This window comes from Physella acuta, unplaced genomic scaffold (assembly GCF_028476545.2).
Source record: "Physella acuta isolate Inbredline_101_S28 unplaced genomic scaffold, ASM2847654v3 ptg000119l, whole genome shotgun sequence".
Lineage (NCBI taxonomy): Eukaryota > Metazoa > Mollusca > Gastropoda > Physidae > Physella > Physella acuta.
In genome coordinates, this window is record NW_026731639.1 from 508,967 (window position 1) to 653,145 (window position 144,179).

Consider the following 144,179-nt stretch of genomic DNA (forward strand, 5'->3'; position numbering starts at 1 on the left):
ATAGCATTATTGAGTGGTGATCATTTACATGTAACACATCTCAAAAACACAATAAATTATTACCAGTTAATTGTATTGTGTATAAAATTAATGCTTTCAACTTTAGTTACACATAGGCTGGTTTGTTATCGAAGCGGTATGTTAGAGTTATTTGATTTGAAAGACAAGAATAAAATAGAGCTACTTTCACTTTGCGAGACAAACAAAATTGGGTCAAATGCACACCAGACAATTCTTAAATAACAGACTTGAATAAAAACGGAAAGTTCAGATTTCTAAAATTGACGATGGCTTCATAATCATGTGAAAGCAAAACTGGTCACCATTATAGTAATGTGCTTCTACTTCTAGCGCATGGGCTGTAAGATGGCTTCAAAACAAAGAAACACTGAGGCTGTGAATTGAACGGCCTACCTAATGAGAATAATTTATTTTATAGGCTAAATAAATATTTAAAAGGTTATTTTAGAATCCACTCAAACCCCCACACACAATCAGAAAACTAAGGTCAGGTGTTATTGTTTTTCTCTTTAAAAATAAACACATTCAAATGAATTTATTCAACAAATAAAAATAGCTGGTTTTTACTTACCAACAATAATTTTTTGGCTTGTGTTATAGTTATAATAGTGTTATAATCTGTTGATATTGTTATGCCTATGCTGTTTCTGCTTTTAGTTGTAATAGGAATTTCTTGAAATTGGAATTAAAAGTTGAGCTAGGGTGCTAGTAGGGTAATCTATCGTTTTGGGTACGTAAAATCGCCCGCGATTTGTAATGTGAAAAACAGGTGACTCCTTAAATTTTAATAATTATTTCACATTTTGAGGAGGATTTATGTATTAAAAAATTCAAAAATGTTTCCTTGATTCATTTATGTACCTGTTTTTAAACAATTGAATAAAAACTTTTCCGTAATAAATGAAGACTAGCGATGTTTCCAACAGATGCAGCCATGCTCATTTACTATGGCAGCCATCTTGTCTAAGTTTTATTTTTATAAGCTTTTAGCGCCAGATTCAGGGGGAAGCCACTCTATTTTACAAATGGCTGCTGTTTATATAGCAAATCTTGCTCTCAGACACTGCTGTTTAAAGTTAATTTCTGGCCTATATCGATATATTTAGCCATTGATTTAGGTTTATTATTCATTTATCTATAATATTTGACACAAAAGTATGACAATATACTTCTATTAAAGCCTTGACAATGAGGTAACGTGTTCGTACATAAATAGCCGCGGGCGATTTTACGTACCCAAAACGATAGATTACAGCTAGTAGAGTCTGCTAGACTTAGCAGTGACATGTGATTGGGATGAAATTCAAGAAATTCTGAACTTGAGTCAGTCTTGACTGTTTTGCTTTTCGTGTTAAGTCGTTAAGTGTGCACTGGTCACTTTTAGTTTAAAATATCTACTTGAATCTAGAAATCTAGAGTGAGTAAGTAATCTAGACAAAGACTAGTGACTAGATTAAGTATTTTATTATGTAGGGCCTAAGTACTAAAATTGGAATGATTCTGAAATGATTTTTAGAAAAATATATCTCTTGTCTAATACTAGACCATAGCTAGCAGAAAGTAGAGTCTAGATAGATGATTTGAATCAAGATTCTACTATCGTTTCTATTTTTTGCCTCTAATGGAAAAACCAAATCTCTTCCGCAAGTAAACAATATCACGTGACTTCCGTATTACATTTTTATTTTAAATCATACAAGAGCTATAAAAAAAACTATTTTTACATTTTTTAAATTCCCAAACTTTCATCAAATATTTGAATCAATATCTAGATATCCTCTTAGTTCCTGAAGAAATTCCCACATTTGAACGTTTGTTAGATCTACTTACGTTTACTTTAGCGGCTTTTCATTATTGACCTCAACCTTTTTTGGACGACATATAACATCGTCAACACGTCGTTACTAATAAACTATAAAGACTGCCTCTCCCCAACAAAAATGACATCAGATCAAAGTATGTAAAAAGACGACATTGAATGGAGGGCATTAAAGAATGGACTGGACCGAGCGCAGCAGAAGACCGGGGAAGATGGAAAAAAAAATATGAGAAAATCAAATGTGGTACGCCAACGACAGTAGAGTTTAAGGCCGGGGTTCCCAACCTTTTTTTAAAATCTAGAGCACATTCTAAAATATAAAATATCGGTAGGGTGGCGGGCACCACCTATTTTAAATCGACAAACTCCTTCCAGAGGCGTAACGACCCTTCCCTTCACCCGGGACAAAACTTTCGATTTGCACCCCCCCCTCAAACTTTCGATTTGCACCCCCCTCAAACTTTCGATTTGCACCCCCCCCCCTCAAACTTTCGATTTCCATCCCCTTCAACCTTTCAATAATGTTTATGAAAAAAATTCTGTCTCTGTCGAATAGTGAGAGGCGGGCACATACGACACCATTAGGTGCCGCACCGGGTGACACCCGACCTCGCTAGCCACTGGGATGTAGGGACTACTTCATTTATAGACAGCCCGACCCGTATCTTATTTTAACTTGGAAAGTATCTTCGGGTGAGAATAACATGGCTAGTTTCTTCATATTCTTGATTTTCCTCAAGTAAAATTAAGTCTTCAACATGTTATGTGACAAGCGTACGCATTCCTTTGACCAATACAGAACAAACTACTTACAAGTCAGCTGTTGTTTGATTTGTCGGTTTAGCAACCATGAGCTTTACCAATCAGATCATTAGCTAAAATATTTCATCTTGAAAAAAATCTTACTAATCCGTAGCAGTGGCGTAGCGAGGTCGGGTGTCACCCGGTGCGGCACTTAATGGTGTCACCCCCCCAGAGGCGTAGCGACCCTTCCCGGGGACAAACTTTCAAGTTTTCGATTTGCACCCCCCCCATCAAACTTTCGATTTGCACCCCCCCTCAAGTTTTTCTCTATATATTTTGCTATTTTTTGCCTTGGTGTCACCCCCCCCTAAATGGTGTCACCCGGTGCGGTCCGCCCCCCCGCCCCCTTTCGCTACGCCCCTGATCCGTCGTTCCAAGCACATAGCCCCCCCACCCCCCCCACCCCACACACACAAACACATATTTGAAAACAAAAGGCGGGATAGTTTATAAAGGTCTAGTTTTATTATCTGATTGAAACAAAGGAAAGATTTCATAATAAACAGATTCGTTTTAGATTTTACTTTCTCTTGATCAGTTTTAAACTTCAAATTTGTTACACTTTTCTTGGAATATCTGTTTAGAAAAAAAGAATATAAATAATATAAATACACAAATAACAATAAATACAGTATATTACGGTTAAGTAAGTAAATGAACGAACAAACAAACACACAGAGACACTCACACGCCCTCTCTATCTGTGTCTATCTCACATGTGTGTCAATTGTGTGTCTCAGCATGTGTGTGTCTCACTGTGTGTGTCTCACTGTGTGTGTCTCACTGTGTGTGTCTTGCTGTGTGCGTCTTGCTGTGTGTGTCTTGCTGTGTGTGTCTTGCTGTGTGTGTCTCACTGTGTGTGTCTTGCTGTGTGTGTCTCAGTGTGTCTGTCTCAGTGTGTGTGTGTCTCAACGTGTGTGTCTCACTGTGTGTGTGTCAGCATGTGTATCTTGCAGTGTGTGCCTGAGTGTGTGTCTCAGTGCATGTGTCTCAACGTGTGTGTCTCACTCTGCGTGTGTCTCATTGCGTGTGTCTCATTGTGTCTCACAGTGTGTGTCTCAGTGTGTGTGTGTCATGCCGTGTGTGTCCTAGTGTGTCTCCACATACCTCACATAACCTCACGCCTCTTCAGGCGCCATCTTGAGATCTTCCTTCTTCTGCCACCCACCCCCACTAGCCCGCCCGTAGCTTTCAGCCAGCGCCTCAGTCACGTGACTCCCGATATTCTCCTGGGCCAGAAGCAGCAGGAGCGTGGCGTCGGCCCGAAGGTTGACGCCCCCCGTCAGGCGACGTCTGCAGGAGGGCAGGCAGACCTGGAGCAGACATTTGAGCAGACTGAGGACATTGACGACAGACAGAGCGACCAGGACTAGCAGAACGATGAGGGTGAGAGACTTGTAAACGCTGACCACGGTGGCGCTAGTGTCGTCATCGCCGGAACCAGCTCCACTGAACTGGCATTGGATGGTGAAGCTCTGAACTGAGTTCATCATCCGGAAATCAAACGTACAAAGCAGAGGTCCATTGCTGCGGCTATTCGTGGATCCCATCACGTGACTGTCTAGTGTCACGTGATATTTCAAAAACAAAACTTCACCAATGGTGATCGCGCAGAGTAAAATCTTGTAGAGGAAAAACCCGAAAACTGTGAAACATGACGGTGTGTTGAATGTTAGAACGCTGTCTATCAAATGACGTTTTTTCTCTACAGTCAATAGGTGAAAGTCTTTAAAAGCTTCGAGAGTTTTCTGTAGGTTGATTCCACAGCTGGCGGTGTACATTGACCATAATATCTGCGGAACTCGCAACAAGATAGCGAATACGATCATCAAAATTGGGATGTGAAAATAGAAATAATCAATGTCATGGTTGGCTTTCAACTTCAGCTCCGAAGAGGGGTTGAATTTTTTCAGATTTTTGTCTGCGTCGTTTAAATTCAAACCAATCTCGTAAAGCGAAGCACTGAGTGCTGTTTCGTTGTCCGCTTGACGGCTAGGTAGATAAGCTTTCCTGTAAGCTTCCAAGCAAACGGCGTGCGCGTATGCTGCTTGTGGGGCGCCAAATTCAGCCGGGGTCAGGCAGTGAGCTGACGTCTGCGAGCTTGACGTCATGGTTGTCTGCTGGTGCAGGGAGAAGTACAGGGTCAAAGTCCACATGACCAGCGCCATGGCCAGGAACAACACAAACGTCCAAAGGTGAAGGCCGTCGTCGAGTGTCCGTCTGCTGGTTCTCAGGTTAAGTAGCACTGAAGAGATGGACAGTGAGAGAGATAAGGGACATGGTTAAACGTGTGGCTTGTTATCTGAGTATGTACATACACGTGTATTTCTCTCTTGATACAGGCCGGTGTATGCAATAGTTTGTCTAAATCTGAACATCTAAATTATCCCTTAATCCTTGTTAGGGCCGTTGGTGTACCCGAGATTTGTGTGATGTGTCTAGGGCTAAGTGTCGCATGGTAGCCCTGACCCCTCTCCATGCCTGACCACAGCCAGATGCCTCCATCTAGAAGTTGAAGTTCATCTAGGAACTCATGCGCCCTGGCCGGTGACCTTTACCCGAAAGGCCATACGCTCAGTGATGCCGTGTTAGCTTCAGTTGTTTGATTGTTGGAGTTTTCTCTCCTAGATGGGTTGCGTTGTTCAGCTATCGAACCTCATCTGCCCGGCGGTTCGAACTCGAGACTTTTTAGCAACCATTAGCTAAGGAATAGTCAGTAGCCTGGTGCAATGTCCCAAACGGGAGGTAAGGAGAAGGGTCAAAAACTTTATTCTTATTTAAATGTATTGATGCAGTCGGTAATTACACTGAACATTTTGTAAATAAAGGTCTAGAGAAGCAGACGCTCTACGTAATAATACATTGAACAAATGTATGTATGTATACATTTTATATGTTTTTCGTGTCAGTATATCTTTTGTAAACTCGAAGATTTATTTTTTTACTTTCAATGGTATCTATGAAATAATCAATTTTTATCAATATTTTACTTTAGAAGTTTTGAACATGATACAACATAACTACAACATAAACAAACATGTTTGTTAAGTTATTGTTACAAATTTAATATGTCACGGCTCATAAAGTTTCACAACTGTTAGCTGAGATAAGTATAAACAACCTACTTTTGATGTCGTCGATTTGTCCCCTAGGAAGAAGCGAAGTGTTCACGCAGGTGCTAGTGTTTCTGCCACACGGCTAGCCTCGATGTCTTTATATACATCAGGTCCCGGAACTTGAAGACACGACATGCACACAAGAGTGGCAGCTACAGGATGTGAGCGCGAGAGTCTAAGGTGAACACTGGAACAGTGCAGCCACTTACACAATGCACGGGGACACGTGCAGCTTTGTGAGCAACAGTAGCCCAGTGATGACGTCACATGGGTTTCAAAACCAGGGGGTGAGTAAACTGTTTACTTGACACGAATTATGGCTGTGGGTCAAAAGGTTAAACAAATTTTTTGGGGGCTTATTGTTTTGTTTACGTTTTGGTCACGTGTGTGTCCAGCCTCACGACAGCCAACCCGCTGAGGGGAACACAAGAAGTGACTCCCACTTCCGGTAGGGTCACCCCATCAACAGGTCATTACGAAAGTGTAACATAGCTCCGGTATGTAACATAAACAAATTCTTATCCGGGTTCATTCTAATGTGAATGTACTCCGTCACTTTTCAGGTGCGTTATTTATTTATTTGAGATGTTTCTTTTGTTGTGGGCATTAGTCATTGTGTTTTACATAGAAGAAAAAGCTTTTTATGTAAGCTATATCATCTTGCGCATTTTCGTTTGGGTTATGGTTTATGCACATATTGGACTTGACACAAAAACAAACACATGTTTATTCAGGGAATTCTTTTTCGGAAGGCAATGCATGTACTACAGGGGGGATGTCCACTGACAAACAAGAGATGACCACTGGTAAACAGCAGTAGATGGCCACTTCTAAACAGAAGGAGATGACCACTGGTAAACAACAGAAGATGACCACTGGTAAACAACAGAAGATGGCCACTGGTAAACAACAGAAGATGACCACTGGTAAACAGCAGGAGATGACCACAAGTAAACAACAGGAGATGAACACTTCTATACAACAAGAGATGACCACAGGTAAACAACAGGAGATGACCACAGGTAAACAGCAGGAGATGACCACTAGTAAACAACAGGTGATGACCACAGGTTAACAACAGGAGATGACCACAGGTAAACAGGAGATGACCACAGGTAAACAGGAGATGACCACAGGTAAACAACAGGAGATGACCACAGGTAAACAGGAGATGACCACAGGTAAACAGGAGATGACCACAGGTAAACAACAGGAGATGACCACCGGTAAACAACAGGAGATGACCACATGTAAACAACAGGAGATGACCACCGGTAAACAACAGGAGATGACCACATGTAAACAACAGGAGATGACCACAGGTAAACAGGAGATGACCACAGGTAAACAACAGGAGATTAACACAGGTAAACAACAGGAGATGACCACCGGTAAACAACAGGAGATGACCACATGTAAACAACAGGAGATGACCACTGGTAAACAGCAGGAGATGAACACTAGTGTCAGTGAAGAAGTAGTGTAGTGTGTTTTCATATTTCTGTTTATGGTGGTTTCAGTGCACTCGTTAAGACCAGCATTTAACATATTTAAAAAAAATAGATTAAAAAAATTAGATTTAAAAAATAAATTAGATTAAAAAATAAATTAGATTTTAAAAATAAATTAGATTAAAAAAATAAATTAGATTTATTTAGGGTTGTCGGTATCGGCCGAGATCGCGGTAAAAACATGACCCGAAATCTCCCATTACTTTCTGATACCGGGCGCACAAGCTTTGGTTTTGCATACTAATAAGTTTTTAATTTATGGTAATTAATTAAGTTTAAAAGGTCATTTCCTAATGTTAAATGAAAAGTAAAATGGTTTTCCCATTGTTTTGATAGCTTAGCCATCTGATTGCACGCTGTCTCTGCTTTGGTCTTCCCCCTGTATGAAGGCTAGTTTCAAATACGTTGGAATCACGATTTTTTAAAAGGTTATTCTAGATGAGTGAAGATTACCGAGCAGACATATCTATATATATGTGGAAATGATATTTGTTTTTGGATATTTTGACTCTGACATTAGATATACTCGTTTATAGGTAGTCACTGTATGTAGGTCGCGTTGCCACCATTGTTATATTTTTTCATCCCGATCTTCCGGCCTTTAAGTTTGATCAATTAACAACAGCATTCTTATGGAATGTGCAAACAAATCTCCTAATTTTTGTTTTCAAAATATATTTACATACCCATCTTTCATTTTTTCAGCTCTAGTTCTAGTTTTGCAGAATGTTTTTCCTAAAATCCAATTTTGTCAGACTAGACTGACAAGAGTCAGACCTAGGTTACCTGTCTGTTGCTATACACTTAAATACACTAGCATTGTGCTAATTGTAATTTTAAGTATTCTAGTTCTACTTACCCTTAGACATAGTTATATGCTGAAAATCAGAATCCATACACAATTCACACATAAAAACATTGGTCTGATAACTTCATTTCACTTATTACAAAATGGCTTATATGGACTCTACTTCACCTGCCCAAAATAACAAGGCAGTTATATACACATTACAGTGTTCAAGCCATTTACTTTAGATTTCTGACTATGTAGTTCTTTCATTCACTGTATTTATATAAAATATTGCTTTAGAAACATTTTCATATTTGCGCAGCAGTTTTATAACAAAATGGCTTAAAGATGGACTCTACTTCACCTGCCCAAAATAATGAGGCAATTATATGCACATGACAGTGTTCAAGTCATTTACTTTAGATTTCTAACTTTGTAGTTCTTTCATTTGCTGTATTTATATAAAATTTGGCTTTAGAAACATTTTCATATTTGCGCAGCACACAGTTTTTTGGGGTTATGGGAGGAAGCCAACACAAAAATATAACTTCTGTATTATTTTTATTCATTTCAATAGCATTTACAAGTTCTATATACCATTCTAGCTAAACTATGCAAATATGAACAAAATACAACTGCAAGTAAAATAACTATGCTCAATTTATTCAGGTATACCATGACTTGTCACAATTGGCCAATGCAAAGACAAGGGGATTCCACCCCTCACAAAAAAATTCGCTAAAAAAAACTATTTGAGCTAGACAGAAAATCTTTTTTGTTTTGTTTTCATTTTGTTGAGCTCTACAAGAATATGTAATTTTTATTTTTATATGATGATTAGTGCTTTTTTACTAAAATCCTTAGATTTAAAAAATAAATTAGATTTAAAAAATAAATTAGATTTAAAAAATAAATTAGATTTAAAAAATAAATTAGATTTAAAAAATAAATTAGATTTGAAAAATTAATTAGATTTAACAAATAAATTAGATTTAAAAATTAAATTAGATAGGTAACTTGATTAATGAGAGAACCAGTAAAACATTTAAATGATCTTCACAATAATAACTTAGAGAAAACATACAGCTTCTTAACAAGAGAATTATAATGATATCTGAAGGTGGGGAAGTAGGCTAAATTTTTCTGGGAATCTAAAAGTTAATACTGGAGAAATAGAACCATCCCCTTCCAACAAATAAACAAATAAACACTAGCCAACTTCGTTGATATATTTAGCAGTCAAAAATTTTGGACTGTTTGGTCTAATGTTAGCTTCCACTCATATAATATCCTGGCCCCCACTCCCTTAAAATTTTATGTCCCTGTACTATCACGTGTCATGGCGCTCATAGTTACCAGGATTTTGAAAGGTTTTCTTTCGTCTAGATTTGAGTCTTTCCAAGAGTAACTGTTTACCATTTTACTAAGTTTTGCTAGACATTTAAAGAGTCGCATTCATCAGTTCAAATTGCGTCCGTTATCTGTTTTAAAAATAAATCTCTGTTATCTATTCAATAACGAAACAAAATTGTTTTGTTTGATTCAGGGCCCAAACAAATTAAAAATAGATCCATTTTACTGTGACACAGTTTGTTTTGATTGCGTTAATATAATTCTTTTATTCTCAGAAAAAAGTCTGTATTACTTTTTGTCATAGGAAATATCTTTTTTAAAATATTGCTTTCAAGTCGGCAATATTTTAACTGCAGATAAAATTTTCTGGTGAAAGCGAAGTAACTCATTAAAAAATAGTTTTAAAAAGTAAACCTGATTACCTACCCTGGATCGTTAGATTAAACTAAACTATCAGCTACTGCTAGTCACTTGTATTTTGGAATAGGGGAAGTAATTCAAGTAATTAAAACAATCGAGAGTAAAAATATAAATAATTAACACTGTTGATTATATTTTTGAAAAAAAAAAATAATAAAAAACAAAAACCCCACCAAGAATTAGATCTATCTTGAAATTCCTAATATCTTTTATTTAACTCTTTAATTTGACAGAATTAAAGCAGATAAAATATCATAAAACGCTTTAGCCAACCGATGAACGAAAAGGTTGATATTTGTATGAAACACCGTTACATCATTGTAAAACTCTTCTGTTGATGTGTTAATTAAAGAAGTTAACCGGCTGTGATACTGAGATTATAATAGTAGACTTGGTTTCTTACCAGTGGCGTAATGAGGTCGGGTGTCACCCAGTGCGGCACTTAATGGTGTCACCCTCCCAGAGGCGCAGCGACCCTTCCCGGGGACAAACTTTCAAATTTTCGATTTGCACCCCCCCCCCCCTCAAAATTTCGATTTTCACCCCCATTCTCAAACTTTCGATTTGCTCCCCCCCCCCATCGAACTTTTGATTTGCACCCCCCCTCCAAGTTTTTCTCTATATATTTTGCTATTTTTTGCCTTGGTGTCACTCCCCTAAATGGTGTCACCCGGTGCGGTCCGCACCCCCCCCCCCCTCGCTACGCCTCTGTTTTTTTACTAATAATTTTTGTGAAAGATTATACAGCTTGTTATCATGATGCGAATGTTAAATACAGTTGTGATATTTAATTATGTCCATAATATTTAGCTCATCAGTTTAACTCAAACTTGGTTTAAAACTTGTTTCGCTTGTTCAACGGTGGTATTTTTTATGTGAACAATGAAGAGGTTAGTGTGACGTCTTGAGTTACCGGACCTGACGCGCGGAGTGAACCGGATATCTGCAGTACTGTAGTGAAAAAAGGGAGAGTCCAAAACGAGGGGTGTTCACATCGTCCTGTGTTACTAGACTACTAGCAGTAGTTGTAACCTACTGCACGAATTCTATGGTATTTGTCCCAATGGCGACACTAGGTCGAGTCTCACCCTGTGTGGGTAACTGCTGGGGTCACCCCCCCCCCCCCCCCCCCACCCAACTACTTCATTCAATAACTGAATTTTCTGTTTCGTCACAACTGGATAAAACATTGTTTTAACGGTATATATTTCGATTTTTTTCGATGTGATGTCACCCCCTAATTGGTGTCACCCCCTAATTGGTGTCACCCCCTAATTGGTGTCACCCCCTAATTGGTGTCACCCGGTGCAGACTACACCCAACGCCCCCGCCATTAGACACTACTGGTTTTTCCTACATCGTTTTTGGCAGTTGTCCTACCTGAGTCCTGCTAATTTTGTCCTACCTGGGTCCTAATTTTGTCCTACCTGGGTCCTAATTTTGTCCTACCCACCTGGGTCCTAATTTTGTCCTACCTGGGTCCTAATTTTATCCTACCTACCTGGGTCCTAATTTTGTCCTACCACGGTCCTAATTTTGTCCTACCAGGGTCCTAATTTTGTCCTACCTCGGTCCTAATTTTGTCCTACCCACCTGGGTCCTAATTTTGTCCTACCTGGGTCCTAATTTTGTCCTACCTGGGTCATAATTTTGTCCTTTCTACTTGGGTTCTAATTTTGTCCTAATTTTGTCCTACCCGAGTCCTAATTTTGTCCTACCTGCCTAATTTTATCCTACCTGAGTCCTAATTTTATCCTACCCGAGTCCTAATTTTGTCCTACCTGGGTCCTAATTTTGTCCTGCCTGGGTCCTAATTTTGTCCTTTCTACCTGGGTCCTAATTTTGTCCTAATTTTGTCCTACCCGAGTGCTAATTTTGTCCTAACTGCCTAATTTTGTCCTACCTGAGTCCTAATTTTATCCTACCTGAGTCCTAATTTTATCATACCTGGGTCCTAATTTTGTCCTACCTGAGTCCTAATTTTGTCCTACCCGAGTCCTAATTTTGTCCTACCTGAGTCCTAATTTTATCCTACCTGAGTCCTAATTTTATCCTACCCGAGTCCTAATTTTATCCTACCTGGGTCCTAATTTTGTCCTACCTGAGTCCTAATTTTGTCCTACCCGAGTCCTAATTTTGTCCTACCTGAGTCCTAATTTTATCCTACCCGAGTCCTAATTTTATCCTACCTGGGTCCTAATTTTGTCCTACCTGAGTCCTAATTTTGTCCTACCTGAGTCCTAATTTTGTCCTACCTGAGTCCTAATTTTAACATTGTTATAATTTTTGCTGGTCCTACATAATGTTTGCCAAGTGGCGTTTACCCAATGGTGGCTAATGCTACGACAATCAATTTTGTACTCATTAATGTCCTGCCCTTGTAACACACCAGGGGCACTCCGAGACAACGTTATCCAGGCCAAGTTTCATAATGGGACAATATTACCCAGATCAACGCTAATAATGGGATAACATTATCTAGATCAACGCTTACAATTGGATATTATTCAGATCAACTCTCATAATGGGACAATATTGTTAAAATCCCTTCGACAATGCAAGACTTCTAAAGTATCAATTGTTTTTCGTAAACATTGAAAACAATTTGTTTATTGTTATGAACAAAATGTTTCAAACAAAAATTGTTTACAGAAGGGGACGTTATTGTTTACCGAAATTGATATTTACAGGTCCAAATTTGATCTTACAACGCACCTGATAAATCTAAACTGATCCTAAGTTGACAAACATGTCTAAACTAAACTCAGTTTTACAGACACGTTTAGACTAAGCCTAAATGTACAAACAAGTCTCAAGGAATCTTTACCTAACATAGAAGATTTAATTTCTCCTCACCTGGTATTAACTTTACACTTAACTTCAATTGCCCTATACTTAATTACTTAATACAATCAAAAAAAAAAAAAAAAAAGGAAAAAAAAATGATCTCAATCAACAGTCTAAAATATACTTTCCCTGATCTATCAGCTATGACCTAGCCTCGACTGACCTACAAGACCTGACATGCATTGACCTCACCATCATGATGACAGAGCGGGGTGACTCACAACTGTCTTTTTGTTCAAACTCAATCAATAAAAATACCTGCAGATATCACCATGACAACGGGAGATGCCGTGAATGGTCGTGGTTAACTTGAAGCTAAGTTTTAGTTTAAGCAAGAGACTTAGTTCAAGACATTTTTAACAATGTAAAATGTAAATTTATTTACCAGATTAGTTAATCAAGTGAACGATTTGGTGAAACATGTAGGTCAGACATATGTTGGTCAGACAGACGTGTTGGCCGGATATATTAGTCAGATAGACATGTTGGTCAGATGTATTTGTCAGATAGACATGTTGGTCAGACATGTTGGTCAGATAGACATGTTGGTCAGACATGTTGGTCAGATAGACATGTTGGTCAGACATGTTGGTCAGACAGACGTGTTGGCCGGATATATTAGTCAGATAGACATGTTGGTCAGACATGTTGGTCAGACATGTTGGTCAGATAGACATGTTGGTCAGATATATTGGTCAGATAGACATGTTGGTCAGATAGATATGTTGGTCAGATATATTGGTCAGATAGACATGTTGGTCAGATGTATTTGTCAGATAGACATGTTGGTCAGATATATTGGTCAGATAGACATGTTGGTCAGACATGTTGGTCAGATGTATTTGTCAGATAGACATGTTGGTCAGATATATTGGTCAGACAGACATGTTGGTCAGATGTATTTGTCAGATAGACATGTTGGTCAGATATATTGGTCAGATAGACATGTTGGTCAGATGTATTTGTCAGATAGACATGTTGGTCAGATATATTGGTCAGATAGACATGTTGGTCAGATGTATTTGTCAGATAGACATGTTGGTCAGATATATTGGTCAGACAGACATGTTGGTCAGATGTATTTGTCAGATAGACATGTTGGTCAGATATATTGGTCAGACAGACATGTTGGTCAGATGTATTTGTCAGATAGACATGTTGGTCAGACATGTTGGTCAGATAGACATGTTGGTCAGACATGTTGGTCAGATAGACATGTTGGTCAGACATGTTGGTCAGACAGACGTGTTGGTCAGATGTATTTGTCAGATAGACATGTTGGTCAGACATGTTGGTCAGATAGACATGTTGGTCAGACATGTTGGTCAGACATGTTGGTCAGATAGACATGTTGGTCAGATATATTGGTCAGACAGACATGTTGGTCAGATGTATTTGTCAGATAGACATGTTGGTCAGACATGTTGGTCAGATAGACATGTTGGTCAGACATGTTGGTCAGATAGACATGTTGGTCAGACATGTTGGTCAGACAGACGTGTTGGCCGGATATATTAGTCAGATAGACATGTTGGTCAGACATGTTGGTCAGACATGTTGGTCAGATAGACATGTTGGTCAGATATATTGGTCAGATAGACATGTTGGTCAGATAGACATGTTGGTCAGATATATTGGTCAGATAGACATGTTGGTCAGATGTATTTGTCAGATAGACATGTTGGTCAGATATATTGGTCAGATAGACATGTTGGTCAGATGTATTTGTCAGATAGACATGTTGGTCAGATATATTGGTCAGATAGACATGTTGGTCAGATGTATTTGTCAGATAGACATGTTGGTCAGATATATTGGTCAGATAGACATGTTGGTCAGATAGACATGTTGGTCAGATATATTGGTCAGATAGACATGTTGGTCAGATATATTGGTCAGATAGACATGTTGGTCAGATGTATTTGTCAGATAGACATGTTGGTCAGATATATTGGTCAGATAGACATGTTGGTCAGATGTATTTGTCAGATAGACATGTTGGTCAGACATGTTGGTCAGATAGACATGTTGGTCAGATATATTGGTCAGATAGACATGTTGGTCAGATGTATTTGTCAGATAGACATGTTGGTCAGACATGTTGGTCAGATAGACATGTTGGTCAGATATATTGGTCAGATAGACATGTTGGTCAGATATATTTTTCAGATAGACATGTTGGTCAGACATGTTGGTCAGATAGACATGTTGGTCAGATGTATTTGTCAGATAGACATGTTGGTCAGATATATTGGTCAGACAGACATGTTGGTCAGATGTATTTGTCAGATAGACATGTTGGTCAGATGTATTTGTCAGATAGACATGTTGGTCAGATATATTGGTCAGATAGACATGTTGGTCAGATGTATTTGTCAGATAGACATGTTGGTCAGATATATTGGTCAGATAGACATGTTGGTCAGATGTATTTGTCAGATAGACATGTTGGTCAGATATATTGGTCAGACAGACATGTTGGTCAGATGTATTTGTCAGATAGACGTGTTGGTCAGATGTATTTGTCAGATAGACATGTTGGTCAGATATATTGGTCAGATAGACATGTTGGTCAGATAGACATGTTGGTCAGATAGACATGTTGGTCAGATATATTGGTCAGATAGACATGTTGGTCAGATATATTGGTCAGACAGACATGTTGGTCAGATGTATTTGTCAGATAGACATGTTGGTCAGATATATTGGTCAGATAGACATGTTGGTCAGATGTATTTGTCAGATAAACATGTTGGTCAGATGTATTTGTCAGATAGACATGTTGGTCAGATGTATTTGTCAGATAGACATGTTGGTCAGATATATTGGTCAGATAGACATGTTGGTCAGATATGTTGGTCAGACAGACATGCTGGACAGACATGCTGGCCAGACAGACATGCTGGTCAGACATACTGGCCAGCCGCTTTTATGTTGGTCATACATTCTTGCTTACTTCTATTCTCCACACACTGACCAGGCCCGTTTGGTACTTGACTGAAGTTGCGATAAGTAGGTCAGAAAAACACAAGCACCCCCTCCCCCCCCCCCCCTTCCGAAGATTGAATGTCAGCATTGCCAGTGAGTCATGAATGATGGACAGGGTATGAGGCGGGTGTCGCCAGTCCATTGCTTTTTTGGGGAGGAGAGGTGGGGACAGAGAGGAGGGGACTAAAAAGCCTGACAGTCGGAACTAACTAAAAGCAACCAACCCCATATGAAACTCAATTTTGTAGTTGAAAACTAACTAGCCTCTTATGTTCCTAGTCTATTTTATGTATGCGCATGCGTGTCAAGTTATGTCTTGTTAAGTGTTACTCATCCTTTTCTACTGTTTTTAATTCTCCGCTAAAGGGATGTAAGTATATGGGACTGGGTTAAAGGTTAGTGCAAGGGTTAGGCTAAAACCGAATACTTGGGTTTGCCAAAAGTGCTGGGGTTAAGCTAAAGTTAAAAGCTAGTTTTAGACTAAATGTTACTGCTTACATTAGGTTAAAAGTTAGTACCAGGGTTATACTAAAATTCTGTGCAAAGGTTAGGCTAAACGTTAATACTGGTGTTAGGTTAAAAGTTAGTGCTAGGGTTATACTAAAATTTTGTGCAAAGGTTAGGCTAAACGTTAATACTGGCGTTAGGTTAAAAGTTATTGGTAGGGTATGGTGAGGTTAGTGCCAGATTTTGGTAAAATTTACTGTTAGGGTTAAGCAAATAAAAAAATTAGTACTGATAACAAGCATTATAACATTCAAGCTAACCCGATTTTGAGACTGTCCCTATAACATCAAACTAAAAAGACCCCCTAATTGTTGTGGTTAGGTCTATAGGCATCACACAATACAGCTGAAAACCATTAACTTTAGCCCTAGTTCTCTCCCCTCGCCACACTTTCTACGCAGTAACATCTCAACGAGAGGACATTTTTTTTTATAAAACATGGCCAAACGTTGTGCCATAGAAACACCGTACACGCCGTGTCTGTCCCACACACAACATACGCACGGCCACCGGCGCTAGTACGGATCTCAGTACTTGGTCTCTCAATCTCAGGCCTGATTAAAAACTTGAGACTTATCCTGGATTATGTTGCTGGTTAATCCGTTTGTCTGAGAACTAATTGCATGTAAGTAGGCCTAAACGATCCATTTTTTAAAAAGATAATATGCTTTCTTTTTTAAAAAAATAGTATACATTTAAACTAATGACCTCTTGTGACCTTATCAACTTGCCCCCCCCCCTCCCTTCAAATAGAAATGTAGATACTCTGTCTCCTGTCGCATTTCTTTACACCTGTAAGTCAACTGTGACGTAGCCCATGCGCTGAATAGGTGGGCGTATGGCCTAGTTTTTAACTACATGTGTCTCATCGGAATATCAGGCAGGTCTATAAAACTATGGGCCACATGCTTCCACTATAAGTGGCCACGATATTAGGTGGCCATTTGTTATACAGACCACATGCTTCCACTATAGGTGGCCACAATATTGGATGGCCATTTGTTATACAGGCCACATGCTTCCACCATTGGTGGCCACAATATTCGATGGCCATTTGTTCAGCAGGCCACATGCTTCCACCATTGGTGGCCACAATATTGGATGGCCATTTGTTCAGCAGGCCACATCCTTCAATGATTCGTAAACTTGGCCAATTTAATCAATATTAAGAAGCCACACGTTTCAATCGTTGATATAATTGGCCATTGGCCACAATAATGGGAAGGCCACCTTGTTTATATGGGCCACATGTTTTAATTAATAATGTAATTGGCAAGTGGCCACAATAATGGGAAGGCCACCTTGTTTATATGGGCCACATGTTTTAATTAATAATGTAATTGGCAAGTGGCCGTAATATTAGGAAGGCCATTTGTTCTATGGGCCACATGTTTCAATATTGGTAAAAGTGGCCAGTGGCCACACTATTAGAAAGACCATCTGGTTTATGGGCCACTTGTTTAAATTATTAAAGTATCAGGCCAGTGGTCATAATATTAGGATGACCATTTGTTTTATTGGCCAAATGGTTCAATAACAATTGTAATGGACCAGTAGCCACACCATTAGAAAGATCCTCTGTTAATTGGCTCACACGTTTCAATCTCTTGTATAAGTGGCCAGAATATTGTAATGGCCATCGATTCTCCGGGCCACTCGTGTGCTCTGGATACAACCTGACCGAATTTCTATTCAAACAATTAGAGCTACAACTCTAGGGACAGGTGCGATCTACGTTACCGGGATCTTACTGTGTTTCATTCTTTTAAAAAATGTTAATTAATTGTGTAGCTGTGACAGCTGGTTAATGTTGGTACACGGTGCTCAAGGCGTGTGACAACCACCTACACACACCAACCAGCTACACACACCAACCAGCTACATACAGCAACCAAGCTACACACCAACCAGCTACACACACCAACCAGCTACACACAGCAACCAAGCTACACACAGCGACCAGCTACACACGAAAACCAGCTACACACACCAACCAGCTACACACACCATCCAGCTACACACACCAACAAGCTACACACGACAACCAGCTACACACACCAACAAGCTACACACGACAACCAGCTACACACACCAACAAGCTACACACGACAACCAGCTACACACACCAACCAGCTACACACAGCAACCAGCTACACACAGCTACCAGCTACACACAGCTACCAGCTACACACACCAACCAGCTACACACACCAACCAGCTACACACAGCAACCAAGCTACACACAGCGACCAGCTACACACGAAAACCAGCTACACACACCAACCAGCTACACACACCATCCAGCTACACACACCAACAAGCTACACACGACAACCAGCTACACACACCAACAAGCTACACACGACAACCAGCTACACACACCAACCAGCTACACACAGCTACCAGCTACACACACCAACCAGCTACACACAGCTACCAGCTACACACACCAACCAGCTACAAACACCAACCAGCTAAACACACCAACCACCTACACACACCAACCAGCTACACACACCAACCACCTATACACACCAACCAGCTACACACACCAACCACCTACACACACCAACCAGCTACACACACCACCCACCTACACACACCAACCAGCTACACACCAACCAGCTACACACACCAACCAGCTACACACACCAACCACCTACACACCAACCAACTACACACACCAACCAGCTACACACACGAACCACTTACACACACCAACCAGCTACACACACCAACCAGCTACACACACCAACCAGCTACACACCAACCACCTACACACCAACCAGCTACACATTAACCTCCTACACACACCAACCAGCTACACACCAACCAGCTACACACACCAACCAGTTACACACACCAACCAGCTACACACACCAACCAGCTACACACACCAACCAGCTACACACACCAACCAGCTACACACACCAACCAGCTACACACTAACCAGCTAAACACACCAACCAGCTACACACACCAACCAGCTACACACACCAACCACCTACACACAGCAACCAGCTACACACACCAACCAGCTACACACATCAACCAGATACACACACCAACCAGCTACACACACCAACCAGCTACACACACCAACCAGCTACACACACCAACCAGCTACACACTAACCAGCTAAACACACCAACCAGCTACACACACCAACCAGCTACACACACCAACCAGCTACACACACCAACCAGCTACACACACCAACCACCTACACACTAACCACCTACACACCAACCAACTAAACACGTCAACCAGCTACACACACCAACCAGCTACACACACCAACCAGCTACACACTAACCAGCTACACACTAACCAGCTACACACCAACCACCTACACACCAACCAGCTACACACCAACCACCTACACACACCAACCAGCTACACACACCAACCAGCTACACACTAACCATTTACACACACCAACCAGCTACACACACCAACCAGCTACACACACCAGCCAGCTACACACACCAACCAGCTACACACACCAACCAGCTACACACTAACCAGCTAAACACACCAACCAGCTACACACACCAACCAGCTACACACACCAACCAGCTACACACACCAACCAGCTACACACACCAACCACCTACACACAGCAACCAGCTACACACAGCAACCAGCTACACACACCAACCAGCTACACACGTCAACCAGCTACACACCAACCACCTCCCACATATTTGACATTTCTCTACCCCCCACCATCAAGCTAAAGACAACACACCGTCAACTCACAATTAGCTCACCGTCCAACCACTTACAACCCCTTGTGTCAACCTTGAGATGAAAACTAAAATACTTGCTGTCATCTAACACTATACTCAGTCTCTCAAACAACCCACTGACAACCATTTGACAACCAACCCACCATTAATTTCCGAATACCACCCAACTATGGCATTCATTTATAACATTTGTTCTAGCGAGCTTTAGAAATTTCGCAACCTTCTATTTTCTCCTTTGATTTACACAGTACAGCGTCAGTGAAGTAGATGTGTCCTTTACAACTTAACTGGGTGCTAAAGGATACAGTTTAGATTAATGAAGGGATTGTTGTGTGGTCTGCATTTTATTTTCCCCACCGTGAGTTAGGTACCCATCAGAGCTGGGTGGACTCAGGGACTATATACAAACCTGAACCAATTAGATTAATGTTAGGGTAAGGTTTATTTTTAGGATTAGGGGACTAGGGTATGGTTAATGTTATATTTTATATAATCTTGTTAGGGTCGATCTAATGTTAGAGTTAAGATTATTGTTAAGATAATTATTACGGTTAGGGAATTCTATTGTTAGGGTCATTGTATATTTATGAAGGTTTGGGTTGCCTCGCAGAAATTATGCGCGAGTCAACTGAATCGTAAGCTGAGAAACTGTGTTGCCATCAGTTTCTATGTATGCTTATGTTGTGGCTGGTTCAGGGGGGTTGTAACTGTTTCATATAATTTGTAACCGTAAACACTATCGCCCAAGCTGTAAGAATATTACTACTTCATCGTGATAACGTTGTTGACCTTGTCAAAATTTCCCCACCGCTACGCAGTTTGCCCATAAGTAAATTTAAATAGAGGTGCCACATCAGTTATATTTGTGTCTGTATTGTAATTTCAAAAAATAAATTACACGTTTCAAACTGTATATATAAGTAATTATGTGTGAAGTTTTATGTATAACATTTTCTAATTCAATTATTCGTAAGCAAATACATTATACAATTGCCTTAAACTTAACGTCCCTCTTGCCAAGTGGTACTACCCGTAGAGGTTTTTTAAAATTGCAATGCGTCGTAATGGTTATTTTAAGAATGACAAACTGATGCAGCTGTTAATACGTGTTGTAAACGTAGACACTACTAGACCAGGGGTCGGCAACCTGCGGCTCGCGAGCCGCATGCGGCTCTTTTGATATCAAGATGCGGCTCTCCAGCTCCTTGCACAAATACTAATAATCTTAATAAAAAAATAAAATATTTGAAATAAAAAAATGTTAGTGGCTCTTTAAAACCAGGGAAATTTTGAAAATTGTAACTTTTGGCTCTTCCGCTTCAAAAGGTTGCCAACCCCTGTACTAGACTAGTGCAATAATACTTAATTGCTGCATGAAAAGAAATCTTGTGATTTACATAGATGTGCCGACCAAAAATATTTTTTAACAAATATTGTTTAAAACTTTGAGTTTAAAAAGTTTCCAAAAAGGCGCCACTTTGCTGAAAATGGCCAGAGGGGGAGCGGCTGCTCCCCCTGCTCCCCCCCCCCCTGCGTACGCTACAGCTACTACCCCCCCCCCCCCCCACTTTCAAAATTGCTGTTCAATTTATTTTTTCTTAAAACAACGATATTTTTCCAAAATCTTGTTTGAACTACCAACAATGAGTATTTTAACCAATTTCTATCACAATTTATTAAAAAAAAATTTCTAGAACGCGAAAGAACGGCTATAATACGTTTACTAACATTGTTTTTTTATAATGCAAAAATGTGACGTCACGCCACCTGACCCCCCTCCCTCTCCCCCCAGTGGCGTAGCTAGGATTTTCGGGCCCCTATGCAAAAATTATCAATTGGCCCCTTCGTAACCCGTTAGGCCACAACTGAGTCAAACATGGGCAGCGGAGAAATGGATTGCTACCAGTGTTTCTTCCAGACTTTTTTCTCTTTTTTTCTCTAAAATTTCCGGTGGAACGAGACACTATTAACAGTATATACTTTCTATATCAACTCCATTTTTTTCGGGGGGTAGGGGGTAGACTCTCTTCGGGAGAGGGGGGGGGGTGGGGTTCTACCCACCGAAAATGCAAAATTGCTGGGGGGAGGAGGAGGTGGGGGGGGGGAGTTACACCTTCAGTAAAAGCTCAGGGGGACAGCCTACCTTGTGATCACTAACCAAGCACAATTTTTAAAAATTGTATCATAATTTATTTAGATTTGATTTCTTTTTCATGCTTTTAAGTTTGCAAAATTTTTAATGAGCTTCTTGAGATCTATTTTAGCTGGCCAAGTTACTGACCCAAAAAAGCATATTTACTATTTGTTTCATAACATCATCATAATATGCAAATAATCAGATTTAAAAATCTCATCATAGACATCAAACTCTCAATTATCACCATCGAATGTTAAAGAAGTTTTATACGGAACTGGCGTACCCGTCCGCATTTATGCGACCTAGTCGTACATATAAGGGAGACAGAAGGAGGTTGCAGGTCTCTGGGTGGTGGTGGTGGTGGTGGGGGGGGGGGGGGTTGGGAGTTTCCCTCTCAGTTGAGGTTTTTAGCGATACGTGAAAATGTACGGGTGCCGGATGTCGTATCTCACATTCAAATTTTATAGGCTGATTCCCTGAATTGCTTACCAAAACTGCGGCAGTGCTTGTGGTCTTATTATTACGGGGTGGTTCCTTATCGACGCCACCCCCCCCCACACACACATTCAGCGCCTGTGGCGTTACTATTACGAGTGGCCCTGTAAGCCTGTGGTGTTGTTAAAACGGGGTGGGCCCTTTTCGACGCCACTCCTCCCCCACATTCAGCGCCTGTGGTGTTATCAATACGGGTGGGCCCTGTTCGACGCCACCACACCCACCACACACACACACTGAATGCCACTGCCTGTACACTATGAAAGGACTTTTTGAAATTTTGAATAATTTCTACAGTAAAAAATAAGCAACTTGATTTCCATTTTCTTTTTGAAATTATTTATATAAAATAAATATGAAAATTTATTAAATTTTTTTAAAGAAGGAAAATGGCCTTGGGCCCCTATGCCTTGCTTACTCTAGCTTTACGGTAGCTACGCCACTGCCTCCCCCTCGTCACACACCGTCACAAAATTATGGACTCCCCTTCCCCTTCGAGTGTGACGTCATTTATGGACGACCCCTCATGCGTGGGGTGGGCACTCCCATTAGGCGCGGACGGCCGGGAACGCATATCGTACATCATGCATAAGAAGGTTGACGGTCTATATTTGGGCGCGAACGCCCGGGGAGACATGTTGCTCGATGGCGGTTTAAATTACGGGGAGGGGAAGAAGGGAAATTTGGGCCGTTGCGCCAAATTTTTTGTACCGTAAGGAAGCATTGGTAACAGCAGCATAGCTGCCGTAAAACTAGTGTAAGCAATGCACGGGGCCCATTGAGCCTAGGGGCACCTATCCCTCTTGAAAAAGTTAAAGATCCCCCCCCCTCCCTTCACACATGTGAACGTCATAAGTGGATGACCGTACACCAGCGCTTGTTACATGGCCGTTACCTGGTAGGGTCATAAGCGGTCATAGTGTTGGCATCTTTCAGCACGACCTAGTCGAAATTTCTCTCGGTAGTCTCGATCGGTGACGAAGTAAGCACGAAAAACAAGACAGAATAAGCAAGTTAAATAAAAGCTTGTATTAAAAGAAGTTTAAAAGGAGAAGGTAAAGAGGTGTAACACGGAGAGAACTTATGATGTCTGTGTATTATTACAAAACTTCTTAAGCGGGCAGTATCACCCAGACAATTAAAAATTGACGAAAAATGTGCCAAAAATAAAAAACCTATTATACATACACACATACATTTTTTTACCATAATAGTAATTATCAAGGAGCTATAAAACAGCACACAAAAGAAAGTTAACGTATGATGCAAATTTTTTTTATAAATAATTTTACCAAAAAATGTTTACTAAGTAGTTTTTGGCTGCGGTTTTCCAACATTTAGACCCTTCCTGCTGAAAATACTCTAGGTCAGGGGTCGGCAACCTGCGGCTCGAGAGCCGCATGCGGCTCTTTTGATATCAAGATGCGGCTCTGCAGCTCTTTGAACAAATACTAATAATCTTAATTAAAAAATAAAATATTTAAAATAAAAAAAAATGTTAGTGGCTCTTTAAAACCAGTGAAATTTTGAAAATTGTAACTTTTGGCTCTTCCGCTTCAAAGGGTTGCCGACCCCTGCTCTAGGTGATGCTTTACAGGGTAGCCGATCGATGGAACTAGAAGATATCAATTGTAACACATTTTGAATTTTTTAGAAATTTTCAAAGTCAGACGAAAAAATTTGAAATTTTCTAAAATAGTATCCCGCATTAGAATGCTACAACTTTAGTCAAACGCATGGAAACTTTATACCTAATGTTAAGTACTTTATTTATGGTTTTGGAACATTGTTTACAAAAAAATTCAAAATGTAATAAAATCTTAACAAAAATAATTTTTTGAAAATTTGTTGCTATACATATACCCTACAATTTATATACTGTATTATAGCAGACAAAAAGGTACTACTGCTGTAAAAATTTGACATGTGTATGTCGAATAGTTTTTTTTGTGTGAATATTTTTGTTTCTCTCCCTTAGTCTGGGTGATACTGCCCCCTTAAAGTAAGTTGTTTCTTTTACGCCCGCGTGACGGTGACGTATATCGCTCAATCTGGGTTTTCGTCAGCCGAACCTGGGGTCTACAACTAGGTGTACGGTGATCTGGCCGTGGGCACACGCTCACACGAATGCCATTGTCACGGAGCAAGTAGACTACAAAAAAAATGCTACTGATCCGTGTAGAAGAAGTAGCTTATCCTTCTACACGGTTCAGTAGCAGTTTTTTGTATTGATCTCGCGAAGTAGCAATTTTTATTCGTGTGAGCGTGTGGTCAACTCACAGGCTGGCGCAGAAAACTTAGTTGACCGCTTCGGGCCATCCTAACGACTCAGCGCCTTGGCGTGGTGGGATGGCTTGTGTGCCCCAATGACCCGCATTTCTATGCCGGTGGGAGCCTAGTGCTCCTGGCAGGTTTAACCTTTGCCGGACAGATCTTCGTGGATAGGGGCCAGACTAAATGCTGAGCCCTGCCTCCAAAATTTAAAGGAGCAGGATGTGGTCATTTTGTCCAACTGTGAACCGTATCGGTCAAGTAGAAGTGTCCGAATTTTCACTCCGGCGTTTCGATCTAGACCAGGGGTCTCCAAACTTTTCAGTCCAAGGGCCGCATTAACTATCAAATTTCAGTTCGGGGGCCTTGGGTGAGCTACCATCTCCTACCGAGCGCGTCCCCAGGTGGCGGATAGGGGAGAGGCCCTTAGATATGAGGGTTAGCTGTGAATACCAAATAAACAGCCGTGGACCAACTGGTTTGTGGTCATGGAGGATGAGGTGGGATATCCATTGGTTAGGATATCTAATAAAAAACATCTCATAAATCCAAGGAAATGACTTCAACGGCGAGCATGGGGCGCTATAACTCCAAACCCGGGCAGATGGGGCTCGTTAGCTGGGGACAGCAACCCATCTAGGAGAGACAACTCCAAAATCAAACAGCTACTGCCTTGTAGTTTGTTCTTGGGTGATCAAAGGCTATGGAAGCAAATCCAGAAAGAAAAGCAGGCTGAAGTCGGAGTCAACGGGCCATCTAGTATGGCGCATAACATGCTGGCACGCACTGCTTAATTTTATGATGGAGGAAAGAAATAGGACTAACAGAAGTGGCTCCTGCCTGTGGAATCCCGCCGCGCAGGTAGGGGGCCGGGCTCTCCGCCTCGAAGGAGCCCACAAAAGCGAGCTGGTGGTTCCTCTATTCTTGGTTCCTCTCAGCATCTGAGATAATGGGCACCAAACTCATACTCACAGAAGGTAACCTAAATATCTTCAATTGCTACTGTCCTCCTGATAAGGACTTGGAACTGGACCGCATCTCCCTGCCAAACAGCGAAGAGTGCCTGGTTGTGGGAGACATGAACAGCCACTCCCAGAGCTGGGGTTTCCCTGACCTCAATGTTAAAGGAGAGGAAATTGAAGAATGGCAAGTAGAAAACAGGCTCATCCTTCTAAATAAACCTGATGACAAACCAACTTTTTACTCAAGGTCTTGGTTAACCTCGTCTACCCCTGTCCTAGCTTTTGCTACTAATGGCATATCCAAAAAATGCAGATCAACTAGCCACTAGCGACCACCCACCAATCCTGATCCAGATAGAAACATCAAACAGGCCAATTGAAGCCTACCCCCGCCCCAGATGGAACTACAAAAAAGCTAATTGGGAGCTCTTCTCTTCCCTCACAGACTCCTACACAAGACCAATCAACTGCAAAACAAAACAGGTGAACAAGTCATACACAGCCTTCTCAAAAGCAGTTCTGTTAGCAGCCAAAAAATCTATTCCAAGGGGAGCAAGGAAAAATTATATCCCAAACTGGACTCCAGACCTCCAGATACTCCATGACGAGACAATTGATGCTAGAAACACTGTTGAAGAAAATCCCACTGTAGAAAATAACAAAATTAAAATCAGCAAACGCAGTTTTTAGAAAAAGTATCTAACTGCATTGAGGAAAAGCTGGCAAGAAAAAACAGAACACCTCAATGTAGATAGAGATGGTCACAAACTATGGAGTATTGCAAAAAGGCTAAACCAAGAAGAAAACAGAGCTACTCCCATAGTCATCAACATTGAAAACACGATCAAAACAGAAAAAGATGCAGCAAAAGAATTTATAACCCACTTCAGCAAAGTGGGACAAATAAATATCAGCCACCAAAGAGTAGAAGAGGTTAAAAATCAAACTGAAGTTAAAGAAAAACTACAGAAAGTCTCTCCCCCTCCGCCACTGGAATGGTAGCTCAAATTAACAAGAAGGAGCTCGGAGAAGCAATGAAGCTCCTCAAACTTAAGCAAGCTCCAGGCCCTGACAAAATCTCAAATGATATGCTCATGCACCTGGGCCCCATTGCTAAGAAAAAACTGCTCCAAATATTTAATGCAAGCTGGAAATCTGGGCAAATCCCAAATATTTGGAAAAAAGCAATCATGATACCTGTTCTAAAAATAGGAAAACCCAGGAACAAAGTCGATAGTTATCGCCCAATAAGTTTAACAAGCTGCGTTTGTAAACTGATGGAAAGAGTAGTAAACAACAGGCTGACCTGGTTTCTAGAATCGAACAATCTACTAGCAGACGAACAGGCAGGCTTCAGAAAGTGCAGATCTACTGAAGACCAAATCACCTTCATTTCTCAGGAAATAGAAGATGGCTTTCAAGAAAAAAAACCAACCTCAATAGTGTGGGTCGACTTTGAAAAAGCCTTTGACAAGGTCTGGGAGCAAGGCTTAATTCTAAAGCTAATAAACCATGAAGTATCTCATAACATGCTAAACTGGATCAAAGGTTACCTAAACAACCGAAAAGCATCAGTCTCCATGCAAGGAAAAATAAGTCACACTGTAACTATAAAAAATGGAGTCCCTCAAGGAAGAGTCTTGTCTCCTACTCTCTTTCTCATTTATATAAATGACTTAAATGAAAACATCCCAAGGAGAGTAAAAAGAAGCATGTTTGCAGACGACCTTTCACTAATCAGCACAGAGGAATATATTGGTACCTCAAAATTTCGTCTTCAAGAAAAAGCTCGGCAAATGGACCAAAAACTGGGGCTTATCCATCAATACCAAGAAAACAACTTATTCAATCTTCACCTTATCAACAAAACATCAAAAAATGAAACTAACCCTAGAAAACCAAGAGCTAGAAAAAAATGACCACCCCAAATACCTAGGAGTCACTTTTGACACTCGACTTACCTGGAGAAAACAAATAGAAAACACACAAAGTAATGGGATCAAAAGACTTAATCTAATGAGGAAACTGGCAGGAACAGACTGGGGAGCAAATCACCACATCCTGAAAAAAACCTACACCAGCTATGTGAGACCTACGTTAGAATATGGTGCTTCGGCTTGGGGCTCAGCAGCAAAAACAAATATTAGCAAAATTGACAAAGTTCAGAACATTGGTTTGAGAATAATGACAGGAGCCATGAAAAACAACACCCATAAAAGCTATGGAGGAAATAGCCGCTCTTAGCTCAATAGAAGAAAGAAGAGAATAAAAAATCCTCACTCAATACACAAAGCTAGAGGCACTGGAAAACCATAACCTAAAACAAAAACTCCAGAAATCCAGTCCATCAACCAGACTACAAAGAACAAGTTTCATCAAAGAAGCAAAGAATCTGAAAAAGAAATATGAAATCGAAAATATCATTCCTGAAGCAATAAAAACTCAAAACCTCTCCCCGCCTTAACCATTATTGACTCAATATACACCATAGGAAACAAGTTAATTAAAAAGTCTAGTGACAATTTTAGCGCAATTTCCTTATGTTATCTAAAAATAGCTCTGTCGTAGCGTAAATCAAGAGCAGGGTTAGTAAAACCATTGGTTAGTTATTAAAACGTTTTTTTCCCAGTATTTTACATGTTTTATTTACAATAGAGTTACATGACTAAAAACCATTGCGCGCCTACTGAACGTGATGGCGCAGCCATGGAACGCGATGGCGCAGCTATTGAACGTGATGACGCGTGTGGTGTGGTTGGAAAAAATGCCTACTAATTCGGTCCAAATTTTAATTAATTCAAATTTTTTTTTGTGACTGAACGAAAGGATATTTTTGAAAACTTTCTTCGGCAATATTGTTCTAAATTATGGCAGGAATCGATTGGTACATGTTTCAAGTCGCTAAGTGGTCTGGTTGCCGATATATGGGCCAAAAACTGCTTTTTTTCGAGGTTTTTTGGCTTTTCCGGGAAATCCATGAAAGAAACCCGGAATTTTTATGGCCTATGTTCATCCTCGTAACTTGCTTAACATAATTGCTTTTGGAACTAGTCATCGATATTGCTTCGTTGAGGAGGAGATACGACTTAAAGCTGCGGACACACATCCATCCATTCATTCATACATTCATACATCCGGAAATGACGGGTTAATAAACGCAATTCTCCAGAATGGAAATTGCGCTAAAAAATCTGACTATGATCTAGAAGAACTTAAGAAAATAACAAATAAACACATTAAGGATCAGTACCCCAGCAATACCTGGATTAGAGTTTTCACAGATGGCTCAGCTGAAGATGCCACAAAAAATGGCGGGGCTGGCGTCCTTATTGAATGGCCAAGCGGAGAAAGCCTGGAAAAGGCAATAGCCACAGGCAGCCTATCCGACAATTTTAGGGCAGAAAAAGAAGCTATAGAACATGCAGCAAACCTCCTGACAGAACACCCTGAATCACCGAATAGTCAGATTGTATTTCTTACAGATGCCAAATCAGTCCTGCAATCCCTAAAAAATCCAGAGTCCTATATTCAAACACTTATGACAGCACTAGAGAGGCTAAAAAATACCTGCAGCAGAATTGTACTGCAGTGGATCCCGGGCCACTGCCAGATCCAGGGTAACGAGATCGCAGACCAGCTAGCAAAAATTGGGGGAAAGAAACCACAACCGGAAATTTCGCTACACCCAAAAGAAATAAAAAGAATAATAAAAAACAAACAAACGCAAATGTGGTCTGTCACACACCCTCACTACAATAAAGACGACGGCTATTATAATTTAACACGAAAACAACAATACATAATCTTTCGACTCAGAACAGGCCGCAACAGACTAAATCAACACATTCACAGAAAACTGCAGGTTGGGTGTAGCGAAATGTGCCCTTGTGGCAAGGCCCCGGAAAACTCGGAGCACGTACTCCAGGAATGTACTTTGTATAGCCAGGCACGAGTCAGACACTGGCCCCAGCCCACCCCACTCAGGGAAAAATTATATGGGGCACCTACCAAACTGGAGACCACAGTCCGGTTTGTCCACGAAGTTGGACTTGTTGTCTGAATCCTCCACCATATTCACAATTAAGAACGAAGAAGAAGTTCGGGGGCCAGTTTCTTCCAGGCATGTCTTTGATTTTTCTGCGCAAAGTTCCTCATCATCACCAACAAACGATTTTTCCTTGGACAAAAACATCTCCACGGGCCGGATGAGAGGACTTCGCGGGCCGCAACTGGCCCGTGGGCCGTAGTTTGGAGACCCCTGATCTAGACAGACAGACTGACGACTGACGAGGAAGTGAGTTAAATAAAAGGTTGTAAAAAAAATTCATAAAAAACGTTTTAATAACAAGCTTGTATGTAATAATGCACTAAAAAGTAGAAAATAAATTATAGACTACTATTTTAATAACTATAAAGAAAAGCGTGGGTTACTTTAGTATCTACTAGACTACCCGTCATCCGTTGGATAACTGTGGGTTTTGGGGGTCATCCATCAAAAAACATCACGTCTGTCACTCAGAGGCATAGCGACCCTTCCCGGCGCCCGGGGACAAACTTTTCGATTTGAACCCCCCCCCCCCCCGCAAGATTTCGATTTGCAACCCCCCCCCCTCAAACTTTTGATGTGCACCCCCCACTCAAACTTTCGATTTGCACCCCCCTCAACCTTTCAATTTATTTTTCCAAACCATTTTGGCGCCCCAACATATGTCCCCCCCGCCCCCCTTCCCCCCTCCACCTCCCCCCGCCTCCCCTCCCCCTCCCGCCCCCTCCTCGCTACGCTACTGCAGTGTCACTTATCGTCACAAAAAACAGACCCCACATTTAAAAAAATGTTTTTTATCTTTTAAAAACACCGAAAACACCGTTTTCGGACTATCCCTTCATATACTGACGTCAAAGGTGACCTACACAACTCTACTTCACCTGCCCAGTGTCACGCCAAGTCTCAGACGACATGTTTTTATCGTTTAAAAAACGATTCCAGCCGCGCATGTCTCTGACCACACTATCCTTTCATATGCTTAGGACAAAGAAACAGATGAACTCTACTTCACCTGCCCTGTATCCTGCCAAGTTCAGATAGGCAACTTTATCATTCACATCTAAAAAAAAAATTGAAAAAAAAATCATTAACACATTTTGGTCTAGAACCTATACCACCAGCATGAGAGCCGGCTACGCTACCAACTTAGCTATTTACTCGTGACGTCAAGCGTGAATTTTTATACTATACTATGAGTCTCCTTATGCAACATGATTTACGCGCATAGATCTAGATCTAAGTCTAGTAGTAGTAGTAGTAACTTTCAAATTAAATTTTATCTTAAATTAGCCAAACAAAGATTTATATAAAATAAAGAAGTTCTGAAATTAGCTAGATCTAGATAGAATTATCTAGATCTAGATTCTACGACTCGCTTGTTTAAGTCTTAAGTTTAGTTTTTCTTGCTAGATCTAGATCTAGATCTAATCATTAGCTACGCTGATAGGCCCGGAGCGAGCATTTCAAAATTACCATATTCCAAACAAAGATTTATAGAAAATAATAAAGGTCTAAAATAGTTTAGTATATAGAAAATCACTATTATCTAAATCTAGATAGAATTATCTATATTTTAGATCTACGACTGAGCTATATTTAGAATTTACGTTTATAATTTAGCAAAATTACCGGTATAGAAGCAGCGTATGAATCTTAAGCTACGCAAATAGATCTACGCCCTGGAGCCAGCACTTCAAAATTTGCATAGTCGAAACAAAGATTTATACAAAATAATAAAGGTCTAAAATATTTTAGTATATAGAAACTCATTATTATCTAAATCTAGATAGAATTATCTATATTCTAGATCTACGACTGGTTTGCTTAAGTCTCGTTTCATTTTTGGTTTGTATTTAGATCTAGATCTATAACTAATAAATTTTTGATTTGACCTAGATTTAGATTCTAGATTCTAGGTCTATAAATAACTTTCTTGGACAAATTGTAGATCTAGAGAAATTTATCGTAAAACTAAATGAAAAAGACAGTTGAAAATTGATATAAGTGTTGGAACGTAATAAATACAGCAAACGGACGTCTTGTTAAAGTTATGACCGACAGAAAATTAGATTTAGAACGCGTTAAACTTTTGAATGGGAACACAATTTTCTTCGATAGACGCCGCCATTTTATTGTACTAAAGAGTAAACAAAAACCTGTGACGTCACTATTCCCACAAAGTTTAGTCAATGTTTTAACATTTAAAAAAAAATGGGTTACTCTACGTATGAATAAATCAATAAATTAATTAACGTCTTTAAATAAATTTGTGATTAACAGTCTGTCTGCATTAAAAAATTATTCCTCTACCTACATACTATTTTACAGCTCTCCAGATAGAGTCGAACATATCACAATACTCGATCGGACAAACAAACAAATAAATATTCAAACATGTAAACAAACTTGACTTTTAGTAGTATATAGATAGATAGATTGGATATCTTTACTAATGTTAAGGAAGACCCCCACGCAGTGGCGGAACTAGAAAAAAAAGGGTCCCCCGCAAATTTTTTTTGGGCCCCCCGTATATGTAAGTATATATATATATATATATATATATATATATATATATATATATATATATATATATATATATATATATATATATATATATATATATATATATATATATATATATATATAATTTTTAAATAGTCTATTACCTGCGTATTTTAATCTATTTTATTGCAATTTATAACCACTCTGAGATAACGAACCAGACAAAAATAAGTCTGATCTCATTTCGGGCCCGCAATAATCGTGTTTTATAAATGTTTGTATTACATTTTCAGGTAATCTATCGCTTAGGTACTTAAAATCGTCCGCGGTCAGTAATGTACGAAAAAGTTACCTCATTGTCAATGCTTTAATAGAAGTATAATGTACTATATTTGTGTCATATGATATAGATAAATGAATAATAAACCTAAATCAATGGCTAAATATATCAATATAGGCAAGAAATTAACTTTAAACAGCAGTGTTTGCGATCAAGATTTGCTATATAAAAAGCGGCCATCTGTAAGTTAGAGTGGCTTCCCCTGAATCTTGCGCTATAAGTTTACAAATAAAAACAAAATAAACAAGATGGCTGCTATAGTAAATGAGCATGGTTGCATCTGTTGGAAACATCGCTAGTCTTCATTTATTACTGAAAAGTTTTAATTCAATTGTTTCAAAACAGGTGTATAAATGAAACAAGGAAACATTTTTGTATTTTTCAAAACATAAATCCTCCTCAAAATGTGAAATAATTATTAAAATTTAAGGAGTCACCTGTTTTTCACATTACTAGTCGCTAGCGATTTTACTTTCCTAAAACGATAGACTACCCATTTTCATGTTTACTGAAAATTGTGTCAAAACAAGGAAAAAAAGCTGGTCAAAATTATATAAACACGTAAGCTTGATCGATGTGTGCAATGGTTTCTCGCGTTATGTTTATTTTTATGATTTTTTGTATTTATATTATTAGTTTTGAATGCATTCATTTTTATAGCTATAGGATTCTTTAGTATGCCTTATTTAGATAATAATTAAGAGAATAAATTTCTTTTTAATTTACATAGTACAAAACTAACTAAATGAGCTTTATGGGCACACGTGTTTTAATGAAGAGCAGTAAGTCATGGAAGTAGTCTGAACGTTTGCCTATCTTTCAAACTACAGCACTTGTAGATTTTATATTTTTCTACGCAACAGTGTGTGTTAGTTACTGTAAAACATACACTGCTATAGTAGAACTGTTTGTTTTTTACAAAACCACTATCAAGGTGCACGAAAAACATTATTTATGAAAAGAAAATTCATTGTTTTTTTTTGGTCGGAATTGGGCCCCTAAAAGGCGTGCCCCCCCCCCCCCCCCGCATTGCGGGGTCTGGCGGCACTGTAGTTCCGCCCCTGCCCCACGCTTTTCTTTATAGTTATTTAAAGTCTATAATTAATTTTCTACTTTTTAGTGCATTATTACATAAAAGCTTGTTATTAAAACGTTTTTTTATGAATTTTTTTTCAGTACTTTACATGTTTTATTTACAATAGAGTTACATGACTAAAAACCATTGCGCGCCCACTGAACGTGATGGCGCAGCCATTGAACGTGATGGCGCAGCTATTGAACGTGATGACGCGTGTGGTGTGGTTGGATAAACATGCTACTAATTCGGTCCAAATTTTAATTAATTCATAAAAAATTAATTAGGCATCCATTTAAGTCAAATTTAATTTCAGATTGCATTGTCTTCATGTCTTGACCCACGTGTCAAATGTGAATCGTATTGGTCAAGTAGAAGTGACCGAATTTTCACTCCTGCGTTTCGATCTAGACTGACGACAGACTGACGACTGACGAGGAAGTGAGTTAAATAAAAGCTTGTAAAAAAAAATGTACTTTGTGTGGGTGACAAGAACCCAGCAAAGTTTTGAGTGGATGACAGAGATCATCAGACAAGTTGAGGCTGCAGACACTCAAGGATTTGTTGATGTCCAGATTTGTATCACACAGCTCAAGGAAAAGTTTGACCTCAGGACCACTATGTTGGTGGGTTGACTTTTATGTTCATAGAGAAGCCTCCCATCTTTATTCCTAACAATTCTTTCAGTCAACAGAGTATAAAAAATGCTAATAGGCTCAAACACATAAAATCTAGCTCTTCATAAAGAAATAAATTTGCAAATGAAAATAAATAGTTATTTGATTAATTAATTTTAACATACCTATATTTTTATGTTACACTCATGATATATAATTTATATTACATGTGTCTATGTTAATTATTGATAACTAGCCATTATCCGTTAATTAAAACCTAATTATATACATTATTAGTCAACAGAACACCAAATTAAATGCACACACATAATTTATATAGAAAATATATACTTTTCACATTGTCCGCCCCCCCCCAAAGAAAGTCCACCGCCCCTCCCCCCCCCCCCCGAAAATTTCAAGTGCCCCCCCCCCGGAGAGAAAAGTCTGGAAGAAACACTGGCTGGTTCTAGCTACTATGTAGTGTAGTACACAATGTAGCGTTTGAGAGTTTTTAAAAGCTCTCTTTATTGTTTTTTTTAATTTGTGTTTATATATTGTATAATACATGTTAATATTTTTTTTCGCCAATAAACCTTAAAAAAGTATACATATACAGGGACTATCATAAATTTATTTATATTTATTAGGGTTACTCACAAGATCTGTCCCACCCATACCCCTCGCCCCAATGCTCGAACTTTGGTAGTCTGCGAGTACCAAGGTATCTCTGGCCCCGCTGTATAATGTTACATGTACTGGTTAATGTCAAAGAACGCGGGCCGTATTAAGTACTTTTAACCCCGTGGTGCCTGCTCTATGGGGGGGGGGGGGGGGTGGGTGGGTTGGGAGAGGGGGAGGGGTGGTGGTGAGAGGGGGTCGGGCTCTGCCAGACGTTTAGGTCACCTTTACCGGAACCTAGTTGTTTACGGAATGCTGGGATTTATTTTCACTCGGCGAGAACTGGGGCGAGTTTGTACTTACGTGTGTTTGTATGTGATGTGTGTTTGTATGTGATGTCACAGTGATGTGTGTTTGAATGTGATGTGGGTTTGTATGTGCTGTTTGTTTGTATGGGCTGTTTGTTTGTATGTGATGTGTGTTTGTATGTGCTGTTTGTTTGTATGTGATGTGTGTTTGTATGGGATGTGTGTTTGTTTGCGATGTGTGATTGTCTGTGATGCGTGTTTGTATGTGATGTGTGTTTGTATGGGATGTGTGTTTGTATGCGATGTGTGTTTGTATGTGATGTGTGTTTGTATGTGATGCGTGTTTGTATGTAATATGTGTTTGTATGTGTATTTGATTGATATGTGCTTGTTTATGATGTGTGTATGTGATGTGTGTTTCTATGTCATGTGTGCTTGTATGTGATGTGTATTTGATGCCTTGTGTTTGCGATGAAAGTTTGGATGTGATATTTGCCTGTATGTTTGTATGGCTATAATGTATGTTTTTATGTAAAATATTTTAAAATGATGTGTGTTTGTAATATATCTATATATTTATCTGTGCAGAATACCTATTCACATTAATGTCACCAAAGCAATTAAATTAATGTTACCAATTCTGTCAAATGAATGTCACCTATTCAAAATGTGTGCCGTAAACGTATTTTCACCAGTTTAGTATATTAGGCTCACCACTATTAAATATATCACCAAACCAAATGTCCCACCGACTTCACTTCTCTGTCTCACCATAACCTGTCACATGTCTCACCACATAAAATTTTGTCTCACCACATAAACTTTTGTCTCACCATAACCTGTCACTTGTCTCACCACATAAACTTTTGTCTCACCACGTAAACTTTTGTCTCACCATAAACTGTCACTTGTCTCACCACATAAACTTTTGTCTCACCACATAAACTTTTGTCTCACCATAACCTGTCACTTGTCTCACCACATAAACTTTTGTCTCACCACGTAAACTTTTGTCTCACCATAAACTGTCACTTGTCTCACCACATAAACTTTGTCTCACCACATAAACTTTTGTCTCACCATAACCTGTCACGTTTCTCACCCTAGAGCCGTCCATTAACGAGAAAATGGTGAGCAAATGGTGAGCAGTCTACCCCTAAATGCCTGAAATTACCAGTGCATGTGTGTGCATTTCCATCTCATTAGTTGTAGCTTATGAATAATTCCTAATTAAATATATTAATTAAGCCGTCTCGCCCACCACCTTGCACCCTTCATGCCTGGAATCTAAATTAGCATTTCAAATAGTTAATTTTTTGTTTTTACTTTCTCGTATATACGAAGTATAGAGAAAGTATTGTAATCGTGCACAAAAATCACTTGAAATTTTAACTATTTTCACCGTATTACACCTCAGTCCTTCATCACATCCGAAGTATAGAGGACTTATTTTAATCGGGCAAAAATTATCAATCCAGATTTATCAAAATTAAAAGGTTTTATGCGTATTCCAGTCTGAAAAACTGGGCTTTGCAATTCTGTCCGTATGTCTGTGTGTCTGTGTGTGTGTGTGTCCGTGTGTAAACACGATAACTTGAGTACCGTTACAGCTAGGTTGATGAAATTTCATATATAAGTATTTTATCAAAATCGTAGATCCGTATCAACTTTTGAGCGATTTCGGATAACCGGAAGTGGTACTTTTTCTACTTTGAATTTTTCAAAAGCCTATAACTTGAGTACTATTTCAGATAGATAAATGAAATTTGATATGTAAGTAAAAGACCTAATTTTCTACCTTCTGTCAAATTTTGAGAATTTTTCGTTGACCGGAAGTACTTATTTACGCTACTTCCGATTTCTCAAAAAACTAATGTAAATTTTAAAAGTACTAATAATATTGCGCACTATTATGCGCTTTTTTATTCGCGTTCACTTGGTGTGCAATTAATTTGTCTACGAGATTTTATTCTATTTTTAAAACTTTAAGTATTTAAAATGGATTAAAAATCATGTCTATAGCCCGAGTTCCCATCCCCTGTTATTTTATATAAGAATATTCGAGAAAGTTTAGGGGAGATCACTCCCGGTTTATTTCCCCCCATCATTCTGACGGAATCATTGTTTTAACTTACTTTATAGGGGAATTTATAATCCCATCTTATTTCCCTTTATAAACGTATTTTCTGGAACACCCACATGCCCCCCCCCCCCCCCCCACTTCCATCAGCTTTGACCTTATTTTTAAGACAAGTAAATTATCCATCTCCCCCTCCCACCCCCATTCCCCGTTTCTCCCTCCATCCAGTTGGAAGTTTTCCCGTTTACTAACTGCACACCATTGTATGGACAAACTGTGAGTTATGGGAAACCATGTTGTCTAAAAAAAGTTTTTCATTTGAAGTTTGGTCAATGTGAGTGGAGAAGGACACTTACGTATATATATATATATATATATATATATATATATATATATATATATATATATATATATATATATATATATATATATATATATATATATATATATATATATATATATACATATATATATATATATATATATATATATATATATATATATATATATATATATATACACACACACACAGTGGCGTAGCGAGGTCGGGTGTCACCCGGTGCGGCACATAATGGTTTCACCCCCCCCCCCCAGAGGCGTAGCGACCCTTCCCGGGGACAAACTTTCAAATTTTCGATTTGCACCCCCTCAAGTTTTCGATTTGCATTCCCCCTCAAACTTTCGATTTGCACCCCCCACAAGTTTTCGATTTGCACCCCCCCTCAAACTTTTGATTTGCACCCCCCTCAAGTTTTTCTCTATATATTTTGCTATTTTTTGCCTTGGTGTCACCCCCCTAAATGGTGTCACCCGGTGCGGTCCGCACCCTCCGCCCCCCCCCCCCCCCCTCGCTACGCCTCTGACGTCAGCTAACATTTTTGTTTACGTGTATCAGCAACACAGACGGCTACAACTCCACTGATAAGTGGCTACACAGCCTTGAATTTCTAAGGTACATGACCCCCCCCCCCCAGCCCCCACCCCACCCACGCCACAAGTCACCTGCAGAACCAGAGAGCGACAGACAATATTAACAGCTGGTGATTGGTTACGGAGATAAATCAATACGCTATCGATCGATCTCTGTTGATTGACCTGCAATTCGTTGATTTGATGTGTCTTAAGTGAACAATTGAAACCATTTATAAAACTTTAGCTTTATCGAATTCCAATACATTGATAAAACTTAGCGGATTTATTATCTTTCTATGTATACTTTTTATACAAGAAACTTTCTGCAAAAGAGACTAAAACATTATTTATTATACTATTTATACTTAAAACATGGTTAAATATACTATTTATAATGCAATATCTATTATGAAATCACTGAGCCTAAGTGTAGCCTAAGTAAATGTTTACTATAACGTATCCCCCTTTCCCCTTCCCCCCCCCCCTCCATTTTCCAATCCTGTCCGTCCTATTTAAGGCGACCGACCAGCAGCCAAACTTTGGTATTTGTTTATCCAATCAGAAACTAGAGATGTAGGTCAGCGCTTGACGAAGGTCAGCCATTGTAGGCATGAAATATTTTACTCACCACCAGATGTTAGTCTAGATCAATCTCGTCTGCTGTGGTGTCGATAGGGTGATGGGGGAGGGGGTTGGTGGGGTGAGCGGAATAAAGTCAGACAGAAAAATAAAGTCATGGGAATAAAGTTACGGGAAAAATATCACGGAAATATTCACAGGTTTTGCCAGGAAGAAAGAAGTCGCAGAAAAAAGTTTCACAAAAGAATAACAAACCATTCTGGAAAAACGTCACAGAAATAAAGTCACAAAAATGTGCATAGCAATTCTTGGCAAGTTTGTTAGATAGGCATACTTCGTGTCAGTAAATGTATTTTTAAAAGAATGTAATATGTTTTTAAACTTCAAAGCATTATGCTTTACTGTAATAATCTGCCTTCGACATTCCCAAACAAGTAAAAATACCAAACAATATTTTACGTGGTAACCTTCGTTAATTATGCATAAATTATGCGTAAGGAGTTTTGAGAAAAGGCAGTAAACTGTTGTTATGAAAGGTATATTATCCGGACACATTGTAGGAAATCGACTACACGTAACATAAAAAAGTTATTTATAGATGAGACGTTATCAGGGACGTTTCTGATCATCTATGACGTCAATTGCGGATTTATTGATATTGACTCCCCCCTCCCCCTTCATCCGATAACACGTGCCCTCGTTTACTACGTTCCCGTTAAGTCCAACAATTTGACCTAAATTTAGCCTTATTCTCTACATCTTGTCATCGGTTCTTTGAGTACATACATCAAACCACGTGATTAAAAAACCACGTGATTAAATTTCTAGCGTGTATCTATGCTGCGCATGTCTAGTTATCAATGACGTAGATGCGGTCAAAGGCCTTTCATGTAGTAAAACCACCAGGAACCAGGTGGGGTGATTTATAGTTTGTGTAGCAGACGATAACTCTGGCAGGAGATTAGAGGAATCTGCCGGAAGGGATCTTCTAACAGGTGCATCAGCACTGATGTATGCTGGATGTTGGGTGATGTTGGGTCCATCGGCACTGATTTATGCTAGATGTTGGGTGATGTTAGGTCCATCTGTACTGATGTATGCTAGATGTTAGGTCCATCTGTACTGATGTATGCTAGATGTTGGGTGATGTTAGGTCCATCTGTACTGATGTATGCTAGATGTTAGGTCCATCTGTACTGATGTATGCTAGATGTTGGGTGATGTTAGGTCCATCTGTACTGATGTATGCTAGATGTTGGGTGATGTTAGGTCCATCTGTACTGATGTATGCTAGATGTTGGGTGATGTTAGGTCCATCTGTACTGATGTATGCTAGATGTTGGGTGATGTTAGGTCCATCTGTACTGATGTATGCTAGATGTTGGGTGATAGGTCCATCAGCAATTATGTATGCTAGATGTTAGGTCCATCTGTATTGATGTATGCTAAATGTTAGGTCCATCTGTATTGATGTATGCTAAATGTTGGGTAGCAAGGTGTACAGGTGAGTAGCAAGGTGTACAGGTGGGTAGCAAGGTGTACAGGTGGGTAGCAAGGTGTACAGGTGGGTAGCAAAATGTACAGGTGGCTACCGGGAGGTTTGATCAGGTGATTTAAACATGAAAGTAGGCTACTCACTGTTATGTGCTTCTGACGCTGTGGTAGGATATAGGGCAAGTGCTGTGTTGGTGGAATGTGAAAAGTGATGATCAGCTACCTAATCTGTTCAATATAAACAATGCGTCATTGTTTTAAATTTGTTTTGTGTCCTGTGCCACTTCCTGCCCAGACCTATGACAGTGTGACCATTGTGTCATTGTTGTGAGCCAGATGCAAAGTAGCAGGGTTTTCCTGAGTGTGTGAGTGAAAGTGAAAGTGCCAATCCTAGTTTTTATTTAACTCGTTGTCTAAATCAGACTCGGCTGAAATCGGTATCTCTCTGTCTTACACTCATACATACTCACATGTACACACACACGCACACATACACACAAACATACACACTATACACAGAGACCGTCATATTTATGGCTATATAAGTTACCCAAGAATAAAGAGGTAAATTCTCTGATACCGTGATGAAAGCAATGAAAAAAAAAATCTTCACTATGGAATCTGTTACTAGCACAGTCAAGAACAACCAACCATTGACTGTTGTCATGTAGATGATTGTAGCAAGACAAGCCAATGATTAATATCTCAATACTTAACTTTCGATGACAATAAAATAATTAAAATTTCGAACAACTAATCACAAAAAAAAAAAAACAACCCAATATTTTCCCAAGAAAACAGTATTTTGACACCTGTTTAAAGCATCAGATTTACTTCATCTTGCAGAGGCTACAAGTAAAGTCTGGCTTGTCCTTTGTATTAGAATCTATAAACAAATCATGTCGTCGCCCAATTCAATGATATCAATTTCCCATTTACAATACGCAAGCAAGGCAAAAGATTTCGAGTGATCTCCCCTAGTTACCATCCTCTATCACCATGGGAGACAATTGTTATAGTTCTCTGATTCACTAAACAGGTATTCCGTTTCAGATTAAATTACTTTGGCACATTCCAAAGTTTAGTTTAATGGGACAGACATGCCTGAGGTTTTGTTATGTTGAGCTGGGAGAGGAAACGGTGCTTTAGTGCGTGTTGTTGGCTGGAGACAGTACCCTATTATATGTTGGAATTCTGTTGGTGTCACCACTTCAGCAATAGCTATGTTGTGTTGGTTGGCTGTACATCAACAACTGAATGCTATGTATTCTGTTGGTGTCACCACTTCAGCAATAGCTATGTTATGTTGGTTGTACATCAACAACTGAATGCTATGTATTCTGTTGGTGTCACCACTTCAGCAATAGCTATGTTATGTTGTGTTGGCTGTACATCAAAAACTGAATGCTATGTATGCTGTTGGTGTCACCACTTCAGCAATAGTTCTGTTGTGTTGGCTGTACATCAACAACTGAATGCTATGTATGCTATTGGTGTCACCACTTCAGCAATAGCTCTGTTGTGTTGGCTGTACATCAACAACTGAATGCTATGTATGCTGTTGGTGTCACCACTTCGGCAATAGCTATGTTGTGTTGGTTGGCTGTACATCAACAACTGAATGCTATGTATGCTGTTGGTGTCACCACTTCAGCAATAGCTATGTTGTGTTGGTGGGCTGTACATCAACAACTGAATGCTATGTATGCTGTTGGTGTCACCACTTTAAAAAACATACTGTTGTTTTGATTTTTGTCACTAGTACTTGTGTGCGTCAGCTTGGGACTATATTATCTACACCAGGGGTTCCCAACCTTTTTCTACTCTAGAGCACATTCTAAAATATCGGTAGGGTGGCGGGCACCACCTATTTTAAATCGACTCCTTCCATAACTTGTCATTTAACATTTTCCCATAATTTATTTTCTTATTTTCTTATTATATTATTATATTATAGTCATAATGTATTAATAAATAATAAACAAAATTGTTTCAAAATAATAAAATAATTTGGCATTTTTTTCAAATTGCATACACACAGAGAAATGTATTTACAAAACGTAAATAGTGCAGTCTGGCTCGCCGCTAGACAAGTTAGGACAAGTATCGAACATATTTAATAAAACCTAGGCAGTCAAAATAAAAAAAATTAAAACTGTAACAAATGAATAAAAATAAATCATATTTTAAAATAATGTTATGAAAAAAATTCTGTCTCTGTCGAATAGTGAGAGGCGGGCACATACGAATCGTTCAGCGGGCGCCATGGCGCCCGCGGGCACAGGGATGGGAACCCCTGATCTACACCATTCGACCTGAGTTGAGAAATTTAAGTAAAACATGTGTTTTCTTTAAATCACGACAGAGCTGAGTTTAATCATATTTAATGTCTATTGTAGGTCATGTTACAGAGGCGTAGCGACCCTTCCCGGCGCCCGTGGACAAACTTTCGATTTGCACCCCCCCTTCGAACTTTTCATTTGCACCCCCCCTCAAACTTTCAATTTGGCACCCCCCCCCCCCCCTAAGGTCGGCTTTAAAATGATTATAACTTCTGTTTACTGTTATGCAATAATGTATTGATTATTTTTTATTTTACGCACTCCAGGCTGGACTGTTTACTGGTGGGTTGTCGTCAGGTTGTCAAAATGTGACCGTGTGACGTCACAAGCAGGACACTTTCATGGCGTCATGGATATAAAATGGATTCTGATATCATCCATGATTTATTTGGCATCACAAGGTAAATGTCTGGGGAAAAAATGTGCAGTCTGCTATGAGCCTCTTTAGAACCATCAGCAACAAACAGTAAACAATTAACCAAGAGTTTTGTTGGTAATTATCCAGGAATATCACTAGAATAATTAACCATTAGTAGTGTTTGGTTGGGACGGAGTGGTCTAGCGGTAGAGAGCTGGACTGATAACCAGTAAGTCTCGAGTTCAAGTTAATACACCGTCCCTGAGTCCACCCAACTCTGATGGGTACCTGACTCACGTTAGGGAAAGTAAAGGCGGCTGGGCCTCATATGCCGAGGTCACAGAAACAAGTGAACTCTACAATGTCATCACTTGCCCGTCAGATTTGAAAAGGGAACTTTACTTACTTTTACTTTTAGTAGTCTTTGTAATTAGCCAAAAACTAGAAAAAAATAGCTATTACTATAGTTTATTATTTGCCACGAATATCACTAGCTAGGATATCTAACGGCAATCAAAATGACATTGACAATTTTCGAATTTGTCACAACAGTGATAATTGCTGTTGACATCTCACATTGTCAGTTGATGAGGTGTCATTAGTCGACTGTGTCATTTGACATGGCATTGCGATCATAAAGCCCCAAACTTAAACTATCACATATTGTTTTTAATCTCCCCGCGTGACAATAATCCACCGCGTTAATCTGTGCACCAGAAGTAACACCTTGTCTAGACACCTTTCTGGTGTATAAAGCGAGAGCTCAGATATAATTAATTAAAATATCTGCCGCATGTCCGCCATTATGTGTGTAAAAAATCAACTTCCTGTAGAGGTGGATACTGCCGGATGTTGCGGTGTCAAAAAGGGAAGATAACTCCTGATAACCGAGTCAGCTCCCTTTAGTGAGTTAAAAAAAATAAAGTTTAAAATAGATGAAAAACGAAGCAAGCTGTGATTTGATACAGATCTAGTGATATATAAAAAAAATGTAAGTTAGTTTTGCTTGGAAAAGATTAGGTTAACGTATAAAATGCTACCTATTGCATTTTATTTTAATTAAGATAGTTATTTCACGTAAGTGAATAAAAAAAGAAAAAAAATGTTTAAAATTAGATCAGAGTTGAGCTTATGGCTGTGTAAACGAGACAATAATTGCTTGCTGTATGGTTTTATTATAGTATAGAAACGTCTTGGTTGAATTAAAACATAATTAAGAAAATAATTATGGCGGATCTTGGTCGACTGCGGTTGTCATGGTGATTTACAAATTTATACTTGAGGTTACTGCATACATTTATAGTTGTATTAATTACTGCTTACATTTGTAGTTGTCTTAATTACTGCTTCCATTTATATTTGTCTTAATTAAAGCTTAACGTTGCAAGTACCCGATTCGGTGAAAGCCATAACAAAAGTTAAATAAATAATACTAGCCCCCCCCCCCCCCCCCCCCCCCCACGTGAAAGCAGCCTCCTATTAGTTACCTCCTCTAAGTTTAAAATCGTTTCAAACTAAATTATCTGCCCCTAATAGCCGTCACCAAACCCGTCTCTGTGATTGTAAAATGTAAACAGAGTGAACACCGCTCACCAGATCATATGGGGGGGGGGGGGGGGTGGGGTGGGGGTGGTAGTGATAGAGAGGAAGAGAGGGGACTGCAAAGGCGCGCTTGCAGCTTGTTTTCTAACTGATCCCAGAAGAGAATTATATATATATAGATATGTTCTATTTTCAAAGTTGATTTCTTTAGGCTCCGTGTGTAGTTTACGATGAACATGACGTTTGGCCAACGTACTCTGTAGATTCACATTTTCTTCACACCCTGATATGTCACTCCAACATCTCCCATCTCACTTTTGACAGATTTCTTCAATGGCATTCTTGGTTCTCTTTGGTTCCCTTCACTTGCGTTGGTTAGCCGCAACAGAAAATAATTCGCTTTAACTGTAGGCAATAATGGCACCGACCGTAACCACCTACGACACTACCAAAATAACAACCAACATATAGCACTAACACTACAGCAACTACCATACAACACGTACACAACAGCAACAGGCATACGATGCTAACACAACAGCAACCAACATATAGCACTAACACTACAGCAACTACCATACAACACGTACACAACACCAACAGGCATACGATGCTAACACAACAGCAACCAACATATAGCACTAACACTACAGCAACTACCATACAATACGTACACAACAGCAACAGGCATACGATGCTAACACAACAGCAACCAACATATAGCACTAACACTACAGCAACTACCATACAACACGTACACAACATCAACTTTCAATAACACTATCACACCAGCAACTACCATACACAACTAACACAATAGCAACTACCACATAACACTACCATAACAACAACCAACATCCAACACGTACACAACACCAACACACATAAAACACTACCATATCAGCAGCGAACCATACTTCACTAAACTCCTATCCGCTAACGGAGCCGATGATTACACTATCGCAAATGTTCATTAATTATTGTTCACGCTGGACTGGTTTGGTGTTCATTATGTAGCTTGTCACGTGGTTTGTTGGGTATCGCTTGAGGTACATACCATTGTCATTAATAACTGGAGTGGGGTCGGGGTGGGAGGTCGATGTATTGCTGGTTGTATTATAGTCTGTGTGTATGCTTGCATGCATGCTTTTAGTGTGTATGATGTTTGAATGTGTTTTTATGTATGTCTGTGTTATTTTAAGTATGTGTTTCATTTGTTTGCATATTGTCCTTGTGTATGTCTGTATGTCTGTTTATATGTATGTATGTATCAGTAGACTAATCTGTTTTCTTTTGAGTGTTGTATATATGTATCTAATTATGAGTATTTCGTTTTTTTTGTTATTGTACATTATTATTCATTATTAAAAGGTAGTTTAGAGTGTCACAACAGGTAAAGTTTCACTATAACCACGCTACTTTATAGAGGGGAAGTTTATAACCAGTTTCTTTCACACATTTTTCTCGTGGTGAGGGGAGGGGGGGGGAGGAGGGGCGAACTAAATTTTCAGGACACTGGGGGGGGGGGGGGGGAGTAGACGTGCTTCCGAGAGGCCCGATTAAGAAAATTGTGTTTATAACGATAACCAAGCTACTTTATAGAGGGAAAGCAGCTCTGTGACAAGTTATTTTTTGAAGGCAAAGCTACACTATAAAAACCAACCCAATATAAAGAAGGCGAAACTGAATACCATTACCAAGCGGAAGAAAAAAGAATACCCACTTGTGAGGGTGGGGGTTTTAAGAAGGCGGTAACGAATGAATCCAACAACACGCAGTTCAAGTTCAACTATAATTGTTCTTTATTAAAATGATATATATGTTCAAGTTTCTACCTAACTGATCTACACTGTACTATTTACTTCTACTACTGACTGTTCACTATACTACTAACTCCCACGACCAATCCTAACACTATCTACATTCTACAACCTAACACCTTCTCTACTCTTCGCTATCTAATCATGATCTCCTAACTATCTACATTCTCGGCCGTCTCTGACCGCTACCTATCACCGTCCTCGCCTATCGCTCTACTGCCCCACGCCTCAGTGGTCAGCTGACCGTCCCACGTGACCGGTCAGCCCTGTGCGCCCATTGGCCTCTCTACCCAACCAACTAGGCCTATCGTCTGTTTCTGCTAACCTATATCTGCTAAACATGTCTGACGTAATCTTGCGTCATCACATATCTCCCTCCCTTTCTGTAGCTGACAAATTATATTTTTCAGCGTCTGCTACTAATCTAATACATCAACAACTATCTATCTTACTACTCTATTCTATCCCTAACATCAATCATATAAATCAAATACAAAATGGGACAGCACAGTTTACAAAACATAAATTCTTGTGTCTGTGTTCCTGAATAAAAAAATGTCATTGTTCTAGTTCTCGTGCAAGTATCCTGACGTCTGTGGTGTCTCTGCTTGATAATGTATGTCTATGTTTCATGGTATGTGTGAATCCAATCATGTGCAACTCAGTTCTGGCTAGGTTGTCGTGTACTGGCCTTGAGTGAATGTAGTGGAAATGTGTAACTGGTTGAACGGGCTCTGCGAGCAGTGTAAGTGTGTGTGTGTGTAAGTGTTATGTAATTATTGGCGTTCATCTGTGGTGGGTGGGTTGTGGCGTTGGTCTACGTAAGTTCCCGTGAGGCGGGTGTAGGCGTAACTTTCGTTGGTCAATGTGATGACGCAACAAACTCAACGCTGGTTGAGACGTCCACGTAGAGTGGTTATGCGATGAACTGGAGCTGTCTGATGCGGTGGCGAACAACGACGTAACGTTCCGACGCTGGGAACTTGGACGATGGGTCGTCTACCCTTTGTATGTGCCGACGTAGGTGTACGTAGCTGGCGGTCTTGTTATTCAACTCCAGTGCGGGGGCGAAGCGGTGGCGATGTGTCCGCTATCTTGACCAGGGCAATTCGCTGTTCGGCAGGGCTGTTCGCTGTCCAGGTAACTCAACGTAATCAGGGCTTCAGGTGGCGGCATTCTTTGAAGTGTCTGCTTCATCTCGTCTCATTCTGAATAAGCGTAGTGGGTCTGAAATTGTATTACGAGACCATGAGCAATGGTTTTACGTGGACTTTTTATTGCCCGCGCAGACAAGTATTCAGACAGAGGTACCTTCCATTAAAAAAAACTCAATCCCAAATTTATACGTGCTGAACATTTGTCTGGCGGCATAAAACCCATAAAAAAAATAACATTACAACATATAACCAAATAAAAAAAATCAGTACACTCTAATCTAACAACAATCTGTAAAGCCTAATAAACTCAATAGACGTAAACACTACTAGAGCTTAGAAATAGCTTCACAAAAAGAATAGACATGTGAGTGTATATAATAATCGTGCCGTTTCAAATAACATTTGAACACGTAATCATATAGTGGAGCAGCTCTCACTATCTGACTTCTGACAAAAACTGGCTGGCTTGACTTAATGACTGACTTCACTTTTGACTTCAGTAACTTGACTTATTTCACTTTAACTGACTTCAGTAACTTCACTGACTTCAATTTACGACTTATTTCCCATTCACGATTAACTTTACTTCGACGATTTCAACTACTTCCATTTGCCGACTAACTTGACCTAGACGACAGATTTCACTGACTGACTTCAATTCAACTTAAAAGACTTCACTGACTGACTTAAACTTCGACGACTTAAACGTCTTCACTGTGACTTCAATGACTTTTCCTTGACTGCAACATGACTTCAACAACGTCACTATGACCTCAACGACTTTAACAACATTGACTGACTTGACTGACTTCAAATAACTTCTTTGACTTCAGTTCTGACTTATACTTCACGCCGATTTCTCGGCGACTTAATTCCTAACATTCTTGATGACCAGAGTTGTATGACCTATGTTCTAGTTGCGTGACAGCGTGTCGGCCAACACGTTTTGTGTGCCGGGGACAGGAACAATGTCAAATTGATAATCTTGTAAGCTCAGTGCCCAGCGTACCAGTCTTGCGTTTGACAGCTTCTTTGTTTTTAGTGCTTGTAGGGGCGCGTGGTCGGTCTGTAAAGTGAAGTGTGCACCGGCCAGGTATCTGGCAAACTTGTTTATGGCCCAGACTATAGCCAGACATTCTTTCTCAATGACTGCGTAATTTTTCTCAGCTGACGACAATTTTCGGCTAATGTATTGAACTGGGTGGAGTTCATTGTTAAATTCTTGTAACAGACATGCACCTATACCGACCGAAGAGGCATCCGTGCAGAGGATAAAGGGTTGATCTGTATTTGGTAATCTGAGAATAGGTTCCGATGCGAATGCTTGTTTTACCCTGTTTAGTGCTGTTTCACATTTTTCTGTCCACAGTAGTTTCTTATTCTTTTTGTCCGTTTTTGTTAAATTCGTTAGTGGCTCTATGATGGTGGCGAAATTGGGTATAAACTTCCTATAGTAGTTACACAGACCGATCAAGCTACGGACCTCTTTAATTGATGTCGGCACGTTTATGTTCAGTATTTTATTCACTGTAGGTTGGAGTGGCTTTTGTTGACCTTGTGAAATGGAGTGACCTAAAAATTCTATCTCTTCCATTCCTATTTCTATTTTGCTAGGTTTAGCAGTTAGTCCATGCTGCTTTAATATTTCCAGCAGCGTTTCCAGTCCTCTCACATGCTCTTGCCAGGTGTTGTGGAACAGACATATGTCATCTAAGTAGGATATGACGTCGTCTCGACCCTGTAGTATTTTTCGCATGAGTCTGTTGAAGGTAGCCGGTGCGTTCATTAGCCCGAAACTCATGTACTTCCACTGGAACAAGCCAAATGGTGTTATAAAGGCTGTTAGGTGTCTCACATCTTCTTTTATTGGTATCTGCCAATAACCCCTGGATAAGTCAAGCTTTGTAAAGTATTTAGCCTGTTTAAGTTTAGCAAATAAGTCTTCTGGATTTGGCATTGGTTCTGCGTCTGGTATTGTAATGCTGTTCAGTTGTCTGTAATCAATACACAGTCTAAGGTCGTGGGATTTTTTCTTTACTAATACAATAGGAGCAGCATATGAAGAGTCGGAATGTTCTATTATTCCAGCTTGTAATAATTCTTGGATTTGGTTTTGTACGTTTTCTCTGTGATGTATGGGAATGTTGTATGCGGGCATTTTGGTTGCTCTAAGTGAAGTCAACTTAATATCATGGACGATTGTATCTGTTTTACCAGGTTGTGGGGATAGCACCTCTTTAAATTTTTCTAATATTTCCTTGATTTCTTTTTCGATTTCTGGCGGCATTCTGCCGATTTTGATATCTTGCCATGTTTCCTTGCTAGTAGGTAATGTGTATATTTTGCCGATCGAGTCTGTGTCATCTTCGTGTAACTCTGCGCAGTTTATTGTTGCCGTTTGTTTAATTTCAAGCTCTTCTGGTCTTAAGGTGTAAGGGCTCAATATATTTGTGTGAAACGTTTTTTTCTTCCCTTTTATTTCGACTTGGTAATCTACATTTGAAATTTTGGCTGTGATTGTGAATGGACCCTGCCATGCAAGCTGTAATTTGTTGTGCTTAGAAGGTAACAGTATTCTGACCTGTTCCCCTACTGTGAACTGGCGTAGCTTTCTATTCCTGTTCACCCTGTGTCTTGCTATTTCTCCCTTTTCTTGTAGCGCGAGCTTTGCTTCCTGGCATGCATTGATTATATTTTCTCTAAGATTGACAATGGCTTCATATGTTGTTCTGGTTTCTTGTTCTATGTTCTGTTTGTAGAGAAGTGTCCTAAGTATATCCATGGGGCCTTTGGGGTTGGCGCCGTAGACGAGTTCGAATGGAGAGAATCCAGTAGAAGAATGAGGTATTTCTCGGTAGGCGAATAGGATACATGGTAGCATGGTATCCCAGTTTTCTGGGTTGTCTTTAGAGACTTTGTCTAATAACGATTTAATGGTGCCGTTTAGTCGTTCACACACGCCATTGCTTTGAGGGTGATAGGGCGTCGTGAATGCTTGCTTAATCCCCAGCACACTCGTGAGTTGTCTTGTTAAGTCGGAGGTAAATTGTGTGCCCCGATCTGACAGTATGGTGTCCGGGAACCCGGTTCTTGAGAAGAACGTGAGTAGAGCGCCTGCTATATCCTCAGATGTTATCGTCTTTAGTGGGAAGGCTTCTGGCCAACGTGTTGCAAAGTCGACTATTGTGAGGATGTATCGGTGACCACGTTTTGATGGGGTAGGCAGTGGTCCTATGATATCTATCGCTATTTTTTCGAATGGTCTGTTAGCTAAATCGGTGGTTTGTAATGGGGCTTGGGGTGGTCTAGTGGTATCTCTATTCCTGCATGTCTGACATGACTTCACGTACTGTGAGATGTCTTTGTCCATGCCCGGCCAGTAGAAGGTAGTTTCAATTCTTTGTTTTGTTTTCTTTCTTCCCATGTGTCCTGCAAGTGTAAGGTCGTGTGCATGGTGTAGAATTTGTGCTCTGTATTTCTGTGGGATTACTAATTGGTTTATTTCTTGTCCTTTGCTTTTATATTTTCTTTGAAGCGTGTTATTCTTAATAAAGAAAGAGTGTTCTGATGACCTCGATGTAGTAATTGAGTGTTTACGGGCGAGTCTAAATATCTTTTCTAGTGACGGGTCTTCTTGTTGTGCTAGCTTAAAATTTTCTTGTTCCCAAATGTTTTTGGTCTCAGTATTATCCATGGCATTGTTCTGTTGGCCTTCTGCTTGATGACTACTTAGGTCGACGGGTGGTTCATGACTTTTGTTGCTTTCTCTTGCTTTTCTTGCTTGTTCTCTTGTTTCGACCATCTGAATTATTTCCCTTTGTACCCAATCGTCGATTTCCACTCGGGAAATAGTTTCGTTGTTCACTATGTTTCCGATGATCAGATCATATGATCCATTGTCAGTGACCACAGCAATTACACGACCAGTTAGATATGGGGTTTGAATATTGATCAATGCCGTTTTGTATTCTGCGATTATACCGCCAAATAATTCCACATTTACATATCGGCCTGTATATTGGCATGTTTTAACGAATTTGGCTTTTACTGCCATTGTCGAACAACCAGTGTCTCGAATTGCGTTTACTATCTGTCCGTTTACTTTAGACTTAAATGTTGGTAACGAGCTTGATGTGTTTAGTAGGTGGATTCTTTCAACTGGTTGGTTATGGTTTTGTGAAGGGTTGTTTCTCTGTGGTCTCTGGTAAGGTTCGTTCCTTGAAGATGAGCGTTGTTGGCTTAGTTGTTCTAAGTAGTTCACTCGAGTTTCAACTCTAAATTGTTTCACACCTCTAATATTTCCTAATATCACATCGTATGGCCCGTTTTTAAAAACAGCTGCTTCAACTGTTTTACACGCTGAGGGTGTGGCTATGGTGACTATAGCTGTTGGCCAAACATATGTGCTGCCTCTTGAGCTGTGAACACGTTGTGTTCTGCCTGTGTATTGGTGGTGTTGTACGAATGTGTTACGTACTGCCACTGTTGAGCAGTGTGTGTCCCTAATTGCTGTGGCGTATCTGCTATTAATTTTTGACGTAAATGTGTCTGTTCTTTTACTGGCTTCTGTAAACGATGATATGAATGCCATTCTATTAATCTGTCTATATTTTGGTCTGTTGCGTTGTGCATCTTGTTGGCGTATATCATAATATCGTATTCTGCAATTTATTTGTTTGTGGCCTGTTCTATTACAATAGTAGCATCTGACTCTGTAATTGTGTTTTTGTTGACTGTAGTTAATCTGAATGTTGTGATTTGCGCTATTATGTTTTTGGAGTGTATGTGGTGTTTCACTTTTTGTAGTAGGTATTTCGCTTGCTTCACTGAACGTGTCATCTGAATCTGAATCGTAGGAATAGTAAAATGTTGTTTCAGCTGTCTGGTTGTTATTATTAGTATCTAAACTTTGCACCGTTTCTTGTTTGGCTTGGCAAAGTTCTCTCAATTTTTCTCTTTCTTTACGAATTCTTTCTGTTTCTTCTTTAAGTCCGGCAATATATGTTTCTGCTTCTCTTTGTTTCTCTGCTAACTCGGCATCTATCTTTGCATCATATTCTTCTTCAGTCAACAAGGAATCTGGATCTCCGAATACCTTGTAATCTACAATTCTATTGATCAAATCTTCCATAGCATCTGGATCATCTAGAGTTTTTACGTCAAATTCTTTAACAGTTAATAACCAGTCTCGATTTTCTGTTGTCGTGTATTGTCCAAGCCTAATAATCAATTCATCCAGAATATCTGGATCCTCAATAGTTCTTGAATTGCTTTTCACTTTGACTGTATTCTGAACATTTATATCTAGTAACGAGTTATTAATTCTACCTGACTCTTCTAGGCCTGACTTAAGCTCAGTTTTAGTGCCCACTTCGTACAATGGAGGCATTTTTAAGGGTAGTGTGGTTGAAGAAACAGATAAGAAAGAGGCAGAAAAACCGCTGGCACCAAATATCCAGCACAAGTCTAAACCCAAACGTTTAAAAAATTTTTGGAAGGTACTTATCTTTTTGGACATGTTGACTGTTCCCTTGTGTTGGTAATCCAAACTCGTTCCGGTTGAAGAAACCCTCTGTTGTGTTGAGTTAAGAAAGCTGTACACCAGTACACTCCGTCATGAGTAACCAATATACTGTCTTTCCTGTCCTCGACCCGCGCTCCACCAGATGTGAGGGTGGGGGTTTTAAGAAGGCGGTAACGAATGAATCCAACAACACGCAGTTCAAGTTCAACTATAATTGTTCTTTATTAAAATGATATATATGTTCAAGTTTCTACCTAACTGATCTACACTGTACTATTTACTTCTACTACTGACTGTTCACTATACTACTAACTCCCACGACCAATCCTAACACTATCTACATTCTACAACCTAACACCTTCTCTACTCTTCGCTATCTAATCATGATCTCCTAACTATCTACATTCTCGGCCGTCTCTGACCGCTACCTATCACCGTCCTCGCCTATCGCTCTACTGCCCCACGCCTCAGTGGTCAGCTGACCGTCCCACGTGACCGGTCAGCCCTGTGCGCCCATTGGCCTCTCTACCCAACCAACTAGGCCTATCGTCTGTTTCTGCTAACCTATATCTGCTAAACATGTCTGACGTAATCTTGCGTCATCACACCACTCATACAAACTAAACTAGATGTGCATACAATAATATAAACACAGGATAAACCAACAGGTTCTGAACTCACTTGAACTCAAGCAGACGGGGGGGGGGGGGGGGGGGGGGGGGGGGAAACGACGACGACGAGCAATTCTAGTCTCGGTCACGTGGTCCTGGCTCGACGAATGATAAGCGAGGTCAAGCAGCCGCTGATAACTTGATATCAACGCGACCGGCCCGTGGGCGAGGGCAGCCAATGGAATCGTTCGTTACATCTTATCTTTTTTATTGTGTTTACCTTGCGCAAACTAGGCCGCCATTTCTGTGTCCAATTAATCTTCTGCCGTCGTGTGTACAACCTGTTCATTAAACACCGCAGTTGTAAATTAAAAAAAAAAATTGGTTAAAAAAAATGCTGGAGTTGATGTGTTACGTAACACTTTTTTTTTGTAAGATAAACTAAAAATAGAAACCCAAATACACCCGATAGACTTGCGATGGAAGTTGTAGACTGATACCCAATGCTGACGTTTTTATTACCCTAGTCCGCACACTAATCGTAACCAGAGTTTCTTTCAAGTATCTTTTCGGGGGGGGGGGAGTACCTCGCCCAGAGTTTCTTCCAGGCATCTCTTATAGTTTACCGCCCCCCCCCCCCAAACGAAATGAAATTTAAATAGAAAATATATACTTTTAACATTGTCCGCCCCCGAAGAAAGTCTACCCTCCCCCGAAATTTTCAAGTGTCGTCCCCCCCACCCCCTCCCCCCCCCCCCCGGAGAAAAAAGTCTGGAAGAAACACTGACCCCGCCTCGGATGAAAATGAAAAACAAAAATCTATAATTTACATTGAAAATATATATTCCGCCCCACCCCCGGAAGTTTCATGTCGTTTCTCCCCCGGCAAAGTTTCTTTCAGGCCCCCAAAGAACGTCTACCCACCCCCCACCCCCCCCCCCCCCCCCGCCCGAACATAAACATAAACCAAATTATCGTTTGTCTTACAGCTTTTACCAGCAACTTCCATTCTAACAGCCCTGTCTATTTCAGACCCTGCTAGACCAGCATGCACTCGTCAGACATGCGCATCACCTCTTCTCGTCTGCAACGATTCTCTGATTTTCATCGATGACGTCACGGACAATCGAGAGCGACGCACGCCGGAGTACGTCAAACGTCAGTGTATGGGACGACCGACGTGTGATGTGACGAGTCACTGCGGTTATGACAGATCGCTGGAGTTCTCTTACCACTGTTACAATGGTAGGTTGGTGTCACGTGATTGGTCACTCATGTTACAATGGTAGGTTGGTGTCATGTGACTGGTCACTGTGGCTATCACGATGTCTCGCTATCACGATGTCACACTATCACGGTGTCACGGTATCCCGGTATCACACTGTCACGGTATCACACTGTCACGGTGTCACACTATCACGGTGTCACGCTATCACGGTATCACACTGTCATGGTGTCACGCTATCACGGTATCACGGTGTCACACTATCACGGTGTCACGGTATCACGGTGTCACACTATCACGGTGTCAAAGTATCACGGTGTCACACTATCACGGTGTCACACTATCATGGTGTAACACTATCACGGTGTCACACTATCACACTATCAAGGTGTCACACTATCACACTATCACGGTGTCACACTATCACACTATCAAGGTGTCACACTATCACACTATCACGGTGTCACACTATCACACTATCAAACTATCACACTATCACGGTGTCACACTATCACACTATCAAACTATCACACAATCACGGTGTCACACTATCACACTATCACACTATCAAACTATCACACTATCACGGTGTCACATTATCACACTATCACACTATCACACTATCACACTATCACGCTATCAAACTATCACACTATCACGCTATCACACTATCACACTATCAAACTATCACGGTGTCACACTATCACACTATCACACTATCAAACTATCACACTATCACGGTGTCACATTATCACACTATCACACTATCACACTATCACGCTATCAAACTATCACACTATCACGCTATCAAACTATCACACTATCACGCTATCAAACTATCACACTATCACGCTATCACACTATCACACTATCACGCTATCACACTATCACACTATCACATTATCACACTATCACATTATCACACTATCACGCTATCAAACTATCACACTATCAAACTATCAAACTATCACACTATCAAACTATCACACTATCACACTATCACACTATCACACTATCACACTATCACACTATCACACTATCACACTATCAAACTATCACACTATCAAACTATCACACTATCACACTATCACACTATCACACTATCATGCTATCACACTGTCACGGTGTCACACTATCACACTATCACACTATCACATTATCACACTATCACGCTATCAAACTATCACACTATCACGCTATCACACTATCACACTATCACACTATCACACTATCACACTATCACGGTTTCACACTATCACACTATCACGCTATCACACTATCACGCTATCTCACTATCACACTATCACACTATCACACTATCACACTATCACACTATCACGGTTTCACACTATCACACTATCACACTATCACGCTATCACGGTATCACACTATCACACTATCACACTATCACGCTATCACACTATCACACTATCACGGTGTCACACTATCACACTATCACGGTGTCACACTATCACATTATCACACTATCACACTATCACACTATCACACTATCACACTATCACACTATCACGCTATCACACTATCACGGTGTCACACTATCACACTATCACACTATCACACTATCACACTATCACACTATCACATTATCACACTATCACGGTGTCACAGTATCACACTATCACACTATCACATTATCACACTATCACACTATCACACTATCACGCTATCACACTATCACACTATCACGGTATCACACTATCACATTATCACACTATCACGCTATCACACTATCACACTATCACACTATCACGCTATCACACTATCACACTATCACGCTATCACACTATCACACTATCACGCTATCACACTATCACACTATCACACTATCACACTATCACTATCACACTATCACACTATCACACTATCACGGTTTCACACTATCACACTATCACACTATCACACTATCACACTATCACACTATCACATTATCACACTATCACATTATCACACTATCACATTATCACACTATCACGCTATCACGCTATCACACTATCACACTATCACACTATCACACTATCACACTATCACACTATCACATTATCACACTATCACACTATCACGCTATCAAACTATCACACTATCACACTATCACACTATCACACTATCACACTATCACGGTATCACACTATCACACTATCACGCTATCACACTATCACACTATCACACTATCACTATCACACTATCACACTATCACACTATCACACTATCACACTATCACTATCACACTATCACACTATCACACTATCACGGTTTCACACTATCACACTATCACACTATCACACTATCACACTATCACACTATCACATTATCACACTATCACATTATCACACTATCACATTATCACACTATCACGCTATCACGCTATCACACTATCACACTATCACACTATCACACTATCACACTATCACACTATCACATTATCACACTATCACACTATCACGCTATCAAACTATCACACTATCACACTATCACACTATCACACTATCACACTATCACACTATCACGGTATCACGGTATCACACTATCACACTATCACGCTATCACACTATCACACTATCACACTATCACTATCACACTATCACACTATCACACTATCACGCTATCACACTATCACGCTATCACACTATCAAACTATCACACTATCACACTATCACACTATCACACTATCACACTATCACATTATCACACTATCACACTATCACGGTATCACGCTATCAAACTATCACACTATCACGCTATCAAACTATCACACTATCACACTATCACGGTATCACGCTATCAAACTATCACACTATCACGCTATCACACTATCACGCTATCACGGTTTCACCACATACTTCTGACCACACAACCCCTGGTCCCAGGTATAACACCTGATTACTATAAAGTCTAGCATCAAATTACCATGTCTTGTTTTCTACACTTCATATATCCACGAGTTTGACATATTATTATGATATCCAATAGTTTGACATAAAACAGCATCACATGACCATGCCTTGTTTTCTAACCCTACAGTTAGTTCCATCCACCCGACCTCTAGACGGTGTGGCGTCACCTGGATAGACACCGAATGGATCTATGGATACCTACAGAATCCACATTATCCAGCCCCCACAGCGTTGAATAGCTCCTGTCGATGGAGGTTCAAACCCAGGCCAGACACTGGCGTCATCCTTACCAAACACGAGATGGCAGCTAGGTGGGTGGCTAGTTGTTAACGGTGTATCCCTACTTTGTTAACATAGTTTTTTTACATCACACAATTTTTGTGAACATGGTATTTTGTCATCATTCTTTAACTGTTTTTTTTGTTAACATTGCATTGTTCAGTGTCATCATCTTTTATCTTAACATTATTTCTTCAACATCATGCCGGCATGTTAACAAAGTAGTTTATCAATAATTATTCCCTTTGTTAACTTCGTACTTTGTTGTCATCATTTGTCTTTATCAAAGATCGATATTTTTGTCTTTTCAAATTGTTACTTTGTTAACACTGTGCAATCTTTGATAACTTTCCGTTCTTTACATCTTTCACTTTTACACCAGGTTTTCAGTTAACTTCAAACTTTACTCACACCTTATTATATCTGTTACAGTCATATGCTATTTTTTAATATCATATTTTATATATTTGTTTCTATTAGTAAATACGGCAATGTATTCGTTAACACCAAGTTGACTTTCATCACAACCCGAATCGCTAATTACTTTTTAGCGCAATTTCCATACTGGACAATTGCGATTATTAACTCGTCATTTCTGGTGATGGATGGATGTGTGTCCGCAGCTTTAAGTCGCATCTCTTCATCAACGAAGCAATATCGAGGACTAGTTCCAAAAGCAAATATGTTAAGCAAGTTCCGAGGATGATTGTGGGCCAAAACAATTCCCGGAATTCCTTCCTGGATTTCCCGGAAAAGCCAAAAAAACTCGAAAAAGGCAGTTTTTGGCCCATATCTCGGCAACCAGACACTTAGCGACTTGAAACATTTACCAATCGATTCCTGTCATAATTTAGAACAATATTGCCGAATAAAGTTTTCAAAAATATCCTTTCGTTCGGTCACAAAAAATTAATTAAGGACTATCCACCCCAAACATCACCTGACCGCTAAACTTTCCTCCCCAAACATCACATGACCTATCACCTTTCCTCCCAAACATCACAGTGCCATCAACTTTCCTCCCCAAACATCACCTGACCATCACCTTTCCTCCCCAAACATCACGTGACCATCACCTTTCCTCCCCAAACATCACGTGACCATCATCTTTCCACCCCAAACATCACAGTACCATCACCTTTCCTCCCCAAACATCACGTGACCATCAACTTTCCTCCCAAACATCACCTGACCATCACATTTCCTCCCAAACATCACAGTACCATCAACTTTCTTCCTCAAACATCACCTGACCTATCACCTTTACTCCCAAACATCACAGTACCATCATCTTTCCACCCCAAACATCACGTGACCACCAACTTTCCTCCCAAACATCACCTGACCTATCACCTTTCCTCCCCAAACATCACCTGACCATCACCTTTCCTCCCCAAACATCACCTGACCATCACCTTTCCTCCCCAAACATCACCTGACCATGACCTTTCCTCCCCAAACATCACCTGACCATCACCTTTCCTCCCCAAACATCACCTGACCATGACCTTTCCTCCCCAAACATCACCTGACCATCACCTTTCCTCCCCAAACATCACCTGACCATGACCTTTCCTCCCCAAACATCACCTGACCATCACCTTTCCTCCCCAAACATCACCCGACCATCACCTTTCCTCCCCAAACATCACCTGACCATCACCTTTCCTCCCCAAACATCACCTGACCATGACCTTTCCTCCCCAAACATCACCTGACCATCACCTTTCCTCCCCAAACATCACATGACCTATCACCTTTCCTCTCCCCCGGTCCAGTGATGCGATAGAGGGGTGCGGCGCTGGCCTGATGGTCTCAGGGACAGACTGCAGCACCGGACAGCGGACTATGGACAAGTTGTGTGTGGGGGACGCCAACGTCACCAGCCTGACCGTGTGCGGGGCGGTGGACATCGTGTACTTCCCCCACCAGGCCAGGCACAGGGCAAGGTTTTTCTTGGCCTTCCATGGTGAGTTCTCTTTTTAATTTGATTAGATTTTTCTTGGCCTTCCATGGTGAGTTCTCTTTTTAATTTGATTAGATTTTTCTTGGCCTTCCATGGTGAGTTCTCTTTTTAATTTGATTAGATTCTTCCAAGGTGAGTTCTCTTTTTAATTTGATTAGATTTTTCTTGGCCTTCCATGGTGAGTTCTCTTTTTAATTTGATTAGATTCTTCCAAGGTGAGTTCTCTTTTTAATTTGATTAGATTCTTCCAAGGTGAGTTCTCTTTTTAATTTGATTAGATTTTTCTTGGCCTTCCATGGTGAGTTCTCTTTTTAATTTGATTAGATTCTTCCAAGGTGAGTTCTCTTTTTAATTTGATTAGATTTTTCTTGGCCTTCCATGGTGAGTTCTCTTTTTAATTTGATTAGATTCTTCCATGGTGAGTTCTCTTTTTAATTTGATTAGATTTTTCTTGGCCTTCCATGGTGAGTTCTCTTTTTAATTTGATTAGATTCTTCCAAGGTGAGTTCTCTTTTTAATTTGATTAGATTTTTCTTGGCCTTCCATGGTGAGTTCTCTTTTTAATTTGATTAGATTCTTCCATGGTGAGTTCTCTTTTTAATTTGATTAGATTCTTCCAAGGTGAGTTCTCTTTTTAATTTGATTAGATTCTTCCAAGGTGAGTTCTCTTTTTAATTTGATTAGGTTTTTCTTGGCCTTCCATGGTGAGTTCTCTTTTTAACTTAATTTTTAGAATTATCTTTTTTAATTTATTCCCCAATATGACGTAGTTTAATGTGGTAAGTGGTGAGATAATGGTGTTGGGCGACAAAATACGACAGGCTACATATGGTGGTACAAATGGTGTTGAGGTTCAAAATTCAGTGCCCATCTGTGATATTATAAAGAAATGGGTTTCATCTAATTCTAAAGGAAGAGTTATTTCCCTTTAATGAATTTATAGATCTACAAAGGCTTCAAAGTGGAGACTAAAACGCAAAATGTAAACTTACACAATCATGAAGAAATATATGCAGATGAAATCAATAAATATGAAATAAATGGCATTTTCTTTCTATAAAGGGCAAATAAAATTAAGCCTTAAAACTCAGCATAATGTTTATCGAACTTTAGCTGTGAAAGGTTATTTGTAAAATTATAAAATCATATGATCAAGACAACAATTTAAGTAAATATACTTAACAATGTAAACTTGCAGTGTTGTAAGAAATTATGATTTCTCAAAAACAAAACTTTTTAAAAACAAATTATTCTATAAGTTTTTTTTTATCAAAGTTGTGGTTAACGTTAATTTTTACTATGACAAATAATGGATTGTCTAAACGAGAGAGAGCCAGACAGAAACATTTTTTCTGATTATATGTTAATTCATTTAACACAAATAGCAAACACAAATTCAACTACATAGGTTAGATTTTTTTAAGTGTACCGTCGCCTATCCTGAAAATTTGTTTTATTTTAGAATTGTAGAGGCTAGAATACGAACTTAAACTTTTCAAGTCTACATTTAAATACATTGTGAGTCAAATCTTATAGGAAGGAAACGCACAAGTATTTGTACTTGAATTTTCGACTTGATAGAAATATAATTGACCCGGTTCATGCTGAAAGATGAATCTATGGAGAGACTTAATTGTAGTGTAGGTCAACTCTACCGTCTACAACTTTAGTTACTGTGCTAGGGGGGGGGGGGGTAAGGGCGGGAGAGACTGTGGAGTAGGGTCTTGGGTAGGTTGTGGGGTAGGGTGGGGTGGGATAGAGTGTGGGGTTTGATGTGGGTATTGTGTCTAGGATACTTTAATAAATACACTATGAAATTTCTACAAGAAATTTGAAGTAATTATCGATGACCGGATTATTTGATATTTACTTTTTGTTAACTAAAAACCAGTAAATCGAGTGTTAAGCTTTATTCCACTTAGAAGACAATCCAAGTAACGACAACCCAACCGTCTCCTCCCCTTGAATTCCAATATCTCAGTCACTTCCCTTGTCGAGACAGCAATCAACTGACGTATCGCTTCACTCCATGCCGCACTTGGTGACTGGGGAGTACCAGCGATCACGTGACAATCTAACAATTACAACATGGCCGCCATTGTTAGTTCTCAAGTGACCGCTTCCTGGGGGATGGGGCGCCCCTTCTTGCATGACTGCGATAGGTGCTCCGACAAAACGCAGTATGTTGTGTTGATACGGCAGACAATTAAGCTTAATTAGTGCTCTCGTGTGTACGAGATAGAACAGCGAATGGATGTGTGAGTCTATTTATAGCTACAATGAAATGGTGTAGATGTTAAAACGACATCATTCTGTAGTATTGATTCATAGCGTGTATGTGACGAGTCCTTGTGGTAGATAAAAAAAGGGAGGGGTGGGAAGAGGATGATTCATCATTACCAACAAAACCATAGTGAATTAATCTCCAATGTACAAATAAATTATCTATGTATGGCCCATGCCTGGCTATGAAATATCCAATACAACTTTAATTTCATACTTTGCTAATGTTTGTGAAATGGTGATAGAGCGGTATAATAATAAAATGTTTAGGAAGAAGTGAGAAATACAAAATCTTCTTTTGTCTATCGTTCTTAATTATGTTTATGTCGGAGTAGTCGGACAACAAGCCCAACATCGTGGATGAACTGGACTGTGGTCTCCAGATCTGCGGGAAACCCCTACAGTTTTTCTTTGAGTGGGGTGTATAGGGGTGTATGGGGGTGTATAGGGGTGTATAGGGGTGTATAGGGGCCAGAGTTTAGACCGCGCCTGATAGTACGTGCATCAGTCCTGTAGCATTCTTCGAGGCCATGCCACAAGGGCGAGTTTCACTAGACACAAGATTTAGGTGTTTTTGTATACATAGCTGTTTCAACCAGTTGTGGCCTGTTCTAAGTCTGAAGATAATGTGTTGTTCTCTGCGTGATAATGTGTAATAGGCGGCCGTCTTCTGTGTAGTATGTGTGCGTGTCAGATCACAGTTGAAATTGTTTGCTTTTTTATCAATCTTTGAATTTCTTTGGTTGTAGAGACATTTCTGGTTTTTTTTTTTTCTTACCCCCAATTTTTTGCCAGCTGGTCTGCGATCTTTTCCTTGAATCTTCCACTAAACACTATAATGCTATAGATATTGTACAGCTGCCATGAGTGATTGAGTATAGGGCTCTGGATTTTTTAGAGACTGCAGGACAGGTCTGGAATCTGTGAGAAATAGTTTTTTTTGGGGGGGGGGGGGGCAAGTACAAAATAAACCATATACAGTAATTGTTAAATGTTTTAAACAACCTATTTTTTAAAAAAAGAGAAAAAATGTGAATTTGTACCCTAAACGTAACCATAACCACAAGATAATTCCAGGATTTAGGGTAAGACTGTGATTACTATGAGGGAAAGATTGCCGTGTCCCCTATTTGGCTATCTATAGAAAGCCTAGGTCAGTGGTTCTCTGGCTTAGGTAAAGTACCAAACGATCTATTTTGTACTTTTTCTGCCGATTTCAGGAATTCTATAGAATAACGGAATAGTAATCAAAAGCTTCCCTTCTTACTTCAGCAATGGATCAGATGACAACTCGCTAACTTTTTTTTGTGTGGGAAATTGACCTTAAACTATACTTTCAAAATGTACAGTTAAGAATATCTATAAATATAGACTTCAATTTTAATGAAAATTCACCCCAAAATATAAATTTAGAGGGATTTAATATATCATTTTATTTCAAAATGAAGTGTCACAGAAGTTTTAATATTTAAAGTAAACTTCAGCATTTTAGAAGGCCTATAACTTTAGGCTTTCTAAATATAGACACCTCAAAATACAAAATAAAACTTAGGTATTTGACAAAATTATTGATCAGCAAACAATTCCTACATCTCCAAAGTTAGAGGTTAGCAGAATCAAAACCATACATACTCCCTCTTCAGTCCCCTCCCCAGCTTCTCCCCCTCCCCCAACCCCTCCCATAAAGCGAGTAGTGGGTGGCACCTCTTACAGCCTTAGTCACGGCCTTGTGAGCCCGTACTTACCAACACACAAGTGCTCAACTCCTTGCCAGCCGTTACCGGGTTTTTCCGTTGGACGCGACAACGGCTTGAATTGTTTCTAAAAATAGCCACAATGAGCACTCTGACCCGAACGACACATGGCCAGCCCAGCGGTGAAGTACTCACTCAGACCGAGGTAGGAAACCAGCGAGACTCACATCTTCGGTTTTATCCTGTGATTTCTGCCGCGGTCGGCGCTTGTGTTGTGAGCCCATACCCCAGCACGTCGCTTGTGTTGTGAGCCCATACCCCAGTACACCACACACGTAAACAAACCCAACCAGGCACGGGATGAGGCGGTTATTCTACTGGTGCCTGGTCATTTCTGGGAAAGAGATTTTCTTCTAGGTAAATATGTGGCCGTTAAACCTCCGTAATAGATAATAAGTAATTATTAAGTCTTAAGGAATTTTTATTGCATCACTTAAGTGTTTAATTAATGCATCTTTAAAAAAATAAAAGATAAAAGTTTGATATGTATGTATAAATATAAAAGCAAACTTTATTTTAGCAACTTACTCAGTGTATATTTTAAAAAAATAACCTTGGATCGTTTTCACGTTATAGAAAAGTTAGCGTCGACCCTCTACTACCCGATAAAATTTAACGTTTGCATTGATCATTACCTATCATATTACATAGGGTTCCCGCCCTCTTCATACATAAACGGACACAATTTCCTATTGCAAATGCTGATATTTCTTAAAATAAGTTATTGATCTAAACTATTTTAGTAAAAAAAAACTAATTCTGACGTTACCACCTCCATCAGAGACAAGAGCGTATGTTTTTATTTAGGTTTTATTGTGTGGGTTTAAAGACAAACGTAAGCCAGTGACGTCAACGTATTCATCAAACCTTTCTCTGTAGAATAAATTTGGCTATGGTAAGAAACAAAGATACAAATATAGATATTGCTCTTTCACGCTCGTACTCTAGTTGTCTCAATATATCAACATAATAAACCACTCGTATCTCAATCGAGTTATAAAATAAGATGACGACCCTTAAGAAATGGGAGTGTTCAACTTTGGTATACTGTGTAGGTCTTTGTCTAACTACTGCTACATCGACATCTTTGACGTCATATATTATTATGACATAATTATATGTGACTTCTACACAACACGGTCAAGATGCAGTAGCGTCAATAGTCGTTTTATCATTTATCGTTACGTCATCATTTACTTCCTATAAAGTGACGTCACTCTCTGTCTCATCCCTCGCTGTTACGTCACACGCCTCTCGCTGTTGTCCTGCAGCTGTGGCAACCATTTCCTGAAGCAGACGACAAATCTAAAACTACTTGACACGCATGCGCTGTGTCCTGTTAGATAGAGCTCCCTGTGTCTCGTGCTACGCCCACTGACCGTGATTAAACATGGTTCGGTCAAGTTGTTCATTACTCCACGCCACGCATCGCATCAACATTTTTAAACACCGTGATTAAACAAGGTCCAATTATGGTCCGGTCAAGTTGTTCATTACTCCACGCCACGCATCAACATTTTTAAACACCGTGATTAAACAAGGTCCGGTCAAGTTGTTCATTACTCCAGACCACGCATCAACATTTTTAAACACCGTGATTAAACAAGGTCCGGTCAAGTTGTTCATTACTCCAGACCACGCATCAACATTTTTAAACACCGTGATTAAACATGGTCCGGTCAAGTTGTTCATTACTTCACGCTACGCATCAACATTTTTAATTAAACACCGTAATTAAACAAGGTCCGGTCAAGTTGTTCATTACTTCACGCTACGCATCAACATTTTTAATTAAACACCGTGAGTAACATGGTCTGGTCAAGTTGTTCATTACTCCACGCCACGTCACGTCACCCATCAACATTTTTAAACACCGTGATTAAACAAGGTCCGGTCAAGTTGTTCATTACTCCACGCCACACGTCGCATCAACATTTTTAAACACCGTGATTAAACAAGGTCCGGTCAAGTTGTTCATTACTCCACGCCACACGTCGCATCAACATTTTTAAACACCGTGATTAAACAAGGTCCGGTCAAGTTGTTCATTACTCCACGCCACACGTCGCATCAACATTTTTAAACACCGTGATTAAACAAGGTCCGGTCAAGTTGTTCATTACTCCACGCCACACGTCGCATCAACATTTTTAAACACCGTGATTAAACAAGGTCCGGTCAAGTTGTTCATTACTCCACGCCACACGTCGCATCAACATTTTTAAACACCGTGATTAAACAAGGTCCACTCAAGTTGTTCATTACTCCACGCCACGCATCAACATTTTTAAACACCGTGATTAAACATGGTCTGGTCAAGTTGTTCATTACTCCACTTGACCAACTTCAAAAGGCGACGCTAATAGTAACACAATGTGTACTGATTAAATCAAATTCTTTTATAGAAACTGATGTCATCAATTTATTTAAAGTAGAACGTTTTAATATAATTTAGTAATGTTGGGAGTGATGTAGCCTTAAACCACCTTTTAAGGTACCACTGAAGACATCCTTGTTGGGCGATACACAATCAAATTTATCGCCCTTTATATTTATCCAGACCAAATTATCGCTGCTGATAGTGCCACCTCCCTCCCCGCATCCGGTTCTCCCAACTATCTTAGCTGTGCCTCTCCTTGTGTTACGATTGTATTATCAAATCTCTCCTTGAGAATTCCTTGTTCCATCATCTTTCAGTGCATGTTATGTTATATGCTTACTTGTAATAAAATACAGTATAAAAGAATTAACATAGTCCAGAAATGCATGTAACAATTACTGTTTTTTAACGTCTTTTGAAGATGACCAACGCTTAGGTTAACTCGACACAAAGATCTAGTTAAGATACGAACTGAGTCAGTTTGTCACTGTCTCTTCAATCTATAAGTAATAAGAAAAAAAAATTGGTCAGAGATAATTTAATCTTAATCTTATCCTGGAGTAAATCCTTATCAGCTGTAGACAAAACAGGATGTTGTTTTGTGTGCACGTGATGCGCAGTTTTGTCCTATCTTCCGTCAGCTGTTAACACTAACCGTATTTACGTGCGGGGATACGTTAACGCGAAATATCTATTGCATGGAAGCGTTGAATGATTGGGCTGTATAGGCCGTTATGAATTAAGATTAAGGCTAGGGTCAAGTTTAATGTAAAGTCTTGACATCTTTAGCATCTACATGGGTGCTATATTGCTATACTTTGCACTCACCCTAACCCTAACCTTGACCTCTAACAAAAGCCAGGATACGGCTGAAATGGTCAACTTGCTAGCCAGGATAAGCTGTTGGGTGAGCCGTTATGATCAGGGATATAATGGGTCTAATAGTGCTTTGATTTAAAAACAAACTATGCGTTTATCTAGTCAGCCCTTCCAATTTGTCGTTTTTGTTAGTGTTGAATATTTCAAATATAAAGTGACACGTGGGGGGGGGGGAAGGCACTTGATATTTTTAGGGGGACAGACGACTTATACTTATTCCGGGGGGGGGGAGAGGGGGGCGAACACTGGTATATGTTTTCTATATAAACTCCATTTCATTCAGGGGGGGGGGGCGGTAGAAGAGATGTCTGGGAGAAACTCAGTTTGTAAGCATCGGTTCTTGTCTTTGATGAAAAAACAATACACAATGAAGATTTAAATTGAGAAGCGCTTTATTTATTTCCCGGGCCTTCTGAACACAGCCAGTCCTCCCCCCCGGGCTGGTTCAGTGTAATAATCGGAGCTATGGTAAGGGTTTGGGTGGGGAGTGGGTATACCACTTAAATTAATCTCTAACCGTCTATACCAGTGATGCGAATAAGTGGGGATGGTTAATTTAGGAAAACTAATTGAACTTACACGTTGAAATGTTTAAAGAAGTATTCATCAGAACAGCGTAATTAACCTTTAACCTTTCAACGTTCAACAACTTGATATATTTGGCCCGGCTCATATGGAAGTTTGAAAACATTTCAACATAGTTCCTCACATATTTTGGTTTGAAAACATACAACAAGATAACCTATTAACACCTTTTAAAAGATAGATTAGGGTTATGAAATAAACTATGTGTTTGATGAAGATCTAAACTTGTTTTATGTTTTATGTTTTAGTCAAGTCACTGAGTGAAATTAGATTAGGTTTATGTGTTTGATGAAAATCTAAACTAGTTTTATGTTTTAGTCAAGTCCCTGAGCGAAATTAGATCAGGTTTAGGAAATAAACTATGTGTTTGCTGAAGATCTAAATTGTTTATGTTTTAGTCAAGTCACTGAGCGAAATCAGCGCGTCAAAAAACGAGGCCAAACACACCTGTTCTAAATATAGCATCATGAATTCACCTGGTAAGTATGTAAACAAGTTTAATTAATTAATTAATTAATTAAATGGTTAAGCACAGTTTACAACTTAGCTAGTACATACAGCTTAAAATGAACTTTGTTTACAAAATTTGAAATCTGATTTGTTTACGTGTAGGACAAAAGGACCAGACTTCGTTTTCATTCGTTGTTCTTGTGTTCAAACTGTTAATCTAAATCAGCTTATTGTAATCAATTTTGATATAGCATGGATTATAATTGTAATGCTTGAACTCTGACCTACATTTCAGTGTCCACATCGACAGCTACAGCAACCAATTCCACGTCTGATGTTGCGGAATCAAATTCAGAAAGTAAGTTTTATAAACTTAGTTGTTTAATCTTAGTGCGAGACTTTGTGTAATGTATTAACTTATAGAGGAGGACCTAGAGGGTTTAACTCACTGTAACATATCAATAGTTAGGGTCAAGGTTAGAGGTTAGGGTTATTTTACGTTTGGTGTTGTTTGTATAATCTCAGAACGCGATTTGCTATAATGTTTTATAGAGTAAGACCTATAGGGCTAAGTTAACATATTAAGTTCAAGTTTAGGGTTATAAAGGTAGTTAAGCCAAACCTTAAGAAGGATCAAAATAACCTTGGTTAATATTTTTGATTTGGGGTTCGCTAATTCTTTTTTTAATTTTAATTCATGTTATTTTAAATAACATCATACTATCACATTACTTCCTAACATATAACTTACATATAACTTCATAAATTTCTAGTTCTAAAAATAATATGATATAACATGAGGCCCAATACAGCCAATAACAACATGGCTTAATAATATACTGTTAATAACAAAAACATGGTATAACAGTAGCCAGCATACAACAAATAAAAATAATAACGTATACAGTAAATAACAAATAACAATATGGTGTAACAGTAGCCCCTGTATACAGTGTTTCTTCCAGACTTTCTTCGGAAGGGGGGGGGGGACACTGTTAAAAGTATATATTTTCTATATAAATTATATAATAAATTTCATTTCGTTCGGGGGGGGGGGGGGGTAGAGTTTTTTTTGGGGGGGGGGGGGGCGTAGCCGACCCCCGAAGAGATGCCTGGAAGAAACTCTGCCTGTATAATAAAAACGAAATAACAACATGTTAGGCTAGAATACTATACAGAAAATGAGAAATAACAACACACACAGTAAATAAATAACAAAAAGGTATATAACTGTACAGTAAATAAAAAAAAACATGCTATAAAAACAAAGTAAATAAAAGATAACAGCTTGGTATAACACTGTACATGAAACTAACATTTACCTGTCTAACTCTCTAGTTCTGATCATCATGCTGTCCATCATAAGTGGCATTGCTGCTGTCTTGTTGGTCATTCTGGTCATTGTCTGTGTGAGGTGAGTTGGGCACAAATATATTTGTTCCAGAACCTTTTGGTTCCAGAACATTTTGGCTCCAGAACATTTTGGTTCCAGAACATTTTGGCTCCAGAACATTTTGGCTCCAGAATACTTTTTTGTCATTAATTTACGGAATGGGGTGGTCGAGTGGTAGATCTTACAAATACTAACCCAAAAGTCTTGTGTTTGATACCTGGTTCAAGTTTGTAGAACATCACTGAGTCCACCCAGCTCTGATGGGTACCCAACTCATATTATGGAAAGTAAAGGCGCCTGGGCATAGTGCTGACCACGCTATCGTGACATATGCAGCGGTCATGAAACATGTGAACTCTACTTTCTCACACCCCATGAACCATCAGGTTCAAAAAAGAACTTGACAAGTTTCTTACAAGATTGTCCCAGAACCTTTTTTGTTCCGGCAAAACTTTATAACAGAACATCTTTATTCATGAACAAATTTTGTCCCATATCATTTTTTAGTCTTAGAGTATTTTTGTTCCTGATAGATATTATACTACAGCATGTTTGTTTTCCAAAAATAAAAATAAAAATTGTTCCAATAAAATATATTCATATCTAAGCATTAATACAGAAAAGTACAAAGAAATTTTTTATCGGCCAAAAACACTAAATATAAAACATTTACTGTATGTATATGAGGTTTAGAGTGCTATAAGATACAATGCTCTTCTAAATTCAAGTTACATAACTAAAATTAAAAAAAAAAACAAATACTTATAACAGCAAATACTTGCATGAAAATGTTCCAAAATAGGAATTAAAATAGAAAGTATAAAAAGGATTAACGAAAAGTTTCCGTGGCTTCAGATGTCGTCTGCTACAGGCCAGTGTTGCAGCAGACTACGTGTCGTCAGATCCCAACCCCAGCATCCAGCGCCACCAGACATTCTTCTCATCTCTGGAACCAGAGAAGCCAAGACCTAAGTTAGCAGACAGCTACTCAGAGGTGAGTACACATGTACTTGTATGTGAGATCACACACAGTCTTAGGGGTGAGATTTGTTAGAGTAGTCTCAGTGGTGTGGGATTTGTTAAAGCTGACAGTCTTAGGGGTGGGATTTGTTAGAGCAGACAGTCTTAGGGGTGGGATTTGTTAGAGCAGACAGTCTTAGGGGTGGGATTTGTTAGAGCAGACAGTCTTAGGGGTGGGATTTGTTAGAGCAGACAGTCTTAGGGGTGGGATTTGTTACAGTAGACAGTCTTAGGGGTGGGATTTGTTACAGTAGACAGTCTTAGGGGTGGGATTTGTTACAGTAGACAGTCTTAGGGGTGGGATTTGTTACAGTAGACAGTCTTAGGGGTGGGATTTGTTACAGTAGACAGTCTTAGGGGTGGGATTTGTTACAGTAGACAGTCTTAGGGGTGGGATTTGTTACAGTAGACAGTCTTAGGGGTGGGATTTGTTAGACAGTCTTAGGGGTGGGATTTGTTACAGTAGACAGTCTTAGGGGTGGGATTTGTTACAGTAGACAGTCTTAGGGGTGGGATTTGTTAGACAGTCTTAGGGGTGGGTTTTGTTGGGGTGTCTGAGAAGATAAAGTGAGATTGCAATAAAGATTAAAAATAGATTTTAAATAATAATAGATAATTTTTTAATCACAATTTACTTGTGTTGCTTTGGTAAATATTCAGATAATAGAAGGAGTACTGAAATCGCATCTAAATGTTTGAGAAAAACTTTAGAGTTTCAAACTTTTATTTTAGATTTATAGTCAAATATTTATATTTTAATCTGTGTGCTATAAATTTGATGGTTGAGAATAATTTAATTACTCTTGACATAGAACAAATAACACACATTTGAGATTTGTAAAATAAAATATTTCTGATGTAAATAAAACTGTTTTCTTACATCCACCAGGTAATTGACGCCATCCCCTACTCCCAGAGAGGTGGCACACCCACATCTCCCCCCTACGCTGAAGTGGAATCCTTCATCAGCCCACAGAAACCTCCGTTATACTCCGGTCAAAACCTAATCAAAGGTCATGACGTGCTCAGCGGGGAGGACCACTACAAGGAGATAGCTGACCCGCGACCTAAACGTGGAGTACTCAACAGGTTTAAAATTAAACACGACAGAGATAAAATACAGAGGGAGAATTTAAACTCTGGGCCGGATATAATCCCAGGTGGGATTAACCCAAGACCTGGAGATCATCTCCTGTCTGCTTCCACTTCCCTCACCCACCCAGAGGATGATGGGTATTCTGCTTACGAACCAATCGGAGAATATTCCAGCACTAAACAGCCTCCTACATTAAACATCTCGTCCCCTCCGTTACCTGACAACCATCCGTCATCCGTGGAGATGTTTAGACGTAAATCAGAAGAAGGTTCAAAACCATCTCAGCAGAAGATTGATATTATAGATATCGGGAAGCATTCGTTGAAAAAAACTCAACTAGTTAAGCAGGGTACGTCGCAGGGTTTAAATGTGCAGGATGGATTTAAAACACTGCCAATGAAAAGTTCTAGGAATAACTTCCAGACAGAGGAAAAGAAAAACAACAATTATAAACACTCTCCATATAGGGATGTGCACAAGTCTAAAGGAATTGTGAAGAATGGCATACAGCTGTTTGAGAAGCACAGTTGTTAACAGAATGTGATATAGTAATTCATTTTAAAACATTGGGAATACAAGGGCGACAACCGTGTTTATTTACTGGATGTATGATTTTCATGGGTTACGTACCTTGAGCACAATTAGTTAAAAAAAAAATAATCAAAAATTGAAAACAAAAAAATGTTTTTAGTTCACATTTCACTGTAAATACACTTCCATCAACTTTGACAAGTTGTTCCCCACCCAGAGAAAGTGTTTAGACTTGCTGGAACCAAAATAATATTGTATACTTGGCTCATCATGTTGCTGTGAACCTTAAAATAATTATTTCATTTATAAAAATGTTGATAATTGTGTTAATACACACTGTTACATAATACATGTATTGAACTGTTACTGTCAATGTGATCTTTATTATACTTAATTCAGTTTTTATGTTAATGCTTACCATTGAACAATTTTCTCATCTATTTAGAAAAGATAGATATAATATTATTATGTTGTTTGTTTTTTAAATGGGGCACAAATGTATAGGTTTTATTGATGAGAGGAAAGACACCTTGAAGAATTCACTGGCAGATGTATTGGGAAGTGACACAGTCCACCAAAGCTGTGATGACCCATGTATTTGTTTCATCCATCTATTGACAAATGTAATGCTAGCTTTATTGTAGGCCCACGTGATGGTGGACAGTGCAGGTGAAGATGAACTCACCTGTCTCTGTGACCCTGGTGTGCGAAGGGAGAGTGTGGTTAGTTCTATATCCAGTTTTTTTTTACTTTGTTTATATAAATCCCATACTCATGAGGTCTAAGTTGAGTATTGAACTCAAAACCTGTTGGTTAGTACCAGTGTACTGTATTAGTTGACCACACCACTCCAACATGCCTTTACTGCCCATTATAAACAGAGGAAATTATGAAGTCTTTTTCTGTATACCGTCATTGTTTTTTTAGAGAAAATTGTTGAAAAATCAATTTTGAAAAAAATAAAAAAGAATTTGTAGAATAATATATATCAAAACTAATTTGAAATAAGAATATGATATCACAGTTAGTAATAACTTTTTGGCTAGTTAGCAAACACTTCTGATAGGTAATTAGAATACTTCTGTAAAGTGAATTAGTTCCTTGGCCTATAAACATTCATAGGCACTGGGGCATGTGTAGCGTGTTTATATATATATATATATATATATATATATATATATATATATATATATATATATATATATATAAATACACAACCAACAAAAAGGCTCATAAACATCCCAGTTGTTTATTTATCCAATAAACTGTTTGTAGTGTGGCTAATCTTTACGTATTATTTACTACGGCCAGATTTAATACAACTGTTGACCATTTAAATTTTTCAAATATATTTTGTTTGTTGATTGTCATATGACATCTAAAGCTGACATAAAATCCAATCAGTGTTGTATTATATTATAACATGACTTCTCATTGATTGACTGAACATAAAGATGACTTATAAATGGAAGACTAAATTACTTACACTATGATGATGACTAACCCAGATGACTTGAATACAAAGATGACGTTACAAAGATGACATTACTTTCAGATGACATTCACATTCATTTGACCTAATGATGAATTCAACCATTCAAACTTTAATTATTATTTACCAAAATTTTGATGTTTTTTTAAAAATTAAAATCATTACCGTTAATTTACATTGCCTTCTCATTATTTGTCATTTATATGTCATCTACATGTCATTAAAACTCACTTAAATGTACATCATGTGTTGAATGCCTGTATAACCTTTTTATTACTGTTTGAAAAAATACTCTATCATATTTCAATGTTCGTAAATATAACTTAAATTTACTTCCCTTTGTTGTTACTGGCCTTATCAAGTGATGAACGTATTTACCTTTCAGATCTGATATGGGAAATAACTCTTCAGACAATAGACCATATTCAGTTTTAGTAATATGGGACATAACTCTTTACACACTAAAACCTATACAGTTTTAGAAATATGAGACATGATATTCACACAAAACACTTTATACAATTTTAGTTGGATGGAATTAACTCTTTATACTATACCTAGTTACAGTTATAGTTAGTAAAGTGATCGGTGTGCAATTTTTAAATTTAAAAAATCAGATACCAATTAAATTTTATTCTAGGTTAAGTAACAAATTATAATTCATAAATACTAAAATCTTGACCTTAACTATGTACGTTGTCCCTAAGATACAAACTAGACCAGACCAGCGTTGAACATAAGTGTACTCGACAGTGTGACTCACTTTACAACAAAGTATGAAACCGTCTCCTTCAGATCTTATATTTTATCACAACTCATCTTTCAGTAGCTTCACATGGAGACGATGTCCTACTCTAGAATCTTAATGTATGTTTACGTTCATCTAATCAAATTACATAGACATTGTATAAAGGGTAAAGGGAAACAACTATTTATATCCTGCTCCTTGTGTGTTGGTGGGTTACCGGCCCTTTGTTTGACTCGACAGATTTATCAATGTGATTAGATTTCTTGTTTGATTATCGCACTGACCCAGAAGCTCGCCCAGGTGTGATGTGTTCAGTTACACAACACACCATCATGGGCGTGTGTAGCCAGGATTCGAACCAGGCCCGGGCATGATTTCCTGTACGTCATGGCCTAATGAAATCTGAGAAGTTAGAATAGAAGGATACAAGCAGAAGAAATAAGACTAGTTCTCTGAGGACAGTGAGTCGGAAATTATAAAAGTGTCCTATGTAATGAGATAGGTCAGGGGCGTAGCGAGGGGCGGGGCGTGCGGACCGCACCGGGTGACACCATTTAGGAGGGTGACACCAAGGCAAAAAATAGCAAAATATATAGAGAAAAACTTGAGGGGGAGGGTGCAAATCGAAAGTTTGAGGGGGGGGGGGGGTGCAAATCTAAAACTTGAAAGTTTGTCCCCGGGAAGGGTCGCTGCTCCTCTGGGGGGGGGGGGTGACGCCATTAAGTGCCGCACCGGGTGACACCCGACCTCGCTACGCCACTGCGATAGGTAACATCATCCGACTAAACTATAATACGATACACCTTGATAACACCATAGTTAACATCATCACAACACCGCTCCACAACATCATCATCGATGGCGTGATTCCGCCATCAGCAACATCACACAAACACCGGTTACACAGTTACATATTAATCGATAGCTCTTGGTCGTTTATTTACATGGCATAAAGTGGTTTTGACAGAACATCTATAGATATACTTGCAACAGCTCGTTGATACACACGTTCATTAACACATAACGTGGTTTTGACAGAACATCTATAGATATACTAGCAACAGCCCGTTGATACACACGTTCATTAACACATAACGTGGTTTTGACAGAACATCTATAGATATACTTGCAACAGCCCGTTGATACACACGTTCATTAACACATAACGTGGTTTTGACAGAACATCTATAGATATACTAGCAACAGCCCGTTGATACACACGTTCATTAACACATAACGTGGTTTTGACAGAACATCTATAGATATACTTGCAACAGCCCGTTGATACACACGTTCATTAACACATAACGTGGTTTTGACAGAACATCTATAGATATACTAGCAACAGCCCGTTGATACACACGTTCATTAACACATAACGTGGTTTTGACAGAACATCTATAGATATACTAGCAACAGCCCGTTGATACACACGTTCATTAACACATAACGTGGTTTTGACAGAACATCTATAGATATACTAGCAACAGCCCGTTGATACACACGTTCATTAACACATAACGTGGTTTTGACAGAACATCTATAGATATACTTGCAACAGCCCGTTGATACACACGTTCATTAACACATAACGTGGTTTTGACAGAACATCTATAGATATACTAGCAACAGCCCGTTGATACACACGTTCATTAACACATAACGTGGTTTTGACAGAACATCTATAGATATACTTGCAACAGCCCGTTGATACACACGTTCATTAACACGGTTGTTATCAGACCTGTGGTGTACGATGGCGTGGAGTAGATAAACAGATTGGGTGGTGGGCAGGGGTGGTGGGCAGGGGTGGTGGGCATTGGTGGTGGGCAGGGGGGGTGGGCAGGGGTGGTGGGCAGGGGTGGTGGGCAGGGGTGGTGGGCAGGGGTGGTGGGCAGGGGTGGTGGGCAGGGGTGGTGGGCAGGGGTGGTGGGCAGGGGTGGTGGGCAGGCGTGGTGGGCAGGGGTGGTGGGCAGGGGTGGTGGGCAGGGGTGGTGGGCAGGGGTGGTGGGCAGGGGTGGTGGGCAGGGGTGGTGGGCAGGGGTGGTGGGCAGGGGTGGTGGGCAGGCGTGGTGGGCAGGGGTGGTGGGCAGGCGTGGTGGGCAGGGGTGGTGGGCAGGCGTGGTGGGCAGGGGTGGTGGGCAGGCGTGGTGGGCAGGGGTGGTGGGCAGGCGTGGTGGGCAGGCGTGGTGGGCAGGGGTGGTGGGCAGGCGTGGTGGGCAGGGGTGGTGGGCAGGGGTGGTGGGCATGGGTGGTGGGCAGGGTTGGTGGGCAGGCGTGGTGGGCAGGGGTGGTGGGCAGGCGTGGTGGGCAGGGGTGGTGGGCAGGCGTGGTGGGCAGGGGTGGTGGGCATGGGTGGTGGGCGGGGTGGTGGGCAGGGGTGGTGGGCAGGGGTGGTGACTGTTGGGATAAAGGCACGGGGAAATAGTCACAGGAAAAAGCCAAATAAAAAAGTCATAGGAAAAAATTCATTTGAAAAAAATCATAGTAAAAAATCATAGCAAAAAGCCACACGAAAGATATCACTAATTAGTTACACATATACAAATATACAGTAAGAATGAATAAAGGCCTATCATTGAGTAGTCTAGATTTTTTTTTAAAGTTATGTAATTTCCGTAGTGGATTCAATTGATTTAAACTATGTTAATAAGTTGTATATTAAGACTAGAATTAGCGCAAAATGAGACTTCATTATAGTGGTTTGCCCTCCGAAAGCCTTCTACCATAACCCCATCTTCTACAAACAACTGACATGTTTACTTTTTTCTTCTGCATTTCTTTACATAGTTTCCCTAGTTTATAAAAATTGAGTTAAATAAATATTTAAAAAAAAAAAAGAGGCTGAATTGTAAATTACCTCTCGTCTTATTACATATTGGCAAAAAAAAGTCTGATAATTATTGTGATCCTAAATGAATTAAAAGCTAGTAAATATATTTTTAAAATCATAAAACATCTCTTAAATGTATAACGCGCAAAATTAAACAGTTTCTTCTCAATAAGTAATTCAACAATTATTTAAATTCTTTGTGTCTTTTTTGGACTATATTTCTTTGACTTTTTGTTAACATTTTTTTTCAGTAAAAACTGACTTTATTTCTTTGACTTTGTTCCTGCGACTTTTTTTTTCCGCTATCCGAGGCGATGACGAATAAATCGGCTACACAAGACACTGCCGTTCCGCTCCTGAACTGTGGGGCCTTTAAAATCTTGTTCCACATCTAGACCTGTATACAATTAGTCCGTGTAATGTCATGTGTAGCTGGGACCCATCCTGGGGTTTCAATAGCAGCTTGGTCTCCCCAGGGGAGGGGTGGATAAACCTGGGTCCCCATCTGAAAATGTTCACGTGGGTTTGAGGGTAGGGGCAGCTCTTTAAAGATTAAAAAAATATCTAGTGGTCATAATTTCATGAACCCCCCTCATTCATACTTAACTATTCGAGCCTAATTTAACTTTAACTGAAGGACCACGACCCACACTACCTATACTAAGTCATCACCAAAACGCTGACAGCTCCTTGTCTATTTTTGCTGAAGTTCGTTGTTCCTTTATTTATCAGCTGATAAAGTTTGTATCAGGTCACGTGGTTAGCCTCAGGTATATAAGCCACCAGAGCGTGCCGCCCCGCCCTCTTGCGTTGTGTTGTGTTGGACATCAGACTGTAAAACATGGCGTCCTATGTGTACCTGTTGCTGGTCTCTCTGTGTGTGGTACTGACCACTGGTCAGCGACCCTGTGTACAGAGTGGGGTGTGTCGGTGTACTCTGGAGGATGGTCGTGTCATGGACTTGAACCCTATTGGTGACTTAAGGTGAGATTGTAAACCCTATTGGTGACTTAAGGTGAGATTGTAAACCCAATAGGCCTCTAGGTGACTTAAGGTGACTTAAGATTTAAAACCCTATAGTCTATAGGTGATTAAGTTTAAGATTTAAGCCCAATAGGTGACTTTAAACCCAAAAGGTAACTTAAACCCCAATGATCATAGCAATGTGTCACCAGTCACGGTTCAGTGTGATGGGGTGTACTCATTTCTGTCATCTACATCTTTGTCATCTATATCTTAGTCATCTACTTCTTGGTCATCTACATCATGTCAGCTAAATGTCACCACCACAACACTGTCCACCATCCCCAGGTTAACTGACAAGAGAGAAGACAGCAGCTACATCTTCCAGCTGTGTAAGACGTTTCAACAAGATACTGGATGTAATGACGTCTATGTAAGTAATTTCGTGATGTAAGCTCGTCTATGTAAGTAATTACTGGATGTAAAGATGTTTATGTAAGTAATTCTTGATGTAATGACGTCTATGTAAGTACTTTCTTCATGTAATGACGTCTGTGTAACTTCTTTCTTGATGTATTGACGTTTAAGTAATTTTTTTCTATGAAATGACGAAAGTATTCTAGATGTAATGACATTTGTGTAAGTAATTTCTGGATGAAATGATGTCTATGTCAGTAATTTCTTGATGTAATGACATATATAAGTATACTGAATGTAATAACATCAATGCTAGTAATTTTCCGGATTTAGTTACATCTATGTAAGTATTTTCTGGATAATGACGTTTAAGTATACTGGATGTATTGAAGTTCATGTAATATCCGTTCCGCAGTTGCTACTGTAAAATTGTAAATGTTGCACACTTTATGTTCATGTTAACTGTATGACCTTTGATCTATGTTTGACGTCTGATTAGCCAGGTGTGGCCTAAGAGTTCGTGTTCAGTGAAGGTCAAAGGTTGATTGTCTTGGTACTTCACCTTCATACTGCAGCTTGTATTCAATCTTAATCTGCCACACCCTACTGTCTAGGTTGATTGTCTTGGTACTTCACCTTCATATTGCAGCCTGTATTCAATCTTAATCTGCCACACCCTACTGTGTAGGTTGATTGTCTTGGTACTTCACCTTCATATTGCAGCCTGTATTCAATCTTAATCTGCCACACCCTACTGTAAAGGTTGATTGTCTTGGTACTTCACCTCCATACTGCAGCCTGTATTCAATCTTAATCGGCCACATTCTACTGTGAAGGTTGATTGTCTTGGTACTTCACCTTCATACTGCAGCCTGTATTCAATCTTAATCTGCCACACCCTACTGTGAATGATTCCATAGTTCCATGCATAATAAGGTCCTGGCAGTGATTGTATGCGTTATCAGAGTTTGTTTCATGCATTCCTTCCGTTAAGGGGGGGGGGGGGGGTAGGGCGGGGGCGGGGGGAAGAGGCACCCATCTGACGTAATAAAAAAACTATGTAATTTATATAAAAATAACCATTATCCAAACCCCTTCCCTGGTAATTTTAAGTGCGCCCCTAAGAAGTTTCAAGCACCCCCACCCCGACGAAAAACGTCTGAAAAAAACCCACCTGTGAATGATAGTTCCACAAACGTCACGGTGTCTCAATGATTGTGTGAAGGATTGTAAATCGATTGTCGTTTAGCAGGTCATGATTGTTTGAGTGATTGTGTCATGTATTTCTTGCCCCAGGGGTGCAGATACAATCACGTGATCAGCGCTGGTCAACCAATCGCTGGACAGGCCGGAGTGTTCCGGTCTGCTGAGGTGATCAGCTACAGGTCAAGGGAGAGGTGAGTGCCTTCTTTAGTGGTGATACAACTGGCGTCAGTGGTGACACATGTAGGTGATGGTCTCAGTGGTGATACATTTAAGTGATGGTCTCAGTGGTGATACATTTAGGTGATGGTCTCAGTGGTGATACATTTAAGTGATGGTCTCAGTGGTGATACATTTAGGTGATGGTCTCAGTGGTGATACATTTAAGTGATGGTCTCAGTGGTGATACATTTAGGTGATGGTCTCAGTGGTGATACATTTAAGTGATGGTCTCAGTGGTGATACATTTAGGTGATGGTCTCAGTGGTGATACATTTAAGTGATGGTCTCAGTGGTGATACATTTAGGTGATGGTCTCAGTGGTGATACATGTAGGCGATGGTCTCAGTGGTGATACATTTAAGTGATGGTCTCAGTGGTGATACATTTAAGTGATGGTCTCAGTGGTGATACATTTAGGTGATGGTCTCAGTGGTGATACATTTAAGTGATGGTCTCAGTGGTGATACATTTAGGTGATGGTCTCAGTGGTGATACATGTAGGCGATGGTCTCAGTGGTGATACATTTAAGTGATGGTCTCAGTGGTGATACATTTAGGTGATGGTCTCAGTGGTGATACATTTAGGTGATGGTCTCAGTGGTGACACATGTAGGTGATGGTCTCAGTGGTGATACATTTAAGTGATGGTCTCAGTGGTGATACATTTAAGTGATGGTCTCAGTGGTGACACAAGTAGGTGATGGTCTCAGTGGTGACACAAGTAGGTGATGGTCTCAGTGGTGACACAAGTAGGTGATGGTCTCAGTGGTGATACATTTAGGTGATGGTCTCAGTGGTGACACAAGTAGGTGATGGTCTCAGTGGTGATACATTTAGGTGATGGTCTGAGTGGTGACACATGTAAGTGATGGTCTGAGTGGTGACACATGTAAGTGATGGTCTGAGTGGTGACACATGTAGGTGATGGTCTGAGTTGTGACACATGTAGGTGATGGTCTGAGTGGTGACACATTTAGGTGATGGTCTCAGTGGTGACACATTTAGGTGATGGTCTCAGTGGTGACACAAGTAGGTGATGGTCTCAGTGGTGATACATTTAGGTGATGGTCTCAGTGGTGATACATTTAGGTGATGGTCTCAGAAGTCTCATGCTATAATAGGTTCATACTTTCTTCGACAGTGACGTCACGACCATTGTAAATCTGGACTGCTCAAGTGGTGAGGACACCAGCTTTACAGTGGTGGAAAGTGGTGACTCGAAAACTTTCGTGAGTTGCTCTTTACTAAATTAGCACATAGGTTAGTAGTTGTGTAAATAAGTCTTTACAACATCACCTCATAGGTTATTAGTCGTCTAAAAAATCACCTCATAGGTTAGTAGTTGTGTGAATACGCAGGCTATAGCCATATTGTATATACACTTGTGAATAAATATAATTCAATATATGCCATATTAAAACTAATCAACACCTAAATTTAACGTCACTGACGTAGACGTGAATCCTCTGTTTTTCTCACTGTTATGTTTTATCACACACACTGCTAGTGTCAGTGCCACAACTTTTGTGAATAAAGCCAATTTTCGGTTGTATCGAAATTGGATACTTTTTGGGTATGAAATTTTAAGATGTTATACGTCGAGGGTATTACATATTGATATCTTACTTTTGGGACTCTGCGTTAAATAATTGATTCTGTTTTTTTTATTATTGGGTATTATATTAAAGGGTCTACTAAATTGGGAATATAATTAATATATATATGATGAAATTACGTGTACACTTTTTATTTTTTTAATTCGACACAATGGAATATTAATTTTTTACACATAATTTACAGGGACATAACGTGTGTTAGGGAGCTAATTAGGGTGTAGGATGGTAGAAATCGCCAAATCAGCAGTTCATACTATATTGAATTAATACATTTTTTTTTATCTCTAAAACAGTTTCTATGTATATTAAGTAGGCTCTACGTCTGTTTTAATTTCCAGAACTTTGTTGTGACGAGTAAACACGCTTGTCCCAAAGATGTGTCTCATCCGCTGAAAAAAAGACAAGCTCCTGCAGCTTCTACTTCAACAAGCAAAATATCCCCAACCACAACAATCGTTACAACAACAACCAAAGCAACCACTAAAACATCACCAACAACACCACCAACCACCAAAACATCACCAACCACACCACCAACCACCAAAACATCACCAACAACACCAACCACTAAAACATCACCAACCACAGCAACCACCAAAGCATCATCAACGACCAAATTCACCGGATCGACGACAACCACCAAATCCACCTCAGGCACCACAAAGTCAAGCACCAGGAACACAGGCACCACCGTGAAAACAACCGGTAAAAGTGGTTCCACCACGCGTCGCTCCACCACACCATCACGCTCCACCAAAAAAGGAAAAGCCAGCAGTATAAGGTCAGTTGTAGAGATATTTAGATCTGTAAATAGCTGCATTTGTTTTGTACATAGCAACATTAGCTCTGTAAATAGCAACATTAGCTATGTAAATAGCAACATTAGCTCTGTAAATAGCAACATTAGCTATGTAAATATCAGCATAAACTCTAGAAATAGCAGTATAATTCTGTAAATAGAAGCAGTAATTATGTAAATAGTAGCATCGGCTCTATAAATAGCAGTATAGTTATGTAAATTGAAGCAAGAATGATGTAAATAGCAGCATTAGCTCTGTAAATATGAGCAATAGTTCTGTAAATAGCTGCATTAGTACTATTAATCGGAACTTTCATTTTGTAAATAAATTAGTTCTGTAAAAAGGAACAGTAGTTCTGTGAACAGCAATAATTTAGCAGCAATCAGCAATAATAATGTAAATAGCTTGCAACATTAGTTTGTAAGATGTGAACTCTAATTCTGTAAATAGCCGCATTAGTTGTGTAGATAGCCCAGAGGCGTAGAGACCCTTCCCGGCGCCCGGGGACAAACTTTCGATTTGAACCCCCCTCCCCTCGAACTTTTCATTTGCACCTACCCCCCAAACTTTCGATTTGCACACCCCCCTCAAAACTTTCGATTTGCACCCCCCCCCCTCAAACTTTCGATTTGGCGCCCCCTCCTAAGGTCGGCTCCCGGGGACATATGTTCCCCCGCCCCCCCCCCCCCCCTCGCTACGCCTCTGATATAGCCAGCATTTGTTCTGTAAATAGCTGCATTAGTTCTGCAAATAGCCGCATTTGTTCTGCAAATAGCCGCATTTGTTCTGCAAATAGCCGCATTTGTTCTGCAAATAGCCGCATTTGTTCTGCAAATAGGCACATTAGTTATGTAGATAGCCAACACAACACACCGCCTGTATTCAGTATTCCCACCAAATGTCTTTCTCTCCACAGTTCGGCTACCTTGTCAGTCCTGCTTGTAGTAGCTGCTGCCGTCAGGGCTCTCTTCTGACAGACGTCTCATTAGTCAACTTAATTAATTAAGTCTTGCCAATCAACAGGCTAAGATATGTGCAATAAAATGTGTTTTATATATTCTTTATAATCTCACCTTTTATTTTTTCATACTTAAGTGTAAAATATTTCTGAGACAAAGATCTTAACTATAATGGCGTAACTAAGTCGGGGGGTGGGGGGGGGGGGAGGGAAGTCACATGGTGTGGTAACTCAGGAGTTTTTACAACCTTTCTAAGATTAAATATATGTATATACCCTATGGACATATATATGGGACCGAGTGGCCTAGCGGTAGGACGATAGACTGCATACCCCAAAGTCTAGAGCAGAATGACCTTTAAGTCCACCCAGCTCTAATGGGCATCTAAATCACGTTAGGGAAAACAAAAGCGGCTGGGCACACTACCCTTCATATGGCGGCGTCGCTGAAACAGGTAAACTCTACTTCATCTGCCCCAACGGGAAAAATGATGAAGATAGATACATCTATATCGTTTTCCAGAATAAAAAGATACTGATGGGCTTTTCGATAATTTGTCGAAGGAGACGTACAGACAGTTATGAATCTTTAAAAGAGTCTTCTACAGAAAGTCCATGCTTGAAAACATTGGATCCATCTACCCTACATCTCAATTCTCAATTGCGACACACCTATGTAGGCTACTGATTGATGTTTACCGATAACTTTTAACATACAAACATAACCAATTGGTGTTGTCCTGATTCCCCCAAAATAAATGCCAAATAGTAGTCATAACGCGAAGTTTATAAATCAACCCTCAGAAGCAAGTTTTCACTATTGACTGGTGTCATTTAACACCCACTCACCATTTCGCAGAAACATTTTTCGACAGTCAGCTACTGCTTTATCCTATCACTGAGGAATATAATATTCAACAGTTGGGCAGACCTGTTAATCCCAGCATCCAATACATTTTAAAGTCTTGAACTTTGTGAATTGTTGAACCAGGCGTAGCAGGACAAAGCATTGGTTTCGCTGTCAAATTTGCTAGTTTTTTTTTAGTGTCACTCTCACAACACCCCAACCCTTCTTTTTTCTGTAAGGTGCAGTAGTTTGTTAATTAATATATACGAGCCGGCCCGCGGCATAACATACGCCGCTTTTTAGTTTTTTTCTACTTTTCAGTAAATCATAATTTGTGAATTCGACAGTACCAACGCTGACACTGAAAATATTTCTTTAAAACACTATAAGTAGCTCGTTAAGAACCATACCCCCCCCCCTTCCTTCCCCCCCCCCCCCCCCCCCACCCCAACGTTTAAAATCGTTTCAAAATCGTTTCAAACAAAATTATCTGCCCCTAATAGCGTCACTAAACCCGACTCCATGAAGGTAAACATAGCGTGAACCACAGCTCACTAAGACCATGTAGGGGTGGGGATGGTAGATAGCGCGTTTATAGCTTGTTTTCTAGCGTCTCCCAGAAGAGAATTATATATATATATATATATATATATATATATATATATATATATATATATATATATATATATATATATATATATATATATATATAAATATTAATACACATACACACACATATCTTGTTTGAACTACTTTAGCCAGTCTCTCATAATTCTTAAAATCTAAAATAAAAAATTACATCTGACTGTTAACGTCAAATTCTCCTGACCCTAGCCACGCCACTTGTTGTTTGTAACACTTGACCTATAGTTCTCCTTACACTAACGTTCACTTTCAGTTTTCACAAAAAATACATTTCTCGGAAATCACAAGAAAAAAAAAAGAATAACTAACAAAGCGATTATTTTTATTTTATCTTTCTTGAACACAATCATCACAAAACACAAAGACTAGTAGCCTTGTACTTTAAGACTTCTTTATCTGTCTGTGCTAGCCACAGAAACGATTGGTTTTTTTAATCGACATCCTTGTGTAAGGATAGATGCATATTCTGACAGTCCTTCAACTGCTGCTGTTTTATTGTGTGGTATTAAAATCCACATTGTTAATGTTTCTTTTAATAGTTTTTTTTAACATTGTGATAAACACTGTTGAAAAAAAAATGCTGTACCAGTTTGACAGTGGTAATTTAGTAACATAAATGTAATATGTCCAACTGTTTTACTGTATTGATAATGAAAATTTGGAGAAGGTGATGGGTAGGTAGGGCAGAAAAAATTCGCTTGGTATGGTTTTTTTCACGAACGTTTTGCCTCGATGGACCAACGTAAAATTTTCGAATGGTTGAAGAGTATATTTTTTGATTTAATGTATCTTTTCCTTCTATTTCTTGTAGAGGTGCAATAAAATTATTAGTTAACGAGGGTCAGCAGAGTATAGAAATACCAGTAGATGGGGGTTGGATAGGGGACCACTTTATCTGCATAATTTTTCTCCGGGGGGGGGGGGGGGGGCATTTTCGGGGGGTGGGGGCGGACACTGGTAAAAGTATATGTTTTCTATATGAATTCCATTTTGTTCGTGGGGGCGGTAGACTTTTATCGGGGGGGGGGGGGTGTCTCTGCTACCCCCCTCCCCCCACCCCTCAAAGAGATGCTTGGAAGAAAGACTGATCATCAGACATGCTTTAAAATGCAACCACCATAGCAAACGTATAGGTTACTGTCATAAAACAGACCACAAGAAGTTAACATGACCGTCAACATGGGATACATGTATGGGACAGCAGTAGAGAATGGCCAGGGAAGAGAACGCTGGAGATCTGTATTTAGTGACCAACAAGAGTTACGGGACATGATGACGAAATCATTTTGGTGCTTGTTCTAGATCTGTTTTTATTGTTACCGATTTGCTTTTATTTTATACACGGCAAGGTGGCGTCTCAAGGTTATCAAGCCTAAGACTTTTCATAAAGTGAAATGAGGCTGTAGACATTTTGGGAAAGGATAACATCAACGAATTGTTGGTAGGTGGCCACTGTACAACCCAGCCCGGCGCTACACAACTTCAAGTTTACTTCCACCTAGCGACCCAGTAAAACAGGACAATCGCTAGTTTACTCCATCATTTACACTTATCTAACCAGGAAAAACCAGGGACGGCCACGTTATCTTAATCAAAATAGGGCTGGTAAGTCTCGGTCTCTCTCACTTGAATTCGACATCTCGTTAGCCAGGAGGAGATAACTTTTGGATCCAAATCAATTGTCTTGAACAGTGTTTCTTTCAGACTTTTTTCTCCGGGGGGGGGACTTGAAATTTCCGGGGGGGGGGGGGGGGGAGAGGGGGTCACTGTTAAAAGTATATATTTCTATATAAATTCCATTTCGTTCGAGGGGGGGGGGGTAGACTTTCTTCGGGGGCGGAAGGGGGCTGCCCCCCCCCCCAAGAGATACCTGGAAGAAACTCTGGTCTTGAACATGATCGTATTGATCGGCTATTTGTTTCTCGCTTCGAGATTTTAAAATCACCAAGAATTCACATAATGCAACAATTATAAAAAATGTTAATGCTATTTTATTCAAACTGTTTGGGAACTAATATATTTGCATGCTTTTCTAAATATAGAAATTATACCATGATTAAACTAAGAACCGGTTGGCTATGCTATTAGCTGGAGTATGGTAGCTACGTTTAGGAAAATTTGTTTCGGATTTGAATCAATAATAACAAACTGGACGCTTCTTTCGAAATCCATAATTTAACGTAAGCTACATTTTATCTTAACATATCCTACATCTTGTGGTCAAGAAGCGGAATTAACAATAGCGGAAGTAATTTTTCTTTTTTTTTACTTATATAATAATAAATATTCACATTTGGTTTGGAAAAAAGCGCGATCTGGATAGTACAAAATCAAGCCCGATTATCATGTAACAAATTCATATCCATCTCCGGATCTAAGACGAGCCAAGGTAGATAACACAGTAAAAGTAAACACCGAGATAATTTCCCTTGCCGAGGGCAAAGTCATACTTTTTTAATTAAATATAATCAATTCAAAAAAATCTAACTTTCAATGTTAGATAGGTTGAGTATTTTAATCAATAAAAGACTTAATTAAAGCGCCCCACCTTTATTATACCAACACAACTGAAGTCCACAATATAAAAACGTGACCTACTGTGTTTATCCACCCTAAGTTTAGATTTGGTCACATGACCAGAGATAACAACAACATATATAAAGATGTCACGGCCAGACACTCCTCTTATACACCAGTCTTCTGTTCTTCTGTTCTTCTGTTCTTCTGTTCTTCTGTTCTTCTGTTCTTCTGTTCTTCTGTTCGCCGACACGTTTGTTTAAGTCTTGAACAACAGACGATATAATGGTTAACATGGGTATCTTGCAACTGACCATCGTGACGTCACTGGTCCTGGGTGCTCTCTGCCAGGTACCATGTACACAGTCTGGTGCCTGTACATGTTCACGTAGTGACGGGTGGGTCATTGACCTCACGCCTTTAAAAGACCAGCGGTAGGAAACCTTTTCTTTCTTTGTTAAATAGACATTAATTGAAACCTAATATATAAAAACCCATGTGCGCACTTCTCTCTCTCTCTCTCTCTCTCTCTCTCTCTCTCTCTGTCCGCAAAATATTTTCACAGGCTATCATATCAGTATCTTCAGCAATAGATGTTAGATGTTTTAAATGTATAAACTAAATTTTATATAAAGAATAAAAAAAAAATAACGGCTTATTCGAATTCAGAAACATATTTTAAATTATTCAACAGGAAAAGTGTTTATAGTTGTGACAAAGAACGCAATAAACAATGACGTCACATGCCACATGTTTACACTATGGAAAGAACACAACACTAATGGCGTCATCTTTCGATTTTAGAATAAATAGAAATGAACTATTTCATTCAAATTTTAATTAGATCTAGATTCTATAAATCTACGAATCAAGACGTACGCTATGAAATGTATACAATTTTCTCGGTCAAACTAATTCAAATTACTTTTACAAAAACATAATGATCATTGAAATGCCGGATATTTAAAGGAATCATTTGAGTATCTTAATCAGTGTGTGCATTTAATATGGTGTTCTGTTGACTAATAATGTATATAATTTGGTTTTAATTTTTCTAATAGGTATTGGTATACTATGCTATTTTAAATATGTTGGACTTTTATCTATTTAGTTATTTCTTAGCTTTGTCCCTAATATCGTTAAACCTGTAGTAAATCACATTGCGTTTTGACCAATAACTATTTTATGAAATATTTTTCTCAACCATGTATAACATTAAAATATATATGCCTATAATTCATGTGTAACGGGTACCGAATGCTAATGTAATACTAAGTGGCCAATTTTTATTCTAAAATAGCTAATTAATAATAATCATAATATTTAAAAAAAATAATGATTAAAAGGAGAAGAAAAATAGGAAGAAGAATAAAATAATGATGAGAAAGACACTAATAATACTAATAATACTAGTAAAGTAAGTAAAGTTCCTTTTTCGAACCTTACTATCCATAGGGTAAGTGAAGTAGAGTTCACCTGTTTCTGTGACCCCCCCAGATGAAAAGATAATGTGGTCAGCACTATACCCAACCCATTTACTTTCCCTGATGCGAGTTAGGTACCAATCATAGCTGGGTGTGTACACACACACACAGAGAAAACAATAACAATAAAAGTTACCAGTGCCTATTAAATGTTAAATAATATTAAAACCTAACTTAAAGTTTTAATAATTTCATAAATAAGCATATAGCTAAAACTCAATATACATTTTAAACATAATGAGACATGTTTTATCCGGGCTTAGGACGTTACCACCCCACCCCCACCGATCATTAGTCTAAGCATAATTACCTCCTGTCAATCACCAACCTTCGTAATAATCCCACTACAGAACACATATCATACCAATAACAATATTTATTTTTCCCATATTCATCTCCCAATACCTAACCCTGTTCCTAACCAAAATCATATATTTAACCTTCACGGTATCTCTATTATTTTTGACATCCTATTCTATCATATCCTTACTATTACCACTACAATTACAAATGGCTAATTGTCAGGGGGTAATATCCTACTGCAGCTTTTCGGTTGGAGTGAGTTCTTGGGAGGTGGGGATAGAGGAAGTTATTGATCTGCGGGTAATGACTTTGGGGAAGTCACTGGGGGTAATTGCCGGGAGTAATTTTAGAGTGATAATTCTTGTAAATAACAATGATTAAAAGCCCAACATTTATGTCAACAACTTTAATGTAGCTTATAAAGTATAATCTATCAGTTAAAGCAATAATATTTTATTGTGAGTTCCTTATTAATAATCTTCACAGTAGCAAATAGTGTAACAGTTGCATCATGGCCTAGATGTAGAGCGCTAGACTGTTAACCCGAAAGTCTCGAGTTTGAATCCCGGACTCGAATCCGGAAGACGTGTCTGAGTCCACTCAAATCTGAGGGGTACCTAACTAACGTTAGGGAAACTAAAGGCGAGTGGGCATATTGCTGACCACTATGTCCTTTTATACGCCGAGGTCACAGAAACAAGTGAACTCTACTTCACTTGCCCTATGGACCGTTCGGTCCGGAAAGGGAACTTTACTATTTTTTTCAGCAGCCTGTATTATACCGGTTATATAATGTATTATTGTACCATATATTATGCTAGTTATATTCTGTTTTACTGCCACAGATTTGAAGTACCTGATGCAGAAGGTGCCTATAAATACGACATTGAGTTTTGTCAAACGTTCAGCCTCAACAACTCAGCGTGTCAAGGTGTTTACGTGAGTACCAGAATGTGACCCAATGCTTTCAGTTGTTGAAGACTTCCACGACATTTAAATGATTTAGATAGTCAGTCAACACTCATTACGATTACTTCAATAGTTGTGTGATTCATTTCTGCAGGTTGTATGGTATTTCTGTCGAAATTATGTTCTTGATATAATAAAGTGTTACTGTCTTTAAAAATATTTAAAATAAAGTGGATTTTTAAATTTAATACAAACCCAAATACTCAATTCGAAAACTGAAATCCGTTAAAAGTAACTACACCCTTCCCACAATGTCACGGCTTAATTTTAATACAGTCAAATGCGTAAAACGATTCACATTGTGCTGAAGGGTTACATGTCACCAATGAATTGTAAACCTTCAATTACATCTATTCCCCATCCTTTCCCGTTATTGCACCAGAAATATGGGGCAGATGAAGTTGAGTTTTTCTGTTTTAATGACCTAACTTCCATCAACTTGTAAACGGCATTACCCACGACATTTCTTTAAAATTCAAGTTTCGTAAAAAATATTAAAACTAACAAAAGATAGTAAAAATACAGTTTAAATGAATTACGATAGATTGAATTATTGTTACAATTTCTTATTATTAATTGCATCGTAGCTTTATGTTAATATATCAGCCCCACATATGTATACTGTAACTTGGCGTTCGTCTATCAACGACACATATATTTATAAAAACTCATCCACAGGGATGCCAGTTCAACTCTCTGATAAGTCAATATTTTTCTATTGGAAAAACGGCTACCTTCAATCACACGGAGAAAATGGTCCTGAAAGACGGAGACAGGTATTTATTTTATACACTATAGCCCTGACCCTTTAATTATAGGCCTACAGCTAGGTTATCATATGAACCAGTTACATCAGTGTTAGGTATAGCGATAGGATTGGGTATAAAGTGAGTAGTTGGCATGCGGTATTTGTAGAATTATAAAATCAATGTGATTAAGTTAGCAGTATTACTCGAATCTCAGTAGGCATGGGGGTACTATAGCTAGTCATTTTTATAACCAGATGCTGTAGCTGTGTTATGTTTTACTTACAGAACAACACTTATTGCAATACAATGTTTAGCGGCTGGTAATGACTCATTGAAATTCATATCCGAGAATCCACCAAACACGTATGTAAGTACAATAATCTGCCAAAGACGTATGTAAGTACAGTAATCTACTACAGACGTATGTAATCACTAAAATCCGCTTATGGCATGTAACTTAAATTTTATATCACAAAAGCACACATTTAGAACAATGGTAATTTCCTGAAATAAGCTAATATTGACTTTTCCAAACAGCCATTGTGTAGGTTAATAAATGTATTTTGTTATATTTCACAGAACTTTCAGCTCGACAGTACTCACGCTTGTCCCGTGCTAGGACCTACCACACCAACTACCACACAATCTACCACATCCAACACCACACAAACATCCACCAGCACCTCCACCGCAAACACCACATCGACGACCGCTACAACAACGACGACGCCATCCAACACCACACACACCACCAGCAACACCACCGCTTCCACTGTCACAACCAAGACCACTCCATCATCCAACTCAACATCCACCACCAGCCAATCTACTTCCACGTCAACAAAAACCACTTCAGCGACCACAACATCCACAGCAAAAACCACGCCGACGGCAGCAAGCAAAACGACCAAGAAAGGAAAAGCTAACTCTCTCAGGTAAACTACACATACAATGTTGTAGGGGATAATTCTCTCTATGTAAAATGTGGATGTTTAACAAAATGTGATTGTATCTCCCCACAACTCTGTAAAATGTGGATGTTTAACAAAATGTGATTCTATTCCCCACACGTCTCTTTAAAATGTGAATGTTTAACAAAATGTGATTCTATCCCCACACATCTCTGAAAAATGTGGATGTTTAACAAAATGTGATTCTATCCCCACACAGCTCTGCCACCGTCGGTGTCCTGATGTTGGTCGCATGCATCACGAGAAGTTTGTTTTAAAGCCGGAATCAACATGACCTTGACCCTAGTGAAATTTAGAACAAACGGTCAACAGAAACGTCGTAGTACATTAGCTATGGCATTGACGACTACCCGTCAGACCTAACGTCAACATCAGCCTCTCATTCATGTTTATAAAATTCATATCTTTAGTCTACACATCAGGCTCGCGGTGAATGACGCCCAAGATGGCCGACACCCATATACTGTTTAAATATCAATACATTCATGTACACAATACGCTTTTGTTATTTCATCATGCCTTTTGAGTATCTGTTTATGTAGGCTGTAAACATTATTATAATGAATAAAGTTTCAATTAATTTTTTAGATATTTTTTCTTCTGCATTTTTAAACCCAGACTAATATATCTAGCCAAAGTTTATCTGTAAAGCTAAAATCAAACATCATAGTTTTATCAGTTTTATGTTTCAAAATACCAGTCACTTATCATAAACAAATAATGTATTGATTAGATTTTTTTCAAGATAGAGACGACAGATAGCAAACGTCGATCGGGTCCAATCGAAGATAAACACTGATAGATATTGGCTGTACTTTAACTTACTAACTGGTGGTACAGGAAAACAATACAATAATAATGTTATATAATGAAAGTATAGAGATACAACGTGTGGGTCTACACGTGTGGTGATACAGAGTGTGTAATTGTCACACATACATCACACACTGTGTTCTTGATTGGACTCATACTTACACATCAAAGTGTGCTACAAACACCTGTCAGTGTGTGATACAACAATTTTACCATGTGTCATACATCCATACATCCTTAATTTGACAGTGTGTCATATATCAAAATGAGAATGTGTTTTATATCCATACTATAAAATGCACCTATGTTTTAAATTAACTATAAAGAAACCTCCATACCAGATTTAGATCAACTAGTTAGGCCCCCTATATGTTAATTATTTCTGTTTCCTTATTTATTTTTCTTGAATGATGAAATATTAGGATGAATACACTTGAAATAACATTTCTATCACCCCAACCTTTCGCAATGAAGTCACTTTTTAAAATAAAAACATGTACACACATGTGTAGCTGTCTACCAACACACCACGCCGTGTACACAGATGTGTAGCTATATACCAACACACCACGCTCGTGTACACACATGTGTAGCTATCTACCTCCACACCACGCCGTGTACACATATGTGTAGCTGTCTACCAACACACTACGCCCGTGTACACATATGTGTAGCTGTCTACCAACACACTACGCCCGTGTACACATATGTGTAGCTGTCTACCAATACAATGTTACAAATCTCTATATCGAGAACAAAACTTTGTTTAATCTTTACCCAGAATCAAAGTTTTTTCCCCACTAGTTTTGGTTTCGATTAAATTGTTTGACACTGCGATATTTGGTCCCTTAGTCCGAGAGGCGTTGTGTTCTTATCGTAGTTTGATGTAGATAATTTTGACCTACCCAAATAGGATGGGCAAAACATTGTTTAAAACTAAAACTTATTTTTTAAAGATAGACAACTCTAAAGTTTAATAGTTGAGTTTTTAACGCGGTTACTTCCCCTCACATGTAACTGTTGAGATTGTAGGGGAAATAATAAAAATTTCGAGGACATTGAATTTATAAGAGGCAACACATATTTATTTTATAGTCAACTAGCGTACCCGACCCCCGCGCGTTGCCGCGGGGATAGAAGAAAGTTTGACGAAATATATTAGGATTTCACCAACGCGTTATCAATTATAATTATATGTTCTTAGACGCGTGACCTTCTTTTCTAAAAATGAGTTATTTAAATGTAAACAATGCCTGTTCTTGGATCATAAATATCAGGACACAGGTTTACCTACACTACCGCATGAAAACCTTGAGCGTACATTAATCACTCACCGAAAAAATATGGTACAACACACTTCGGTGACCGCCTCTGTGTCAGAGACGTAGAGGGGCGCTCTCAGGGCCCCCACCCCCCGATTATACTACCGCATAGGCGCGGCGTTCGACCCCTGACTCCTTAAAACTAACCGGCGCCATCGTGCCAAATAGTATCCTGTTAATAATGATGCAGATTTCGTCATTCGCTTAAGTGACACAAATGAACAGTATTTTACTGATGCAATATGCTAGCGTTACTAATGGTCTATTATTAGACGCTCGATCTCAATTTCTGACTGAATTGTCTAACAATAGATGCTTATTGCATCATTCGCAAAGTGACGAAACTCTACAGTAGGCTTCTCATATTCAAAAAGTTATTTTTTCATCTTTCGCAAGGTGACGAAACTTTACAGAAGGATTTCCTCGCGTTACAAAGTTATTTTTAGAAGCCTGTTGTAGTTTTACCGCTGAATATAGTAGTACCCCTTACTCGCTATGCAGGACGCTCGATTAACGGATGCCAAGTTCCAACTTAGTCGATCTAAAACTCTGGGCGCCAAACCGTGTATTGACGAAAGTTGTACCCTATATGGCGCCGCCCGTAAGAAACTTTAGTTTTCTTTTTCGCAGAAATATTCTCGGGAGTATTCTCATCTATTCCCTAAAGTTTCATGAACCGCATCCGAGTTTTATTTTTTATATACCGTGTATAGAGAAAAAAAATCGCTCCCCCCGGGGGGCGCCGCCCTTGCAATATTAAACAATATGTTTTTTGCAGAACCCTACCATTGAGTGATCTAATCATTTCCCCGAAGTTTCATAATACACGGATGAACGGTGTGAAACCGACATTTTATAAACCGTATATAGAGAACAATCGCAGCCGCCCGTGGCGCCGCCCTTGCGAAATTAAAAAAAGGATTTTTTTTTACAGAAACCTTCCCTGAATTGTTCTCATCAACTCCCCCAAAGTCTCATGGCTATCGGATAACGGTGTCACACCAAAATCGACTTATTATTATAAACCGTATATAGAGAAAAATCGCACCCTCCCGTGGCGCCGCCCTTGCGAAATTAAAAATTATTTTTTTACAGAACCCTTCCCTAGAGTGGTATATTGAACTCCCCAAAGTTTCATGGCTATCGGATGAACGATGCCAAACCAAAATCGACTTTTATTTTTATATACTCTATATAGAAAAAAACAAATCGCGCCCTGTCGGGGCGCCACCCCTGCGAATTTCAAATATTTTTTTTTTCGCAGAAACCTCCCCAGGAATATTCTCAACAACTTCCTAAAGTTTCATCGTGTGAACGGTGTCACGGCAATTCACTTTTATTATTTTTATATACCGTATATAGAGAAAAATCGCACCCTCCCGTGGCGCCGCCCTTGCGAAATTAAAAATGATTTTTGTACAGAACCCTTCCCTAGAGTGTTCTAATCAACTCCTCAAAGTTTCACGCCTATCGGATAAACAGTGTGAAATCAAAAGAGACTTTCATTTTTATATACCGTAAATAGAGAAAAATCGGACCCTCCCCTGGCGCCGCCCTTGCGAAATTAAAAAAATATTTTTTACAGAACCCTTCCCTAGAGCGGTATAATGAACTCACCAAAGTCTCATGGCTATCGGATGAACAGTGTGAAATCAAAATAGACTTTTATTTTTATATACTGTATATAGAGAAAAACAAATCGCGCCCTGCCGGGGCGCCACCCCTGCGAATTTGAAATTTTTTTTTTCGCAGAAACCTCCCCAGGAATATTCTCAACAACTTCCCAAAGTTTCACGGCGATGTGATAAGAGGTGTGGTAATGCATAAAAGACACACAGACAGACAGACAGACAGACAGACAGACAGACACACAGACAGACACACATACATTGCTTTTTATATATATAGATAAACCTGGTTGACTCAAATAATTTAGGCTGATTTCTATACACAGAACCTTTTAGTATTTCATTAGGCGGATGGTTATGGGACTATGACGCATTTAGAAACCAAGTTTCATTTACAATTAAAGATTCTAAGCTGACAAAAATCTGTATAGAGGCCAAAAACTCAGGTAGGTAACGAACAATAGTATACATGCACTATAGTTTACCTATTTCAACGCCCTCGACAGATAAATGCTTTGTGTGATTTTTTCCATACCAGCCGTCTTTACTTTCCCTAACTTAAGTCAGGTACCCAGTAGAGCTGGATGGACTCAGAGATTTTATTGTATCTTTAGTCCGTTAACGGAACTGGAGACTTTCTTAGTCAGTAGTCGTAGACTCTACCACCCCTGCTCCTGTCACGATAATTCCCTACACCCGTGTAAAGCTGTAACCCAATCAATAACAGCATCAAAGAGTGTTTTCCTGCGTTACAAGAAGTAAGGGACATAACTCAGAAAATGTGTAATTTTATATTTTAAATGGGTTCATTCCCTTTCTTTCTCCATATCCAGTTTTCAACCATTGGAGAATTATGATCTTAAATTTTAGCCCTCTCTAATTTCTGTCGAATATAGGATAACTAATCTTTTTATTCTTAGCAAGGAAAACATAGATTAAGATTAGATCTAGGGATAAATACATTTAATTTGGGCATAAATAATCGTTTTGCAATTTTGGCTGTACGAAAAAGTGAACAGTGCTATATTCTTAAATAACCTACGATTGTCGAGTTACCAGTAGCTGTTTATTTTATGTTTAACAAAATTTTGTTGTTCCTGTTTTAACATCCACATTAAGCTACAACTTTTGTGGATTCTCCAACAAGTGCAATATAACCTTACACAAAAAAAAAAGTACCAAGCGATGTTTTTTTTCTAAGCAAAGTACAGCCCTAAAAATAAGCACAATACGTTTTTAAGCTCCGGGCTAATCAGGTATGAAAGAAAAACTCAGCACAATTCTTCCCTCACGCTCGAGAGATTGTCGTGGCGCTTTCAAAGCAGCGGGAATTCCCTCACACACGAACAAAAGCGATCCGTCTAATTTCGCTCAGCCGACAGTCGCTGGCTTAATGTATCGTAAATGGCTTTAGGTACTGCCCGCTTTCCTAAGCAGGTCCGGGGCCAATTCTAGAACCACCCCCCCCTACACCACATAGCAATCAACGTTAAAACGATTGATGGAGCACGCTATCAGACAGCATGAATTACGCGAGAATCAGGGGACAGAATATTTTTTTGGTTTCCAAATGTTTCCGTACCAGATCTCATGTATATTCTCATGCTAGGGACAGGTTATATATGTATATATATATATATATATATATATATATATATATATATATATATATATATATATATATATATATGTATATATGGCTCCATGTTTTCCTCGGTAGACAATGAGTGCGCACTGAGAATATGAATCCAAGGGGCACTTAACAGGGCATTTGATAAAGAAACCATAGGCTGCCTATGCATTGTGAGCCTTCTCTCGACCTTGCCGGAATAATCCTAAGGAATGCTAAGCATTACCACACCAGAGTTTTTAATACAAACTTCGAGCTTTACCTTCTAGTGGTTCGAACGTGTACCTTCTCTCACGCCTACCTACTATATATATATACATATATATATATATATATATATATATATATATATATATATATATATATATATATATATATATGTAACTAGTGGAAGTTACCAGAGACATAAGAACGCATTACAGTCTGACGCAATAGTGCAGGTGTTGGCTGATAACGATCACAAAGCCAAGGCGTAGTATTTTGGGAAGCGATACGATAAGAACGCAATACGGTCTGTCAACTTTGATGTGACAGGATGCAGATGGTTTATTAATCGGACTGTACGTCAGAGCTGCGCAATTAATATTCTGAGGCATCGATTACGAATACGGATACGAGTACGGATACGATTACGAATACGATTACTGATACGAAGGGATATATAGGAAGGCGACTGCTGAGAACGAGTCAGTCAGTCAGTCAGTCAGTCAGTCAGGCAGTCAGTCAGTCAGTCAGTCAGTCAGTCAGTCAGACAGTATCAATTTGGTTACTGAACGGTGCAGACGTATTGTGTTAATAGGGACGATAGACATGTGCATTCAGTTATATGAAGACTAGTGAGGACGGTGGGGGTCAGTTGATTCAGACTATTATTGTGAAGCATTTCTTTTGATTCATTATATTATTGTGAAGCATTTCTTTTGATTCATGTAATAAAAGGATCAATAGTGAACCTGCATCTTCGAGTATCTATACTGTGGTCGATGTTGTGTAGAATGAGTGGTTAGACTCGTTAACATTTGGCACTACAAGCAAATAGACTCGTTACATTTGGCGTTGTCGAGCAGTGGAACTGTTCGGTAACATTTGGCGTTGTCGAGCAGTGGAACTGTTTGGTAACAATTGGCGCTGTCGGACAGAAGAATTCAACTAGACCAGCCGCTTTGGGCATCCATAGTCAACCTAGTTCATAACTGTGTTTCGTGTGTGTGAATTCGGACATTCAGGAACATTGAAAATTGAGGAACGAGGAAAATTATTCATACATACACGGTAGGAAAGGTCTTTTTTTTTTTACTCAAAGAATTAAAATAGAATGTCTAATCTGGATGAGAAGCAGACCCATATTGTGGTCTTGCCCAGAGAGTCCCACATTAACAAATTTTACGGGGACGGTGATCCAACTTTAACCAACAGGTTCAGTGAAGAGGTCAAAGCGGCCTGGGCCTCGAGATACATGTCACCGGAGGAAAGATTAAGACTGCTGATGGGCAGTATAGGGGAGACGGTTAGGGCAGAGGTCAAATGCCACGATAAAACCATCCAATCAGATCCAGATAAGGTGCTGGATCTAATTATGGAGACCTTTGGGGAGAGACGGTCGGGATCGCAACTGCTATCGGGGTTCGTAGGCTTAAAGCAGAGAATGGCGGAGAGTGTGATGGAGTATTCACACCGAATGAACAGGGCCTTTGATTCGGTAAAGGGCAAAACACCTGACATTGATGTGCGCCTACTGAGGGACCATTTCATCGAGGGGCTAGCAACCCCGATCTTAAGGAGAGAGTTGAAAGAAGAGGTCTACAAAGACCCACAGTTGACCTTCCTTCAGGTCAGGAACTCAGCGATCCGCAGGTCCGAGGATGAGGACCAATCAAACTGTTCGGTAGACAAAGTCTCTGTGCCGGAACAGAAACAGTCCCCACCCACAGGGACCGGCACGATGGAAACCATGATGGCTCAACTGTTGGCCCACCTGGATAAGGTTGACCAACGATTGGAGAGGTTAGAAAGCAGGTCAACAGCAGAGAATCAGGGTAAAAACGGGACAAAACATAGACAGGTTAGACAGCCGCGACCTGCTGGTCCATCACTCCAGTGGACAGCTGACGGTCGACCCATCTGTCTGTACTGCTCACAACCCGGACATATGGCACGGTACTGTCAGGGAAACGGTCGTCCTCTGTAAGGCAGGGCCAGGCTACAGAGGGGCGAGGTTATGGCCCAAGAAACAAAATGATGGGAGTCTGTCCCGAAATGATGATTACGATCGGGGACATCGCGGTGAAGGCAATTGTGGATACAGGCTCCCAGGTGACGACAATTACGGAACAATTTTACACCAAATGGATGAAAGGAAGAGACCATGGTTTAAGGTCTGACACATGCATGCGCCTGACGGCAGCTAATGGACTAACCATTCCATACTGTGGTTATTTTCTGGCGGATGTCGTGGTGGCGGGACATAGGTTGAAGCAGGTTGGGGTGTTCGTTACGAAACACAACCTAGAGACAAATGTGTCAAATATACCTTGCCTGTTGGGCATGAATATCCTTGGCCAGTTGCCAGAATTTCTTACAAATATTGTCGGATCGCCCACACCAGGTCGGGGATCCAAGTTGGCCAGGTTTGCCAAGACCAGAGGAAGGACATCAGTCCCGGCAAACACGGTCAAGGCAATCACATTACAAATTGGGGATAGAAGCGTGAATGGTGAGGTGATGATAGAACCATGTGGCGCCGCACTGAGGGCAGGCGTCGTGTTACTGCGGACATATACATCAGCGGAAAATGGACTGGTTCTAGGGTTAGTGGCAAATGTTTTGGATGAGGAAATTTTTATACCGCCCAACACTCTGGTAGGAGTACAACAGAACGTCAAAGAAAAAAAGTCGCCACAGTACATCGAACTGATCAACACCAGCAATAATGAAGTAACAATTAGGTCGGTCAATGTGACGGCCGGGGTGAAGAAAAAGGGTGGCCGATCATATACATTCCCGGAAACTGAGGACCCAAAATTAAATGAATTGCTGAATAAATACAGGGATATATTTGCCTCGTACGAGGGTGATTTGGGGTACACGGAAGTAATAAAACACCAGATACCCTTACTGCAAGACAAGCCGGTGGCGCAACCCTATCGAAGATTACCACCAAGTCACTACTCGGCGGTAAAAGCACACCTGAATGATCTACTAAAAAAGGGAATTATTACAACCAGCACAAGCCCGTATGCGGCACCAATTGTAGTGGTAAAAAAGAAGTCAGGGGAGATAAGACTGTGTTGTGATTACCGGAAATTGAACAATATCACAAGAAGGGATGCATTCCCCTTGCCTCGTATTGATGAATGTCTTGATGCGTTGGGGGGAGCAAGATTTTTTTCTACCTTGGATTTGGCTAGTGGCTACCACCAAGTGGCCATGCACCCCAACGATCAACATAAGACTGCATTTATTTCTCCACTAGGACTGTACGAGTGGACCCGTATGCCGTTTGGTTTAACTAATGCGCCTGCTACATTCCAGCGAGTAATGCAGAGTGCTATGAGTGACTTTCTATTTCAAATAATGTTGGTGTACTTGGATGATATACTAGTTTACTCAAAAACTTGGGAGGACCATTGTTACGGGTCAGTTGTAGGTTAGACTAGAATAGGATAGAATGATCTAGAATTAGGGGAGAGTGAGTATGTGAGTTGAGTTTACCCTAGAATATTGTTAACCCCGGTGTGTTTGTGTATTGTTATCCCAAGGTCGAATGCGGTATAAAAGCTGGAGTGAATGGTTGTCAGGGTTAGTTAGTTGGCAGGGTTAGGTCGAGGGCTATGTTGTAATGTGATATGTGAGACCTAATAAACGTATCGAACGTTAACCCGAGTCGTTCTTGAATTCGAATCTAACCTGGACGTAACAACTGGTGGCCAGTATTAAAGTAAAGATAGCGCAATCATCAGAACGTCATTACCACTGGATGTCACCATCACTAGACGTCACCATCGCTAGACGTCACCATCACTAGACGTCATCATCACTGGACTATACCATCCTGGGACCATCAGAACGTCAGTACCACTGGGAGTCACCATCACTAGACGTCACCATCGCTAGACGTCACCATCACTAGACGTCATCATCACTGGACTATACCATCCTGGGTCCTTACCTGAACAGAAAGTCGCAATCAGAACGTCATTACCACTGGACGTCAACACCACTAGACGTCACCATCGCTAGACGTCACCATCACTTGACGTCATCATCACTGGACTATACCATCCTGGGACCTTACCTGAACAGAAAGTCGCAATCAGAACGTCATTACCACTGGACGTCACCACCACTAGACGTCACCATCGCTAGACGTCACCATCACTAGACGTCATCATCACTGGACTATACCATCCTGGGACCTTACCTGAACAGAAAGTCGCAATCAGAACGTCATTACCACTGGACGTCACCACCACTAGACGTCACCATCCTGAGACCTTACCAGAACAGAAAGTCGCAATCAGAACGTCATTACCACTGGACGTCACCACCACTAGACGTCACCATCGCTAGACGTCACCATCACTAGACGTCATCATCACTGGACGTCATCATCACTGGACTATACCAACCTGGGACCTTACCTGAACAGAAAGTCGCAATCAGAACGTCATTACCACTGGACGTCACCACCACTAGACGTCACCATCCTGAGACCTTACCTGAACAGAAAGTCGCAATCAGAACGTCATTACCACTGGACGTCAACACCACTAGACGTCACCATCCTGAGACCTTACCAGAACAGAAAGTCGCCATCACTGGGTTCTACCATCCTTGGACTTTATCAGAACAGGAAGTCGCCATCACGGGATTCTACCATCTTTGGACTTTATCAGAACAGAAAGTCGCCATCACTGGGTTCTACCATCCTTGGACTTTATCAGAACAGAAAGTCGCCATCACTGGACTCTACCATCCTGGGATTTTACCAGCACAGAACCTTGCCGTCACAGGACTTTTGTCTTTGTCGATCCAGGTCTTCGTCTTCACATGACCCGGCCATTACAGGATTTACCATTGTTTTTGAAGGGCTAAAGTAGGGGAAGGGACTACTACAACAGATTTGTATTTGAGGTAAGTGTTTTTGAATTAGTCTGGGGCACGGTACTCACAACCGGTGATTACCCTTGCCTAACATTATATTGGGTATTACAATTTTGGCATCCAATCCTAAGTGGATAAGGTGAGATGGCTAGCGAAGGCTTAACGCTAGAGCATTTTATAGCGTTAGGGGAAAGATGTAAACTAGAGGGAAGGGAGCTGTTGGAATGGGCTGAGACTAAATTGTTAGAGGCGGAGGCTAAGGCTAGGCAGCAGGCTGAAAGGGACGAGAGGGCTACTGACACCAGAGAGAAACAAGGTAAACAAAATCTTAAACGTAGCAATACCCACCACAAAGAAAGAGGTAAGATCATTAGTGGGTCTTATAGGGTATTATGCTAAATTTATACCAGAATTCAGCGAGGCCAACGCAATACTGACAGACTTGTTAGCAAAGGGTAAACCTGAAAAGGTCGTGTGGTCAGATGAATGTAACCGTGCTTTAAGACTGGTCCAAAAACACTTGAACTCAGAACCATTTCTTATTTTACCTAATATTAATGAGCAATTTATTCTCAGGACCGACGCCTCGTCACGAGGTATCGGGGCAGCCTTGATGCAAATGAGAAATGGGGTCCTAAGACCAGTAAAATACATCAGTAGAAAACTCCAACCGAGAGAGACTCGGTACTCTACTATAGAAAGAGAGTGCCTAGCAATTGTCTGGGCCACAGGCAAACTAGCGTTGTATTTATACAACGCTAGCTTTGTACTACAGACGGACCAGCGTGCTCTAAAATACCTTCATAAATGTAGGTTCAATAATGCCAGACTGACACGCTGGTCCTTACTGCTACAGGAATATAAATTTACTATAGAACACATTCCGGGGAGGGATAATCTTCTAGCGGATTTTTTGTCAAGAAATTTTAAATCGGGAGTCTGAGATGTAAATTGTAATTTAAACCACAGATTTGTTTGTTTGTTTTTTTTGCTGTTTTTTTTTTCGGTTATTTTTACTCGGTTGTTTGTCTTGGATTCATGTACAAAGAGATGTATAAATGCATTATTTATTTACTCTCCTCTTGGTGTAGTATACCTGTCAAATCATAATTTTTTTATTTTTTTTGTTTGTTTTTTAAAATTATTTTATTTATTTATTTATCTATTTTGTCTCTGTTTGTTTTCGCCCTCTAGGTTAACTTAGGATTTGGGGATTTAGTTAGTATTTGTAGTATGTACTACAAATACTTGGGTGGGGGGTAGTGTTACGGGTCAGTTGTAGGTTAGACTAGAATAGGATAGAATGATCTAGAATTAGGGGAGAGTGAGTATGTGAGTTGAGTTTACCCTAGAATATTGTTAACCCCGGTGTGTTTGTGTATTGTTATCCCAAGGTCGAATGCGGTATAAAAGCTGGAGTGAATGGTTGTCAGGGTTAGTTAGTTGGCAGGGTTAGGTCGAGGGCTATGTTGTAATGTGATATGTGAGACCTAATAAACGTATCGAACGTTAACCCGAGTCGTTCTTGAATTCGAATCTAACCTGGACGTAACAACCATCTAGAAAGATTAGAACAAGTGTTTCTCCGTCTTAGAGAGATAGGAGTAAAGCTGAACCCGGACAAATGCGGCTTCGGTCTGAAATCGGTACGTTTTTTGGGTTATGTGATTTCGCCTGATGGCATCGCCACTGACCCAGATAAAATTGCAGCTGTTAAAGAATGGAAACAGCCAACAACCACAGTAGAGGTCAGACCATTCTTGGGCTTTGCTTCCTATTATAGAAAATTTGTACCTGGTTTTGCAAAAATTGCCGCACCGTTGCATGACTTGGTAAACAAAATGACAAAGAAACACAGTAAGGAGAAAAAGAAAGGCAAAACACAACTGATAGGTGAATCATGGACTGAGGAATGCCTGAAATCGTTTAAGCTACTGAAAAATGCTTTAACCGAGGCGCCGATATTGGGATACGCGGACTTTGACAAACCATTTCGGTTAGAAATTGACGCCAGCTCTAAAGGTCTGGGAGCTGTACTATCACAACAACAACAACAAGGTTTCAGGGTTATTGCGTATGCCAGTCGAGCTCTGAAGGAATCAGAGAAGAACATGACAAATTACAGCGCCATGAAACTAGAACTTTTGACATTAAAATGGGCTGTGACTGAAAAATTCAGGGACTATCTATTAGGTGCTAAATGTGTGGTATACACTGACAATAACCCCCTCAGTCACCTACAGACAGCAAAGTTGGGATCCATCGAACAGCGATGGGCAGCAGAATTGGCACTCTTTGACCTGGAGATAAAATATCGCCCGGGGCGGTCCAATGGCAATGCGGACGCTTTATCAAGGAATCCTTACGAGAGACCGGGCGATGAGGAAGAAACGCTGACAGGAATATGTGAGGTCAGAGCGTCAACAGATATCCCTCACGGGGTACAAGTGATGCAAAACGGGCAGACCGGGGTGGAGCACATATCCAAAGAGCCCCGTCATATTGACATTAGTGATTTTAATTGCCTTAATAATAAACAGATAAGAGATGCCCAGAGAACGGATAGTGGGTTACAACCGCTATTGAAATACGTCCAGGAACAAAAATTCCCAAGAAAAAGGGAAAGAGAACAATTTGGTCGGGAAACAAAGAAACTACTGAGTCAGTGGGACCGTCTCAGTATAATGGATGGTGTTCTCATGCGGAGAATTCATGACCAAATAGACGGGACAATACACCAGGTGGTGGTGCCTGGACAGTTACGAGAAGAAGTGCTAAGGTTGGCACATGACAGGGCAGGACACCAGGGTCAGGACAGGACGCACAAAATATTACGACGGCGGTGTTACTGGCCCAATATGGAGATGGAGGTCAAACGCCATTGTGAGGCGTGTGTGAGGTGTCAGCATGCGAAAATGCCAGTTGTCAAAATGAGACAGCCATCAGGACACTTACTGGCGACAAAACCACTAGAGATTGTGGCTATGGACTTTACGTCGTTGGAGCAATCATCGGATGGGACGGAACATGTGTTGGTAATGACTGATGTATTCACCAAATGGACTGTGGCGGTGCCCACACGAGATCAGACGGCCAAAACAGTGGCAAAGGTCTTAATAGAACATTGGTTCATCAAATATGGCATACCAAGACAATTACACTGACCAAGGAAGGGCCTTCGAGTCAGAAGTAATTAACCAACTGTGCAGCCACTACGGGATCAACAAATATAGAACAACCACATTTAATCCGAAAGGAAACGGACAGTGCGAACGGTTCAATCGCAGCATGCATGATTTGCTGCGTACTCTAGAGCCTGAACAGAAAAAACGTTGGCCTGATTTTCTCCCAGAGTTGGTATATCTATACAACTGCACCCCCCATGCCACAACCGGCTTTTCGCCACACATGTTACTGTTCGGACGGGAGGCTCGACTCCCTCTTGACTTGTTCCTAGGAAAAAAGGAAAGTATGACTGGCTCATACACCGCACTAGAATATGTGAATGAACATATGAGACGAATTAGAGAAATGTACAGGGTGGTACAGGAAAGACTAGAACATGAAGCACGGCGAAGAGAACCGCCGGTACAGACAAAGGACCCGCCACTCAAACTGAACGACAGGGTATTACTGCGTAGCCACCCGTTAGGCAGAAACAAAATCCACGACCTCTGGGGACAGGAGATATGGCAAGTCGTGGAGATGCCTAAAATAGCCGGTGGCCCCTTTAAAATAAGACCCATCAATCACACCAAACAGGATCGGTGGGCGAATATTGCTCAATTAAAGAAATATTGGCATAGTCAAGAAGAGCAGTTACACACAGAGAAACCTAAGACAATTAGGGAACCGGAAATTACAACGGAAATTCACATACCCATCCCGGAACCATGTCACCATCAACAGCACAACAGCGATACACAAGGGGAGGATAACGGCAACAATGAGGATCCCGGTCCTTCCAGAAGCAGAGAGACAGTAGAACAGCAGATAAGTGGTCCGCGGAGAAGTTTGAGAAACAGAAAGAATACGAAATTTTTCGTCAGCAACCATCAATTCTTTCATGGTCGCGCTGGTATGAGAACAGACTGTTCAAAAAGCTATAAAACTGAACTGGTGAAGGCACCAAACGAAAAAAGGTGGATGTGAATTCTAGAACTGTTTTGTGTCTGAGGAAGATGATGTAGACACATTTGATATGTGAAATAGGGATAACTGTCAATCTTATACGAATATGACGACATTGACAGTGAGTGGAACAATACATTTTTTTTTTTTATGGTGGTGCGTTTGACTTTGAAGGACTGCACCTGCCAAGCGTTGTTTGTGGTTGATAACACACAAAAAAAGGCAGGGGTGGATGTAACTAGTGGAAGTTACCAGAGACATAGGAACGCATTACAGTCTGACGCAATAGTGCAGGTGTTGGCTGATAACGATCACAAAGCCAAGGCGTAGTATTTTGGGAAGCGATACGATAAGAACGCAATACGGTCTGTCAACTTTGATGTGACAGGATGCAGATGGTTTATTAATCGGACTGTACGTCAGAGCTGCGCAATTAATATTCTGAGGCATCGATTACGAATACGGATACGAGTACGGATACGATTACGAATACGATTACTGATACGAAGGGATATATAGGAAGGCGACTGCTGAGAACGAGTCAGTCAGTCAGTCAGTCAGTCAGTCAGGCAGTCAGTCAGTCAGTCAGTCAGTCAGTCAGTCAGACAGTATCAATTTGGTTACTGAACGGTGCAGACGTATTGTGTTAATAGGGACGATAGACATGTGCATTCAGTTATATGAAGACTAGTGAGGACGGTGGGGGTCAGTTGATTCAGACTATTATTGTGAAGCATTTCTTTTGATTCATTATATTATTGTGAAGCATTTCTTTTGATTCATGTAATAAAAGGATCAATAGTGAACCTGCATCTTCGAGTATCTATACTGTGGTCGATGTTGTGTAGAATGAGTGGTTAGACTCGTTAACATTTGGCACTACAAGCAAATAGACTCGTTACATTTGGCGTTGTCGAGCAGTGGAACTGTTCGGTAACATTTGGCGTTGTCGAGCAGTGGAACTGTTTGGTAACATATATATATATATATATATATATATATATATATATATATATATATATATATATATATATATATATATATATATATATATATACTCATATGTATATAAAACGTGCTTATTTATATAAAATATTTTCTGATTAGCAAGATCTAATAGACATGAGCTGATACACATTCATGCTTTCTTACGTGTTTCTGACAAACGGCGTCACGTGAAACTAAATTTAAATTACTTGATATAAGCTAAGGGATACTAAATTTAACTCTCTGAAACTGACCGTGATGTTGTCAACATCTTTTTATTTTTTCCTACTAAGACGAATGCGAAATACTAGAGAAAAAAAAATCTTAACTGGCGTGCAATGTCGTGACTAGAGTCAATAGATCTTAGACGGGTGGTGCTAGGTGAATAGTACTGGGTCATTATTACAGGGACACTAACACAGGGCCATTACTACGGGCCATTAACATAGGACCATTACTACAGGGCCATTACTACAGGGCCATTATTAAATAGCAATTAATACAGGACCAATAACATAGGGTCATTACTACAGGGCTATTACTAAAAGGCTATTAATATAGGACCACCACTTTATAGCCATTACTACAGGACCATCACTAAAGGGCCGTTACTACATCAACTATTATGGGATTATCGCTCGGGTTAACCCCCAAAACAACAAACGAATGGTTCTGTTTTCTAATCAAAATAAACTGGTACCATTAGCTTTAGATATGAAAGGTTTGAAAACAAACAACAACAAATACTGATACAGAGGTGGTGAAATTAAGGATGACTAAACTAACGTCACTGTTGATAGCGGGTCTACGACAAATTCCCGAAAGACATTTGCCCGAATGCCGTTTGCCCGAAGGCCGATTTCCCGAATGGACACTTGCCCGAATGCGACAAATGCCCGAATGGACACTTGCCCGAATGCGACAAACCCCCGAATGGACACTTGCCCGAATGCGACAAATGCCCGAATGGACACTTGCCCGAATGCGACAAATGCCCGAACGGACACTTGCCCGAATGGGACAAATGCCCGAATGGACACTTGCCCGAATGCGACAAATGCCCGAATGCCACTTGCCCGAAGGCCGTTTGCCCGAAAAATGTTAACATTATATATTACTAAATAATCATTCGTAATCAATTTAAATTTAAAATGTTGGTAAACAAAACACATCTACGCAAAAAGAAAGTGAAAAAAATAATATTATATATTACCACGCAGACATTTTAAATTAATTTGTATTTGATATTTAAAAAGTGTAGAAACATACTTTCTCTTTTATATATGAAATTAGACAAAAATACAATTTTCATTCATCTCCGGATTTTAAAATGCGTTTTGCTTTCTTTATTAAGTAATCGCTTCAACACATTGTCTTAACAAGGTGCATTAAATGGAAATCAAACATATTTGACTACGTTTAGTTTTTAAATGTGCCACCTAGACCTCGCCTCATTCTTTTGTCAAATGATCACCACACAAGTTAAGCATTATAAGATAAACAAACAAACTCGCCTCTGTTCAATGTTGCGAGCCGACGCGCCGCCTACGCCGTGTTATAAAAGCTATATAACCACCGCAACACGTGGGCTAAACAAGGTGTTCGAAACATTCATCAAAAGAATGTTAGAACACCGCCGCCAACATCACCTTACATTTATTGAAGAATAAAGTTTTTCTTACTGCACTTTCTCAGTTTTGAAAAAAAAAATAAAAGCTAAATTTAAAAATGTAAACAACTTTGTTTTATGCTTAGAATTGTGTTTATAATCAAAATTTCAAACTTAAATTGATTAAATAATGTCTATATGGAAATATTATTTATTATCTAATATTAACATTTTTCGGGCAAACGGCCTTCGGGCAAGTGGCATTCGGGCATTTGTCGCATTCGGGCAAGTGTCCATTCGGGCATTTGTCCCATTCGGGCAAGTGTCCATTCGGGCATTTGTCGCATTCGGGCAAGTGTCCATTCGGGCATTTGTCGCATTCGTGCAAGTGTCCATTCGGGAAATCGGCCTTCGGGCGAACGGCATTCGGGCAAGTGTCTTTCGGGAAAACGTCCGGCTCCCGTTGATAGCATGTTGTAAGCGACCTAGTCAGTTAATTGTTGATGTGGGGTCATTTTATTATTTGGCTAGCAGAATTTAAACCCTACTCTTTGAAATATAATATAGTTATTTATTTCATAAAAATTTGTTTCAAGTTTATTTTAATCATTTGTATTACAGAAGACATAAAGTTGGTCTAAGTGATTACATATCTTGTTTGATGCTTTGAGTGTAATCAAACAGGAGCTGATGTGAAGTTGTGTTCTCGAATCCCTGTAATGTAAACTGTTCTGTCTACAAAAGAACTTGTCTAAAAAAGAGCGTTGTAAAATACATTCTTATATTCTTATTTCAATCACCGAACTCTGCCATCTTCCTACAATATTAGTCCCTCTGTAAATTTTAATTATACTGTGATAGGGAGCTATAAACCTCCCTCCAGGGGTTCTATCTCCCCCATCCCCCTCAAATACCCCACCCACACCAATGTATATTGTTAGCATACTTTATATCGCTATCCAACAATACAATGAAATAACCACGGATAGCTTTTGGACTTACTTAACACTCACATCGATCTTAAAAAACGGCAAAATTTGACTTGAAAAGTAGTTAGAACCAGTTCACCTTATCAAGGCGTGCTGTGACGTCAGCACATAAGATAGAGACCTGGAGGCTCGGAAATGTTTGGACTAAGGAAGTCCATTTCCTGAACTAAGGATTGAGGATTTAGGAGTTTGTTATGGACATTTTTTGGACATCTCTCCTGGCTGTCTAAAAGTAAGGGAAACACGATAGAGGCGTGGACACGAACAGCAGATAAGGCATGATTGTCACGCACGTCATTGCAGGATTCATCTTTCCTAGAGGCTAATAAAGGGAGAGAACAGTGGGAAAGGGACGTAACTGAGTTTTTATGGGTTAGGGGTTAACGCGAATAACGCTGGGATTATAATTACTCGGATTAGAGAGTTTGGCAATATAAACAATAATTTATCAACACTGCGGTTGAATAAGGATTAGCGAATTAGGCGAAATAAGCTCGTTTCATCATTAACACTAAAAAGTAATAAAGATATTAGTTTAGGGGCGCAAATACGTATCAGAAATAGAAAATATAAGGATAAGTCTGTTAGTATAAGTAAACTAAATAGATAGTAAAAGGATAAGTGTGTTAGGATAACTAAACCCAAAAGAAAGTAAAAAGATAAGCGTGCTAGGTTAAATAAACACGTTCATTTATCAACACCAGAACATATAAGGATAAGTGATTTCGATGAAAGAAGTTTTTTTTTTTTGCTTTTTGTTTTTGAAACAAGGAAAGTGTATTTTAGGGGTAATCTATTTACTAACTTAACAATATAAAAGGTATGTTCATCATCGTTAGAATATAAAAACAGCGTAGATAAACATTTGAATAAATAAACATTGCTGATAATCTAGGATGTAAACACAGCGTTGATAAATTCTACAACAAAATTCAGCGTTGATTAACTTAAGAGTATCGAAGCTGTGTTGATAAAACATTAACTATGAAACCAGTGTTAAAGATTGATCGAATTTATCAACATTGTTGATTTCTCATTATACACTTTAGGAGGATCGCTCTATATACTAAGAACAACACGTACGATCTTAGAATGGACGCAAAGGGCAATAACATTTAGTCAGTTGAAAATATAGAATAGAGAATCTTCTAGACACAAAGTGGATACTCGTGTTGCTACGGTCGATCACACAAGATTAGGTTAGGGTATAGTATATATGTTTATACATACATATATATATATATATATATATATATATATATATATATATATATATATATATATATATATATATATATATATATATATATATATATATATATATATATATGGACTTTAAGGTAAACAATTGCAAAGCGACACGCCAAATCAAGACTCAACTATAGAGATCAATGTGTTTTGCAAGTTCAGATAACTGTAATTTAAGGGAGGTTGAAGGGACTAAACTCCCGTAAACTTAATAGAAAATATCTGTTCTTGTAAATAAGTAAACACTGCAGAAAGTGATATGCCGTCAGCGTACTTCGCAGTCACAGACAACTCTGACTGTTTGTGGAGCTTGTGGGAACAAAATTCTAGAATATTACCAGAACCCCCCGACATTTTCCAGCTCTCAGCGTATAATCAAGATAAGACAACCCACCATTAAAATTCTACTCAGGCGAGATAACCCTGTTGACGTTTGACCTGAAAACTAAGACTAAACTAACCAATGTCACTAGAATTATACAAACTTGAATACGATTTAAAAACGATAATTTACATCGAAAATTTCTATATTTTCAAATTTGTATACTTTCTGATACTATCAACATATCAGTTGACATAGCGGTTTACGGCAAGTCAACATTTTTAAAAGTCTAGCGCGAAGATTGATCTGGCTACCTCAAGAGTCAGACTAATACCGTAGGTAATCGTTCCGCTGTAGACTGAACCTTGACACGATTACCTAATGGTATCGTTTACTCTGTTGACTCCGGCATACCCCATCACCTCATCGATAAAACGTGACGCTTCGATCTGACGCTGTGTAATTACTGACAAAATGGCTGACATCACGATGTAGTATCAGAGCATATTCTCCCGTCATCCCCCTTCTATCACCCCCCCCTCCCCCCCCCCACACACACCCCTGAACTTTAGCTTGTAATGAGGGAGGTCATTTTGTGTTGATTTCTTGACTGTTTGTCGCATACACATACAACATTATTAAATCATTGTTTAGTAATACAATACTAATATTTAGTTTGTAAATTTCACATATGTTTGATTAGCAAACGTTGTATTAAAAAATGTTGGATACATAAACGTTGAATAGTAAAATGTTAAATTGCCAACTAGATCTTAAAGACAAAAAATTACAACGACGTAAAGTTCCCCTTCCAAGTCTGACGGTCTCGGGGGCAAGAGAAGTAGAGTTCACCTGTTTCTGTGACCTCTGCAAATGAAGGGATAGCGTAATCAGCACTTAACGTGAGGTACCCATAAGAACTTGGTGGACTCAGGGACGGTCTACTGAATTGAACCCGGATTCGAACTCGAGACTTACGGGTTAGCAGTCTAGCTCTGTACCGTTAAGCCACTCCGTTAAAATGACAACACATTCGTCAATTCTAACAAACTTCAGTAAAAGAAGTCCAAACAGGATACATTCTCCAACCAACAAGATCTAATAGAAAAAAAAACCCAACTAAAATGTAACCGACCGACCCCAATTTCCGGTAATTTATTAACCAATAACAGTCCCTCACCTTGTATAACCAAGCTAATCCTAACCCGCGGGTTAAAACCAAATCTGTTGAAAGCCCAGCAGATCTCCAGAGACCCGGATGCTTCAGGACATGCGCAGTGCCAGAAAACAAAAGAGGACTTTGACGCATGTCGGTGGGGTCACTGAGGTGGTCACGGTTCGATGGCTTGTAATGAGATTGTATCTATTTGACGGAGCTTAATCACCAGGAGAGTCTCTGCTTGAGCTCACAATGGAGTTTATCAGGTGACGCATTAGTCCTGAGCTGAGCCTGCTGGTTGACAAGGTACGGCGGACAAGTCAACTAAGTTCATGTTGTTGGTTATAGCATGTGTAGGCTTATCACACATAGGGTTATAGCATGTGTAGGCTTATCACACATAGGGTTATAGCATGTGTAGGCTTATCACACATAGGGTTATAGCATGTGTAGGCTTATCACACATAGGGTTATAGCATGTGAAGGCTTATCACACATAGGGTTATAGCATGTGTAGGCTTATCACACATAGGGTTATAGCAAGTGTAGGCTTATCACACATAGGGTTATAGCATGTGTAGGCTTATCACACATAGGGTTATAGCATGTGAAGGCTTATCACACATAGGGTTATAGCATGTGAAGGCTTATCACACATAGGGTTATAGCATATGTAGGCTTATCACACATGGATGGATCACGTAACACAAAACCAGTTTCGCGCAATCAGAGTTTCTTCCCGCTCCCCCACCCCGAAGAAAGTCTACCGCCCCCCCCCCCCCCCCAAACGAAATGAAATTTACATTGAAAATATATACTTCCCCCCGAAAATTTCAAGAGAAAAAAGTCTGGAAGAAGCATTGCGCGCAATACAAAGTCAAATCAAAATGACAAAATAACATGTCAAAATGAGAAACATTTATTTATAATGTAAGCTAGTGGAAACAAAGCAAACACTTGCGACAGTTTAAAACCTACCAAACAGCCACAACAAACAAACTACATTGTGTAGTTTAATTTACACGACTAGACAAGGGGGAAGACGGAAAGAGGCTTGTAGCCGCGGCTGATCAAAAGTCGGTTGTTTAAATGTTTTTTTTTTTTTTTTTTTTTTTTTTTTTTAATTTTTAAAATATTTTTATTTTCCATAAAACGAAATACAACTTATTTACAGTAACATACTTTACATTTCATTAAATAAATAAGTAGTTATATTAATCATATACAAGAAGAAAGATGAGAGGAAAAACGTACATCTCATAATGTAGTAATGTACATCTTAAATGCTTGCATTTTTGTTAAGTAATACCTATATAAGCCACTCATATATACAGTGCAGTGTTGATTAAAATAAAAATAGAGTGGAAAAAAAAATAATTATGTTATTGCATACATTTTTTTTTGTGTGCCTCAGACACGTAATTTATAGCGTCAGTTGTGTGTTCGCTTTAGTATTACAGTTTTCATCATCGGCTTGTGAGGACTGATACATATTTACAATAGTAGTATTTCTTTCTTACTTGTGGCCTGCTTTCATTCATTTAAGATGGTTTACTTATACATAGATCTAATACAAAACGTCTAAATATAAAGAAAAAATAAAAATTAAAAATTGGATGTTAGGGATTAATCTAATATATAAAGCTCAATTCTGTAACGCATATGTTTGTCGTTGGCATTTCTACGGATTTAAGTGTTAGATCAATTATCGTGCGCGTTTGTCTAAATTTATGAGTTAAAAAATTACCATTAAAAGTGTTGGGAAATCATTTTCATTTTTCAAATTATAGTAATAATTGCCGGCATGTTCATTAAACACAAGTTTTAAAAAAAATATCATCTTTTACAAAAATTCTAATTATGTTTTTATTTAGTCCTATAGCGCTTACTTCCCTTTGATAAATTAGGCAAAACACAATTACTTCCCTTTATGAAACCCATTGCATTAGTTGAAAAGCATTTACTTTTTAATTACTTTGTTTTGGTGTTGGGAAAAAAATAATTACATAATTAGCGGGGATTGATCAAGTGCAAATGTTTTAGGTATTTTACGGATAAGCTTGGAGTATTATAATTGTTCATTAAATTGAAACAGGCGCGTTCGTTTAAGTGAGTGCAAAAACTATGAATAAGTTGGGGTACTATAGTCGTTTATTAAGCTAAAACAGGCGATTCTGCCCCGGGCGTTTATGTTCGCGTTAGTGTTTTCTTTGTGTTTAGGTGGGTTTGCGTTAGTGGTTGCGTTTTGATTTGGTTCGTTTTTGTTCTTTCTTTTTTCGTTTTTGTTTGTGTTTTTTTTGTTTGGGTTTGTATTTGTGTTTTTGGTTGGTTTTGCGTTTGGATTTGGTTTGTTTTCGTTTGCTTTTTCGTTTTTTTTTTTGGTATTGGTGTTTGTGGTTGGGTTTGTTGTTAGGTTTTTGTTTTCGTTTGTTTTTTCTTTGTGTTTGTATTGGTGTTTGTGGTTGTGGTTGGGTTTGTTGTTAGGTTTTTGTTTTCGTTTGTATTTCTAATTGTGTTAGCGTTATGTTTGCGTTTTGTTGTTTTGGTTGGTTGTGGTTTGGGTGGGCAATGCCGGGTTTATGATGATTACTAAACACACAGGTAATGGTCTTTAACGGAAAGGTTTTTCACAGAAGCCAGAGCAGGGCCTGGCCGGGACGGCTAGTTGAGAATATAGAGTGGATTATTTGGATCATTTAACCTGACTAAACAGTATCTTTAATAATTTGAATTTGAAAATAATTGAAAGTGTTAACAAACAAGTGTTGTGGTAAATAAAACTGTAATTTATATAATTTGAAAATCTTTTAAATTTTGACCTTTCTATAAAAATTGTTTTGTTTGTTTTATGTCCGTTGTATATTAAATACTACACGCATAAAAATTTATATTTTGCATTTAGTATTTATTTATCAACTCAAAATATACTTTTAAAAAGTTGTTTCCCTTGTAATATCTTGCAGCCACGATATGAAGAATTATGGATAACTCAACCGAGAAAAAAAATGGTCTTGAGTTTTAAAAAAAGGCAACAAAATATATTTATCTGGCTGCTGCACAGACATGCTTTGATGCTAAATAGTCATGGAGTATGTAGTTCTTTAGATAAATTTGTGAATTTCGCTATTTAAAAAAAATACTATTCGTAAATTGGTCTATCGTGGAATTCGATGTCCTTGTTCAATTTCTTCTCAAGGTTGTCAACATATTTCCTTAGAACAGTGTTTCTTTCAGACACGCCTACCGCCGAACAAAATATCCGTCTCAAATCCCCCCCCCCCCCTCCCGCCCGAAATATTCAAGAATCACCCCGAAGAAAAAAATCTGTAAGAAACACTGACTTGAACCGGTGTTATAGGCCTACCCTACATTTGTGTTAGGTGCCGTTCATATACAAACACGAGGTTTCAACTAGGCCTATCGGCTATTCTTAGATACCACATAAATAAGTTTCGGTTGATTGATGTGTCGCGGAGGGGGGTTATGTCTAGGGGGGTTTATGTCCTGGGGGCTTAAGTCCAGAGGGTTTTTGACCGGGAGCCCCGCGACATAAACCCCCTGGACACCCCCCCCCCCCCGCGACATAAACCCCCTGGATAATAACCCCCCAATTGAGGTTTATATAAGGAAATAATAACGATGATTATAAGCAAAAAAAAAACATAATTAAATTAAATTAAAGTAATTTTTAAAGACAACGATTCTGGTGCCGAGTCAAAAGGTAGGATGTTTTTTTTGGAACTAAGGACAACCTTAGATTACTGGAGGTTAATCTGCACTGGTTTATCGATGGTACATTCAAAACAGCTTCTGCATTGTTTTCACAACTGTACACAGTCCATGCATTGGTCAATGAACAAACTGTTTCATGTGTTTATGCTTTACTTTACAACAAAATACAGGAAACATACACAGTACTCTTACAGCAACTAACGTTCTTGAACACAAACCTGCAAACGATTTCTATTATGACTGGCTTTTGAAATGGCTGTGATAAAAAAGCGTTGAATCGGTATTTCTAGGATGTGAGGTAAAAGGATGATTTTTACATCTTAGCCAAAACATGTACAGAAAAATACAGGACTCTGGTCTTCAACAACGTTACTAAGTTGATAGCGAATTTGCTCTAAATCTCAGAATGCTACTTGCGTTGGCTTTTGTGCTCACTGAACACATTAGTAATGCCTTTGATAAATTATCGGAAATTTTCCCCCAAGAAGCTATGCTGATTGCAGACTGTTTCGAGGACTACTATATTGGCAGACCACAACGTCGAGGTCGGAGACAACCTATGTTTCCACTTGATATGTGGAACATGCACACACGTGCTGAAGACCATATGGCAAAAACAAACAACTCTTTGAAGGCTGGCACAGAAGTTTTTAGTCGCATATGGGATATTGACACACAAGTATTTGGAAATTTATTGACTTTATTAAAAAGGAACAATCGCTCCAAGAGGTTTATTGTACTCAGATAAATTCATGTTACTTAAAATCTCTCTTTTTAGAGTTATTATGAAACACTTTTTTTTCTAATGTTTATTTTATTTTTAATCATTAATTTTTGTTATTATCTTTGGTTTTTCTTTATATAAACCACCATTGGGGGGTTTTTGTCCAGGGGGTTTATGTCGCGGGGGTGTATGTCCCGGGGGCTTATGTCGGGGAGGGGGGTTGTCCAGGGGGGTTTATGTCCAGGTTTTTTTTGTCCAGGGTGTTTATGTCGCGGGGGGTTTATGTCCCGGGGGTTTGTATCGGGGGTTTTTGTCCAGGGGGTTTATGTCCAGGTTTTTTTTGACCGGACACCGTTTAAGTGTAAACGATGTCGGCATTTCTTGGATCTTCATAGCAGGGTCTGTCCACTCTAGCACCCAAACGCCCGAGTGTACTTTGATCAACTTCAGAAAGGGTGAGGTACAACTTGTCTCGGTGACCGCCCAGGTCTCATATGCGTCGCAGGGTGCTGGTCGGGGCGTCATTGGACTCTCCTAACCGACGCCCCTAATACAGTATAACAGTTCATTCAAGTAATATCCTGTCCTCCAGTGCAGAGCCATATCACCCAATCTCAAGCAGTTGGTTAGGGTGTGTGTCAAAATATTGCTTATAAAACATTATCAGCAAGTTCAAATATTCTTAAAAAAAACGGGACACAACCCGTCAACGCCTTATTTTTTTGTCAGACAAAACACGAACGAGAGTTCTTAGTTAGCTCCCTTGTATAGGCTTCGACCGTGCCTTTCCTTGTTATTATTTTATGAATGGCGAGATTTTAAAGGGAGGCGAGCACGCCATGGTCATGATAGCGAGTTGCATCCCCTGTGGACAAAGCTGGGCTATCATGCGCCCATCTTTCTGCATCATCAGCGTGAGTAGAAAAACAAAGTTGTTTTTGATACACCCGTGCCTGCTCCCAGGGGCGGATATTGGGGCAGGTGGACCTGCAGGATGCTGGGCACTCTTTTGTTTACATAATAAAGTTCCTGAAAGAAACAACACATACACTATACATCTAATAACATACAGTGCCCAATATCGAGAATAATGTCAGCGTGCAGGACCTTCGGTAACGATAACTATACGGTGCTCCATGGGTTAAAGCTAGCCGTATACAGATCTAGAGAATGCATAGCTATATCCATGCAAATACGCACGCAATCATACATACAGACACGCAAAGACATGTATATACATATATATATATATATATATATATATATATATATATATATATATATATATATATATATATATATATACAAGTGTATGTGCGTGTGCGCATAAACAATGCATTCCCTAAATATGTAATAGCCTCGCTGTGGTCAAACCACCTACGGCCAAAGCACTTGTAGTCAACACACCGAAAACCACACATATTTATATATGTGATTTTATATATACATATATACATACATATACATATATATATATATATATATATATATATATATATATATATATATATATATATATATATATATATATATATATATATATATATATATCATTATAAGTTTTGGTTATAAACTTAGCCCCCCCCCCTCCCCCTAAAAATATACGATTAAACCGCCTTCATCACCACCAACAACAAAATAAAAACCCCAGTAAAAGTAGTATAGAAAATTTCAAACTAAAATAAGCAATCGTTCACAGTATAAGATCCCCTGTTTAATCCTCGCCATGAAACCTCATTAAACCCTAACCCAGATGAGATTAACTGTAATTAGCCACGGCTCACGGACCTCTGACATAGCTTAACTTGCGATGTTATCAATGTAGAACACAAACAGTACACAGTAAACATTCAGACACGTGACTGTAAACATTTCAAACAACATTTGAACATTTTATTGATCAAATTCTCCCGGCCTTGCAAGCGATAGGCACGGGATTATTGATACCATCTTGATGGTATCAATAATATTTATGGTGATGATGAGATTTTGTGGCTTCCCAACCTCAGTGGCTGGTTAATCTGGTGATGAGATGAGGTTGGGGGGGGGGGGGTGAGGGCTGTGGGGGGCGGGGGCGGGGTGGGGGGGGGGGGTTGTGATGGGATACTGAAATTATGGTGACATGAGTAAGTGTGGGTGTGAGTGTGTGGGTGTGTGAGTGTGTGGGAGGGTGTGTGGTAAGGTTGTGATGGGATACCGCGTAATTATTTTTAGTCATCCAATTCTATTGTTCTAAAAAAATAATGATAAATATTTTCGTAATAATGATAGGGCCTATATTATCTATGGAATATTTGCATAAATACTAGGACATTATTATAAGTTTAAAGAAAATAATTTATTTTCGATTTTTTAACTGTATAATTATATAAAAGCTTGTTATTAAAACATTTTTTTTCCTCCAATACTTGTTAAGAATCGCAAGATCTAGACGTTAGCCGACAGGGAACAGAAAAACCAACACAACATTTATAATGTTTGAGAGATATTTTTTATACCCCGATCACCCTAAGATTAGTGATGCAGATTTGAACCCTATCCATCAACGTCGTGAGCTGCTGTTTCTCTCACGTGGATTAACACATTAAACCGGAAACGCGTGCCGTGAGCGGCCTTTTAACACCAGCTTACGCCACACGTGAGCGGGTGACGAAAAAAATTTGATTAAAATTTCGTTTTGGAGATTATATCGCGCGAAGATAACGAATGGTTTGAAGAAAAAAGAAGATTTTAATTCTTTTAAAGTATTAAAGTGTGAAATTTAAATCCTATTTATTCAAGACTTTTTATGGTGGAGCGTCAAAGAGTGAATTGATCACAATATTTTAATTTAGGCTATATGGCTTACAAGCTGGTCAAAGGCTCCACTACGTTCTCTATTTCTGCTTTGCTAGATTGTTGATTAGCGGAGGTCATCGAGGCAACGTTGTACGGGGAGTTAATCGTTTAATTTCTTACACACTGTACATTCTCATTTGAGAGGTACCATATTTCCAAAGATTAACTCAAAATGTCTATTTAGAACTTTTATATTTTTATACAAGATATTTAACACTTTCGGAATAAACGGTCTATACGGCAGTACATGCAGTAATAGTTTCTATAAGTTCTATGCCAAGCCAACTTTTATTTCCAGATTTATTTTATATTGTGAAATTGTGCAGAACTTACACCAGGAGCACATAAGAGCTGGCTAGAATCAGCTCAAGCGCTGGAACTGTACTCGAAACCTTCATGTTGTCAGTCATGGGCTCTACCACTCTACCATACCGTCCTATACCCTGCTTGAACAAACCCCCACATCGACGTCTTCTTTACACGGTAGAAAGTAAATTAAACAAAAGTGTTTACATGTGGTCATTGTTCGTGGCTAAATGATATCATCAATGCTTTGGTTAATTTCTCATGACACAAGTTTCAATAGGGGATTGTAGATGTACGTCAAACCTTCTGAGGGAACAAGTAGTCGAAAGACTGTTAAACTGGTGGAATAACTTGGTTCACTTGACTTACACTGTCACAACCACAATCCAACCACACTAACAATGCAACCTACGCAACATCACGCAACCCAAATCAACAGCATTCACCATAACATCCTACTCAAAATCACACACACTATCATTCTCCTCAACATCACACAAAACATAACATCAAACTCTATATTACACAAAACATAACATCCAGCTCTATATCACACAAACCATAACATCCAACGCAATATCACACAAACCACAACACATCACTAAAATAACGCAATCCACAAAACACCACCCAAAAGCCACCCAAAAGCCACCTAAACCACTAATAACCCACACTAAACCCACACCAAACCCACAGCAAACCCACACCAAACCCACACCAAACCCACACCAAACCCACACCAAACCCACCCCAAACCCACACCAAACTTACTCTAAACCCACACCTTCTCAACCACACACCACACCAGACAATTAACATCTTAAAAACACATCTCTCCTTCCCAGACAAACAAGCTGACTTCAAACGACTTCATTTCGATTTGAACGATTACCATAAAGCTTAGACTTCAGACACAAAACCAAATCAAACAGACAGCAATGAATAGATAGTTTTATTGTGTCAATAATTGCACTCTATGAGAAACATGGCCAGTGATTTTATCCCGGGCAGCAACTGCAGTTTCATCTCTAATCTTTTCTTTATCCTTTATCCTTCAACTTGTATGCGCATAGGATCCTGCTGTTTATGACATCATATAATATCTCAACTTCACCCTTTCCCATCCCTAAAGCTGTTGTAGCTTTAGATTTTTATACTCACGAGAATGTGGGAAGTAAAAAAGAACAGCTGTTGATGCGATGCTCATATTGTATGTTCGTGATTGGCTGGAGGGAAAAAGAATAGCCATTGAAGCGGTGATGAGATTGTGTTTGATGGGCGGGAGTGAAAAAGAACAGCCGTCAACGAGGTGTTCAGGTTTTTATGTCCACAAGAGGAGGGAGGGAAAATGATCAGCCGTTTGCGCGTTTAAAAACTGGCAACTTCCGTCTCCTGCTAATGTATCCTGGTCATCTGACACCGGTTTTGACAAGCGTCCCTGGTGAGGAGGAGAGGGTGGGGGAGATGGGGGTGATAGATGGATTGGCGGGGGGGGGGTTGAATCAATCAACCTGGCGCCCCATACATCGCATGATATCGAACTGGCGACGTTGTGAATAAGCGACGGATTAACGCAGGGGGTTAAGATGGTTGGATAATACACACAGCATGTGATGAGTGTATTGAGCAAGTATAATCTTCGTCACACATACACAGAAAATATTATTTCAATACAGTGTTTCATAACTAGCAAATGCTTCGTTAACATACGTATATCTTTGTAATACGTCAAGAGTTCGTTATAATTATCCCTAGATTTTGTTACATGACAGTTTATAATACAAGATATTTACATCTAGTTCACTGATATTTATCGCGTGGTCTATAGAATGAATGGTCCTAAAGTATTATGAATAGACACACAAAATGGATGAAAATTTTAATCTTTTGATTTAAAGATCTGCTATGTCCAGCGTCTAACCAAAGCCATTTCACAAAGTTAAATTTGAGACAAAAATAATTAGGTATTGAGCAAAGTTCTAGTCAAGTGCTGGAGGGAACCCTATGGCCTAATGAATACTGATAGATTACATGACAACAATACTATAAGAAAAAGATTTTAATTAAGATTAATTAGAGTTATATTTAACACAATTCAGAGTTGATCGACCGCGGGACTATAAATAGCACTAAAACACAATACGATGATGTATTTAGTTTTGCACAATGACGTCATTAGATGCCCCCCACCGCCCTCCCACACACACCGCTGCTCGTCACTTATCGTCACCAAACTTCCCCCACCCTGCATTCAATTTAGATTTCTTTATTTATTTTTTTCGATTATTTAATAATGAAATCTTTTTTAAAAACGCTATTTACATCGATTCATTAAATAGGAAGAGTGCGATTAAGTTAGATCGTGGATTCGTCTGACGATTTTAGCTCACACGTTCTATGTAGGGATTTTAGAATTAAGTACTTATTTACAAGAATAAGTGAGTCGCTAATGACACAATACATTAATAACAAATAGTTTTGATTCTTTGAACATCTTTATTAGCTATTGTTAAGAGTTTAGCGAGAAACATTTTAAAACATCAAATGTTTGTTACCGTACAGTGCCACGCCCTCCCCTTCTAAACACACACCGAAACAAAAACATTAAAATAAATAAATAAATCCTTTACTAACGCCCTTTGATAGAATGAGAAACGTGATAGGAACTTCAGACTTCAACAGATTTTGTTTAAACATTAGGCGTTGTGTTCTGTCACAAACAGTTATAACACCAATATGTTTCTTAGTTTATGTCACAGTTTTATACATTTATGTTGTATATCTGAAACCTTTCCAACGGGCATACATTTTTGTGATATACCTGAAAAATTTATAACAGCCATACATTTTTTGCGCTCTATCACAAACAACCCCCCCCCCCTTTAATAATTTCCGATTCGATATTTTACGTGAAGAAAACTCACAAAAAGATGTCTGTGAGGTTGCTATCACTACCATGTTAGAGAAGACGGAAGCTGGACCTCAATATATACGATGAAGAAAAAGAGAAAGACTTGTTTTATTTATTTTAAAAAATTGTCGACTTTCTCCAAGGCAATGAGTTATTTATTATTTGGAAAATTCTAGATCATTCTTTATAGGTCGTCGAGTGTCATTCTAAAACCGTGGACACTTTTCACGCATGAGTGAGTTTCTATCCATCACAGACCTACTGGCACTTGCCAGCTACGGCTCATTAATTTAATCACTGCTACTTACAGTCGGTGCGACGTGCACCAATCCTATCAGCCGAGGTGAGATGCATCACAATCCGGGCTGTTCCAGAGTTAATTATCTGCTCGTTTGTAGCTGATCAATCAGACCCAATCATTGATTGCACAGAAGAACAGGTATATTGGGTGGGGGGGGGATTAGCGTCATGATTGGGAGTTGTCTGCACAGTCATGTTAACTTGCACTGATTGCATATCTAGTGGAGGGAAGACATGAATTCATAGGCAGACTTTGTTACAGCTGAGAGTTTGTATCGCATGGAGAGTGTCACGGTCTGTTAATTAATGAATTACGGGTGACACGTGACCAGGTACTACAACAAACTGGTAGAGAGAATACCACAATGTCCCTCTGTTTCCTGTTGTACACATAAATGTCCTCTAGTCACCCCTGATTCTAGTAGATATTACAAACACCAGGACAATGTCCTTTTAGTTTAATGGTAGTAAAATTAGGAAAACTCCCATTTTGCTAAAAGGTAAAGCGATAGTTGTTGTGCTTTTTAGTAAAACGACAGGCTGTAGGACACTGTGTTTCTAATGACTAAGACACAGTAGGACAATATTTCTCTGCTAAATAAAAGATAGTAGGACAATGTCTTTTTACCACCTTACTGTAACAGCAGGAACATGATAAAGACTACAATCAAACGTTACTAAAACCAAACCTATAGCAGCTGTCCAGGCCCACAGGCTTCAGTAATATTCCCCCTTCAAGTTAGTAACAAGAAAAGAAATTAATGAATACTCTCCGTTCAGCATTTGTTTTAAGGACGGGTGGTAGAGACTATGACTGCTAACCCGGAGGTCCCAAGTTCGGATGTCGAGTTATAAAACGTTGCTCTATATCATCTTCTATCCAGTTTTACTTTTACGTAATGTACATAAGAAAAGTAAACCACCTCATACCATTGCCTATTATATGTATGTGCACAAAAACTAAAGTAAATACATACCATATTATATGATGTGTAGAGCTCACTACAACATTTGACATAACTCTATGGACAACTACAACATTAGTTATAGGCTATGGTTACTTAAAAAATAACAATTACATTATTAGATATGCGCCATGGTTACTTAAAAAAAACTACAACATTAGACATACGCTATGCTTATTTAACATTAGACATAGGCTAGGCTTACTTAAAAAGTCAACTGAAACATCAGACATACGAAATGCTTACTTAAAAAAATAAACCAGGAGTGATCTCTCCAAAACTTTCTCGAATATTCTTATATAAAATAACAGGGGATGGGAACTCGGGCTATAGACATAATTTTTAATCCATTTTAAATACTTAAAGTTTTAAAAATAGAATAAAATCTCGTAGACAAATTAATTGCACACCAAGTGAACGCCAAATAAAAAAGCGCATTATAGTGCGCAATATTATTAGTACTTTTAAAATTTACATTAGTTTTTTGAGAAATCGGAAGTAGCGTAAATTACTACTTCCGGTCAACGGAAATTACTCAAAATTTAACAGAAGGTAGAGAATTAGATCTTTTACTTACATGTGAAATTTCATTTATCTATCTGAAATAGTACTCCAGTTATAGGCTTTTGAAAAATTCAAAGTAGGAAAAGTACCACTTCCGGTTATCGGAAATCGCTCAAAAGTTGATACGGATCTACGATTTTGATAAAATACTTATATATGAAATTTCATCAACCTAGCTGTAACGGTACTCAAGTTATCGTGTTTACACACAGACACACAGACACACAGACACACAGACACACACACACACAGACATACGGACAAGATTGCAAAATTATGTTTTTCCGTATCAGTGAGGTGTAAAACGTCGAGAACTGTAAAAATCTCGATTTTTTTTTTGCACGATTACAATACTTTCTCTATACTTCGTATATACGAGAAAGTAAAAAACTACAGCATTTTACGAAAAACGGAGCCAGACCATTAAGGCGGTCTTTACTGAATTTCTGTTCTCGGCATGAGCCCCGTGGGTAGCGTCTTGACCCAGGGTTGAAGAGAGGAAATGTGGTTAGCATTGATTCCCCGACCCTCCCCGACCACTCCCCGACCCTCCCCGACCACTCCCCGACCCTCCCCGACCCTCCCCCCTCTGGCCCCTGGCTGATAACAAGGTTGTCATCAATCGAGTTCTCAAAAACAAATGATGGGAATTCGATCAGTGACCGTACCGTGGTTGGTGTAGTTTACTGGAAGGACCTGTTGACGGGAGTCACGTGACTGTAATGGGATGATCGCTATTAAAAAATCCTTGTCTCGAGTACGGGGCCGGAAGATGGTTCAATGCGACCTAGGTGAAGTAGAGTCAAGGCTTACATCAGCTTGCCGATTTGCACTCTATCTAAAGAATCTACATTCCCCATCTTTTGAAACAAAACAAACTTATCAGACTATTATAAACTTTATAATTATATATGCATATATTTTTTCCCCGCCTCAGACATGTAATTTATGGGAACAGGGCATTTCCCCCCTGTCAATTATCCCCCCCCCCGGACATTCCCCCCCCCGTCATTACCCCCCCAGAGTAATTACCCCCCCTGTCAATTACCCCCGCCCAGTAGGACATTACCCCCCCCCCCCCCCGGACAGGGATAGAGTTAGGTTTAGGTTTAGGGTTAGGGTTAGGGTTAGGGTTAGGGTTAGGGTTAGGGTTAGGGTTATGGTTAGGGTTAGGGTTAGGGCTAGGATTCGGGCTAGGGCTAGGGCTAGGGCTAGGGCTAGGGTTAGGGTTAGGGTTAGGGTTAGGGTTAGGGTTAGGGTTAGGGTTAGGGTTAGGGTTAGGGTTAGGGTTAGGGTTAGGGTTAGGGTTAGGGTTAGGGTTAGGGTTAGGGTTAGGGTTAGGGTTAGGGTTAGGGTTAGGGTTAGGGTTAGGGTTAGGGTTAGGGTTAAGGTTAGGGTTGTGTCTAGCGTTGGTTTTGGTTTTGTGTGAAGTTTTAGGCTAAGGTGGATGCTTAGGTTTTGGTCTTTTTGTTAAGGTTTGGATTAAAGTAGTATATAGACATTGAATTCTAGTTAGAGTTACGATTTTAACTTGAGGGGGGGGGGAGTAATTGACCCCGGGGGGGGGGGGGGGTAAATACGGGGGGGGGGGGAATGTCCGGGGGGGGGGTAATTTTCGGGGGGGGGGGTAATGTCCTGTAGCCGTAATTTATAGCGTCAGTTGTGTGTTTGCTTTAGTATTACAGTTTTCATCATTGGCTTGTGAGGACTGATACAGATTTACAATAGTAATATTTCTTTCTTACTTGTAGCCTACTTTCATTCATTTAAGATGGTTTACTTATTCATAGATCTAATACAAAACGTCTAAATATAAAAACCTGAAACTGAAAATGCAAATGTGTAATTAAATGATTATTCAAGGTATTTTTTTCCTCGTCGTGGTGGGCTGAGGTGACGGATAAACTTTTTAATTATTTTTTTTTTTGTATAGCAAATGTTTATTGATGGACCATTTACAAAATAATTATAAAATGAAAAATGACATTTGAGATTTTTTTTTAAAGAATGAATTTGCTTGACTTAAAGCAAGATTGTTCTCTTTCAGTGAAGTATGATACAAGCCCCTAAATGCAATAAAACATACAGTGTACTAACATGAGTTTTACTACAGAACAAATGCAAATACTAAAATGAAATTATTTGTCAGCGAATGATTGTAACTTCTTGAGGAACCCAATGTACTGCTGGTTCTCATAGGCTGTGCAGTAGTCGACCAAGTGGACAATAAACTCATCATTGATGCCGCGCTCATCCAGCATATTCATCTCAAAGAGTTCAGCATCCATTGTTGAGGCTGAAACAGTGTACCCTCCATCTGTAGATCCCTCATCTTGGAAAGAAATTTCATGAATCTCGAACTGATCATCTATTTGGTCTGTTTCTCTGCTCTTATCATAAGATGCCTCCTCATCGATGTATGAGCTATCATTTTTGGCAAAAGAACACTCAATCACCAACTTTTTCCCATCCCCCTTATTGATCTCAATATCAAAGGGTGGTCTACAGATCATTTGAGGTGGATCATTTTCTTTATCAGTGGGATTCTCTGACATGACACAGTCCACAGCACCATTAACATTCAGTTTCACTACAATTTTTTTCTTTCCCACTTGTTTTTGTTAAAGTGACATCACCTCCGTTTGCAACAATTTCAAATCCTGGAATCTTCGGAATGCTGCTGCTTCCTTTAGACTGTTCGTATTCAATTTCTTTTGTCAAAAATTTTGAAATTTCTTTGTCCACTTCTGTACTGAAAGGTGCAACACAAGTCTTAGAGCACATGGGACAGCAGCATCCTTTCGAATGAAAGACTGGCCTTACAACTGATGAAAGCGTGCTGTATGCCCATGAAGATGCAGATAGATTTTCAGAAACGCTGCTGTTAATTTTTGAAATACATTGCTTCAATGGATTAACCGATGTTTTTTGAAGTGGTAATAGTTTAGCACTTCCATTAGCTAACAATTTTGAGGTATAAGATGCGAATTTCAATGCTTTTGCCATAATTGTTTAAGTTCAATTCCTCTTGAAATGAAAATGCTTCTGACTAGCACCACTTCCAAGATTGCATATAAACTTTTTAATTATTTTTTTTTAATTTTTTTTTTTTTTTAAAGGAAAAAAACTTTTTAATTATTTTTTTTTTTTCTTTTTTTTTTTTTTTTTTTTTTTTTTTAATACTTTTATTTGCAATTAAAACAAGTACATCAACATCAAATTTTTTAACATAATTTTGAACACCAAATGAAAACGAAAGGTTTTGCAAATGTACATAATGAATATTTACATGCTGTCATGTATTTGATTATAAAAAATTGCAAAGGATGACAGTAAAAGGGGTGAAGGTCAAATGAAAGTGTCAGAAGTCTGGGTGGGGAGAGGAAAGGAAATTTTTCAGAGAGAGTCAATGGGACAGTGAAGCATTTTCTATGTAGGGAAACAACTTAATTTTTTTTTTTTTTTTTTTTTTTTAAATACTTTTATTTGCAATTAAAACAAGTACATCAACATCAAATTTTTTAACATAATTTTGAACACCAAATGAAAACGAAAGGTTTTGCTAATGTACATAATGAATATTTACATGATGTCATGTATTTGATTATAAAAAAAATTGCAAAGGATGACAGTAAAAGGGGTGAAGGTCAAATGAAAGTGTCAGAAGTCTGGGTGGGGAGAGGAAAGGAAATTTTTTAGAGAGGGTCAATGGGACAGTGAAGCATTTTCTATGTAGGGAAACAACTTAAGTTGACTAGTTGAAAGGGTTTTGTAGTGGTCGCATTGAGTTTTCAAAAGGTTGCAGTGTGAAAGATGAGGGGAAAGAGACAAGATTTAGAACTTTAAATAAGTTCTGGATATTGATGTTGCGGTGGGTGGTGAGGTCGTTGGAACAGTTAAAGGGATTGTGGGGTTATCATGTCTGAGGGTAAAGTGGATAGAGGGGGAGAGAGGAGGGGGTAGATTTTTTTATTTTTATTAATTCAATTGTTTTAAACATTTAAATCAGTAGTAGTAATATATTTGATAGATTTTACATAGCATCAAAGACATGAACAATGAACATCAATTGCATATATAATAAACAAAAAACTTTTTTTTTTTTTTTTTTTTTACATTATATATTTTTTTTATTAAGACCATTAATGCCTTGAGGTTTTGGGCTAAAATTTTTAATTCACATTCACAATTATAGTCTGATTTAACCATGTACTTGTACACAGGACAAGCCTAGTCATGTAAATTAAACATAGTCATTCAGATAACATCACAACACTCCATGCGTACCAGTGACACAAATGTGTCAGTTCAATAACAGTCAATGGTTAATTCAACAGCTAGAATTTTAATGTTTATAATAATACTATATAGCCTGGTTAAATATTTAAACATGATACATAAAAGATTTAACAAATCGATTCTGAAATTGTTTACACAGAAAATAATCTCACAACTGAACTAACTTAAATAGAAAAAAATTACTTAAGTCAAGACTTCTATAAATGACAAATAGCTAAATCTCTAAATTTCATTTATCATACGAGTTAGTTAAGAATAAGTAAGCAGCAGAACTAAAAAATTTCTACAAAAATGTTCTCAATGTATAAAATTAAAAGGTTCTTTACACAAAATACATTGGAAATTCAAGTTCAGTTTAAGTTCAAAATGTTGCATACAATTTTTTTAATCTCTGGAAAATCAGGATAATCACGACAGCACCAATTTTTTAACAAATGTACGAATTTGATCATCATCAACCAAACCAATAAACTGTGTTAGAACTTTCCCATTTTTAATGCCAACAACAGTTGGAACAGATTTGACCCCATATGCCATCGCCAGCTCTGAAATTTCATCAATGTCCACTTTAGCCATCACAACTTTGCCCTGTCCCTCAGCTAGTATAGATTCAAGTCTAGGCCCCAACAATTTGCATGGGCCACACCATGTTGCATGGAAATCAACTACAACTGGTGTATCAGTACTTAAATCAATAACTCTTTTCTTGAAGTCTTCTTCATCCTGAACATTAATAACTTCAAATTTTTTGGGAGAAGTGGAAGCAAATCTAACACTCATTGAGCATGAGGAAACATTTTGTATAGAGTGGGATAAACAAAAAACTTTTTAATTTTTTTTTTTTTTTTTTTTTTTTTTTTCCCCCTCAGACACGTAATTTATAGCGTCAGTTGTGTGTTCGCTTTAGTATTACAGTTTTCATCATCGGCTTGTGAGGACTGATACAGATTTACAATAGTAATATTTCTTTCTTACTTGTAGCCTGCTTTCATTCATTTAAGATGGTTTACTTATACATAGATCTAATACAAAACGTCTAAATATAAAGAAAAAATAAAAATTAAAAACCAACCTGAAACTGAAAATGCAAATGTGTAATTAAATGATGATTCAATGGATTTTTTTTTCTCGGCGTGGTGGGCTGAGGGGACGAGGGGGGGGGGGGAGGGGGAATTTGTTTTTTTTTAAAAAGTAGAGCTGAAATGAATTTGGTATTACAGAGAATTAAAATGATACAAATTTTAAGCAATCGGAAAAGCTATGTTATTACAATGAGACACGTAAAAGCAAACACTCTTCCCTTTCAAACATCTATATCTATACAGTCCTCAATTAGTTTTTTTTCCTTTTTTTTAATTTTTTTATTAATTCAATTGTTTTAAACATTTAAATCAGTAATAATTATTTATTTGATAGATTTTACACAGCATCAAAGACATGAACATCAATTGCATATATAATAATCAAATGGAGAAAATAAAATGGCATAAGAACTAGACTAAAATAAGGTGTGCAAACTAGGTTTCTCTTGACTGCTTAGTTTACTGTGCTTTGTCCTTAGCTGAGGAGTCAAAAGTTCACATTGTAGCCACACATGGACAGAAATAGAAACGACCGTGGGATAAGTGTCTCTGCAGTACACATACTGATCTATCATTCCAAAACTTTTCATGACATAAAATTGACCCTTGGCAAAGAGGGCACGCTACCTTGAAAAATCCGCCAGTCCGGTTGAGTGGAAGGAAGTGTGTGTGTGTGTGTGGGGGGGGGGGGGGGGTGAGGTGTGTATCTCTTTATACCATTCAGGTTGTGCACTTTTAAAAACCTGGGAAACAGAACACTGTTCTAATGTTAATTTACTTCAGGGCTGATCGAGTGATGTTTAGCTTGAGACTGTCGATATTAATTATGCATCTAGTTTATTTGCTTCTTTTGTAGTTCAAATGTTAGTTTCCTGTAAAAGTAGGATGTCAATATTGTGTTTATTTATTATGTTGTTTATATAATGTGTTTGTCCCTAGCCCCCCCCCCCCCCCCCCTGATGTTCAATGTTGCCAGAGTTAGCATGAATTATTTGGGGTTTTCTTTCGAACATCTGTTTCTGGAGGGCTGGATGGTGGTGGTCTTTTAACGCCAAACTTTCCAACCGCTGGTTTGCTATCCCGTTGGGCCCTGGTCACGACCCTTTGAGGTGGCTTTACTGTAGGTAATTGATTTTTACTTGAACTGATTGCTTGACTATATGACAGTTGACCTGATACCTTTGCTGCTGATATACTTTGTGAGCTTTTAATTTCCTTTAGCGGTTTCGTTATGTTTTCTGAACTAGTGTTATCTTGAAGAATATCATTTATTGTTTCGTCGACAGCCTCCAAATATTCTTGATTCCCATCTTTTTGAGACCCCGTTACCTTGGAATTTCTGATCGCTATTGTCTCCATGGCTTCGGCCTCTATGGTGGTTTCTGTTACGCTTTCGTTAACTTGCTGTGATGCTGCAGTAGTATGATGTGTTTTAGTTTGGCCATCTACTTCAAAGGCATCTTCTACCTCTCTATGCCTTGCTTCTCTAAGCATTTCATTTTGTCTTTCTCCGTCAACATCATAACTGTCCCAATGCTTTAAGAAATTTCTATTGTTACTTAGATGCTCCCTAACTTCTTCTTTATCATTTGCATCCCAAGGCTCAATTGCCCTGTACTGTCTAATTATTATTATTTTTTTTTTTAATTTTTTTTTTAATGTTTCTTCAGTTTACTGCAGAAGTTTTAGCATGGTTTAGACATTGATAAAGTTTTAGATAAAAAATAAAGCAAACAACAGTACAGTGATGAGAAAAATGAGTGTTGGTTATGGGAGGACTTATTGTCTAAAAGGTGACAAAAAATGACCAGGATCTCTGAAGCTCGGATTTGAAACGACCTTGACCCTGGCCTCCGACAAGAGTTTCTGCACCACGTCTGGTTCACTGAGGGAGTGACGTTTGGCCAGGTGGCTCTCCAGCTCAGGGTTGTTCATGAAGTAGGCGGAGCAATGCTGGCAAAATCTCATGGTTATATTGGGCTCATGAAAGATATTCCAGTGTTCTTGAAACGAAGCCTCAGTTTTGAAGAGCTTTGTGGCAGGACAACCTTCCACTGGGCACTGGTGTACTGTCTAATTATTTTTTTTATTTTTTTATTTTTTTTATTTTCATAATTCTTTAATCCAATGATTAAAGCAAATTTGTCTAAGTCTTAACGAAATCAAGTCTACTTCTCTTCTATTCAAATAATACAATCAAACAAGAAAAGTTTATTTAGTAGAAACACGAGTTCTGCTGTTCCAGGAAAAGTTAGCACCATACGACTTCTTGGGCAGTTTGGTTTTCTTCTTTTCCTCTTCTACAAACCAACTCCAGCCATTTTTCTCACAAAAGGCGATGGCATCTTCTTTGCTGCAGAAGTTGACTTCAGTGTTTGACAAAGGGTCCCCTGTAGAGATCCATCCCATCAAAGGATTCTCCCATCTTTCTCTTTCATCAAACTCCATGCGCCACCTGCGTGTGTTATAGCTGCCAGACTGCATGGCATTGCGAGCTGGGACAAAAATTCTCACTGTCCGTGTTTTGATGTGTTCTTCAGGAACTCCACTGATAGCTGAGATGTCCATCTTCTCATTGACAGTGATGGTGATGTCTTTGTTTGTTGATTCCTTGTTCTCCACATCTGAGCCACTTGAAACTGTTACATTAGAGCTAGCCCTTGATCCTATTAAGCGGCTTGATAGACGAAGATGTTGAAAAATCTTCGACGACAAATTTGTTGCCATTTTTTCACTGTTGTGTTTAATATTGTGTTTAAAAAAAAAAAAAAAAAAAAAAAAAAAAAAAAAAAAAAAAAAAAAGTACTGTCTAATTATAAACTTTGAAGTGCACTTATCACCGTAAATCGAGTAATAATATAATAGTCGCGTATTTTACATATCATTTTTTTATCTCCCGAATATTATATGATGTTAAAAACGCTTAACTCAATAAGAAAAAAAAGTATTTTAGGCTTTGTTTTTATTAAGTAAATGGTATTGAGAGAAGTGTACATTGTCTAATTAATTTTGTTTATAACTGTCTTTAGTGTTCTGTATCCTTTTGTCGGTCTGTGATTCGCAATATCTGTATGCTAACAGCCTTACCTCCCATAGATGAAGAAAACAATTCAAGGGAAACAAGCGGGTAATAATTCTCTCAAGTCATATGGATACACTTTAAAGAGAAATACACGTGAGATCTTAAATACATTATACTGTTTGATATTTTTTAAAATGCATGCAGTCTAAAAGTATTTTAGTGCAACTAGTCCTGATGGGTACCTGACTCATGTTAAGGAAAGTATAAGCGGCTGGGCATAGTGCTGACCACACTTCCTCTTTATACGCCGAGATCAAGAAAACATTAAACCTTACCTCATCCGCCCAATGGATCTCTAGGTCTAAAGAGGAATTTTATCGTTCAAAGCTTGGGTGACTAAACGTTAATACGAAACTATTTGTTGCCTTTAATTTATATCAATGAGAAAACAACTTGTGAAAATAAAATGGTTTAAAATTTAAAATAATGTGCATCATAGCTATGAGAACAATAGGAAAGAAGATGTTATAAGTTTTCAGGGGGCTATGATTAAAATGCGTAAAAACTTTGAAATCGAGAAATAGCACACTAAAATAACGGATACTAATATTGTAAATGTTGAGGCCAAAATAGGAAAGAATAACTTTAAAAATCGTATAATGAAATAGATTGTGAACATGTTCTAAAAGCATACACACACTCACACAAAAATATACTTTTCACTTTACTTATAGAAATATAAATCATTAAAAAAATGCATATCATTATTCAAGTTGTCCAATAAAATAGAATACTCGTCAAACGATATAGACTTTTTATTTTATCAAATACGTTTAAGATCGTGTCTAGTTAAACCTGTTCTAGTCTTTAGACTATTGAACCAAAAGCATCGCATTGCTTGTTTCAACAGCTTAAATGCACCATTATATCAATAATATTTTTTTTCCTTATCCGATTGTCAAGTGGTTCAATATTTCCAACCCTATTCCCACTTGGTTAAATGTTTTCCATCCGATTGTCACGATGGTGCATGTTTCCCATACGGTTGTCACGTGATTACATGTTTCCCATCACCGTTACAACCTATAACTGAAACAATCTTGAACCTGATAGGAGCAACGTTAGTTTGGACACATGACTAGGTGATTAACTCGAGAAATTATTCCAAGATGATTGTCCACATGGACATATTGACCAATATTTTTTTTCTTAATTTTTTTAAGGCAATTAATTTTTTAAGTCTCTAATTTCTAACACAAAAAGATAAACAAGTAATTAAAAAAAGTCTAGTGACAATTTTAGCGCAATTTCCTTGTGTTATCTAAAAATGGGCTCTGTCGTAGCGTAAATCAAGAGCAGGGTTAGTAAAACCATTGGTTAGTTATTAAAACATTTTTTATTAATTTTTTTTTCAGTATTTTACATGTTTTATTTACAATAGAGTAACATGACTAAAAACCATTGCGCGCCCAGCTGCCGAACGTGACGTCGCAGCCATTGAACGTGATGACGCAGCTATTGAACGTGATGACGCGTGTGGTGTGGTTGCATAAAATGCCTACTAATTCGGTCCAAATTTTAATTAATTCAAAAATTTTGTTGTGACCGAACGAAAGGATATTTTTGAAAACTTTCTTCGGCAATATTGTTCTAAATTATGGCAGGAATCGATTGGTACATGTTTCAAGTCGCTAAGTGGTCTGGTTGCCGAGATATGGGCCAAAAACTGCTTTTTTTCGAGGTTTTTTGGCTTTTCCGGGAAATCCATGAAAGAAACCCGAAATTTTTATGGCCTATGTTCATCCTCGTAATTTGCTTAACATAATTGCTTTTGGAACTAGTCATCGGTATTGCTTCGTTGAGGAGGAGATACGACTTAAAGCTGCGGACACACATACATCCATCCATCCATCCATTCATTCATACATCCAGAAATGACGGGTTAATAAACGCAATTCTCCAGAATGGAAATTGCGCTAAAAAAATCACAGCAACGTTCCTCATTGGCAATATTTCCATCTGTAAAACAATTATTTATTTCTAATTCCAGGAAAGTTTCTACTCACGATAAAAGCTGCTGTGGGCAATATCTTTCATCATGCTGTTTAAGTCTACAAAAAAACCTCCTTTTTTTTTTCTAAATTAGAATTATTTTAAAAACAATAGCAGTCGATGTTGGCGTTATTCTCCATCCATTGTACCTGCTATTTAAGACTACAAAAAAAAATTATTTTAATTCTAAATCAGATTTTTAACCACCATAACAGACAATGCAGTCGATGAATGCCTAGTTCAACCATTGATTTTTGTTTGTGTAGGTACCTTACAGAACTGGGAGCGTTTTAAAAAAAATGTTATCAACGTTAGATCCACCAGCGACCGGAAGTCAGAAGTCTGCAGACGCCATTATTTGTGCTTTGTCTTCCTGTCCCATTTAGGGCAGACACAACAGGGGAGGGAAGCCAGAGTTAAAAGATGGGGCTTAATGGCTGGATTACCGTCCCATTTGACTGTTCTATTCGGGGGGGGGGGGGGTGTTACACAACAGTCTTGGGTTGTTTAGGTACACAACAGCATTAGAGGCTGTACTATTTGAGGTATGTGCTGCACAACAGCATTAGATGCTGTTCTATTTGAGGTACGTTCTATACAACAGCATTACATGCTGTTCTATTTGAGGTACGTGTTATACAACAGCATTAGAGGCTGTTCTATTTGAGGTACGTGTTATACAACAGCATTAAGTAAAGTAAAGTTTCCCTTTCAAACCTGACGGTCTATGGGGCAAGTGAAGTAGAGTTCACTTGTTTCTGTGACCTCGGCATATGAAGAGATAGTGTGGTCAGCACTATGCCCAGCCGCCTTTACTTTCCCTAACGTGAGTTAGGTACCCATCAGAGTTGGGTGAACTCACGGACGCTCTATTGACTTGAACCCGGATTCGAACTCGAGACTTACAGGTTAGCAGTCCAGCTCTCTACCGCTAGACCACTCCGTCCCATACAACAGCATTAGAGGCTGTTCTATTTGAGCTATGTGCAACACAACAGCATTAGGCGCTGCTGTATTTGATGCTAGTCTATAGAATTCATTAAACATAGGAGAAGATGTGTGTATCGAGTATATTATGCAGAGAACAATGACAGTTTAAGATTCAAATACACTAAGCAAAAACACAGGAATTTTGAGTATCGATTACACTATGCACAGAAGAGACAATCACAGTTTAATACACAGTGACAAGAACGTCGCTTACTTCATACAGAGCTGAAAGGTTTTGTCATGACAAAGGGTAATTGCTATTGTCTTGGAGCAATTGTCTTTTCTGTGATTTGATGAACACGCTGTTTGTTTTGAATGTTAAAGTGGGAGATTCATTATTGAATACCTGACATCACATGCCCGAAGTTTGATTTGAAAGTGCAGACAAAAGTTATTCATCTTTGAACTAACAGGGGCGGCTAGTCGTGTGCGACTAAATAGAAAATGTATACTATAATCTATGTTCACCCCTTGATTGTGTTATGTTTACCTACCCCCCCCTCCGAAAGTTTTAAGTGTCGTCCGCCCCCCCCCCCCCCCCCCCCCCAGTAATGCCAATAGTCTGACATAAACAAAAATATTGTCAGGGTAAAATCATAATTGTCACGTGCCGACACTGTTCAGAGGCAAATGATGACGTCATATCAAAACCAGACCGCCGGGGGGTTAGACACACGTACTCTGGCACCAGAGGTCGTGTCGCTTCCTATGAACAAAGGTCACTAGGGGAGAAAACCCTAAGTTTAATTACGCTCTCGAGAAAAAGTTCAAGTTTAATTATCTTCCCTTGACTGACTAATTACATTTCCAACGTGACTTGCTAGTGGAGGGCCCCAGACATTTCCGTTGCTAGGGCCCCTAGACGCTGACGCTGCGAGTAGCCTCCCTTGGTTGGTAGACGACGGACGTAATTCATTGCCTCTAATTGGGTACATAGCAGTGGTACACGCCGGTAATATCCCAGAAGGAATGTAACTGATATATTTTTGTTTAATTACTAAATTTTCCTTAACCAGATAATGTACAGGACTTATAAAAATGTCATTAAAATTACACGCAATGTCTAAAGCGTGTTGCCACATTGTTGATTAAAACAATCTTGTAAGTCGATGATTAAAATAATAATTGCATTTAAAACTTTGAAATTAATTAAAAAAATTATTCTGTTATCACTGTGAGTCTTAGAGTATTAATTAACGCCAACTAAAAAGTTGTTGAAAATTGAGTGTTTCTGTTAGGTTCACTGTGCTGGGGCTGAAAATGTTAATTTGAGTTGATTTCCTTCTTTGTTTTCTATAACAAAGACGAAAAGTCGGAATAACATTACAATTTTCCAGCCCCCCCCCCCCCCACAAGCTTATTGTAGTGTTTCTTATTGTTGATAACAGTACAAGGCTAAATGTAGCGTTGTTTATAGATATCAACAGCACAATTCTTGATGTAGTGTTTTTTAAAGGTATCAATTGTTGAGTTTTAAATGAAGTGTTTTCTTATAGATATTAACTGTTAACATTTAAATGTAGCTTTCCTTTTTTATATTAACTGTTAACATTTAAATGTAGCTTTCCTTTTTTATATTAACTGTTAACATTTAAATGTAGTGTTTCTTATTGGTATTAGCTGTCCATGTCTAAATGTAGTGATTCTTAAAAATATCAACTGCCGTATAGATATCATTTGCCGGTATCTTACCAATTGTATCATTTGCCGAGATCTTATAGAAACACCAGTTGTATCATTTGCCGGGATCTTATAGAAACACCAGTTGTATCATTTGCCGGGATCTTATATTGTATCACTCACCAGCTGACGCCGTAGACGCAACTGACGCGGCTGACGCAGCCCGTCCTGCCGCTGACGAGTGTCGTCAAGTCACCTGACTCCCCTGACTCACGTCTAATCAATGTCTTCAGTTCTATTGTCAAATCGATCGCCACAACTGTAATAATAACAGCTTTTATTGCAGCTCTGATCAATACTCAACCCATACAGTGGCTTGATAAAAAAACTGTCTTTGGAAGAAATATATCTTGAAGGTTTTGTAAATTGAAACTGAAGTGATGGACGAATGCGTTTAGATTGTTTACTAGGATATGGCTGGCTAACATATTACCTGGGTCTGTGTGAATGTCATTCAGGGCTTCTGTGACTTTTATCCTACATCGTGTTACGTAGAGAATTAGTCTGTAACCTTGGCTGAAAATGATCCCAAGATCACGGACTGTTGCATAGACCTGACGGTATGGCTGAAAAACATCATTTGTTAACCTAAAGTTCTGGGCTATTGTTACAGCAATCTAAAGCTTTGTGCACTCGACTATGATCTTATATGTTGTTACAGCTAACAGATATATTTCAAGATTCTAAAATTCGGGGATATTGGCTGAAAGTTATCCGAAGGTTGATGACTATAATACCACATTAACGGTGAGAAATATTTTGGGAAGTTTAAATACTGGACTACTGTTGTAGTTACGGATATTTAAAGACCCTCAAATTCTGGTCCACTTTTAAGCTACCTCAGTAATCCGGCATTACCAACAGACAAGAAATATAGACATGAAAGCTGTAGAAGTAAGGAATGCTACAGTTACCTAAGCCAGACAGCATTTGTGTCTTAACACTTTAAGTTGTAATAGTTGTAATATAAACTAACAACTTACAAATTCGAATTGGAATACGTTTTTTTTAAAGTCTAAAGTTTTAAACAGTATCTGGTATTTAAACATATTATTATGTTAGAGGAAATTAAAATTTAAGTCTTTTACTAACCAAATAGACACACTTTAACAAAATCTTATACTTAAAAATGTGTTCACATTTTTTTTAAAAGATGATATTACAACACATTGCGGTAAGGGATTATGAATTTGTTTACAACGAAGATGTGAGTAGAGCAAAATATGAGAAAATTTGCATTTTTTGGTGCAGTTGTTTTTAAATAATGTTGGATTTTTACAAGCTTTTATTTAACTCACTTCCTCGTCAGTCTGTCGTCAGTCGTCAGTCTAGATAGAAACGCGGGAGTGAAAATTCCGACAGTTCTACTTGACCGATACGATTCACAGTTGGCACGTGGGTCAAGACATGAAGACAATGCAACCTGAAACTAAATTTGACTTAATTGGATGCCTAATTAATTTTTTATGAATTAATTAAAATTTGGACCGAATTACTAGGCATGTCTATCCAGCCACACCACATGCGTCATCACGTTCAATAGCTGCGCCATCACGTTCAATAGACGCGCAATGGTTTTTAGTCATGTAACACTATTGTAAATAAAGCATGTAAAGTACTGAAAAAAATTCATAAAAAAACGTTTTAATAACAAGCTTTTATGTACTAATGCACTAAAAAGTAGAAAATAAATTATACACTACTATTTAAATTACTATAAAGAAAAGCGTGGGTCTCTTCTCAAATATTAGTAAAGGTATCCAATAGGTACTAAAGTACTAAAGTGACCCACACTTTTCTTTATAGTAATTTAAATAGTAGTGTATAATTTATTTTCTACTTTTTAGTGCATTAGTACATAAAAGCTTGTTATTAAAACGTTTTTTTATGAATTTTTTATAAACATGTGGATGAGGCTCGACATTTGGGGACAGCCACTCTTCTAGGAGAGACAACTCCAAAATCAAACAACTGCTGCCTTGTAGTTTGTTCTTGGTTGGACAAAGGCTATGGAAGCAAATTCAGAAAGAAAAGCAGGCTGAAATCGGAGTCAGCGGTCTATACGGCGCATAACCAGTTGACACGTTACTTACTAGTGTTGGAGGGAATCGCTTCCAACACTAAAATTAAGAACGCAAAAGAAGAAGAAGAAGAATAAACACGTATTTTGTGTATAATGTATTGTACCTTGTGTGATTATTGTACCTTGTGTGATTATTGTACCTTGTGCGATGGATGTGTTGTACCTTGTGTGATGTATTTTACCTTGTGTGATGTATAGTACCTTGTGTGATGTATTGTACCTTGTGTGATGCATTGTACCTTGGGTGATGTATTGTACCTTGTGTGATGTATTGTACCTCGTGTGATGTTAAGTTTCTAAATGATGTTCAATGTGGTAAAATATTGTGCGATGGTGTGTGTTTATATAATGTTTAGATTCTTGAGTGATGTTGCATATGTCGTGTTATGTTTGTGTAGTGCAAATGTTGTCTGTCTAGCGATTATCATATCTTCTATGATCTTGTGTGTTTAGTGATTGTTTATCTTGTTTGATGATATGTGCTGTGTGATGTTTATATTTATTTCTCCCTCCCGACTGTGACACGCCCAAGTTTGATGTGTCGAGAACGTTTGAAAGATTTGACAAAGTGTTCGCGTCTAGCCGGCTGGGAGATAACTCGTGCAGGCAGTTCGTCAGTGTTTGCTAATAGAGGCTGGCGTTTGGGAGGCATGTGATTGATTGGTGGGGCGGGGAGGTGGAGGTGAAAGGGGGGGGGGGGTAGGAGCTGAGGGGTTGCATATGATTAGTATGGGTTGCAGCTGGATATATATATATATATATATATATATATATATATATATATATATATATATATATATATATATATATATAAATTTATGTAGATAATCGGGGGGGGGGGTTGAAGCTGAGGGGTTGCTTATGATCAGTGTGGGGCGCAGTGTGTGTGTGTGTGTGTGTGTGTATTGAATATAGTCTGGATGTAGGTATATGTTATCCCGGACTGGAGTCCGTAAAACGTTTTCTACACACCCAGCTCTGGCGAGTAAAAGACATTCCTAAAACAAAGGCGGCTGGGCATAATGCTGACCACACCATCACCCCGTATGCCGTGATCATTGAAACAGATGAACTCTACTTCATCTGCCATCAATTTTCTCGGGAAAGAACGGGATAACATGATGATGATGATGTGTAGGTATAATTACGGTCGAAATCAATACTGTTCTCAAAACACACACTCACACACACACACACACACACATATATAAAGATCTTAGGGAAGTAGTATTACTCCAGAGCACCCCCCCCCCCACACACACACACACAATGGATCGCGGGTTATCAAGTTTCTCTCACTAAAAAGAGCAAATTTATAACAAAAATGTTTCGACTGCTTTCTACCCCTATGCGCCGTTGTGAAAACTATATTAGCTGGCTTATTTCGATTGACGTTACAATCTATAATTGTTGACGTCTCAATCTGTAATTGTTGACGTCTCAATCTGTAATTGTTGACGTCTCAATCTGTAATTGTTGACGTCATAACCTGTCAATATTAACATCTGAAGAGTTAAAATCTGTGCTTGTTATTGTCAGGAAAAAAATGTTTTAAAATTTCAACAGCGCGCTAAAGTTTTGTAATATTTTAAAAAAGCGTTTATCAATTTTTGTTTAAAAAAAAAACAACGCAAATTCCACCATTCAAATCGTTGCAGGTAATTTAATAAATTGAACTTGAATGACTGTTTCTTTTAGATTAAAAAATCTCTTTGTCCTAACAATCACGAACATGAACAACAAAAGAACGAGTCGTTTACTGCATTGCCTTAGAGCTTACCCCTCCTGTCATTAGCCCCCCAACTGACAACACGACAAAAAGGTTTCCGATAAAAGAGCTAATTTCAATCGTGTCACTTGGTAGCTAAGGCTTGTTTGTTGTCACTGGAAGGTTTCTACGAAGACCCCCCCCCCCCTCCACTTTTCACTTTTATTTTTCAATTCTCTCCCAAGGAATCAATACTACCCACTTGTCCCAGTTCAACTTTAAAATGGCTGCATTAACTTGAAAGAGTCCCGCGTAAGTCGCAGACGTGCGAACTAACTGGACAATAAAGGACTTGGTTTCAAATTGACGATTTAATCTAAACAAGAAATTCGATTCCCGTTGGTGAAACGCACCAGCCAATTTAAATTTGTCATGCCTTACTCGAAATTTTTTTTTTATTTCAATTGTTTTGGGATTTTTAAAATATTTTTTTTCGGGCTTTCATCCGATTGGTTGAAAAGTGAAAGCGGAAAAGTGACGTAATAAAAAAACAAATTCGCGGTAATTGACTACTTCACACGTCTAAATCCTCCAACACAAAAGGCTTTGTTACAACATGATTTAAAAAGTCTGAATCGAGCTTTACATTTTCATTGGGGCCAGTGATTGAAAGATTATTGAACTATCGACTCATAAATCCAGAGAGTTATTTTCAAAGGAATCTGCGTCGTGTATTGTGCAAATTAAAGCCTTATAGGATTTTTGTTGTTAATCGGTAACAAAGGGGAATGAAATGGAATTTTCGATTCGCTTGTCTGTATGGCGAAATCTGCACTTATTTATATGTTACCTGGAATAAACATAAAGTCTCATTGCACTTACACATACATTAATGGACAATATATATATATATATATATATATATATATATATATATATATATATATATATATATATATATATATATATATATATATAATTTATTTTCTAGTGTGCCTTGACTGCACTCTCATTAAAAGTTGAATTGACTTTCTCTATTTAGCATAGGTTGTAGCGCCATCTTGGCCTTAAAACAGACCTTATAAATCTTGAAAGTACTATACAAACTATACCACAGATATTGAGAAAATGAGAGAATGTCTGATAAATTTGACACGCCGGAAATTTGGAATTATTCTCTAAGGAGGTGAGAAAATCCGGGAGAAATCGAATATTTTAATAAGAGGAATCGAATACCGCGATATGAGAGACGAGATCGATATGGGTGATAATTGAGGATAAAAATAATATCCACGAGTTTGTGAATCATGGGATATGACAGTGGGGAGATATTACAGGGGTGAAATGTTGCATGGTCTGAGACATGGACCTCGCTAGATTGTCTGGCACCTTTTAACAAGGACATCAGTCCCTTTCTAACAATCCAAGATTCTCAGACAGCTTGTGACAGGATACACGTGTTGGTTAGTGGAGTTAGTGTTGTGGTTTTTTGACGTGTGCCATGGTTGGAACGATTACACAGCGGTAAGTTGGGGTGACGTTCCTGGGTTGGTAGTCAGAGGTGAATTGATGAAAAGGTGAAAGGTCATGGTCACAGGTGCGTGTTTCAGGTGACACGTGAAAAAGGTGAAGGCCACTTGTATAGACCTCGGTTAGAGGGACTGGGTGGAGGTCACTTGTAAAGGTCATGGGTGGAGGTCATGATGAAGGACACAGGTATAGGCCACGAGTAGGAGTCATGGTGGAGTTTATGCGTGAAGGTCAAAGGTATAGGT

General features: G+C 39.0%; 8 protein-coding genes across 9 annotated transcripts in view; 3 read left to right on the plus strand and 5 right to left on the minus strand.

Moving 5' to 3' along the window:
* LOC131934896 (mucosa-associated lymphoid tissue lymphoma translocation protein 1) overlaps positions 1–730 on the minus strand; it is a 21,445-nt gene extending 20,715 nt beyond the window's left edge. The window contains exon 1 of the mRNA XM_059291136.1: positions 593–730. The gene's annotated coding sequence lies outside the window, so the exon portion shown is untranslated. The remainder of the gene's footprint in view (positions 1–592) is intronic.
* A 2,357-nt stretch (positions 731–3,087) lies between these two features.
* Positions 3,088–5,981, minus strand: LOC131934869 (uncharacterized). Its single transcript, XM_059291018.1, has 3 exons — positions 5,770–5,981; positions 3,752–4,889; positions 3,088–3,220 (listed from the first exon to the last, which is right to left on the minus strand). Coding segments are annotated over exons 1-2 (1,128 nt in total). The 5' UTR covers positions 5,771–5,981; the 3' UTR covers positions 3,088–3,220; positions 3,752–3,762.
* A 10,703-nt stretch (positions 5,982–16,684) lies between these two features.
* Positions 16,685–73,874, plus strand: LOC131934871 (uncharacterized). The gene is made up of 10 exons (XM_059291020.1): positions 16,685–16,801; positions 42,972–43,106; positions 54,750–54,962; positions 57,982–58,165; positions 59,912–60,102; positions 68,379–68,459; positions 68,726–68,788; positions 69,769–69,844; positions 70,679–70,817; positions 71,733–73,874. Exons 2-10 carry the CDS (start codon positions 43,055–43,057, stop codon positions 72,471–72,473), a joined length of 1,740 nt encoding a protein of 579 aa, XP_059147003.1. The 5' UTR covers positions 16,685–16,801; positions 42,972–43,054; the 3' UTR covers positions 72,474–73,874.
* A 4,451-nt stretch (positions 73,875–78,325) lies between these two features.
* Positions 78,326–83,824, plus strand: LOC131934867 (uncharacterized). 2 transcript variants are annotated; one of them, XM_059291016.1, is made up of 7 exons: positions 78,326–78,527; positions 78,855–78,939; positions 80,220–80,320; positions 81,490–81,577; positions 82,303–82,446; positions 82,507–82,745; positions 83,681–83,824. In XM_059291016.1, exons 1-7 carry the CDS (start codon positions 78,385–78,387, stop codon positions 83,736–83,738), a joined length of 858 nt encoding a protein of 285 aa, XP_059146999.1. In that variant the 5' UTR covers positions 78,326–78,384; the 3' UTR covers positions 83,739–83,824. The 2 variants fall into 2 exon arrangements, with proteins under 2 accessions (XP_059146999.1, XP_059146998.1); XM_059291015.1 differs by having other exon boundaries at positions 82,303–82,745.
* Positions 83,825–87,932: 4,108 nt separating this feature from the next.
* LOC131934894 (uncharacterized) lies at positions 87,933–92,792 on the plus strand. The gene is made up of 6 exons (XM_059291134.1): positions 87,933–88,165; positions 90,364–90,457; positions 91,166–91,263; positions 91,522–91,603; positions 91,816–92,171; positions 92,407–92,792. Exons 1-6 carry the CDS (start codon positions 88,017–88,019, stop codon positions 92,462–92,464), a joined length of 837 nt encoding a protein of 278 aa, XP_059147117.1. The 5' UTR covers positions 87,933–88,016; the 3' UTR covers positions 92,465–92,792.
* Positions 92,793–127,418: 34,626 nt separating this feature from the next.
* On the minus strand, positions 127,419–128,514 carry LOC131934890 (conserved regulator of innate immunity protein 3-like). Its single transcript, XM_059291128.1, has one exon. The coding sequence runs from the start codon at positions 128,041–128,043 to the stop codon at positions 127,627–127,629; it is 417 nt and encodes a 138-aa protein (XP_059147111.1). The 5' UTR covers positions 128,044–128,514; the 3' UTR covers positions 127,419–127,626.
* A 1,555-nt stretch (positions 128,515–130,069) lies between these two features.
* Positions 130,070–130,592, minus strand: LOC131934891 (thioredoxin, mitochondrial-like). The gene has a single exon (XM_059291131.1). It carries the CDS (start codon positions 130,565–130,567, stop codon positions 130,196–130,198), a length of 372 nt encoding a protein of 123 aa, XP_059147114.1. The 5' UTR covers positions 130,568–130,592; the 3' UTR covers positions 130,070–130,195.
* A 2,473-nt stretch (positions 130,593–133,065) lies between these two features.
* LOC131934885 (NADH dehydrogenase [ubiquinone] iron-sulfur protein 4, mitochondrial-like) lies at positions 133,066–133,620 on the minus strand. Its single transcript, XM_059291076.1, has one exon. It carries the CDS (start codon positions 133,594–133,596, stop codon positions 133,081–133,083), a length of 516 nt encoding a protein of 171 aa, XP_059147059.1. The 5' UTR covers positions 133,597–133,620; the 3' UTR covers positions 133,066–133,080.
* Between the last annotated feature and the right edge of the window lie 10,559 nt (positions 133,621–144,179).

Coding starts and splice junctions, on each gene's coding strand:
- LOC131934885 (XM_059291076.1), bottom strand. CDS start 133,596: ATGGCAACAAATTTGTCGTCGAAGATTTTTCAACATCTTCGTCTATCA.
- LOC131934871 (XM_059291020.1), top strand. CDS start 43,055: ATGGATATAAAATGGATTCTGATATCATCCATGATTTATTTGGCATCA. Junction 68,789..69,768: donor TGCGGAATCAAATTCAGAAA/GTAAGTTTTATA, acceptor CTAACTCTCTAG/TTCTGATCATCATGCTGTCC. Junction 70,818..71,732: donor TAGCAGACAGCTACTCAGAG/GTGAGTACACAT, acceptor TACATCCACCAG/GTAATTGACGCCATCCCCTA.
- LOC131934894 (XM_059291134.1), top strand. CDS start 88,017: ATGGTTAACATGGGTATCTTGCAACTGACCATCGTGACGTCACTGGTC. Junction 90,458..91,165: donor CAGCGTGTCAAGGTGTTTAC/GTGAGTACCAGA, acceptor ACTCATCCACAG/GGATGCCAGTTCAACTCTCT. Junction 92,172..92,406: donor GGAAAAGCTAACTCTCTCAG/GTAAACTACACA, acceptor ATCCCCACACAG/CTCTGCCACCGTCGGTGTCC.
- LOC131934890 (XM_059291128.1), bottom strand. CDS start 128,043: ATGTCAGAGAATCCCACTGATAAAGAAAATGATCCACCTCAAATGATC.
- LOC131934891 (XM_059291131.1), bottom strand. CDS start 130,567: ATGAGTGTTAGATTTGCTTCCACTTCTCCCAAAAAATTTGAAGTTATT.
- LOC131934867 (XM_059291015.1), top strand. CDS start 78,385: ATGGCGTCCTATGTGTACCTGTTGCTGGTCTCTCTGTGTGTGGTACTG. Junction 78,528..78,854: donor AACCCTATTGGTGACTTAAG/GTGAGATTGTAA, acceptor CACCATCCCCAG/GTTAACTGACAAGAGAGAAG. Junction 80,321..81,489: donor AGCTACAGGTCAAGGGAGAG/GTGAGTGCCTTC, acceptor TTTCTTCGACAG/TGACGTCACGACCATTGTAA.